The sequence below is a fragment of the Meriones unguiculatus genome, chromosome 3 (genome assembly GCF_030254825.1).
Source record: "Meriones unguiculatus strain TT.TT164.6M chromosome 3, Bangor_MerUng_6.1, whole genome shotgun sequence".
NCBI lineage: Eukaryota > Metazoa > Chordata > Mammalia > Rodentia > Muridae > Meriones > Meriones unguiculatus.
The window spans coordinates 70,460,839-70,605,017 of NC_083351.1; the positions used below are offsets into that span (position 1 = coordinate 70,460,839).

Genomic DNA, 144,179 nt, shown 5'->3' on the forward strand with positions numbered 1-144,179 from the left:
CTCAGGACCTCTGGAGGAACAGCCAGTGCTCTTAACCTCTGAGCCATCTCTCCGGCACCCCTACTGCCTTTTATTTTCTTCTTTTCCTTATCTCTCCCAGCACCTCCCCCCCCCAACATATACACACACATACCCTTTTTTCACTTTGTAGCAAAGGATGGCCTTGAAATCCTAATCTTCCTGTCTCTGCCTCCTAAGTGCTGGGAATCTATATGAGCCACCATAATCAGCCCCATTGCCTTTTTAAAAAAATATTAGTTTATTCATGTATTTTATGTATATGCACACCAGAAGAAGAAATCTGATCCCATTACAGATAGCTGAGATCCACCATGTGGTTGCTGGGAATTGAACTCAGCACCTCTGGAAGAACAATCAAGTGCTCTTAACCACTGAGCCATCTTTTCAGGCCATCCCAATGCCTTAAAAAAAAAAAGATTTATTTTTAATCACGCGTATGCCTTTGTGTCTACATTGGGTAGGTACACATGAGATTTGTTGCCAGAGAGTGTGTTGGGTCTTCTGGAGCTGAAATTCAGGCAGTGAAAGTGCCTGTGGTGGGTGCGGGGCCTGAACTTGGGTCCTCTACAAGCAGTGTGTGCTCTTCACTGCCCAGCCATTTTTAGAGCCACCATTGCCTTCTTGCTGTTCTCACTATTTTGTTTCTGCCAATGACATCAACCACTTGACTACGTTATGTGTACTTCTGTTGGGCTGACTTTCTTTTAGGCCCAGATTGCACATATCTTGGCATTTTTAAATTGTGACAAATGCAATACAAAAATTAGAAACTAGAACGCATGAGGTCAGATCTCATGAGGTCCTTGCTCTAGTAGTTATGTGTTCAGTTATTTTTTTGTTTTAATTTTGTTTCATTTTGTTTTTCCAGGCAGGGTTTCTCTGTGTAGTCTTGGCTTCCCTGGACCCCTTTGTCGCTGGCCTCAAGTTCATAGAGATTTGCCTGCCTCTGCCTCCTCAAGTACTGGGATTATACCACCACACCTGGCTCATATGTTCAGTTATTTAATCAGACAGTAGTTGAACACATGTTCTGTGTGAAGCAGTGTACAATGTCTGGCCATACAAGTTCAGAATAGACTGCAATAAGCAAAACACCAAACCCAGTGATTCAGTTAAGAATCACTGGGTTCACTGTGAAAAGGCTTCTCTGGCATTATCTCCTTTTTCGTAAGAAGTAACTCGTGCAGTCTAAACTCTAGACTAGGAAAGGGAGATGACAGTTTATCGAACACTGTACTTATGTGGAACAGCATCATGACGAGAACCAAATAAGAGGGTTAGGCGGATGGCTCAGTCAGCACAGTCTGCATGCAGAAGGACCTGAGTTCAGATCCTCAGCACCTATGTAAGAAGCCAATTACGGTGGCACGTACCTGTCATCACAGCACTCAGGGAGGCAGAGACAGGAGGATCCTAGAGCCATGCTGGCCAGCCAGTCTTGCCCAGTGAGCAAGTCCAGCTTCAGTGAGAGACCCAGTTTCAAAAAGCCCTCTACTGAGGGCTAGAATACGGCTCAGTAGTTAAGAGCAAATTCTCTCGCAGAAGACTATAGTTTAGTTCCCAGTACTCATGTCAGGCAGCTCACAACTGCTTGTAAGTTGAGCTCCAAGGGATTTTCTGACCTTCATGGGCACCTGCAATCATGTGCACATATCCAAATACAAACATACAGTGAAAAGTACATATAGTGAAAAATATTTTAAAAATATAAGGTGGAAAGAGATAAGACATTCAACCTGACCTCTGACCTCCCCATGTGTGAACACACCTGCGTAAACATGAACACACTTGGAAAGAACCAAAAAATAAAGTTTAATTTAGAAATAGTACAGTGCTATATAATTCTTTTGCAGTATAAAAATAATTGTAAAAGCTTTTTTTCCATTTGTAAGTATATACTACAGATTTTAAAAAGTACATTGATGCTCTAGATTGTACATATTACACATTCCACAGCCTGGGGCCTTCTTCTCCCTTGGGCTTATCTGTGAGAGAACACAAGAAGCCTGAAACCTTGCCAAGACAATCAGAAGCATTATACCTCCTAACAGAATTGCATGTGCTTCTCTTTAAGTAGCCTTCATGTTTCTGTCTCATTCTTGTAGATTAAAAACTTTTAACAAAGGAATCTAAAATTCTGTTGTTGGGGGAAGACATCCTTTCCTCAAGACAGGAAAATGTTATAGAGACCACTGAGTAGTCAACTCAAACCACCTCACTGGGAAGTACACCAGCGTAAATGAGTGTCTTTCAGGAATGAGGATCTGAATAGCAGTTCGCTAGAAGATGCCAACAGCTCCCAGGAGAGTACGTAAAACAGAGTAAGTTTCACAAGAATGAGGCCAGCCTGGTCTACAGAATGAGTTCCAAAACAGCCAGGAATGCACAGAGAAACCCTATCTTGAAAAAAATACTAAAACCAAAACAAATGTGCATATGTATCATGAAATCTTCCCAGCCCTGTGTTGAAAACTGATGCTTTCAGCAGATATATGAAGAAGCTTGTCCTGGCTTTGTTTCTTAAAATACAAGGGAGCAGCAACTCTGAGATTTGTACACCCTCAGAGATGCCAAGTTTTTTCTTTTACTTTTTAAAAACCTACAGTACTCAACCTGTCTCATTCTAACAAGTGCAATGAGCAGCAATTCACTTACTGAGTGATCCCATAAGCGTACTGTCTACTAATAACTGCAGTTTGGTAGAGGGTCTCATGGCCATCCTCAATCACACAGCTCGGAAGCCTCTCCCCAGGACTCAGAGCTGTATTCTTCACGGATGGGCTAATGTACAAGCTGACAGAAGACGATCAAATGATGCAATTCTTTAGTACATAGGTACTTGTCATTGCAGCTAGGAGAAAATGTCCTGAACTGCTAACAGAGAAAGAAAAACAAGACTATTACCTATTCTTAAAAGCCAGTAAATTATGAATATTTTGAGTGATTCTGGAAGGAAGGCACCAGGGAAGTTCAAAGTCCTTTCACCATAGATTACCAGGGAGGTCTGTGCCGCCGTTGGCTCAGTCCACACATACCAGCACTCTTCTTGACGCTCTAAGGGCAAGGAAGTAAATGTCAATCAAACAGGATCCTGGGTCACATACTCAAGTACGGAAAACAGTACCAACTTGATGTGAGAGAAAGCTGGTCCCTGGCCTGGGCTCGGCTGTTTAGATGGGCACTCTGTTCTCCTTGGCCCATTTCTTCATGATCCTGATGATATACTCCACTTGGGTGTTTCCTGTGCTTCTCAGTAAGTGCAGCACTTCTCGGAGGGTCTCTCTGAGGAAAGGTTAAAGAACAAACTGTCTCAAGTGAGAAGGAAAACTGTCAACCTCATGACATTGTAGTACATCCCAGTGAGGCATTTGTTTTAATGGATGCTCCACTGAGCATAAGATTACAAAACTGCTAGTTTTCTAAACCTTAGCAATGAGCGGTTTTAACAGATTTACTCAAAAGGGGTTCAAATATACTAATAAAATAGATGAGAATAGCAGTAAGGACTGAAATTTGGTGAATACCCAGCATTTACACTTTAACTAATTAAAACATGTTTTAACTTAACTCATTTCATGTATGCATGCGTGCGTCCCTTTCTGTGTGTCTGTAGGAGTAAGTTCCTACATGTACACAGGTGCCTGAGGAGGACAGAAGAGAACAGAACTCTGGCAACTGTGTGGGTATGTTCCTTGTAGTCTTGTTTTCTATTCCTTTTCACTCTGAGGAACTTCCTGCAGCTGACTAAGAGCTTTTAGTTAGGATTGTGAGTGGACACAAGGCAGGAAGTAAATTTTGATAATTTGCTTGCAAAGTTATATTTTCTGTCCATATGCATTAAGCAATAATATAGTGCATGGAGTTATTTTTAGAACACTGAATTAATGAATTAGTTTTAGCCCAGGTTGGCTTTGCTAGCTCACAATTCTGCTTCAAGATTCCAAGTGCTTGGAATTAATTTTTAAGCATTTTAGTTTTTATTAATATAGAACTACAAGTCTCTTAGTTTTATATAATCAAATACCTTAGCATTTCCTGGAACATAAGAAGGTAGAAGCAAAAAAAGAATTATCAACCATGTTTACTCCATTCCTATTTTCTTGAAGCCTAAATTAGAGAGAAGGAAAAGCCAGTAGGCAGAGAAGAGAGAGGAACTGGAATTGTGAATGGCATTTGTTTATGGAAATGACTGTTCACCTGGAGCCAGAGGTATACCATGCCCTGGGTTTGGAGACTCTAGTATATTTAGAGTCCCAGTATGTATGACTTAGGGCCATTTGACTCCATAAAATAAGACATTTCTGAAAGAAAATGATTATACAATGTTAACATCTCAATTTCTCTTTTTTAAAGATTTATTTATTTTATTATGTATATAATGTTCTGCCTGCATGTACCCCTCAACACCAGAAGAGGACACCAATTTTCATTATAGATGGTTGTGAGCCACCATGTGGTTTCTGGGAACTGAACTCAGGACCTCTGGAAGAGCAAACAGTGCTCTTAATCTCTGAGCCATCTCTCCAGCCCCCCATTTTCTCTATCTTTAAGATTTCACCAGAGTGCACAAACAGAGGTGACTCTGTCCACTTCTTTACTTACTTGGGCTCTCTCCCAGCTAAAATCATCTGGAAAATGCCCACACAGGCACCCCTTTTGCCTTCCCAGTACTCAGGGTTGGGGTCCAGCCTCTCTAGGACATCAAAAGCTTTGGCTGAATAGTAGAACTGGCCCATCTGCACAAAAGAAAGCATGGTGGTAATATTGACTTTAGTCAAGAGGTGGGACAGAATGAAACATAGGAAGTGCATAACAGAATGGGGATGAAGCAAATGCGCGCGCGCGCGCGCGCACACACACACACACACACACACACACACACACACACAGATTTTGAGGTAGCAACTTAGGTACTTTTCAATCCCTAGCTAAAGCAGGAGAACCAGAGGTTAGGCGCACAGGTTCATTGAAAGCCACATGTCCTTACTGTCAGTGATAGAACCTTTTGTCTACACACGGTTGAACATTGATGCTGCCTCCAAGACATTGTTTCTTCTATTTCCATTCCACTATTGTGGAAAACTGATGGCTGTCTTGATTAGGTATTTTTCTTTCTTTTTTTCTATCTACATGCAAATGTCTTTTTTTTCTTTTTTCTTCTTTTTTTTTTCCCTTCAGTTTTTCGAGATAGGGTTTCTCTGTATAGCCCTGGCTGACCATGGATGGATCCTAAGGCTCCAAACTGCTGGGTGCTCCTCTTCACCCTGCGGATTTCGTCACTCGGCCAGCCTACTTCTCAGCCACTGACAGCGTGCCTTCATGTTTACACTGCACTCTCAGCTTTACACTGCACAGGAAAATTGCAAACTTCCAGGCATGGTGGCACATACCTGTGATCCCAGCAATCAGAGATTCATAAGCAGGTGAATCTCTTTGTGTCTGAGGCCAGCCTGGTCTACAGTGCAAGACCTGGAGAGCCAAGGCTACACAGAGAAACACTGTCTCAAAAATCGCAAGAGTTCAGAAAGAACTAGAAAGAGTGAGCTTATAAGCCTCAGAGGCTGAAAACATTCTAGGCCTAGATTAGACTGCATGAAGAATAGAAGCTTCCAGGACTAGGCTGAGGTTAGTAGACAGAGGCAGTAAGTGTCCAAGATGACAAGCACTTCAGGCAAATAAAAAAGTTTCTTTTACAGTAGGGGTGTTTGCCATATGCATGTCTGTGGACACTGTGGATGTCTGGTGCCCGTGAATGCCAGAAGCATCAAATCCTGAGACTGACGTTACAGATGGCTGTGAACCACATATGGTTTCTGAAAAGCAGACCTGGGTCCCTGGAAGAGCAGCAAGTATGCCTCAGTGCAGAGCCACCTCTCCAGCCAACAGGACCTCCAGTTTTATTTTTAAATGATTACAGATCCATAGCACAATGTCACCTGTACCTGTCACAATCAATGGTTGCAGCTTCTATAACTATAGTAAAAAATACCAAAATCAGGACGTCTCTGTAGGCACTGCTGAGACGACAGTCCTGAGCAGAGTTCCAGTCCTCCCCTATCACCATCCGCAACTCCATCAGCAGAGGTCCCTTGTTCTCAACCGACAGCCCTAGCACCTGGAAGCCACTAATTGTTCTTGGTAATGTTGTCACTGATAATGTTGTAATTTCAAGACTTTTTTATGTTATAAAACACAAAACTGATTTTTTTTTTAAACTCAGCACAATGTTCTTGATATTCCTTATAAATTTGGAGGGATTCCCTCATCAAAATTTGATTTGGATGTTAAGACTGATGATGCTCCCCAAATAAGGAAAACGAAAATGTTTCCTATCTGTGTATTGAGATCACCAAATTTTAAATAATTAATTAAATTAATTAATTTTTTTCCCCTGAGACAGGATTTCTCTATGTAGAACTGTCTTGGAACTCACTGTGTAGACCAGGCTGGCTTCAAACTCACAAAGATTTGCCTCCCTCTGCCTCCCTGGTGCTGAGATTAAGGGTGTGCACCACCATCATCACCCAGCTCAATTATTGTTTTTGTTTTTCTTTTTTTCCTGAAACACGGTTTTTCTGTGTAGCCTTGGCTATCCTGGAACTAGTTCTATACCCCAGGCTGGCCGCAAACTCAGAGATCCACCTGCCTATGCCTCCTAAGTACCAAGTGGTAGTGTGTGCCACCACTGCCCAGCAAGTTTTAAATAATTTATTTATTTATGGTGACATTGAGCATGGTAGACAAACACTCTACCACTCACCCATAGTCCCAGCTTTACAACTAAGGGAGGGAGGGACAGACCGAGACTGAGAAAGCAGGAAGAGGTGTGCATGTGACTGCCCACATGCCACAGTGCCCATAGCAAGATCAGAGGACAACTGTCAGGAGATGGTTCTCTCCTTCAGACCTCACATCAGGTGTCTTGGTGGCAGGCTTGCCTTTACACGATAAGTCATCTTGCTAGCCCCTAACCTCACTGTTTTGAGCATTTCATTTTTCTTTTTCTTTGAAACAGGTTCTTGAAATTTGTATATAGCCCAGGCTGCCTCCACTTCCCAAGTGCTGAGACGAGAAGCATGTGCCACCAAGCCTAGCTAATCAGTAGGCTGATGGTGAGGCCTAACCTGTCTTCAGGTGACATGCTTCTCAAATTTCAGAACCAAATTTCTGTCCATCAGCTGAATGTTTCTATGCAAACAGTAGCTGAGACTTCATGGCCTTGGAAGTCTGAAGCTTTCTAAATCACTGTTTATATGCAGATGAGACTCTGAAATGTTAAACCATCCCTGAGTTCACATAATTCATAAAAGGATGACATTTCTGATGTCATGGTGCAATCTTACCAATAGCTAGTCAGTCTCTAGAATATTCAGCTTATGCCATGTGATGCTGATCCTCACTTTTCCCTTTCCTGCCACCCAAACTCACCTTGTAACAGTCATTGGCAATGAGCTGTAAGAGGCTGAAGGACTCGCTGGAGGTTTCCATCTTGAGATAAAGTTCCCAAGCTAGCCTTGGTTTCTTATTCATGATGTCTACAAAAAACAAAACAAACAAACAAAAGAACCCAATTGTGTTATAATTTACGACAGTGCCTGAAGATAATGCCTAAGCTGTTCTTCAACTCCAGCCTCCAGTCTCTCAAGTGATGGGAATACAGGACTACTCTACCATTCCTAGCTTAGGTATTTTTAAACTTAATTTATATTTATGTGTGTGGTCTTGGAGGCAAGAGGACACTGGAGCCTCTGCAGCCAGAGTAGCAGGAGGTCATGAGCTCGGGGGCTGAATTCTGCCCTCTGAAAGGTCAACAGGCTCTCTTACCACGGAGCTGGGAGCCGTCAGTCACCTCAGCTCCCAGGCTCAGGCTGCACACTTGCTGTTCTAGGGACCTGAATTTCTGCCCCTCAGATTCAAAAAGGGGCTGAAATACCGCGGAGAGCCTGCAATGCTGCCATCTAACTAGCTCCTTACCAGAATGAGACCAAACCTGAAATATTTAAAATTTCTATAATTATTTTTAGACTGAGTTGATTTCTCAAAGTTCCCACTTTGCTAAAGAACATGGCCATTACTCATTCAATCTTGCTCACAGTTTCACCTCACAGAATCTGTTAGCCAAGTGTCATGGTCCATGCTTGCAATTCCAGCTTTTGGGAGACAAATTAATGGGATCATGAGTTTAAGGCCAGCCTGGGATATAGAATGAGACTGCCTGAAAATACTACTAGCACCACCAAGAAGAAGAATAGGTAAAATGCTAAGTGCTAAATGCTAAAATGTTCTGTGACTATAAAAACATATTGAAAAGTTTTTAATTAAATTTTTATTTTTTATATTAATTACAGTTTATTCACTTTGTATCCCAGCTGTAGCCCTCTCCCGCATTCCCTCCCAATCCCACTCTCCCTCCCTCATCTCTTTCCTGCCTCTCTCCAAATACACTGATAGGGGAGGTCCTCCTCCCCTTCTATCTGACCCTAGCTTATCAGGTCTCATTAGGACTGGCTGCATTATCCTCCTTTGTGGCCTGGCAAGGCTGCTCCCCGTCAAAGAATAACTTTAAAAGGTTTGTGTATGTGTGTGTTGTGTGTTGGGAATGAGAAGCATGTGCCAGGGTGCATGTATGATGACCAGTTCTCTTCCACCTTTATGTGGTTTCCTTGAGACAAGTGATTGTCTACTGAGGCATCTCAGTGGCCCTGGTGCATATTTTAAATCTGACTGGATGGTAACAATGTCTATGCAAGGGATTATATAAACTCAGGTCTGACAGTTGTACTCGGATGAAGCACCATAAATAGATTCTGAATCCCCACCTTAGTTCTCTTTCCTTTACTTCTCTGCTTCCCCTATTTAAAATCTATTTTCAACTCAGTGGGCCACCTCTGCTGTACCCTGTTTTTATTATTTTGTTTGTTTGCTTATTTATTTTCTTTCTTTTTTTTTTTTTTTTTTTTGAGACAGGGTTTCTCTGTACTCTTGGCTGTCTTAGAACTTGCTCTTAGACCAGGCTGGCCTTGATCCACAGAGATCAGCCTGCCTCTGCCTTCCAAATGTTGGTATTAACAGTGTAGGCTAACATTGTTGGCTTATTTTTTATTATTTATAACCCACAGAATTAACTAACCTGGGCTCACAAAGGCTCACAGAGACTGAACCAAAAACCAGGGGCTTGCATGGGTCTGATTTAGTTGTCATAAGGCTGTTCCTGACTCTTTTGCCTGCTTTGGGGCTCTTCCTACTGGGTTGCCTCATCCAGACTTAATATGAGGGAAGGTGCCTAGTCTCATTGCAACTTTAATATGCCATGTTTGGTTGCTATCCCTGGGAGGCCTGCCCCTTTCTGAAGGGACATAGTGGAGTGGAATGAGGCGGGGTGGGGGAAGGGGATGGTGGAGAGGAGAACTTGTGGGGGGGGCTGGTTGGTTGGGATGTAATATAGAAGAGAAGAATACACTGAAAAGATTATTTTTTATTCCTGGAACTGGAGTTATAAGCCCGTGGGAACCACCTGACATGGATGCTGGGATCAATCTCATCCTCTGGAAGAGCAGTGAACACACCTGACTACCAAACCACCTCTCTAGTCCAGATTAGCTATTCAAACAAAAACTAAAACAACAAAAAACACAAAAAGATTTCACTCTGTAGCCCTGGATAGCCTAGAACTCAATATATAGATTAGAAGAGCTTTGAACTCACGATGACCTACCTTCTTCTGTCTCTCAACCAGCTTTCTTTCCTTCCTTCCTTTCTTTTTTCCTTCCTTCTTTCTTTTTCTTTCTTCCTCCTTCCCTCCCTCTGTTCCTTCCTTTTTCTTCCTTTCTTTTCCTTCTTTCTTTCTTTCTTTCTTTCTTTCTTTCTTTCTTTCTTTCTTTCTTTCTTTCTCTGCTGTATCTCAGACTGACCACAAACTTATCATGTAGTCAAAACTCACCATGGAGCCAAGCATGGCCTTGAACATCAGACTTTTTGATTTCCCTTTAAGTAATGCTGGGCTTTTGGTTTTATTTGTTTTCATATCTGTTTAATTTTTTAAAATTAGCATTCTCAAAGAACATAAGTGTAGCTATAATTATGGGTCTGACGGTCTCAGCTTTCTGAATGCTAGTATTGTTTTAGGTTATCCGACAGGATTCCATTCTCCCTTCAGCTGGAGATGCTTATCACCTCTCTTTGTTTTTATTGTCCACCCTTTGTATTTACTTTTTCCTCTTACATCTTTTTCTGTTGCTCAGACCAATTATTAGTCTTATGCAGTTTATTTCCCTACTGTCCCTACCATTAATAACTGGTATCTTGGCACACAATGTACTATTCTTGTTCATTTACTCCACTGAAACTATTGGAGTGGAAGAGGCAGTTGCTTTTAACACACTTGCTGTATTTTTGTGGCAGGCATATGCACAGGTTAGAGTTGTTTCTTCAGTTAATATTCGACTCTTAGCACAGAGCTAGATAATGGCCTAGTGCTCAGAGCATGTGGTCTGAGGGCTTAGTCACTGAGCTACACTCTAGGACCAGAAGAAAAGAAACAACATCTCAACTCCACAACAACCTACAACCTCTTGAACATGGAAAATACTTCCATGGAAACAATACAAGTAAATAAAAAACAAAATCCAACAGAAAACAAAATCCCAGGTGTGCAAATCCCAATGCAGAGCTGGGTACGGTGGTATATGCCTTTCATCCCAGCACTTGGGAGGTGGAGGCTTGTGGACTCTGTAAATTACAGGACAGAGTCTATCCTATAGTGACCACCTGGTCTATACAGTGAGTTCCAAGACAGCCAGAGCCACATAGTGAGACTGTGCCTCAAAAGAACAAAACAACAAAAATCAAAAGTCTCAATGCAGGAACATAAACACTCTGAAATACAACTACTCTAAAAATAATTTCACAGTAATGGAGTCCAGTGAGAGCGAAAGCAAATTAGGTGAGATCCTAGATAAAGAATTCAAAAGAATAAATATGAGAACATTTATTGAAATTAAAGAGGATATGAATAATCATCTGAGTGAAATCAAAGAAAACAAATAGCTGAATAAAGAAATCAGCTGTCTGTATTCCCAGTTCCAAGAGATCTAATGCCCTCTTCTGGCGTCTTCAGGCACTGCATTCACAGACTGTATACACAAATACACATAAAAAGAAAAAAGACTAAAAAAAAAAAAAAGACCTAAATTGTTGAAAAAAATTAAATGAATTTGAATATATAAAAAGGAATTCATAAGAATAAACATGGTGAAACAACTTAAAACTTTGTAAGTTAAAATTTCAGTAAGTTATACAAAAATTCAGTGGAAAGCCCAAGTCCTGATACTGTCTTTCATAGGACTCAGGGAGAAAGTAGATGAATGTAGCTAATCTTGGTTATCATCTTGACTGTATAGAATCAACTAAAACACAAGATTCTGAGCATGACTGTGAGGGGTTTTCTTAAATGGATTATTTGAAGCCAGAAGCCTCACATTAAATGTTGGCCACACCTTCAGGTAGCAACCTATATAAAAGCACTTGAAAAAGGAAGCTTTTGCTTTTTACCTGCTCGTCCTCCCTCTCACTGACAAGTTTATCTGTCCTACTGCTGATCCTTGCCTGTATTAGAACCAATGTATTTGGGATTCCAAAGATCAGCAGCTCCCTAGGAACCCTCTAGGCTTCCAGTGCCAGCTTGGGAGAATGCTGAGATATTCAGCTCAGGCATGGAGCCATTACCAGATTTCAGCTTTTCCACGATGAGAGGAATCACTGTTGGACTACATGGGCCTTAGCTTTTAAGGCAGTATAGCAAATCAGACATATGACATAGGTGTGTGTTCTATGTGTGTAAGTGTGCGTACATCCTCTCAGTTCTGTTCTGTTAAGAGAACCATGATTAATGCAGTGAACATTCATGTATCAATAAAAATAAAGTATTAATGGAAGATGAAAAAATGAGATATACGGGACATAATTAAAAGACTTAATACATCATTCATGGGCATAAAACAGAGAGACATTGAAGACAAAGAAAGAGACATATATTCAATATGATCACAGTAAGAAAGTGTGAAAAATCTAGGGAAAGAGATGTCCATCTAGGAAGCTTTTAAAAGAAGACAGGACCAGAAAAGAACCTCTAAGTCATAGTTAAAACACTAAACATAGCCCAAAGAAACACCAGAAGCTTCAAGGGAGAAGCATGAAGTCACATGTAAAGACAATTCCATCAAACAGGAGGAAATTCTGCAACAGAAATTCTAATAGTAAAAAAATTCATGGAATGACATATTTCAAAATATCAAAGGCAATAATTGCCAACCCAGAGTACTGTATTTAGCAAAGCTATGCTTATAACTGAAAAAAGAAAAATTTGCCATGATAAATACAAACTGAAGGAATTTATGTTCACTAAAGTAAAACTATAGAAGAAGGTGGAAGGCATCAAATATACTGAAAACAACAACAACAACAACAACAACAAAACAACAAAAAACATACATGCCCGCGAGGACATACGAAAGAACAAATCACAGTAGAATGGTATATAAGCAAACAGCAAACACTATGCTAAGAGCTGGAGAGATGGCTCAGAGGTTAAAAGTACTGCCTGTTCTTCCAAAAAGGTCCTGAGTTCAGTTCCCAGCAACCACATGGTAGTTCACAACCATCTGTAATGAGATATGCTCTCTTCTGGCCTGCAGGCATACATGCAGGCAGAGTACTGCATAAATAAGTAAATACATCTTAAAAAATTATGCCAAATGGGGAAAACTCAAAGACTTTCCATTAAAACCAGCAAGGTTATTAGATGTCCATTTTCTCCACTCTTTAAAACCTTTTAATTTATTAAAACTTTCTCCACTCTTATTTAATATAGTCCTTGAGGTCTTAGCTAGAGCAATAAAACAATAGAAACAAATAAGAGAATAGTAATAAGAAATGAGTAGTCACATTACCGCCACTTGCAGATGGTATGATCTTATATATCAGAAACCCTAAAAATTTTATCAGAAAACTTTTTAGGCTGATTAACACTTTCTACAAAGTATCACCATACAAAAATCAACTTGAAAACAAAAAACAGCAGCTTTTCTATATATCAATAACAAACTTTCCAAGAAATAAATCAGGGAAACAACCCCATTTATAATAGCTTTAAAGACAACACAACAACAATTGGGAATAAACCTAACCAAGAAACCTACAAGAGACCAATACAATGAAATTTTAAGCAGTAAAGAAAAAAAAAAAAACACTAGAAAAATCAAAGAGCCCCTATGGTCCTGAGTCAGCCAAACAAAAATAGCTTTATTACCAAAAACAATATATAGATTCAAGGCAATTGCCACAAAAATTCCAATGACAGTCCTCACAGAAACAGAAAAAAAATGCTAAAATTCACATGTAAATACAAAAGGGTACCTGCACAAAAGCACACATATAACTCAATGGAATAGAATAATGGACCCATAATTAAATCTGTATACTGTTATGGCCATTTGAGTTTGACAAAGGTGTCAAAATATAAAATTGGGGAAAATAGAGCCTTTTCAACAAATGATGCTGGCGGAAGTGGATATCCACATAAGGGAGAATGAAATTAGATCCCTATCTCTTACTCTACTTAAAAATATGGATCAAAGACCTTAACCTAAGACCTGAAACTCTAAAACTGTTAGAAGAAAACACAGGGAAAACACTCCAAGATGTAGGCATAGGCAAGGTCTTCTCAAAAGCACTCCAATAGCTTAGCAACTGAGGCCGAGGCCTAACAAATGGGATTTCATGAATTACAAGGTCTCTCTGCGGCCTAGGACACATCTGAGTCGAGAAAGCCTCCAGAAAGCCAAAAATAATAGCCACACCCTATGGAGGGCTAACGTCCGTAAGATGCCAAAAGCTCCAAAAATAGCTTAGCTACACCCTATGGAGGGCTAACGTCCGTAAGATGCCAAAAGCTCCAAAAATAGCTTAGCTACACCCTATGGAGGGCTAACGTCCGTAAGATGCAAAAGCTCCAAAAATAGCTTAGCCACACCCTATGGAGGGCTAACGTCCGTAAGATGCCAAAAGCTCCAAAAATAGCTTAGCTACACCCTATGGAGGGCTAACGTCCGTAAGATGCCAAAAGCTCCAAAAATAGCTTAGCTACACCCTATGGAGGGCTAACGTCCGTAAGATGCAAAAGCTCCAAAATAATAGCTTAGCTACACCCTATGGAGGGCTAACGTCCGTAAGATGCCAAAAGCTCCAAAAATAGCTTAGCCACACCCTATGGAGGGCTAACGTCCGTAAGATGCAAAAGCTCCAAAAATAGCTTAGCCACACCCTATGGAGGGCTAACGTCCGTAAGATGCAAAAGCTCCAAAAATAGCTTAGCCACACCCTATGGAGGGCTAACGTCCGTAAGATGCAAAAGCTCCAAAAATAGCTTAGCCACACCCTATGGAGGGCTAACGTCCGTAAGATGCAAAAGCTCCAAAAATAATAGCTTAGCTACACCCTATGGAGGGCTAACTGTCCGTAAGATGCAAAAAGCTCCAAAAATAATAGCTTAGCTACACCCTATGGAGGGCTAACGTCCGTAAGATGCAAAAAGCTCCAAAAATAGCTTAGCTACACCCTATGGAGGGCTAACGTCCGTAAGATGCAAAAAGCTCCAAAAATAATAGCTTAGCTACACCCTATGGAGGGCTAACGTCCGTAAGATGCCAAAAGCTCCAAAAATAGCTTAGCTACACCCTATGGAGGGCTAACGTCCGTAAGATGCAAAAAGCTCCAAAAATAATAGCTTAGCTACACCCTATGGAGGGCTAACGTCCGTAAGATGTAAAAAGCTCCAAAATAATAGCTTAGCTACACCTTATGGAGGGCTAACGTCTGTAAGATGTAAAAAGCTCCAAAAATAATAGCTTAGCTACACCCTATGGAGGGCTAACGTCTGTAAGATGCAAAAAGCTCCAAAAATAATAGCTTAGCTACACCCTATGGAGGGCTAACGTCTGTAAGATGTAAAAAGCTCCAAAAATAATAGCTTAGCTACACCCTATGGAGGGCTAACATCTGTAAGATGTAAAAAGCTCCAAAAATAATAGCTTAGCTACACCTTATGGAGGGTTAACGTCCGTAAGATGTAAAAAGCTCCAAAACCCCAAACACCAAAATCTAAATAGCGCAACCAATAAATGGGTAATAAAGTTAACAGACAGTTCTCAGAATATAAGGTATAATGACAAATAAGCATATGAAAAATATCCAGCATCCTTAGCTTTCAGGGAAATGGAAATCAAACCCACATATAAGTCCATCTCTTCCTGGTCAGAATGGCTATCAAACAAAATAAGTACTGGAGAGTGTAGAGAGAAGGGGGCCTTTACACACAGCTGACGGGGACATAAATTAGCCCATTAGATGCAGAAGTCAAGTATGAAGATTCCTCAAAATCTCTAAATAGCAGGGTATTGTTACAGTGGTCCAATACTCACCTGCCATGCACAAGGCTCCAGGTTTGAGCCCTAGCACCACAAAATAACAAAGCAAGACGATCTAGAATAGAACTATGCTATGATTTCAGGTCCTTACACCACAGACACTTGCACACCATGTTCATTTGGCATTATTCATAGTAACTATGACATGCGCACACACGTACACACATACACACACACAAAATATAAAGAACAATGTGTACAACTTAGAAAATGTACAACTTGAAAGCATTATATTAACATATGAAAACTTAGACCAATAAATGTCTTCTCTTATTTGTGGATCCTAGACTTTGTAAAGATTCACAAGAACATTTTTCCATGTGATAGGAAAGCAGAGGGCAGATGGAAATGGAGGAAACTATGGGAAAGCATGTGGAGTGGACATGTCAAAGAATATGATATACTTGAAGTTGTCTTGATGAAACCTGGCACTATGTACAATATAGGCAAAAATCTGGGAAAAGAGGAAGAGGACACGAGAGAGAGAGACTTATTACAGGTTATCAAAAATTACATTTTGGCATGTTGCTACTTTTCAGGCTTGAACAGGCAAAATCAGTGTGACAGCACCATCTCTACCGGATGCTTTAGTGACACTGGAAGAACCCGGAATCTGTTTGCAATAGCAGTGGAGTGTTAGTGTAGAACGGCAGAACTAATCCCGGGTGAAGTCACCCGTCACAGGCACATGGCAGCTCTTACCAGGAGCATAACAGCCCTTAATCTCAGTGTCTACTCATCCTACGGAACACAAACAACTGTAGAAAATGCTTAATGTGATTTCCAAACAGATTACACGATGGAGAAGAAAAAGAGGATTCTTGTAATGCTGCAAAAGAGAACTTACAGCAGCGAGCTAACCAACTGAGGTAAATGTAATCATTTTTCAACTTCTCACTTTGGATCAAGAGGAAAACCTATGAAAGAAAAGAAAGGGAATAAACATGAGGCTGGATATACAATGAAGATGGACATTATCAACTAGACCAGGCTGCTGATACTGTAGCCTTATATTTTAATAGTAAAACTGAAGAGTTAAAGGAAAACATTAATGATTATAAAATCTATATGTTTAATAACACTATATATTTTTTAAAAATCTGCTTTTTATTTATGGGCATGCATGTGAGCTTGGTTGAGTGTATGCACACCATGAACATGCAAAAGCCCACAGAGAACAGAAGAGGGTGTCAGAACCCTGCAATTCAGATTACAGGCAGTTATAAGCCACCACAAAGGTGCTGGGAACTCAACTCTAGTCTTCTGCAAGAGCAGTAAGTGCTCATAATGGCTGAGCCATCTCTCCAGGCTTATACTGTACTTTTTAACGTAAGCCGCAATGAAACAAATTAAAATGACTTATTTACTCTGAGCGTGTGTGCACGCACATGTGCGCAAGCATTGACACACGCGTGAGAGTACATGGTGCATGTGTAAGACGATGCACATTTGGAGACAGAAGACAACTTTCAGAAGCTGGCTCTTGCCTTCTCCCTTGCTGAAGCAGGCCTTTCATTTTGCTGCTGCAATGCTGCATAGCCCAGGCTAGCTGTCCTGCAAGCTTCCAGGGAGTCCTTGTGTTTCTGCCTCCCATGTGCAAGAGTTCTACCCCAGCCAGGTTTTCATGCTGGTTCTAGGGATGCACTTGGGTCAGCAGGCTTGTGTAGCTAGCTCCTGAACTCACTAAGCCACCGCTCTGGACTGCTTTGGTGTTTTGTTTTGAGGCTGACTGGTCTACTACTAAGCTCTCACTGGGTTTACAGGAATGGGGTACTAGTCCCTAGCTAAATCAGCCTTTAACAGTCCTTTACCCTTGCCCATTTTATTTTAGTGAGAAGAATCTAAGGAGGCTTTTAGATACAATCATTCAAATGCCTTTAGAAGCAGGCACCTTAATAAGAGTTATCACTCTAAAGAAATAAAAAAGCAGGTACTCACCTCTTCACCCTCACTGGTATTGCCTGTTGCAGCTTTGGCTTGGGCATAATTAAAGTTAAAGATGTCATCATTATAGAAGTAACTCTGAAAAATGTGTCAGAACAGCCACACTGAATTTTAATAATGTAAAATACAAAGATATCAGCTACACTAACTAAACAATCTTTTTAAAAGTGTATTATGGCTGAGTATGGTGCCACACACCTTTAATCCCAGCACTCAAGAGGCAGAGGCAGGCAGATTTCTGATTATGAGGCCAATCTGGTCTATATGGTGAAGTCCAGACAAGCCAGGATGACACAGTCACCTGTCTCTCAAACTAAACAAAAATATTAGTGTGTGTGTTCTTGTGTGTGCATGCATATGTGGGTGTGTGGTGGTAGTGGGGTAGTATGTAATGTATGTGCCATGGTACATGTGGAGGTCAAAGGCCAATTTTGTGGTTCAGCTCTAGCTCTTTCCTTCTACTACCTTTACTTGAGTTCTTGAATTCAAGTCTCAGGTCACCAGGCTTTTTTTTTTTTTTTTTTAATTCCTGCTCCCATAGAAATAATCTTAAGGAATTAAGCTAGATGTGATGGCACATGCCTTTAATTCCTGAAAGTGGGAGGCAGAGGCAGGTGGATCTCTGTGAGTTCAAGGCTAGCCTGGTATACAGAATGAGTTCCATGACAGCCAGAACAACACAGAAAAACCCTGTCTCAAAAAAAAAATGTAGATTAATTCTTTGATGCTATCAATACTACCAGAGAAAAGGGGCTATCTCTAAAATGATAACTTTTGAGAGGGATAAGTAACTGTGATTGGCCTTGAACTCCTTTCTTATTGTTGTTTTGAGACCAGGTCTTACTATGTAGCTCTGGCTGTCCTGGGACTCACTATGTAGAGGCTGGTTTTGAACTCATAGAGATCAGCTTGCCTCTGCCTACTGAGTGCTGGGATTAAAGGCATGTGCCACCTTGCCCAGTTTAGCTTCAAGCTCTTAGTTCTTCTGCCTAAACCATCATTTCCATCTAATACTGCACGTAGAATGTTGAACGTTTAAAGTATTGACAATTCATACTGACCTTGAAAGAGTTGAGGTAAATCAAGACATCATCAAATTGTTTAAGCAGGAAGAAACAGGAAGCCATGCACTGCCTCCCTGGTATTGTATCTAAAATGGAGTTGAAGAGAGGGAGAAGAAACATGGAAATTCATGAAACAGAAGTTGTCTTTAGTTAAAATTCAGTTACTGTAGGATTCAGAAACAAGAACACAGCTTGAAGTGCTTGTGCATGCCTTTAATCCCAGCACCAGGAGGCAGAGGCAGCCTAGTCTATATAGCCAGTTCTAGAATAGCCAGTGCTACACAGAAGCCCTGTCTAAAATAAAATAATGAATTTGGGATATCTTTCTTTTTTTTTTAAATATTTTTTAAATAATTTTATACATTCACTTGTATCCCAGCTGTAACACTCTCCCTCTTTCCCTCCCAATCCTCCCCTCCCTCCCTCATCTCCTCCCTGCCCCCTTCTGAGTCCACTGAGAGGGGTATCCTCCTTTCCTTCCATCTGGCCCTAGCTTATCAAATATCTTCAGGATGGTTGCAATGTCCTTATCTGTGGCCTAGCAAGGCTGCTCCTCCCTCAGGGGGGAGGGGAAGCTCATGAGTTCATGTCAGAAACAATTCCTGTCCCCCTTACTAGGGAACCCACTTGGATACTGAGGTACCATGGGGTATGTCTGAGCAGGGGTTGTAGGTTATATCCATGCATGATCCTTGGTTGGATAAACAGTCTCATAGAAGACCCCTGTGCTCAGATATATTTGGACCTTGTGGGGCTCCCTGTCCCCTCTAGGATATACTAATTCCTCCTTCCTTCATATGAGTCCATATGGTTATGGGTCTCAGCATCTGCTTTGATACACTACTAGGTAGAGTCTGTCAGTCGGGATATCTAAGTCCTGATTCTGAAACTGTAAAGTCTGCTGGCCCCAGATCCTAGAGCCACCTCTCAGGGTCCACAACAAACACACCCACTACAAGTACACTGGATTCCCTAGACTGCCATTATGAAGCTTTGCTTTATGCAGTTCCAATACCTCGACTCAGTCATTGTGGTCCAGTCTCCATATACCGTCCAACATAACCTAACACCTCCAAGCTCAAGCAGAAAAATACTATGCCATGGAGCTACCTGATTCTGATCAAGTGCAGCATTTCTCTCTGATCTTACACTTTATTTGAGATAGATGCTAGTGTGACACCCTGATCCAGTCCTATGGCACTCCAAAGAAGATGCCATGCTGTTCAATGTATCACAGTCTGACGTGCTCTATAATCCATTTCTGTATTAGGTTCACGATCTGTCTATCCCACTAGACTGTAAGCCCCACAAGGGCAGGGCTCTTGTTTTATTTGCTGCTACATTCCCAATGCTTTAGTAAGTTTTTGTTGTACAAATAAAAAAATGAAATAGGGAAAAGAAATACTATTCAATAAATAGTGTTGGTGAAACATTTATGAATCTCCAGGAGTGACTTTGTTTTTTTAAAGGTATCAATTCAGCAAGTGCTCATTTTTGCTATATACACCAGGCTGACCTGGAACTCATAGAGATCCACTTGCCTTTTCCTCCAGAGAGCTGGGACATATGCCACTATGCCCAGAAGATTTAATTTTTTTAATAGAAAGAAAAACTCAGTGTGGTGGCATATACCTGTAATTCCAGGACTTAAAACTTTGTCTGTTTGTTTATTCTTTCTCTCTCTCTCACTGTTGAAGTTTTTGAAACAGGGTTTCTCTTGGGACCTACTTTGTAGATCAGGCTGGCCTTGAACTTACAGATCTACCAGCCAAACCAAGCCTTCTTCATCTCTTTTTAAAGAGATTATTTTTATTTATGTGTATGTGTGTGTTTTCGGACATATGTGTGCAGATGGCCACGGAAGCGGAGGAGGTTATCAGACTCCCTAGCTACAGTTACAGAGCAGCCCAACATGAGCACGGGGAACCCAACTCCAGTCTTCTGCAAGAGTAATACATGCTCTTAACCACTGAGCCATCTCTCTCTCTCACTCTCTTTTTTAATGGACTCATCTTCTTTAGCAATATATATATTGCTAAATATGTATATATATATATATATATATACACACACACACACTTTTTTGTTTGTTTTTCAAGATAGGGTTTCTCTGCCTCTGTCCTGGACTCACTTTGTAGAGCAGGCTGGCCTTGAACTCCTCTGCCTCTTGATGCCTCCCAAGTACTAGTATTAAAAGCATGCACCACTGTGCCCAGTTTATTTATACATTTTGAATTGTGTGTATATGAGTGTGGCCATGAATCTGCCATGGTGTGCATGCAGAGGTCAGAGGACAAATTGTAGTTGTTTTTCTCCTTCTATTCTGTGGGTTTTGGCCAAAAACTCAGGTCATTAGGTTTGTTGGTGAATGTCTTTACCTACTGACTCAGCTCACTGGCCCTTATTTTTCTGTTTTAAATTTTGTTATTTATTTATTTATTTATTTATTTATTTATTTATTTATTTGAGACAGGGTTTCTCTGTGTAGCCTTGGTGGTTCTGGACTCACTCTGTAGACCAGGGTGGCCTCAAATTCACAGAGATTCTTCCCATCTCTGCCTTCCTGAGTGCTGGGATTACAGGTGTGTGTCACTGTTTGGGATTGTATATATAGCCAACAAAATATGCTCTGAATTTAGGCTTTGTTGGATATGGTGGTGCATGCTGGTAATCCCAGCACTTGGGAGGCAGAGGCAAGATGATCATAAATTCAAAGCCAACATGGTCTACATAGTGAGTTTCAGGCCAGCCATGATGTAGCCAGGCTATATAATAAGACCCTGCCTAAAAAAACAAAACAACAATAAAAAAGTGTGTGTGTGTGTGTGTGTGCGTACATGCACACAAGGGACTGTGGAAGGGGACCTGCAACATGTGAGAAGGTTAATACATATGGAGGTGCTGAAGTTTCTGTAAGAATGTTTCATATTGAAACTAATTTACATTTACAACTCTCAGGAACTAAGAAGCAAATTTATTCCTGTTTATTATTTATTCTCACATCACTCTTGTAAAAATTGTACTAATTTATATTTTAAGTCTATGAGTGTTTTGCCTAAACATATGTCTGTATGTCATATGTGTGCTTGGTCCCCATGGAGGTCAGAAGATGTCAGCTCCCTACAAGTGGAGTTACAAACAATTGTGAGCTGCCATGTGGGTATTGGGAATTGAATTTAGGTCCTCTGTAAGAGCAGATAATGCTCTTAATTGATGAGCCATTTCTCTAGCCCTCATATCCTTAAAAAAAAAAAAAAGACCAACAACATATTTCTAATTATGTGCACATGTGAGTGCAAGCGCCTATAGAGTCCAGAAGGGAATATTGGATTTCCTGGAGCTGGGATTGTAGGCGGTTGTGAACCACCACCTAATGTGGGTGCTGGGAATTGAACTTGAGTCCTCTGTAAGAGCAGCAAATATTCTTAAACACTGAGCCATCCCTCCAGCCCTCTCTTATTCCACTTTCACTGATATGTTCAAAAGGGATAATTCTAATATTTTTTCTTACGGTTGTGTTTATTTGTGCATATGTGGCATTACTGTAAAAGGGTATCCTGTATACCAGGTTGGTCTTTACTATGAGGCCAAGGATTCCTTGAACTTCTGATCGTCCTGCTTCTATCTCCCGAGGGCTAGAATTATAGGTACCAATTATCATGTCTGCTAAATGTGCTGCTAGAGCTCAAAGCCAAGGCTTCCTGAGTGCTAGTTAAGCATGCTACAAAGTGAGCTACATCCTCAGCCTTCCTCTCCAGTTTCTAGTCTCTTGCTTCATAATGAGAAGCATAACATCTATCCCTAGACAGCCAACTCTACTAGTCAATACCGTCTAACTCCAATTATGATTTGTGTTCAAAAGGACAGATCATAAACATACCACATTCACTAGCTGATCCTCCTACCAACTGGAAAAACTGCTGGGCAATTTTCATATGATCCCTCTGTAAAACAGAACAGAATTGGTAGAGAGGAAGCAGGCACAAAAGTTTTATTCATATTATACTTATAATACATTTTTCTGTATGTCATTTAACATATATCCTTGTTTTAAATATTCTCAAGATTGTGTTAGCAAAAGCACCTAGAAAATTATAACCTGAAATTGCATGAAAAGAGGTAGTCAATTAGAGAAAAAAAAACCTACCTCAAAATTCCACCCTAAAATCCATGCATTAAATAAATTAATTTACACATCAACAAATATGTAACTCTCTGTGTCCGCACTTTGTATCGGTGCTACAGACATAACAAGGATTATTTATGAGACTCATTTATCTATGTAGTAAATATTTGCAGCCTACATTGAGAGACCCAGAGGTGAACACCTTATTTATTGCATCCTTTGTTTCATAAAGAACTACTATGCTACACTGACATGGATAAGAGCCTTAGTCTATCTATCTGTCTGTCTATGTGCCTGTCTCTCTGTTAAGGAGAAAGGATTGCCCTATGTAATCTGGACTGTCCTTGAACTTGAGACCTTCTTCCCTTGGTCTCCCAAGTGCTGTAATTTTATGTGTGTGCCACCATGCCCAACAGCAGCCTAACTTTGGACTGCTTTCACAGTTATAAGAAGCTCTTTCCACCAAACACTGGGGAGACTGAGGCATGAAGATTGAAAATTGCTGTGAGTTCAAGGCCATCCTGGGGACATAGTACATGAGATCCTACCTCAAGAAACTAAAATTAAAAAACAAAACAAACAACAACAAAAACCACATCCTTTTTATTCTTTTTCACTTTAAAAATAAAAAAGATTTATTTATCTATTTTATGTGTATGAGTGCTCTGACTGCATTCCAGAAGAAAGCATCAGATCCCAGGATAGATGGTTGTGAGCCACCATGTGATTGCTGGGAATTGAGTTCACGGCCTCTGGAAGAGCAGAAAGTGCTCTTAACCACTGAACCATCTCCACAGCCCTGTGGTATACACCTTTGATCCAAGCATTTGGGAGGCAGAGGCAGGCAAATCTTCTAGGCCAGCCTGGTCTACAGAGTGAGTTCCTGGACAGCCAGGACTCATAAAAACCCTATCTCCAGGAAAAAAGAAAGAAAGAAAGAAAGAAAGAAAGAAAGAAAGAAAGAAAGAAAGAAAGAGAGAAAGAGAGAAAGAGAGAAAGAGAGAAAGAGAGAAAGAGAGAAAGAGAGAAAGGAGAGAAAGAGAGAAGAGAGAGAGAGAGAGAGAGAGAGAGAGAAAGAGAGAAAGAGAGAAAGAGAGAAAGAGAGAAAGAGAGAAAGAGAGAAAGAGAGAAAGAGAAAGAGAGAAAAGAGAGAAAGAGAGAAAGAGAGAAAGAAAGAAAGAAAGAAAGAAAGAAAGAAAAAGAAAGAAAAAAAGAGAGAAAGAAAGAAAGAGAGAAAGAAAGAAAGAGAGAAAGAGAGAGAAAGAGAGAAAGAAAGAGAGAGAAAGAGAGAAAAAGAAAGAAAGAAAGAAAGAAAGAAAGAAAGAAAGAAAAAGAAAACTACCTTTCTTAGACAAGATGGAAGTATATTCTCAGTACCTTAACAAAAGCTTTTTTTCTAGAGAAAGAATTTTCTCAATTTCTAGAAGCCAAACCCATTTTCTGTATTTGTCAATGAAGAGATGACCTTATTACATTAGGGCTCTTTTAAACAAAGTAGCAAGTTTTATGGTTAAAGCCCAAACAAAACAAAACAAAACAAATCCCCAAAACGCTACATAATAAAATTGTTTTTACAGAGATCCTGGATGGGAGGATTTAAAACTTAAAAGGACCTGAAGGATGGAGGATGTGACACAGTGCAAGCGTCTACCATGCAAAAAGTTTGATTCCTAGCACCCCACCCCCAACAACAGAGCAAAAGGACCTGCAGAAGAACCCAGTGATGGTAAGCGTGCTACTGCTTGCACATCAGTATCCATTCCAGTTTTTAAAAATTACTATTTTTTAAATATCTTATTTTTATTAATTACAGTTTATTCCCTTTGTATCTCACCTATAGCTCCCTCTTCCCCTTCCAATCCCACCCTCCTTCCCTTTTCTCCACCCATGCCCCTTCCCTAGTCCATTGATAGGGGAGGTCCTCCTCCCCTTCCACCTGATCCTAGTCTATCAGGTCTCATCAGGAGTGGCTGCATTGTCTCCCTCTGTGGCCTGGTAAGGCTGCACCCCCCCTGGCAGGGAGGTGATCAAAGAGAAGGCCAATCAGCTAATGTCAGAGACAGTCCCTGTTCCCATTACTAGGGAACTCACTTGGACTCTGAGCTGCCATGGGTTACATCTGTGCAGGGGTTCTAGTTTATATCCATAAATGGTCCATGGTTGAAGTATCAGTCTCCGATGCCCCTCAGTTGAGGAATGGATACAGAAACTGTGGTAAATTTACATAATGGAATACTACTCAGCAATGAAAAACAAGGAAATTATGAAATTTGCAGGCAAATGGTGGGACCTAGAAAAGATCATCCTGAGTGAGGTGTCCTAGAAGGAGAAAGACAGATGGTATATACTTACTTATAAGTGGATATTAGATATATAATATAGGATAAACATACTAAAATCTGTACACCTAAAGAAGCTAAGGAAGAAGGAGGACTCTGGGTAAGATGCTCAATCCTCATTCAGAAAGGCAAAGAGGATGGACATCATAATAGGAGGAAAACAGGGAACAGGAGAGGAGCTTACCAGAGGGCCTCTGAAAGGCTCTACCCTGCAGAGTATAAAAAGCAGATGCTGAGACTCATGGCCAAACTCTGGGCAGAGTACAGGGAATCTTATGAAAGAAGGGGGAGATAGAAAGACCTGGAGGGGACAGGAGCTCCACAAGGAGAGCAACAGAACCAAAAAAAATCAGATAACAAAGGGTGTTTGTTTTCTGGTACTCCATTGCAGTTTTAAATAACTATAACTTTGCAAAATATGGATTATCAATGATTTCATACTCACCGAACCCATTTCCTGGCCAAGGGCTGCATTGACAACTCCCTTGAGGATATACTCCTGGGAAAACACATTCAGACCAATCGCAGTTATGTGGGCTCTCTTGTTGGCCCCTTGCACCAACTCTACTTCATCTGTGGACCTGCTTTTCTCTGCTATATCCCTGGCTTATGAAAGGGTGAGGAGTCTGGTTTGATGTCTAGCAGGCAGTGTCCATACAGTAGGGTTTGTCATTGTAAAAGCTCATTCTTAAGCAGAAATAACTCAGTGGGAGACTGGAGAGATAGCTCAGTTGGCAAAGGGCTTGCCATGTAACATGAGGACCCAAGTTCAATTACTAGGACCCATGTAAAAAGCCACCTGAAATCCCAGTCTGGGAAGGTGGAAACAGGCAGATTTATGGAGACTGATAGCCAAGCCAGCCTAACACAATCAGTGAGCCACAGCCCAAGGAAAGACCCTGTCTCAAAGAACAGGGTAGACAGTGCTTGTGAAAAAATGAAAACACCATGGAAAAAAAAAAGGAAAGAAAAACAATGATCATTATGTATATATCATTTCCCCTTTCCAATGTCACAAGAACTACGCTTTGGTCCTTTTCATAAAGGAAAAAAAAAACATCTGATACCAACTTATAAGGTACTTTCTCTTCTATAGTCCTGTGGCCTCATCTGTATCCAATTTTTTAATTTCGGCTCAAAAATACTTAACAATACTTTACTCAGCAGTATCATTAGCTTTTATTAAGAGGGCTCATTCTAGCTAGGCAGTGGTGAAGCACTCCTTTAATCCCAGCACTCAGAAGGCCAAGGCAGTATATCTCTGAGTTTGAGGATAGCCTGATCTAGCCTGGTCCTATTCCAGGACAGCTAGGGCTGCAGAGAGAAACCCTGTCTAATGAGGTCTGGACGTATTTTTCATTCAGATGTCTCCTTTCTTTCTATTCTTAAAAAACAAAACAAAACAAAACAAAAAAAAACAACACTTTAGAGTGTGTGTGTGTGTGCGCTTGTAGAAGTGGGTGTGTGTACACACTAGAGCATGTGTGTGGAAGTCAGAACATAGAGTACAGTTGTGGGATTGTTTCTTTCCTTCTACCATGTGATGCCAGGGATTAAACTCAGGCCATCAGCTTGATGGCAGGAGCTTTTCCCAGTAAGTCATCTTGCCAGCTTCATTCAGTCTTTTATTCAATAAAGGGATGCTTTCTATGTACTTAGCATACACAGTGTTGGAGATACAACAAACACAGACTGTAAGAAGTTAACAATCTCCTGAAGGAAAAAAGACAATTTACAGACTCATACAGTAGTTATTAATTTCATTAGAACTATAGATTTAATTTTTAATATTTAAATTTAATATTTAATTTTTAATATTTTCAAGTTTAGCTCTTTTTTGTTTGTTTTTTCAAGACAGGGTTTCTTTGTGTAGCCTTGGCTGTCCTGGACTCGATTTGTAGGCCAGGCTGGCCTCGAACTCACAGAAATCCATCTACCTCTGCTTCCTGCATGCTGGGATCACAGACGTGTGTCACCATGGCCAGCTGGGCTTTTGTTGTTGTTGTTACACTAGTCTCTTAATAGTTATCTGATTCCCTAAAAGCTTGAGCAGAGGCAGGCAGATCTCTGTGAGTTCGAAGCCAGCCTGAGTTCCGGATAGGCAGGGCTACTCAGCAAAACCCTGTCTTAAAAAACAAAACAAAAAACCAAACAACCAAACAAAACAAAATCGCAAACATTGACTCTTACAAAACCATCAGTGCACACGGTCCTCTTGGAGCCTTCTCGAATCTGTCTTCAGCTGTGTCTACAGTGCTGCTCTCCACAGCACTGGCTTAACAGAAATGGAAAGCTCCAATTACCTGTGGCGTAGTAGGTTCCAGATCCTTGATTAAGTTATAAGCTTCCTGTACATCATCTGAAATGTAAGAAATCAGCAGTTAGATGAGCGTATGTTCCAGCAAAGCTCTCTAATGCCGTCACTAGAAAGCAGGGAGTGGCAGTATTTAAATATTCATACAAATGAGGCTGAGGGTAACAGACTGCTTTACAGCAGGCGCAAGATCACTCATATACACACACAGACACACACACAGACACACACACACACTGTTTTACTTGACCTCTAATTCTCCAAATTTAAGGCTATGTAGCTATCCTAAAGAAAACTATTATTTTTCTTTTCAAAAATGCATGTATGCATGTCATGTGTGCATGTATGTAAAGGCCAAAGGACAACCCCGGTTGTCATTCTCAAGCATATGATCCACCCCCTTTAAAACCAATTAGGCTAGACTCGATGACTGGAGAGACACAGGATCCTCCTGTCTCCACTTCTCCAGGGTGGTAATCACAAGTGCATGACAACACCTGGCACTTTCATAGGCATGTTGGAGCTGGAATCAGGACCTCCTTGGCCGGTCGTGGTGGCGCACACCTTTTATTTCCGCGCTCAGGAAGCAGATCTCTGTGAGTTCAATGCCAGCACTATCATAGAGACATCCTTTAGGCTCAGTGCTGTCAATAGATTTGTATTTAAATAAGAAAATGCCCCTCCTTTTGAACAAGAAATACACATTACATACACAAAAGTGAAATAACACTGTAAACAGGGTCACTGTGGCTGGAACTCTATGTAGAACAGTCTGGCTTCAAACTTAAGAGATCCACTTGCCTCTGCCTTCTGAGCGCAGAAAATAAAGGTGTGTGCCATCCACACCCAGCCTAAAAATTACTTATCTGGAGTCTTTAGTTTTTGTGTGTGTGTGTGTGTGTGTGTGTCATTCGTTCGTTCTTTCTTTCTTTCTCTTTCTTTCTTTTCTTTCTTTCTTTCTTTCTTTCTTTCCTTCCTTTCTTTTTCTCTTTCTTTCCTCCTTCCTTCCTTCCTTCCTTCCTTCCTTCCTTCCTTCCTTCCTTCCTTCCTTCCTTTTCTTTCTTTCTTTCTTTTACAGTTTTTCAAGACAGCATTTCTATGTGTAGCCTTGGCTGTCTCAGATGCACTTTCTAGACCAGGCTGACCTTACAGAGATCTGCCTGCCTCTGTCTCCCGAATACTGGGATTACAGGCATGTGCCACTGCACTTGGCTAATCTGGAGTCTTTGGAGGTTCTACTGTTTGCTTTTGTTTATACTAGAAATTTTTGATAAAATAATTTGAAAAATATATTCACTTTTTCATTAATTCATATCTAAAAACAAATTTCTTTTTGCTTATCTATCATATAGAGAAGACTATCTACAAGACGTGTTCTCACAAAATAAACACATTGTTCTCAGTGAGGAATAAGCTGCCTGGTTGGGCTCTGAAAAAGCCGCACTTCTAGGTTGAGATCCATAACCAAGTTTGCTAGACTGGTAAGTTCTGGAAAAAGCTGCTCCAAGAAAGTCTCTAACATGACAGCATTAGATATCACATTCTCTTTAAGTCAGAGCATTTCTCACAAATTAGCTGGACTACAAAGCCAGAGATGCACATATTTTGAGCAAGTACAAAAGTTGATAATTTAACAACAATAGGAAAATGTGAGTGTATATTGTTTTTTTCCTGTTTTTTTTTTCTTTCCTCCTCCTTCTCTTCCTCCTCCTCCTTCTTTTCTCAAGACAGGGTTTCTCTGTATAGTCATGGCTGTCCTGGACTCACTATGTAGACCAGAGTGGCTTCAAACTCACAGAGATCTTTAATCCCAGAATACTGGGATTAAAGGTGTACACCACCATTGCCTGCATAAATGTACATTTTCATAAAAGACAAACAGGAAAAAGAAAATAAGGGATAGAAAAAATTTGAAGACCCAAAAGGAAATTGACAGAGAGCAAAGACAGAACAGTAAGATTAAAGAAAGAAAGAAAGAAAGAAAGAAAGAAAGAAAGAAAAACAGAATGAGGGAGAAGAGGTATGTAGTAATGGGAGAAGAAAGAGAAGATAAGGAGAAAAAGGTAAAACCATTACGTGGTATTAAATTGTTTTTTTTTTTTTCATGAACTTGTTGCAAATATATCTTTGGAAGCATTATGCATTTAAAATGTATATACCTAACAGTCAGATTAACTATTCTAAAATTTAAAATATTCATCAGAAGTCAGAACATGACAAATCTCATTACCTTGACGAAGGTAGTAAATCACTAGGTTCAGCCTAGCTTCAGGAATGACATCAACTAGGGGAGGCAAAACCTGCAAAGCCCCTTCGCCTCCTCGGAAAACAACCTGCACAGAAAGAAAGAGTGTTCCTGTGACATCACATAAGCACATGTCACACTGGAAATGCTAAGCAGCCCGGGAGTAGTGGCACACCCTGGGGATCCCACCAGTCAGGAGGCAGGCATGAGGAGTGCAAGTGAGTGCAGGGCCACACTGAGCTTCACAGGGAAACTGTCACCTCAGCATCACAAAAATGAAAAGCCCATGATGGCATTTACATAAAACTTTCCAGAGCCTGTTTCCTCATTTCCTACATAATTATCTTTAATTAAACAAGTTAAAATGGGCTGTGTGGCATACAGTAGGTAATTAAATTTAATTCTACAAGTGTTCATTAGTACCTATATGCCTGCTACCATATTAAGCAGTGGAGTTACAGCAGCACCAAGTCACTCCCCTGCAACCACGTAAATTATTCAAGTATGGGGAGGCCTTCAGACAGCAAACAAGGGCAAACGAGGTGACTCAATAGGTAAGATGTTTGCCACCAGGCTGGCCAATTTGAGTTCAATCCCTGGACCCACGTGATAGGAGAGCTACTATAAGCTGTCCTCTGACTCCCACACGTATGCCGCGTATGCTTGCGCGTGCACATATGCACACATAATAAATTAGATAACAAATGTGATTAAATTTTTAAAAGAAAAGCAGACAAGTATTTTGTCAGATGGTAAGTGTTCTAAAGTTAAAAAGTTTAAAGTTTAAAGTGAAAGTTAACGAGAGCTGGCTCAGCAGGTGAAGGCCCTCGCTGGGAAGACAGGCAACCTGAGTTCAATCTCCAGGGCCCACATTCTTATCTCTAGCAAATTGTTCTCTGAGGCCACAAGTCCACACGTGCACCATGAAAATACATCTCCATACGTACACATAAAAATAACCATCATAAAAATTTAAAACCATATTCTCACACTATTCAATTCCTAGAGCCTACCAAGTGTTCAGAACACAGTAAACTGTCCACAGTTACACTGCAAAAAGGCATCAAGCATGAACTACATTATTTTTTCCCAACTCAGAATACTTATTTTGATAATTTTTTTTTCTGGTTCATCTTTTTAATGTCCCTTTCTTTAACAAGGGGACTTCTTCATCTGCTTCCTTGATCCTGTGACTTCTAACTCCATTAATCACTGTATCTTCAGTCTTCCCAAACTAGCAGCCCTACTTCTCAACTTGGAGCACACACAAAGGTTTCTGTTCTCCTGTAAAATCTCCTCTTGGTTCCTTTGTTCCCTCTGGAGAATGCCCTATTTTTCTTTCTTTCAATGCTAATTGCCAAAAGCTGCAGCTGACTGCTAATTTCCTCTTACCCAGTCACTCCTTAGCCTCCCCCAAATGTGTCTTTTGCTCTCAGCACCCTGGTCAACTTACTCTCAAACATCACAATTTCGCCCCTTTAACTAAATGCAAAGGACTATTCTGTGCTCTTGTCTCATGCTTATCTGCAGCTTGACACTGCAGGCTTTAACATGGCGGTAAAGATCACAACATTATTGGCAGAATTCCATCAGATGGAGACAACATTATTGGTAGAATTCCATCAGATGGAGGGTGTTACCAAGAAAAGTTAAAAAACAAAAAAACAAGATTGCTCAGCCAGCTAAGGGCTGGTTACTACAGGTTGAAAGGCCTGAAAATTTTTAAGTGCTGCCGCTGATGCCATGAGTACAAAATTCCACACATGACCTCAAAAAGTAGGCTCGGCTGGGTGTGGTGACATGTTAGTCTCAGCGCCGAAGACTGGAGGCTAAGACAGGTGGCTGAGTTCCAGGCCAGCCTGGTCTATATTTATACAGAGTTTCAGGCCAGCTAGGGCTATGTAATGAGATCTTGTCTCACCAAGAGAAGGAGGACGAAGAGGAGAAGGAGGAAGAGGAAACAAAAGCAGACCGAGAAGCTCTAGTTTCTGTTACTACTGTCTTCAGATGAGGAAGCTGAGAGCCACCATTGAAGACCATTTGCTCAGCGCTCCCAGTGCCTGGCTTGGAAGTACATGCTGTCTGCATCTTACTGTGCTGCATGATGAGAGAATACAACTGCAGCTGAGCTTAGAGTTCTCTGAGGCAGTGGTAGTCACAATCCAGCCCTGAACCATTACTCATCCAACATTGCTTTCCACCTTCTCCAGTGCAGACTTGAATTACAGGTATCCTCTGGCCATCTTACATGTGTCACACTTGTTCTAGAGTCACGCCCTAGATTAAAATAAACCTTCAAAAGCTCAGACAGTCTTCAAAGATGAGGCAATCGTCCCCACCTTTTCTAACCTTTGAGGATGGTTCCTTTGTGTGTGTGTGTGTTTTTTTTTTTTCCTGAGGACAAGAAATACTTGTCTCCATGCTTTGCTCTTTTTCCTAAATGCGAGCGACATAAATGTTGTAAGGAGCCAGTGGAGGTAGTGTACTCCTATAATCCCAGCACTCAGGGTGGCAGAGGTAGGGAGACTGCTATGAATTTGAGGCCAGCCTGGTCTACAAAGTGAGTCTAGGACAGCCAAGGCTACACAGAGAAACCCTGTCTCGAACAAACAAAAAATAAAACAAAAACCAAAGTAAAACAAAAGTGTCCTAAGGAGAGACTGGTATTTGGAATCCGTTTTATCATTTCCACAGTAAGGCAGAACTCCCTGGCGTAGCTCAGGATTTGTTGGGGCATCTCATTTCATCCATCTTTAATTGCTGTGATGTTCCAAAATAAAAAAAAAAGAAAGAATTAATTCACCAGATTGTGCCTGATAAGTTCCTTAGCAAATTCAAAGGGTGAAGAGGCGTTGTCCATCAAGCTTTTGAGCTCTGCCTAAAATATAAAAATGAAAGACTTATTAAAGTAATAAGCATATATTTCTTATTTTTTAAGATTTATTTTGCTGTTTCTTTATTTTGATTTTTTACATACATCTCTCTATGTAGCCCTGGCTAGCCTAGATCAGGCTGGACTTGAACTCACAGAGATATGTCTGCCTCTGCCTCCTGATGCTGGTATTAAAGGCATGCAATACCACACCCAACTTGTTATTTTCTTAAATTATATATATGTGTGTGTGTGTGTGTGTGTGTATTTCTGTGTGGATGTATGCACATGAGCATGGGTGCTTCCTAAGACCAGAGGCATCAGATACCTCTCAAGATGGAGTTATAGGTGGTTAACATCCAACATGGGTTCTGTGAACTAAAATCTCTAAAAAAAGTAATGAAATCAAGCTCAAACTGTGAGACATTAAAACAAAACACTAAATAATCAGTAAATAAAAATAATAAATAATTTACTGTATGGTAATATAAATTATTCTTTAAAAAACTGTATTTACTGGGCAGAGCAATGGTGGCTCACACCTTTAATCCTGGTATTCAGGAAGCAGACACAGGTGGATCTCTGTGAGTTTGAGGTTAGACTGGTCTACAAAGTGAGTTTTAGGATAGCCAAGACTACACAGAGAAACCTGTCTCAAAAAAAAAAAAAAATCAACCAACCAAACAAAACAAACATATTTACCAATACACACAAGATTAGCTCTGTTTTGCACTTTCCACAACTCTCTCTCTCTCTCTCAGTGCTGTTTATTAAAAAGTCAAGGAAACAGGATGGGAGTCTACTATAGAGGGTCCTCTGAAAGGATTCACCCAACAGGGGATCAAAGCAGATGCTGAGATTCAGAGCCAAACTTTGGGCAGAGCACAGGGAGTCTCATGGAGGAAGAAAGTGGTGGGAATAAAGGCATGGAGGGGACAGGAGCCACACAAGGAGGCCAACAAAACAAAAAGATCTGAGCCCAGGGGGTCCTGTTGAGACTGATGCACCAACAGAACACCATGCATGAAGAGGACATAGACCCCCTGCTCAGATGTGGCTGACTGGCAGCTCAGTTTCCATGTGTATCTCTGAGTGAGGGGAGCAGTAGCTGCCTCTATCATGAACTTGATTGCCTGCTCTTTGATCACTTGCCCCTGATGATGCAGCCTTGCCAGGCCATGAAGGAAGAGGATCCAAGCAGTCCTAATGAGACTTAATGAGCTATAGGCAGACGGCAATAGTGGAGAGCTCCCCCTTTCAGTGGACTAGGGGAAGGGGATGAGAGGAAGATGGAGGGAGGGTGGGACTGGGGGAATTCAGGGAGGGGGCTTCAATTGGGATATATAATACATTGTGAAGAAAAAAATAAAAATTTCATTTAAAAAAGTCACTGCAAACTTTGGAATGAAGAGAACTTGAGGAAATGATGACAACTGGAAGAACATTTCCGTTAGCATCTGTTATTCTTGTTTTCCAGAATAGGCATAATCAAGAAATGCCTTTACTGCTTTGCAGGACAAGTTAGTAGCAGAACCACTTCCATTATCTCATTCATGTTTATTTTACATATAGCCCTGAAAAAGTCACTGAACGCCACCAACATACAACGATGACATAGGATTATTTCTTTTTTCATGATTATTTTGAAATCATAAAAGACATTCTGTTCTCTAAAACTCTATATAATACTCTTAAGATGTTCTATCCCTGATCTTCTAACGCAGGGGAAATGCTTTCCTTCTCAGATTCCATTCCACAAGCTTCATTCACTTATATGATATGAACTGTCCATGCCTAATTCTAATTGTTCTTAGGATATTTGGCTGGGCTTGCTTGCCAACTTGCACCACCATCAGCAAGTGAGTTCTGTGGTTCTCACGCTGCAGCTGCCTGCACAAGCCTCTTAATGCCTGCCTTAATAGATGGCACCTTTCCCTTCCACCTTCCCGAGGGTGAGTGCTCTCTGTCACGAACAACTCCACATTTGGCTAAGGCTGAGGATCTGGCTTGCTTCCATGTATGTGGACCTATCTGCATTGCACACGTGGCACGCCTGGGTTGGCTACCCAGAGGCTATTTAAGCTGTGGGCTGGCTTTCCCCAGGGTCCGAGGATGGTTCAAGGTTCCTGAATAAACTGCATTGAAAAAAAAAAAATAGATGGCACCTTTCATGGCAGGGCCACCAGTGCTAAGGATGACAAGCGAGTTGCCTAGGGACAGCATCTGAGTGGATGCCTCTCACTTTGTGCACACGGTGAGAGTGCCAACACTGTGCCCAGGCAGCCTGCCTGCCTCATGCAAGCCCTGGCCTGTCTCATAGCCTCTGCAAAGTTGTTAGGAACCCAGAGACCTCAGATCACACTTTGTGTGTATGTGTGAGGGGGTGGTTTTCCAAGACAGGGTTTCTCTGTGTGTAGCCTTGACTGTCCTGGTCTGGCTCTGTAGAGTAGGCTGGCCTCAAACTCACAGCGATCCTACCTGAATGCTAGGATTAAAGGCATGCACCACCACACCCAGCTCAGATCACACTTTTAAATTATTAAAGATTATTTAGTTTAATGCTCTTACTGAAAACAACTTAAGAAAGTATAGAGGAATTATTATTTTAAAGCAAGCTGGATGGTGGTGGCATACACCTTTAATCCCAGCACTCGGGAGGCAGGTGGATCTCTCACTTTGAGGCCAGTCTTGTCTACAGAGTGAGTTTCATGACAGCGAAAGCTACACACAGAGAAACCCTGTTTGGGGGATAAAAAAAAAAAAGTAAAGAGTTATGTCAAAAGTGAAGGGGAAAACAGATCATAAAGGTAAAAAGTCACAGAGCCATTTTTGAACTGGAAGGAGCTATGAGTTCCTTAGAAGCAGAATTTTAATATATGTAATTTTTGTTATTTGAGAATTTCATACTTGCATAAATTCATATTGTATTTTGTACAATTAGAATTTTTCAGTCAGGCATGGTGCCTCCTGCCTGTCCAAGCTACACTTAGGAGACTGAAGTAGAAGGATCAGGACCGTGAGGCCAGCCAGATCTATACAGTAAGAGCTTATGAACTTAAACTGTTTGTCTCCAACACCAAAGAGTATAAATGCAAGGAACACAAGTCTAAGAAGGCCGTAATTCAAAGAGGTAGACAAGGCCTGACCTAAACAATATCCCAGGAGTTCCTAATTCCACCTGGATAGCAGCTGAACAGATTTGAACACATGGGAGCCCTAGATGCAATGGGCACTGAGAAAAGGTGAGGGAGAGAGGAAGAAAGAGAGGGGAAGAAAGATCTACCCAGAATTTATAACTAATAGGAAATGGGGGATGCTGACACGGAGATGAAGGAGAAGAAAGTGACAGGCACCCAGGTTTCTAATACGGTATGCTGGCCACATGATGGTGACACGCGACTACAGAGCTATGAACAGACTTTAGAGAAAGAAGCTGAAGCATTTGATTTTAAATGCTTGTATTAACATACATATGGAGGTAAAACTATATGAAATACACTAGAACAACATAGATAATCCAGAAGTGAAATTCCTTTTAGAATATCAGTTTTTTTAAAAAGTTCACATAGGGCAAGACATTTTATGGCATGCCTTTAACCCCAACACTTCAGAGGCAGACGCAGGCATATCTGTGTGAGGCCAAGGACAGCATGGTCTACACAGAGAGTTGGAGGCTAGCCAAAGTTGCATAGTGAGACCCTGTCTCAAAAAAAATGTTTATACAATTATTTGGCTATAAAATCACACTGGCAATAATCAAGGAGCATTAATACAGAGCTATAGATCCTAGGGTTTACAGAACGACTTGGGAACTGTTATAAAGTAACCCCCGTTAAAACTGAGCTAAGTATAAACATATCTGCATGCCTACCTCAGCTGCTTTGCCATTATAAAGGCGAAAGTGATTGCAGGCCTTAAGGTTGAGAGCAATGGTGCTATCAGGTATTTGCTGAAGGTAAACAGCCAGGACTTCTTGAGACACATCATAGTAATCCAATTTGTAGTAGCAGAGCGCCACATAAACGTTGAGTGCCAGATATTCCCTGTCAGCAGAAAGACACAGGCTGAAGTATATGTCACAGAAATGTCTAACTGCCATGCTCAAATGAACAGTAAGGCAAAGAGGATAAGATAAAAACCTGCCCTGGAAGGAAGAAAGCAAGACATACTTAGTACATTTTCTTTCTCTTTTTGAGTTGTAACATTTGAGTGTCTTTAAATCATCTTCCATATACTTCTCTTTTATAAATGTCTTTATTAGCATATTAGTTATACATAATTATTGGTTTGTTTACAACATTTTCACATACACATACAATGTATTTCGATGTATTCGGCCCTCATTATGCTCTCTTTTCCCCTTTCCATTCCCACTCATCCCCTTCCTCCTTTCTATTAGTCTCCCTTCTCATGTGTATTTTTGTGTATGTGTGTGAACTGGTGAGTTTAATTATGGTTACTTATAAAGACAAGGATGAGGGGTTATGCTTAGGAACAAGGGAAACTTTCCAGTGGATATATAAACACTGATGGAAATGTCTCTTTCTCTCCCCAGCAGCTATTAATTCCTTATGTACCCTCAGGCAAAGCCTCATAAGCCCCTCCTCAGCAACCAACTGTCTATAAGTCCTCAAGGAAGGGCAGGGTTTTGTGAGAATCCCCTCCTGCATATTGGAATGGTGAATGGTCCAATTTTGTACAGGGATCATAGATGCTAGGTATGCAAGAGTATATGCCAAAAGGCAGCATTCTTTAAAATATCACTCTTTCCTCTTACATTCTTTCTACTCTCTCTTCCTTAATGTTCCCTGAGCCCTCGAGGGAGTGATATAGATGTTTCACTTAGGGAACACCTCTTTCACCTGTTATGAGTATCCACTGTCAATGCCACCCATTGCAAAAAGTTTTTTCCAGCTAAAGTTTGCAGCAGTAGTAACCTATTAGTATAAGCATAAACATTTAAAAGGCACTTGGAGAAGTACATCATATCCCTGTAGAAAAACAAAAATAGCTTATCTCTTAGAGCCAATTACTTCTATAGTAATAGGCTTTTAACCAGCTTGACAGTACCAGAAATGAATTCCCCCTGAGGAAAGGGCTTCAAGTCCAATCAGAAGGCATTTGATTGCCCTTATAGCATTTACAGCATTATTGCACAAATGGGCAACCTTGCCTAGCACATTGTTAGTTTGGCACACAGGTTCACAGCTGAGTAAAAGTGTTGATGACAATTTTCTTCCAGCAGTTGGCTAAAGCTTTCCAGCATTGTAAATGCTAGGCAGGTATCATGGTTTGAATGAGAATGGGCCACATTTGCTCATATTTGAAATCTTGGTCCACAGTTGCTGGGACTGTTTGGGAAGGATTGGGAAGAATGGTCTTGTTAGAGGAGGTACGCCACTGGGAGAAAGCTGTGAGGTTTCAAGAAGCTCAAGCTCATTTCCAGTTGACTCTAGCTCTCTCTTTCTCTGGCCCATGGCTGTGGCCATGGTATGTAAGCTCTAGGCTACTTCCCCAGCACCATGCCTGCCTGCCACTATGCTCCCTACCATGGTGGTCACGGGATCACAGTCTGAAGCTGTAATTAAGCCTCAGATTAAATGCTTTCTTTTATAAGTTGCTTTGGTCATGGTGTCTCTTCATAGCAATAGAAGAGTAACTAAAACACCAGGAGAGGAAGCTTCCACCTCAGTTCCAGCTAGATTTCTCTGTATCTTGCAACAAAAGTATGTGGAGTCTTCAATATTAGGACATCAAGTTCTATGGTAACATCCAGTTCTGTTGAGTAATCAACAGCAAAGGCAACAGCCTGTCTTGTTCAGGAGCCTTCAGGGCCTTCCTGGTCAACAGTTCACAGGGATGCAGCCCATATTTGGAACTGGGATTTTCATTTAATAACATGTATGTGTCTACACCATGTCTGTGCCTGGTGTCCATGAAGGCCATAAGACGGTATCCTCTGCCTCCAAAGTGGTAGGACGATAGTAGTAAACTGCCATGTCCAGGATTAAATAATGCATTCTTTTGTTGTTATTTTATAAATTATTATTAATTTTTAATATACAAAGAAACTGACACTCTCATTATATTTTGTTCTAAGTTTTCCTCTTCCCCCAAGGCCATATATTTTCTTTTTCTTTTTTTATGTACATTGATGTTCTGCCTGCTTGTATAAATGTGTGGGGGTGTCAGATCTCCCGGAACTGGAGTGACAGACAGTTGTGAGCTGCCATGTGGGTGCTGGGAATTGAACCTAGGTCCTTTGGAAGAACTACTTCCAAAGCTTAACCACTGAGCAATCTCTCCAGCCACCATAAAATTTCAAAAAGGGTAATATCATCTCCAAAGGGTAAAAACTGATTCTTACAGGAAGGTGAAAATATATTCATTTTATATAAACACACACACACACTATCTATCTATCTATCTATCTATCTATCTATCTATCTATCTATCTATTCTAAAGAATATATATATATATATATATATATTTTAAAGAATATTTACATTCTAAGGAAGATGATGCCCTCTTTTGGCCTCCACAGCTACCAAACACACATTTGGTGCATAAACATGCAGGCAAAAACCCATACACATAAAATAATAAAACTAAAAACAGTAAAAGAGAAAGGGTAGAAGAAGTCTAATGTGAACAATATCCAGACTTTTTAACCTCACCAGATTATCTATGAAACAGACTTGAGTATGTGGTGGAACTAGGTCCAAAGCAGACTAAGTTCAAAGCCAAATTAGGAACAAAGAAAACTAATAACATGGCAGAGATTTTAAGTGGTCAGGAAAGAACACAGACCTGTTATCCAGCAGTATCCGTTTGTATATATCAATAGCTTCTTGGTAATGGGATCGCATGTAGTGGATTGAAGCCAAACTAAGCTGGTCCTCCTTGATATCCTGAAGATTCTGGTGAAAGTTCATCAATTTCTTCTCATCATTAAACTACAATTGTGAAAAAAGACATGCACAGATTCACATTCGTGTGAGAGAATCACAGGCGATGGAGGCCAACTCCCCTCTGCCACTGTATCACTGTTTTCTCCATCTCTTAGTTCCTTATCTCTTTGGTCCTGCTGTACAGAAAAGATGAGAATGCTCTCTGGAGACAGAGCCTTGGCAACAGGGAGGCCATAAGTTACAGCAATGATTTATTACTTGATATCTCCACCCTACTCATTTCTTCTCCTTACATTTTCTGACTTTCTTTCTCTCTCTCTTTCCTTATATTTCTTTGCCCTCACCCCTTAATAATTCTTTCCCATTTCTTTTGCTCTCATCCATAAACAATTCTTTCAAATTCTTTTGTATTTCTTTTTCTTCAGTGAATAGTATGTAATAAAAATGTATTTGTCATCATATAACTCCATGTATATAGGTGTTTTCCAGAATATATACATATGCATTCCATGCCCATGGAGGACAAAAGAGGGCATTGGGTTGTCTAAAACTATAGTTGCAGATTGTTGTGAGCTGCCATGTGCTGGGAACCAAACACAGGTCCTCTGTAGCAAGTGCTCTACCAGCTACGCCATCTTTCCAGCCCCCTTAAATTTTTATTTTAAAGACTGCGTTTCAAAATCCAGGGACTAAAGAACTGTCCTCACTGGCTGTTGTGGTTTGAATTGCAATGGCCCCTTGTTGAAGCAGGTGTGGCCTTGGAAGAGCCGTGTCATGGTTTCACAAGCCCAAAGCAGACCCAATCTTTCTCTGCCTGCTGCCGCTGATCAAGATGTATACTCTCAGCTACTGTTCAAGCACCCTGCCTGCCTGCTTTCTGCCATGACCCTGAAACTGTAAGCAAGCCCCCCAAAATGCTTTCTTTCTGCCTTCAGCAAGGTGGTGGTATAAACACCTTTAATCCCAGCACTCAGAAGGAAAAAGCAGGCGGATCCCTGAGTTTGAGGCCAGCCTGGTCTACAAAGTGAGTTCCAAGACAGCCAGGGACGATACAAATAAACCCAGGGTGGGGATGGGGGGGCATAACCAACAATTTTGGGGCTGGACAAATGGCTCAGAGGTTAAGAGCACTGGCTGCTCTTCCAAAGGTTCTGAGTTGAATTCCCAGCAACCAGATGGTGGCTCACAATCATCTGTAATGGGATATGGTGCCCTCTTCAGGCATGAAGGTACACATGAAAATAAAGCATTCATATACATAAATAAATAAATCTTAAAAAAAAAAAAAGGAGCTGCACTGGGCGAGCTCTATAATCCAAGCACTCAGGAAGGCAGAGGCAGGTGAATCTCTATGAGTTCAAAGCCAGCCTGATCTACAAAGCAAGTCCAGGACAGCTACAGAGAGAAACCCTGTCTCCAAAAACCAAAAAAAAAAAAAAAAAAAAAAAAAAGCATCATGGGGGCTGGAGGGATGGCTCAGAAGTTAAGAACACTGGCTGTTCTTTCAAAGGTCCTGAGTTCAATTCCCAGCAACCACATGGTAGCTCACAACCATCTATAGTGAGATCTGGTGTACAGGTAGAATGCTGTATAAATAATAAATAAATCTTTAAAAAAAAAGCATCACTTGAATCATTTCAGATAAGCATCCAGACACCTGGGTTAACTCTTATGAGGGCTTTGTTTTCAGCCTTAATCAATAATACAGATCCTCTTCCTAGACTAACATCCCAATGCTCAGGTACCCTTGCTTGGGTCACTAACTTTAGGATTGGGATAACAATTTGTTGCATAATGTACTGTCTATGTGGTGTGATGTCCCATTTAGTGATACCCCTGAGCCGCCCTAAATGATGATCCTCTAAACCCCTAGCTCCAGAGATCTTTCAATGTGTCCTAAGTCCAGACAAGTTGAGACTTTTGATCCCTGGAGAGGCAGGGCAATGCCCTCCATTCTGCTAAGAAGTTCTAGAAGATAGATACTCAGTCTTTTGCAGCCCTTAAGATTAAGGGCCTGGGGCCTGGAGAGGTGTCTCAGCACTACGAGTACTTGCTGCTCTGGAGGAGCTGGTTCAGGCCCCAGCACACACAGGGGAAGCTACAACCCTCTGTAACTCCAGTTCTAGTCCAGTTCTAGGGGATCTGACTCCCTCCTCTGGCCTGTGTGGGCACTGTACACATGGGGCACACACATAAATGCAGGCAAAATATCCATATACATTGAACTAAAAACTTTAAATTAAGGGATTGAAGTCTCAAACAGGGAATTTGAGGCAGGAAAGAAAGATAGAGAATTATGGTGAAATGGAAAGAAAAGGGTGAGAGAGAGAAGAATTTCCTCCAATCTGACCTGCTTTTAGTGCTGAGAAAGGCGGGAGACTTCAAACTTTACTGATGAGGCCTAGTGGTCAAAAAAGGCAATGTGTGTCTGCCAAAAGGTATCTGGAGTAGTGCTCACACGGGGAAGATGGTGCGTTCCCAGAGGCGCATCAGTCAAGAGTGCTCCAGTCCTGCAATTAGGCTGAGCTCCTGGAGCTACAGTGACGTAAGCCCTTCAGTTCCTAACACCTCTCCTGACACTGAAATGATGTCCTCTAGAAAACCTTGTATTTTTACTGAGAAAAACAAAACAAAACAAAACAAAAAAACCCTTCAACTTTTAACCTTTTAACAGTTATACTCTTTGGGCAATTTAAAAAGAACAGGAGGCTTCTTATCAAACTTTAGACATGAGCCACACTATAAAGACACCCTCTCTTCTCTGTCTCTCTCTTGTCCTATAGGATGTGGGTTTTATACTTGTGCACTCTCTCTTGCTCTTGCTCTCTCAATCTCTCTCTGCACCTTTGTTTCTGCAGTTAATAAATCCAATCCAATGTTGCCTCAAAAACAAAACAAAAAAGAAGAATGTTTCAAAAAAAAAATAATTCCTGAAGCTGACTTGCAGTTTGATCACTGATATGCTACAGATGTGTGTGTGAACACACGTGCTTATGTGACAAGGGAGAACAAAGTCTGGGCTTCAGCCATGCCAGGCAAATGCTGCATCACTGACTGTGTCATCATTTTTTTCCCTTGAGCCCAGTTGGCCTAGAATTCACTCTGTAGCACATACTGGCCTCAAGCTTGTGGCAATCCTCCTGCCTCTGCTTTCCAAGGAGTACAGACCTGTGCTGCCAATGCTGACTTACTTAAATCTGAATGTGAGAGGCAAACGATTGCAAGCACTAAATTCCAAAGTCTAGGCATCAAATCTTTTTATTGGTACTCACTTTTTTTTTTTATTCAGACTGCACTTTGTTTAATTCAGAATATACAGAAATAAAAGTTTCAAAAGTTTTCTTTGTTTTTTTGTTTTAGGTTTGGGAATTTTTTTTCTTTTGTTTTTGGTTGTTTTGTTTTGCTTTGTTTTGAGACAGGGTTTTTCTGTGTAGCCTTGGCTGTCTTGGAACTCACAGAGATACACTGCCTCTGCCTAAATAGCACTGAGATTAAAGGCATATGCTGCCACCACCCAGCAAGTTAATATTTCTTTAGGCCTGATAATTGGAAAATGTTCAAATAAACAACAAAGGGAAATGATTGGGTGAACTGTGGTAGTTTTGTCTTTTAGACGGAATAATGATGACAGTAACTAAAGGTCCAAATTAAAAATTTTCAGACCGTACCAGGCTAAAAAAACATTGAGAAGGCTATTTTAGGTTCAGTCAATGTTATATGAAGAAACATTCAGAATTTTCAAGAGAACCTGGAGATTAAAGTGTATATACAGCACACCCTATTTTTAAACTTAAAAGAGAGAGAGAGAGAGAGAGAGAATTGGGAAACTCATTTAGAAAGACTTCATAGCCCAAAAGTTACCATTTATCTCTTCTGTAGACTATTTTATGATATAAAAAGATGATATACTTTTGAATGGAAAATATGGAATTAAAACAGTACATATACATAATGTGATCCAAATTTTATTAATTTTTTTTCAAAAAGATATGGGGTTATATGCATGATGCCCTCAGTTTGATCCCCAGTACTAAAGAAAAGAGGATAAGAAAGGGTGGGAGAAGGTGGGAGGGGAAAGTGAAAAAGATAACATTTTAAGACTAGATGAAAAAAGTTAGAGAGGTGGTTTGCTGGTTAAGAGCACTGGCTGCTCTATCAGAGGACCTGGGTTCAATTCCCAGCCCCTACATGGTACATCACCACCTTTTGCAACTCCAATCCCAGGGAATTTAACACCCTCTTCTGGCCTACTTGGGTATGAATTCATACATGCAGGTAAAAACCCATACACACAGAATTAAATAGTAATAACAACAACAACAATAGAAAAAGTCTAGCACAGGAAATGTTGATTATTGTCTGTATGTGTATCTTAAAGAATATTTTTAAAAGACTATAATGAACATCTTATTTTTTTAATGATAAGAAAAAATAAAATATTTCTTGAAATCAAATTAAAGATTTCCATTTCTAATAACAGTGGACTTGCTGGGAGCATAGTCCTTTCACCAAGAACAACTAGAAGTTTGAAAGCTACCAGAAATCTATGTGGAGGCATCAAAGTTACAGATTTAATGAAGATCTGTGATGTCAAGATCTCAAAAGAGATGGGAAGGATGGGATGTAAAGTGTCTACCAAGATAAATCCAGCAACATTTGGTATTTTTAAAAGATTCATTTACTTATTTTTATGAGTGCTCTATTTACATGTACACCTGCAAGCCAGAAGAGGGCATGAGATCACATTATAGATGGTTATAAGCCACCATGTGGTTGCTGGGAATCAAACTCAGGACCTCTGGAAGAGCAGCCAGTGCTCTTAACCACTGAGCCATCTCTCTGGCCTATAACACTTATCTTTTATGGACTCTGGTTAGTTCTTAATTGGCCAGGGCCAGTCACCAAAAACTAAGTTGGAGTCATATGGGCTTGATGGATAGACATTAGAGGCGATCAGTGAGAAGTCCTGGAGGGACAACCTAGCAAGGAAGGCAAAGCGGAAATCCACCAGCTCTCAGAACAGCTGGGGACCAGCTTAACATGACTGACATCGTTAGCAGGAGCCAATCCATTTGCTTATGTCTCATGTGCCTGCCAAACAAAAATAAAACTTCTGTGGAAAATGACAAATGATCTAGAACCTCAAATTATCTTTATATTATTTTTATTCATAGTAGCCAGAATTCAATGTGATATGATCAAGCATATAAGAGAAAAGAGCATTAGACCAAAAATCAGCTGTCAGGAGAAAAACCTATGAGAATTCTTAGATCTAGGCTTTAAAATAACTGCTATTAATGTGCACTGAAATTGATAAATGTTAACCAAAAATTTAAAATGCTAAAATTAAAATACAAATTCTGGAAAAGAACACAACAACTGAAATTAAGAACTAAGTAGATGAATTTAGTAAATGATTAGATATGGCTGCAGAAAGATTAGTAAGAAATTTCCTCAAAAATATAGAAAATAGAACTGTTTACCTGTGATACAATGAAACTGTCTGCATAGATATATATTATTGAAGCCATACAAGGAATGAACAATAACAAAACAAAAAACGAAGAGCTGTGAGTAGTGATCCCAGCATTTGGGAAGGCAGAGGCAGGTGGATCTCTGTGAGTTTAAGGCCAGCCTGCTCTACAAAGGGAGTCCAGGACAGCCAAGGCTACTCAGAGAAACCCTGTCTCAAAAAAACCAAAAAGAAAAAAAGAAAACCCTCAACAACCAAAAGAACTTCAAATATAGATGACACAGGCCATATCATGACATCTAAAGTACTATTAAAAATATGCAAAGATGGAATTTCAAAAAATCAATGAAAAAAGAATACAAGAAAGGAAAGAAGATGGAATTCTGGTCATTTGAGACAAATGAAAAACAAGCAGTCAGGTGTTGGTCTGAATATGGTGGTGCATGCCTTTAACCCCAGCAGTTGGGTGGCTAAGGCAGGATACTTACGCATTTGAGGTCATCTTGGGCTATGCAGCAAGTTTGGGGCCAGCCTGTGCAACATAGCAAGAATACATCTCAAAAGCCAAGGGCTCTGGTTATAGCTCAGTGCAGAGCACTTGCCTAAAACGCACAAGGCTCTGGTTTAATTCTCCCTTTTTTTTTTTTTTGGGGGGGGGTGGATTTTGTTTATTTGTTTATTTGGTTTTGGTTTGTTTTTTTTGAGACAGGATTTCTGTGTGTAGCCTTGGCTGTTCTGGACTCACTCTGTAAACCAGGCTGTCCTTGAACTCACAGAGATACACCTGCCCCTGCCTCTATGAATGCTGGAATTACAGGTGTGTGCCACCGCACCTAGCTCCCTGGGTTTAATTCTTACTACTGTAAAATCATAATAACAATTATGTTGTGAAAAATTTAAATGCACCACTATATTTTTATATACTATTCGTGGTTTGATTAACTTTCTATAAAACAATTTAGCAACAACATTAACAGAAATTTCTAGTTAAGTATTTTCTACCACTGTTGGCAGGAGAAAGACAGAAAAATATTTTTAAAACAAGAAATGTGGAATGAGAACACGAATACCTTGTGAGCCAGATGGAACAGCAGGCGGTTTTGGAGCCGGCTTTTTGGAGCTGAAAAAAAATAAAAAGAACCATATTGCTTGATAAAGAATTCAATAGTTAGGCTGGAGAGGTGGCTCAGTGGTTAAGGGCACTTGCTGCTCCTGCAGAGGACCCAGGTTCAGCTCCAAGCCCTGACACACATAGAATAATATATGGGGAAAACTTCAATAGCTATGAAAGTTAGTTCTCAGCAGGATAAAATCAGACTCAGGTGGACTGCCTTACCTAACTGTATGTGTCTGAAGGTCCCCGCCTGCAGGAGCAGCGGGAGAGCCAGAGGAGAGCTCTTTTAAGGTCCTGCTCTCCACCCCCACTCCTACCTGATACCGCCATGGGGTCCCACACAGTGTTGCCTGCCTCTGTGCTGACCGCATACTGAACCAAACACTGCTAAAAGACAGTGTTTCACCTCAGAACACACATGGATCCACCCACATTTTGTCATTCACCTCAGTGGTCTTTCTCATTTGCTCCTGAAATCGCCTTTTCTAGAATTATACTCCCACATTTTCTGAGTTCCAGAACTCTACTGTCATGTTTTCTGCAATACTAATCCACTCTATTCCAGGGATCTTCTACCACAATGAAGTACCACCCTAAACAGGCATCCACGAAAAAGGCTAACATCTTTCAAGTTCCAGTTTTCTTTATAGTCTTATGGGTTCCATAGTAATGGGAACAGGGACTGCCTCTGACATGAACTGATTGGCCTGCTCTTTGATCACCTCCCCCTGAGGGGAGAGCAGCCCTACCAGGACACAGAAGACGACAATGCAGCCACTCTTGATGAGATCTGATTGACTAGGATCAGAAGGAAGGAGAGGAGGACCTCCCCTATCAGTGGACTTGGGGAGGGGCATTCGTGGAGGAGAGGGAGGGAAGGTGGGATTAGGAGGAGAGGAGGGAGGAGTTTATGGGGGGGGGATACAAAGTGAATAAAGTATAATTAATGAAAATTTTAAAAAAAGGAAAAAAAAAGGAAGTTTTAGTTAAGTTATGTAAGTATGTTTTTGTTGTCATTCCAAGTGTGAGATGAGGGAGCCAGCTGATAGCAGCCTCCTGAGAGGGCTTGTGCTCCTTGTCAGCTGAAAACTGCCTTGTGCCGGGGGTGTGGTTTTTGCCAGCTTAAAAAAAAACAAAACATCCTGATGCGGACTCTCAAAAGGTGTGAGACAGACAGAGAGAGACAGACAGACAGAGACAGAGAGACAGAGAGAGAGAGACACAGGGAGAACACTTTGCTTCAAGATTCTCCTAGAGAGAAGCGCATCGGAGAACATTCCAAGGAGGTTGCTGCTGCCCTGCTGCTGCTGGTCCTTGCTGCTTTTGCTACTGCTGTACTGCTGGATATCCTGAAAACACAGAGTTCAATTGTCCCAAGGAACTATGTCTAAAGAGGTCTATATACCCTGTCCCTACTAACCTTCTTTCTCTCCTAACTAGGATTGGGGGGTTGGAAGGGAGGTAGAAGCTTAAGGAACCCCAAATAAAGTAGGTTTAAAAAAAAATCAAAGCCTACAGTAGTCTTGTCAATTTTACAACTTTGAACAACCAATTCAACATCTCTTTTATAGAACAAATCATACTTCAATGCGTGAAAAATGAAAAATAAAGGATGTAAGTATGGAAATGTTGGCTACTGTGACCATCCTTTATGTGACTATCAGTCTTCTCAGTACAAACTCTTAGAAACATGAGACTGTTAGTATCTTAAAGGACCTGGTGATCACATTTGGAAAACTTACACTCACATATATGAAAAAGGGGGGGGGTACAAATTAAAGAGTGTTTTCAAGTTCCCCATTTAAAGTTTTATACATACAAGTATAAAATTTACCCCGAAAATAATTTTTCTTAACAATTTCTTTTGGTGGTGGTGGGAACAAGTTTTCTCTTGCAGCTCTGGCTATCCTGGCACTCGCTCTGTAGACCAGGCAGGCCTTGAACTCAGAGATCCACGTGGCTCTGCCTCCAGAGTACTGGGACTAAAGGTGTCCACCACCACACCCAGCTTCCTAACAATGTCTTAATCAAGATTCCCTTGCCCACTTTCTTTACATTTCCATAAGTTTCATTTGATTTGTATTCTAATTACCTTTCATCTTTTCTCCCATGTTTCTTTTTCCTCCCTCCCTTACAAGTTTGAAAACAACTCTTCTGTTGTGACTCTGCCAAGAAGGTCAAAGGGTAACCTGCTGGACTCTTCAGGTTGTGATCTTTAGGCTGGCTTCTCAGGCTTCTCACTGAGCAGTAAACCTCCCAGCAGAGTAGCTAGAGCAAAAGGCCACCTGCGGTGCCTTTTAAACACACCTTGCCCCATCTTCTTCCAGCAAGGGTCTACTTTCATACTACTGAGGTGTTTGAATAGCAAAGTTGCTTTTCAGCCCTCATGTCTATTGCTGGGGTTAAGGTTTAATTCTGTGGTACAGTACTTGTCCAGCAAGCATTGGGCCTTCGACTAAATCTCCAGCACCCAGAAAAAAACCACAGAGATTGTCAGACTGGATTTAAGAGTAAAAGAAAGCTTCAGCTGTAAGATGAATACCTATAAGTCACATACTTTAGAAGCAAAGATAAACATAAGTACAAAGCAAATATTAACAATAAGAAAGAGTAGGAGTTATAACAACGGACAGAGATATAAGCCAAAAATGATAGACAAAAAGCCCATTTTACCTTTAAACCCAGCAGCTTCTGCTTGTTTATACATCCCGAGAAAAAAGTAGGTGCAGGCCAAGTTTACCCACACTTCTGGATTGCAGTTTTCCTCCTTCGTTGCATTTTCATATTCCTGAAACAGACATTAAGTGACTGTCCCACTTGACAGTAAAGCAACTGCCCATTTTCTGGGATGGAAGAGGTCTCACTGGTAGAGCAGCTTATACTTTGGGATCCTACATCTCCTTATCTGCTCTCTACCAAAAGAGGTTAAGCTCATGTGTAAATCTACCTGGACAGGGCTCTTGAACATAGAATTTATACTTTGTTTCCTCTGATTTTTAATATGTCTTAGAAACCTTCAGAAATTAAAACAACTGAAATATATTTTACTAGTTGGCGGTAGTGGCACACACCTTCAATCCCAGCACTTGGGAGGCAGAGGCAGGCAGATTTCTGTGAGTTTGAGGCCAGCCTGGTCTACAAAGCGAGTCCAGGACAGCTAGGACTACACAGAGAAACCCTGTTTCAAAAAAACAAAAACAAAACAAACAAACAAAAAAAGAAATAGATTTTGCTTACTTAAAAAGACATACACTGGCTTTTCTTGTAGAGGACCCAGGTTCGATTCCCAGCACCCACATGATGGCTTATAATTATCTGTAACTCCAGTTCTAAAAATTCCCATGTCCTCTTGGTCTCTGCAGGTACCAGGCAAGCACCTGGTTCACATACACACATACACACTCATACCCCTAAAATAAATAACTCTAACAAACATTTTTAAATAAATAGGAAATGCAGAGGTATAGCTCAATGACAGAATATTCTCCTGGCATATACCAGACCCTGAGTCTGGGTGCAGTCTCATGCTAACAGTAATATGTTATAGATATCGTTGTATACGTGTAAAAGTAAAGAACAAGTAAGATACACATTCACATGCCACATCATAGACAGAGTCTTTATCCTTTTTATTTTATTTTTTTCTCCTTTTTATAAAGTTATTTTTTGGATTGTATTTAAAATCATTTTATAATACTAACTTCCATAAATATTATCAAGTGTGTTAAATACTCAGACATTACATTGGAGTGCTATACATGCTTATAGTTTTGTGGATTTTATACAAGTGTTTTAGTTTAAATATTATACAGCAAAGCGGGAAGTATTTGCCACTTATGTATGTATGTATTTATTGGGTTTTTTTTTTTTGTGTGTGTGTGTGTTTTGTTTGTTTTTTTTTTTTTTTTGGCAAGGTTTCTCTTTGTAGACCTGGCTGTCCTGGAACTCAGTGTGTGGATCAGGCTGGCTCTGAACTCAGAGATCTGCCTGCCTCTGCCTCCTTAGTGCTGAGATTAATACCACCACTGCCCAGCTATCTCATTTTTCTAAATTAGCTTACAAACTAGCAGGCTTCCCTAGGGTATTTTCATCATTTTAATTGACCCTCCCTCATCTCTCCCTCTAGCCTACCTTCTGACTCCCCACTGCATACCCCTCCAAACACTCCCACCCCACATCTATTTCCCCTTTCACTTTCATACGAAGCAGTATAATATAGAAAAACCAATTATTAGACACTGACATATTTACTACTTCAGTGATTTACAGAAAGTGCTGCTTACACTGACTATCTGCCAAACATGACTTCACCTGATCAGCTGAAACAATGGGCTGTTGCCCATAACAACCTGCTGCCTGCCACTGACTGCCATTGCAGCTTCTGCAAAATCTTGTTGGCTTGCCTGAACCACTTTATAATTTTAGAGTACAAAATGCGAATGCAAACTGGACCTGGGTTCAAAGCCTTTCAGGAGCTATCCCGGCTTCAGTCCACCATTGACAGCTCTTCTCTTCCACCCCCACTGGTGTCAGAGTGCTCATCTAAAAAAATTCCCACAACAGTATTACATGTATTCAGTTACAACCCCCACCCCTCTCTGAATCAGTACATTCAGGGTCCATGGATGCTTTTATTAAAAGACATAGGACTGGGGAAGGCAGATAGGACAATTTCTTTCTTTTTACTTTGCTTCCTCCTCCATTGTTTAGCTGTTACCATGAGTGTATACCATACAGTCATTTAAAATACCAGTTTGATTTTTTCCACTAACCTCCAAAGCTCTCTTGTAGTCACCCAGGTGAAAAGCACAGTATCCAATCCACAAGTTAGTATCATCTTCTTGCTCCCCAACATGGCGTTTGAACTTCATATTAAAATTTCATGAAAAAAATCATAAAAAGATTTTAATAATGCCTTGTCTTTTATTTGTAAAGCTATGCTGAGTTACTGTAAACAAGCAGGATGCGAAGCTTTAGAAGCTGCACAATATGCAGTCCATGTAAATCTGCACTGTCCAGGGTCAGCACGGCCACCTTCTAATTGTCACAGTAGTTCATTTTTTTTCAGACATTCTGCATATGTTTTTCTGCGTTTGCTAGCACCTTACTCCAGAAAGTGTATGAGTTATCTAATAATTCTGGAAGAAGTATAAAAATTATGTAAAACATTTAAAGCCAAATACCTGAAAGTCAGAGGCCAACCAATGATTCTAAGATTCCACAGCGAGTCCATGTGTTAACAGGAACTTAAACTCATGTCTGCCTCCAAAGCCCAGGTCCCACCACTGCTCTGCTGCACCCAGGCTCATACTTCCCTGTTAGCCTGTTAGCGTTCATGTCTGTTTATTAATAGTTCATAATCCTTCTCTGAAGATGAGCCATGAAAACATTCTATTACTCCAGTCGGGCTTACAGAGTAGAAGAGTTAAAGATGTACAGATTTGTGTACACAAGTTTAAGAAGTCCTCGGCTGAGCAAAATTCTGTTTTATTTCAGAGGAAAGGGCTGGGAAGAATTGTCAATTAGCGCGAGTCTGAGTTTCATTTCCAGCGCCGTGCAGCGCCGTGATAAAGACCCCGCCCCAAACAAGTCAGGCAGCTGGGCACAGTGCTAGATGCCTCGCGGGGTGAGGTGCTGCACATCCTTATTCCCAGCACTTGGGGGGCAGAGGCGGGTGGATCTCTTGAGTTTGAGGCCAGCCTGCTCTACAGAGTGAGTTATAAGACAGAGAAACCCTGTCTCTAAAAACAAACAACAACAGAAATAGACATGTGCGCATGTACATAGTATGGACAGCTTCACACTGTCTATATGCCTGTATATTCACTATACATACAGCACATATACATACATAAATGTCTACATGACTATAGATTCACATTAATGTGGCCAGTGGAAACACACTACAATAGATTGCAGCACAGTGCAATGAGACCATGCTGTCAGGACGCTTTATCCATTGGCACACACTGCCCTCTTCTCCACCATGTGCTTTTCACAGCAGTTTCTCAAACTTCAGTCTCCAGGGACAGTTTATGTCAGAAGGGCTTCTTGGACTTACCCAAAATGCAGCTTCCTGAGCACCACTGCTGACCTAGCGAATTCAAATTGGTAAAGCAGTAGCCTAGGAATATAAACATCTCAGGAACTATCCTTGGCACCCCCGATGCATTCCTAGGCTGGGGTGGAGGCTGGCACAGTGCTTACTTGAGGATCTGAGTTTGACCCCCCTCCATGGTTCCAAAAAGAGCTGACACTACCATGCAGGGTTGAAATGTTTTAAGGGTTTGTAACATTTTTAAAATAAACATGGTACAATCACTTAATTTTTTTTTTTTTTTTACCAAAATGCTGTAATAGAAAGAAGTTACAAATCACTCAGGAATTATGATAAACAATGTGCGAACTGACACCGTTTTACATGTAATGCTGTGTTTTTAGGTTAGATTCACCATCTGTGGGGCTAGAAGAAAATTTAATTTTACGTATATGAGTGTTTTGTCTTCATGTATGTCTATGTACCATACCTGCTGAAGGAGGCCAGAAGGCGGCCTTGGATTCCCTGACACTTGAGTTACTAATGGTTGTGGGCAGGCACGTGAATGCTCAGAATCAAGGTCCCCTGGAGGTGCAGCCAGTGCTCTTAACTGTCAAGCCATCTCTCAGGTCCAATTTTTTTAATATATTTTGTCAGGTTTATAGTTAATATGGACTCTGAAATATGTGTCTAGCTATATTTATTTGGAGTCCCTAGAATGTGCCCACCTGTACCAATAGCATAGTAACCAGCATTCACCCCACCATTCACCGGACAGTGAAGTAAACCTTCTTTGGACAGTACCTCCAATAGGGTAATGGCGCCAGTGAAATCTCTTTGAGAAAGTAGATCCTCTAGTTTTGGAATCTTCCTACCTTTCTTCTTTCTTTTGTCAGTATGAGGTGATTCCCCGCCTACAGCGGGTTTGGCCCTTGAGAGCATCTGTAAAACAAACACCAAAGATGGTTCAACTCCAAAGTCATTTTTAAATTTGTTATTTACAAGTCAAATCCTTACCAACGAACCCTAGGAAGTCTATCGAGATTCCTTTTTTAACAGGCATTTTACTAAAATGGCCAGCCATCACCTTCTACTGAAGGAGAACCAAACAGGTACTTCCAACAACTTTATCCACAAGAGATGAACATGCAGCTTCTGCCATCTCGGTCTTTCCTGGCCCCCCACCCCCACCCCCAAATCTACCAAGCAGATCTGGTGTCGGGAAGTGGAGAAACATCGAGGTATTTTTGTCTTTGCATCCCTCCCTATTCCCCGTGGAAACACTGGAGGGATAAAGGGATCGCTCTCTAGAGACACACCTAGATTCTATCCAATAGTGTATCCTGAGCTCTCAACCCGGTGCAAACCTATTCGAAGCCCCCAACCCCGCCCTTTTACTACTCAGAGCACTAACCATCTTGGCGTTGGTCCTGTGAGCCTCTGTCGCAGATAGTCTGCAAACGCTGTGCCTCGGCGAGTTGCCACATCTAAATAGCGAGCTCCGTCACCACGGCAACGCCGCCTGGAAGCTGGTCCTTTGAGAGAAGAGCTCGCCGGAGAACCAGTGCCCTCAGCTTCTTGGTTCCGTGGGTTTCCGCAGCTGAAAGAATAGATGCTTTCTCAAGAGAGCAGATCCATGTTGTTTGAGCTGAAGACGAAAATGTGGTTGTGTCTCTACTTAAGAATGTAGTTTAGGAAAAGGCGACTTAAAATTACTCTTACAAGTAGGAAGTATATTTCGAAAACAAGTTTCTTGGGAAGGTAATTTTCAAGGACCACTTCCGTTTTGTTTAGGTTGCGTTCCACAGCACTTCTGCTGTGTGGCACTCTGTCGGGTTTCCGCCGGTGTCTGCTGAAGGCAGAAGTGACACCAAAACATTTCCTAGATACACTGTTAATCCCAAAGATGGGAGCAGAAAGACCACCATCCCAAATAATCGTGACCAAATTGATTAAAGCAAGGTTTTTTATTCGTGTATGAGGGCTGCCTCCTAAGGCTAGGTTGGAGAGGTAAGCTTTGGATGTGAGGAACACAAGGTTTTTATAGAGCTCAGGGGTAGTGGCTTCCAAATGGGGGAAAATAAGATGGGTTATAGGAGCAGATCATAAACTTAACAAGTAGTAACAGGTATTTTTAAAAAATTAAAGAGAATTCACACCTGCTACTGTAAATCTGGCTAGAAACAGTCGAGACTGGAAAGAATCAACTACTATTATGTTGGTCCTCCTCCCAAGGTTCCAGCCTGAAGGTGAGGACAGGGCCTCCAAGCCCGGGGGTTGAGAAGTGCCCAGTTATCGGGTGATTGCAATCTGAGAGCAAGCAGATGCAGACTTAATTCCTGAAGAGAGAGCATGTTATTTAGCTTTCAGGTTCCTCAACACCATCTCCAAGCTGCCATTGGTTGTTGGTTTCCAGGCAGGCACCCCAACGTCAGGACAGAACATGAACTGTCTTCTAAATACTTCTCTTTAAACCCACAGACCAGCACACCTCTCAGTCTTCATTAGTGAAGCTCCTTATTGCAGCAGGTGGAGATCAATACAGTGACTCACAAGTCATCATAGTGTAGAGAATGAGTGACTGTGGAGTGCTCATTCCTTCGTGGACATCTGTATCACACACCCACTCCCCCCCCCCCACAGTTATGGGAATATCATGGAAGAGGTGGTAGAAAGTTTCAGAGCCAGATGTCAGAAAGGACTGCTGCTAATCAGTGTATTCCGGATACGACAGGCCCATTGTACTCATGGACTCACAGCACTGGCAGTTGCCTGCCCTTAGATCTAGACAAGATTAAGCCAGTGAACATTCCAGCATGGATAGGGGAGGGCCACACAAGGCCCCACCCATGTCTAAAAACTGCTGACAGTTGATGGGTGCTAGGGAACATGTGGCTCCCGCTAAGTAGCCCATGCTCCAATGGACGTTCCACACTCACGTGCATAGAGGAGCACTAATTAGATTCAGCAGGCTCAACAAATACAAACAGCTGGAAAGACATGTTCCAGGGGATTCCAGGAGAAATTGGAGAGAGGAAGGGGGAATATATGATCATAATCTATGGCAGTCTCAAAGAAAAAGTAAAACAACAAAAAGAAATATGAACATAAATAGTTGTATAACTGTAGATATATACATGCCATTTCCATTAAAAGAAACTAAGATGTTGGGAGGCTGGGGTGGGAGGATTTCTGTGAGACAAGCCTGGGCTCCACAGTGAGTTCTGGGCCAACTGGGTCTATACAGTGAGACCCTAAATCAAAAAAGAAGGAGGAGGAGAAGCAGGAGGAAGAGAGAGGAGGAGAAAAAACCATATAATTGCATGGAGAAAAAGCTGTTCTAGAGTTGAAGCAGGGAAAGATAACTGCTGGAGCCTACAGGAAAACCAAAGTTTTCCAAAACCAAAGCCTATAGTTCTTGAGTGGTGAGGACTGAAAGAAAATTAATAAACCAACACACTACACATGGAATCTGACCAAGAGGGCTTCCAGTAGAAAACTAGTCGCTCTGGTTTATTCCAATAATCTTTTTTCAAGTCAGAGCAAAAGCACCTCAGTACAATGAATGGATTCATGAAGAAGTCAAACTTGTTTACCTTGACCACCTGTCTGTGTGATCCTCACACAAACAAAAGGTGTGAACTTGACAAGACATCCCGCCTGCTGTCTCAAACAAAAGGAGATGGACTTGGCAAAACATCCTGCTTATCACTGACTCCAGGTGAAGGCCAGCATGAAAACATGTCTTTCTGTTGAGAGGTAAATAACAAAGCAGCCCGACAAACTAGCGACAAACCAGAGGCTCGCCACAGATAACCTTGAATAGCTTTCTTAGTTTTTTGTTTTTATTCTGTTTTGTTTGTTTTTGGTCTTCCTGCATTCTCAAACCTTTTGTTGTATTTGATTTGTTTTTGTTTTTATGGGGTTTCCCTAGCAGACCAAGCTGATCTCAAATTCTTGGTAGTATATGATCTCCCTGCTGCAGCCTCTGGAATGTTGGAACCAAAGTTATGCTCTGTTTTTAAGCTTTTGTTTAATTAAATTACTGTTGGACTGATTTTTTTTGTGTGCACTGTGTAAAGATTATCCTTGTATATTCAAATGCTGGTTTCTGTACCCAGAGAGTTGAGTACACGCTGGATTTTGGTATTGTAATTATTATGAAGCATCTCCTGCCTTAGTATTTTGTAAACACTGTTCTCCATCACCATCTGATTGGTCAAATAAAGAGCTGAATAGCCAATAGCTGGGCTGGAGAGTTAAGGTGGGACTTCTAGGTGCAGAGAGAGAAAGAGGGTCTCAGGTGGGGACCAGAGAGGAGAGCTGCCATCAGGACACAGATGAAGAAGCAGGTGCCAGGGCAAGACTAAGATGGCAGGTAACGGCCCACATGGAGGGGCATAGGCCACAATACTAATTGTGTGTTAGAATAGCTGAGTGTCTAAAGCTATAGTGCCTAAAGCTATTGCAAATAAATGTAAAGTTCTCCAAGTCATTATTCAGAGCAACTCCGGCCATAGAAAACCCTATGATTACAAATTTTCAAACTTTAGGCTCCCTTACAAATATTAATTACCTTACCAGACTAGATGCCCAGGGAATTGAACAGCTTATTAGCATTCTGCTGCCACCTAGTGGTCCTTAGCCAACTCACATATCCATTCATGGTATCTAGACCAGGCAGTAGTCACAGGGAATCAAGATAGGAAGATTTTGAACACCCAAAATGTCTGGAATTCACCATAAGAGAAAGGAAAAGTTATTAGGCACAAGAAATAAAAAATATTAAGATTTTACAGGCTAAAAGAAACTTAGAGTTAGAGCTCCCGACAACAGAGGAGTTTTATGTGGGATAATGTCAGAGTAACTATGATTGCACATAGATTAAAAAAAAAAAAGACAAAAGAAGGTCCTTAAAGGTGAAAGTAAACAAAGTTATGATGACCACTCACATTCCTCACTCAGATGTGTCTGCGTATGACCCAGGTTTCAGCACTATTGTTTAATGATGTTGTTTATAACTGTCCAGTGCATTGTCTATAAAATGTTGGTCAGGTTGACTTGAGTGTGTGAAATTGGTGGTGACTGTAAGGATGCACGCAGTCAACATGTCAACTTTAAACTGGGTGGTTTAACTTCTAAATGAGACAGTTTCAAATACTTGGCTTTCTCAGGCTAAGCAGCTATTTTCAAGCTTGCAAAGGGTGTCCATGTATCTCCACTAAGCAATTTCCTGCACCTGGTACTTCAGTGGCCTGTATATGCTTATATATACACTAGGATGCTGCGGTGTAATTGCACTTAAAATTGACACATTGAAACAATATCCTTCTCACCTTCCCAACTGTTTAGTCTCCCTGATCACTTTCTCCAAGCAAGATTTTCATTCAAGAATTCTGAATCTGCAGTTCAGGCACTTTAGACCAGAGGATCCCTGAAATCATACGGAGAAATTTGCTAAGTCTCTTTCACCTACTTTAAAAAGAAAATTCTTAAAGGGATTGTGTCTCATGAACATAGAGCTCTTGCAAGGGACTTCCTTTGACCCCAGGCCTGTGCCTTCCCGAGGCCTCCCTCTTTCTGATCTCCTAAGTTACTCTGAGCTGTTTATTCCCCAGACTTTTCTCAGGAAATTTAAAATTGATAAATATTTGCTTTCTGGCTACCTTGTTTTTGATGTCACAAGTCTTTGGTCAGTCTGGAAGAATCACACCTCCCTTACTCCCCAAATGCGAGATGAGACTTCTAGAGACTTCTTTCATTCCTAGGACGGTATTTCTGCCGGCCGTTGAGCGTGAGCGTGAGAGAGCGTGAGAAACACAGCGCCACAGTGTTCCTAGCAGCCCAAGGACTTGTCCAGAGACTTCTATTCAGACGAGGCTACAGAACTTTGAAGTCACCCCTTTGATACTATTCCCACTTAGTACTCCTCAAAAATTCTTTCAGATCCCCAAATTTGTATTTCTTGTACCCAACAGTCTTCCTCCTTTCCTGTTGACTTTGCTACAGAAAGGAATTTCAGGGTGAGTCATTGGGAAGCACAATTGGACTTTACTGAGAATTTGGGGCTGGGTATGTAGCTCAGTTGGTAGGTTGTTTGATTAGTGCCACGGCCTTGCATGGCTCCAGGCACAGACCTAACTGGAGGCAGTGAGGGGACGATGAAAGACAACACAGAAAAGCTGGGTTTCGGGTGGACTAGGCTCTCTGCTGGAGAAACAGCAGTGGCCCAGAAGCTCAGTGTGTGTGTATTATATACAGCTGAACGAGGAGGCAGCTGTTATCATGTTCGGATAAACAAGGAGGCAGGGTCAGGGTTACATCTGGATCAAGGAGACAGGTTTAGCTAATCTTGGTTGAGCAGTCTTTGTAGAGGAGCAGAATTCCGGCTATAAGTATCCTGGTGTGTGTGTGTGTAAAGCTGTGGTGGACATTTTCTGCACACGTGTCCATCCACACATAGACCAGAAAGGACAGCTGTCTCATTCCCTGTGAGCCTCCTATGGCTGTGCAGTGTCAACAGCACACATTCACTCTATGGCTGTCTCCACGTCAACAGCACACATTCACTCTGTGGCTGTCTCCACGTCAACAGCACACATTCACTCTGTGGCTGTCTCCACGTCAACAGCACACATTCACTCTGTGGCTGTCTCCACGTCAACAGCACACATTCACTCTGTGGCTGTCAACAGCACACATTCACTCTATGGCTGTCAACAGCACACATTCACTCTGTGGCTGTCTCCACGTCAACAGCACACATTCACTCCTGTAACTGTCTCCATGTCAACAGCACACATTCACTCTGTGGCTGTCAACAGCACACATTCACTCTGTGGCTGTCTCCACGTCAACAGCACACATTCACTCTGTGGCTGTCAACAGCACACATTCACTCTGTGGCTGTCGCCATGTCAACAGCACACATTCACTCTATGGCTGTCTCCATGTCAACAGCACACATTCACTCTGTGGCTGTCTCCACGTCAACAGCACACATTCACTCTGTGGCTGTCTCCACGTCAACAGCACACATTCACTCTGTGGCTGTCTCCACGTCAACAGCACACATTCACTCTGTGGCTGTCTCCACGTCAACAGCACACATTCACTCTGTGGCTGTCTCCACGTCAACAGCACACATTCACTCTGTGGCTGTCTCCACGTCAACAGCACACATTCACTCTGTGGCTGTCTCCACGTCAACAGCACACATTCACTCTGTGGCTGTCTCCACGTCAACAGCACACATTCACTCTCTGGCTGTCTCCATGTCAACAGCACACATTCACCCCTGTGGCTGTGCCCACGTCAGTGGCACACATTAGCAGGACTTCACTCACTCAGGGCTTCCTCCACTCCCAACAGCCCAGAAGCATTCAAGAAGTCTTGCGTGTGATCACCAGCACTGTGTGAACTGGGTAGGTGGTACCTGCCTGTAACCTCAGTGTTCAGGAAGTGGAGGTAGGGATATCAGAAGTTCAAGGTCATCTTTAGGTACACAGCCTGTGTGGCTTGTGCCAGCCTGGGATAAAAAACAAAAACAAAAACAAAAACAAAACAAAAACAAAAACAAAAAAAACAGAGCTTCAAAAGAAAAAAAAGTGAGTTTTAACAAAGATTTTGGTATAGGCCTTAATAAAGAGGTGCTTAGGGAAATATATATATGATTTTGTGACTTCTGAAGTTAAACTTCAAATGGTTGCCAAGAAGCTTTTTCTTGACTGTCTCTGACATGAACTCAATGACTGGCTTTTTGACCTCCCCCTCACCCCCAAGGCAGGAGCAGCCTTGCTAGGCCACAGAGGAGGGCAGTGCAGCCAGTCCTGATGAGACCTGATAAACTAGAGTCAGATGGAAGGGGAGGAGGACCTCCCCTATCAGTGTATTTGGAGAGGGGCAGGGAAGAGATGAGGGAGGGAGGGATGAGGGAGAGGGTTACAGCTGGGATACAAAGTAAATAAACTGTAATTAATATAAAAAAATAAAAATTAAAAAAGAAGCTTTTTCTTTTTCAGTAAGTGGGCTCATAGAGTGAATCTGTAGGCTACAAGGTCAAAGGAATCCTTACTATATTAAACCAAAAGGGAATTGCAACATATGATTTTTCTATTAACAAAGTATGTATCTTATTTGTGAGAGTCTCAGAAAAAGGCAGGTTTACAGCTGGGAAATCTGTAAGGCTTTATATATTCAGGCTTTAGGCATGGGTCACTGATATTTTGGCATTCTTATTGAAATGTTGCTACATAAAATAAATAGTGTCTTTATGCAGAGAACTTTCAGAACACACTTGAATTCTGGAGCCTGAACTACCAGCACGAGCCACCTCAGCTTTGTGTAGTCCTGGGGACTGAACCAGAGCCACATGCATCACTCTATAAACAAGCTACATGCCCTGACCTATACTTCTGCTTCTTCAGGCTAAATTTCTTTGGGGTTTTGTTTTGCTTTGTTCAGTCTGGTTTGGGTTAGCCTCCGCAACTTGCCATTGACTCATTTTTATCTTCAAGCCAAAGTAAATTCTGAGTGGGTTTGTTTTTCATGTGCTTTTTTTAGTAGACCAAGAATAAAGAACTTTTTATAGTCATTAAATTCCATTTTGTTAGATTCATTGTCTCCTTGATAGACTTCAGCACATTACTGCCCTTCCCATGATCATCTGTTTTTCAATTGTGGTCTTTATTGAATAAATTCCTAAACATTTAAATAGAACAGGCAGTAACAGAGCTCTAAGATTTGCCACAAGAAGATTGAAAGAAATTAATTTATCATTACTTTTTGGGTATGGTCATCTAACTGGTATGATATAATCTAGGGCTTATTATTAGATGGTTTTCATCATAAAAATGAAGGATCTTTCCAAATGCCTGTCCAAGTCCACATACTAAGTTTGTGCTACCTTTACTCCATCTTTCAGGCTAGAAACTGTATAAAAATGAAAGAAACTACTGTGGGATGGCTCACCTTTGTGAATAACATCTGAGATACAGGGCCCTCCACCCACAGCAGGAGAACAAAGATGTATCTTCTGAGGTGTTATAGACAACAGATTGTGACTGAGGAAGAAACAGAAGGAGATAACCATCCAAGATGGGGAAAGAGGAAAAGGTGGACAGTAATGACCAAAAAGCACTAAAGATTCCCTTGAGGTCAGTGGTTCTAAGTTCAAAGTGAAAGCAATCATCATGAGTGTTTCTTTCTCCAACTCTGTGAAGCTTCTTGGGTTCAGGCTTAGAATAAATATGAATTCAATTTCTCCTACATTGCATATAGTTTACTTAAATGCTCCCAACATGTAATTTTGCTCCAGAAAGACCCAAAGGAATTTGACAAGAAGTATTTTCCAAGGATCATAATCTCAAATTCCAAGTCTTAGCAACAGCTCTGAATGTAAACTTATTTGAGAATAAGGTTGTTACTGATTGACTAAGGTAAAAATTGGGAAATTTGATGTTCCTAGATTGAGGGTAGGTCTTAAACTCAAAGGCTGGGCTGCTTGTAAGGCCACTGGAAGGTGATGCAAGGAGAGAGACTAGAGTGCTGTAGCTGCAAGGGTGGAGTTTGCTAGTAACCTCCAGAAGCCAGGAGACAGGCACAGGGCAGCCCTCCACTCGCCAAAGAAGCAACCCTGCTGATGGCTTCATTTCAGGCTCTGTCTCATTCAACTGAGAATAACCTTTTATTGCTTGAGCCACTAGTTTGCGGGAATTTATTATAGTAGCCCCAGAAGCTGAGACAGGGAGGGAACTCAGACTTCAGAGTTGTTTAAAGAAAGTGGTTGGGGTACAAACAAGGAAGTTTTCTTGAGGCTGGGAAAGGAGACTGGCTCCATCTGAAGTTCCTGAAACCTATGACATTTCCTGTAGAGTTCTTCTAGAACACCATGACTCCTCCAGAAACCACACACAGAGGCAGCTTGGAAACCTGAAGGTTATTTTGAATCCATTGTCCTATTTCCATGAAAGTATTTGCAAATATTTTGTTCTCCAGGAAGTCTTATCCCCACGGCTTACTCATGAGGCCCGGCAGCCCTGAAGCCTAGCTTACAGTAAGTCTGCGCTAAGTCTGTCCTGGAGAAAGGCAACCTCCCGCACATCTGGATGTCTTCAGTTCTCATCCGAATGAGAAGAGTCAGCAACCAGCAGCACACTTTGATGCTCCTATTCACAGATGTCTTACTTGATTCTAGTTTCTGCCTCCCTCATCAGGGAGTCCCTGCTCCTTCAAGACTTGTCTCGAGAATTTCTGCTTTGTCCATGCAAACAAGGAATTAATTATGGTTTCTTTTGTTCTCACATAACTGGGAGTTTCTATTTAAAAACTAACTAAATTCTGTAGTGACTTACTGCTACCTGAAACACTGGAGGTGCCATCCTGACCTATGAATCACTAGCCCCTCGCCTAGAATCAACACTTTTCATGTAAGCCAAGGACAGTTATAGCAAGAACATGCAACAGCCACCTTTAAAGATTTTATAAAGCGTGCCACTGCAGTGACTGAATGTCTTCTATTTGAGATTTCAGGTTATTCAAATTTGACAAAGAAGCAGAGTTCAGCAGAGGAGTCTCAGGTATTTAATGTTTTGCCACCATGTTAAGAGGAGTTTCTTCCCTGCAGATGGAAATGGCAGTGTCATCCCCAGGATCACCAGTTCCTTGAGCACACGGTAGTTCTATTTGAAATCAGCTTCCCAGAAGCCATCACCAGAGAATCGCAAGGAACCATGGCCTCCCAGCTGTCAGTGCAGAAAGCTGAAACTTACACCACAGACAGTGTCCCACCTGATGCTATCCTTCTGCACCTTATCCACATGCCCCCTTTCATCGTGTTTCCCTTGAGGTTATATCAGGAATATTTAGAAATATTGAAAATGAATCCTTAGCTGTATTCAAACAAATTAGAATTCTGCTCCAAGCATCTAAGCTTCTATGTAAGTGTGTTCTGTGGGAGGTATAAAAGCATTCCAGTAAACAAGAGCTTTGAGCAAAAACATTAAAAGACATTTGGGGGAGGTAAGCAGTGTGCTCCCATGGGACTAAGACCGTGGGAAAGGGATACAGACTCCTTTTATGATTCAGGCTAAACTCGGATTTATAAGGGCAAGAAATACATGAGTCATCCCCTCACTCACCATTATCACTATCTCTAAATCAAACGCTGGCCAAGAATCACAGTAAAACCAGACCACTGTGCAGCTACAGTTTGCACTAAATACTCTTCCCAGCAAGGTGTTCCAACAGCTTCTCACAATATTCACATAACACCCATCACATCATATTTCTTAGCCTGTTAAGACTCTCATAATCTGATACAAGGATCTCTCTCACACCTGATTTCTGCATCTTCCCATTTTGATGAACTTGAGCCTCTGGCATGTCACACAGGCAGGGAGGTTGTCTATCTATAATCCTAGAATGGGCCCTTCCAGATGGCAAAGCCTAAAAGAAGAGCTGCATGTATGAGTAGTGAGCACTGTCACACTGAGGACTAACTGGGCCCACTGTTCTTACAGATACACACCATATCCAGAGATAGCCGGACCTCAGGCTGAAATAGCCACACATATTACATAAATTATATGTATATAGTATATGTATTTTCTTTTTGTTTAATTAGGCTTGTTGGGTTATAGGAGCCATCTTTGGACCCAATTTCTGTGGTATAACCTTTCCCCTTCCCTATACCCTCACAAGGGACATTAAAAGAGCATATTTTGTTCTCCCTGAAAAGGCTAAAATTTTTACCTTAGAACCTTACTCTGTTAACTTTAATAAACTTTTTGCCTGGAGGTGGATTTGAATCTGAACTTATCTCACAACTTGTTCCTCCCTGAAGCCTAACAAGACTTTCTAAGCCTTCATGACCAATTCCAAAGTCTTCTCATGTGATCTTATTACTTCCTAGTGCATTTTCCTTTCTCTTCCTCTATTTATGATGATTTGTCCTTAAATTCAAGGGCTCGTTTCATCTGATCTTTAGAGTTTGTCGCTGTTTCTCCTTTCCACCCCTACAAGGCAACTACCCATGTCAGATGAACACAATGAGGAGGAAAACAGTTATCAGAGCTTGGATAAGTAGAGTCAGAAGGGATACCCAGCAGTAGATAAGGTCATTGTCAGAATTACACTGAGACAGAGGAGGATGAAGTGAATACCCAGATCTCTCTGTTGTTGCACAAACTGGAGCACAGAGAAACTTAAGCAGCACATTTCACAGGGGTCAGGAGCCCAAGACAGGAGGCAGCAGAGAAGTGGAGAGGAATCTGGGTGGAATGACAATAGTGAATACACATTTATTAACTCTTGCTGAGAAAGCAGGATGGGGTAAGAAGAGTCAGGTTCACAATGAAATTGGCCACAGAGAAGTCATGCAATCTTTGAGTTGAGCATCTCTGAATGTGTATTTACAAAATCTGTGCTTCGAACAGCTTCTATCCATGTGAGGTACTTGGTTGGCTTCAAAACTCTCTCTGAAAAGATCTCGAAACAGCCCTGTGGCACTAGAAGGCACTGATAAAGTTAAAAGCACCTGGGGAATATTTATTGTGAAGGAGGCTGTGGAACTAAACTTCAACCTGAATCTCTGGATCTCGAATTGGGGCTGTTAGTGCTAGCAGACTCCAAGCCACATAACACTGACACCGTTTTGACTCTGTAATACTCTTCTTGACCTATACAAGTATTATGTGGGATGCTTAGCTGAGCTTACCAACTTAAGACTAGTTTATAAGCCCAAATTAATTCTTAATGTTTTGGGGTGGAAGGTAGGTGTGGACGATGGGGTGCTCTAAAAACTTACAGCTCATACCTGTACTCTGGCATCTGCCATTCCTCATCAGCAAAATTACTCCATTTTTCTAATCCAGAATGGGCAAAACCAAAATATCAATATATTAAGAATTTTTTTTAGCACACATATAAGTTAATACCGTAGGAAACAACAGTTTTCCTTGAGAAGTCAATTACTGACTACCCATCTCAATACAGTATATGAGCCACACTTCTTTAGACTGGTGAATATTTGTTAATACAGGTCTTTACCTGAGAAAAATGATCCACAAATACTCTCTCAGGAGCTGGAAATGGTGGCTCATGCCCTGTAATCTCAACACTCTGAAGGCTGGGGTAGGAAGGGTGTGTGCTAGAAGTCAGCCTGAGCCTCATAGTTTTAGGCGAGGCTGAGCTATATAGATAACATCATCATGTGAGACCCTGTCAACAAACAAAACGCCTCAAGAATGATGCCAAGTAAACTCAGTAAATTGTAAATCTTCAGAAATATTCAACGTCAAGTGGATCAGAACATCAGAATATTTCCTTATGTTAATACACATTACTTTAGTAGCGATTCTGTTTGATACTAAATTAGTCTTGATGTATTTCTTCAGAGCAGGCCCCAAGACTTTGAGAGCCAGTAGTTTGTTTAGACAGGTGAATCCAGAGTTTGGATGGGGCACAGTGAGTCTGACAAGAGCAGGAAGCCGGCAGAGAATGAAGAGATCACAGTAATGAAGAGATCACTGCTGTAGGGAGCCTATTCCTACTAGGCAACTTTGGGCCGTAAGAGGACAGCCTACCTCAGAGTTGTACTATCCAGAGGAGGAGAAAGCTAAAGGCCGTCATTAGCTGGATGGCCATTCCCAGTGAGTCTAATGTCTGGATACTTCCTGCCTGTCTGGTCCTCAGTAGCATCCTGTGGTTCAAGAAAGGACTGATTAATGTTAAAAGATATATACATTTAGTCTATGAGTTTGTAGAGGAGTGTCACAGTTGCCTTCAGAGTTGTGGCTGATTATAAGCCCACTAATTAACACTTTTCTTAACAGGAAAACCAAAGGTCCTAGATGTGGAAAGCATAAATTATATCCTTTCTTTCCATACAGAATTCTTGCTCCTCCTCAACTTCCAGGTACTAACTCAAAATTCCAGGCTGTTATGTGGACAGCCTGAGAACAAGCTTCTCTCAAAAGACAGTTGGGATTGGCCAGACACCCTCTACAGAGCACACTCAGCAAGAGAATGCAGCACTTTTCTCATCAGTGAGAACTTGGTGCCTATATCGCAAGGAATTGTTTCCTCATGCTGCAAATTTTAACTGTATTGCTTTACAGGTGGAGAGCCCCAAGAGTATCCTTTCAAAAGGAAATGCTGAAGCCAACATACTGTGCTTACAGCCCTTCAGGCACAAGGTCTACACCGTACTTCTCTTTAGATTCTATGGGTGCATCAACCTCCACTCAAATGCCAATCACTTTAAATTATAAAATGGTGTGTGTGTGTGTGTGTGTGTGTGTCTAGTGAGGTTACCACAATGCGTGTATGGATGTCAGAGGGCAATCTTCAGGAGTTGGTTCTCTTTTCATTGCTGGTTCCAGGAATGAAACTCAGGTCACCAGTCCTGTGCAGCAAATGCTTTTACCTATCTCTCCAGCTCTCAAATGCTACCCAAATGGCATTAAGACTTTGCTTCAGATAAAATATGTTTATGTATGGGGCTGGAGAGATGGCTCAGCAGTTAAGAGCACATGATACTCTTGCATAGAACCCAGGTTGGTTCCCCATGCCCATACTGAACAGCTCAAATTACTTGTAACTTCAGTTCCAGATTTGACACCCCTTCTAGTCTACAGGCACTCATGCATACAGGGTCTTACACACATAAATAAAAATAAACCTTAAAAATATCTTTATGTGGCTTCTTTGGTGATTATTCAATAAATGTAATTAGTTAATTAAATTATGTGTTATATATGTTTGACAGATTCTGTCAAAAGGAGTAATAGCTTGTATTGATTCCAGACTCATACTTTACAAGGCCTTTCATATACATCTTTCTTTTGAATCCTAAGTTTTATTGCATCATTTTGTGTACAGAAAAACCAAGTCTAACGGGAAGCTAAGCTGTATCTTAAAATGCCAATTTTTCTATTAGATATTACTCCATGTCCATTAGGACAGCTAAAATTGAAGTTATAATTTCAACTATTGGTAGCATGTGGAATAATTAGAGCTCAGTTATGTTGCTCAGAAATATAAAATGATATAACCATCTTGACGAGAGTGGCAGCTTGACAGTTAAATGTACACCTATCCTCAGACTGGCAAGTATTTATTCAAGATAACTTAAGTTTACAAATGGATTTATTCAAGAACATTCACCACAGCTTTATTCAAAAGGTTACAAAATAGAAAACCACCTAAGTGTCCATCAAAAAGAGAATGGGTAACCATGTTATGATACAGCATCACTCAGCAACACAAGGAATGAATTCCTCTACCAATACACAGAATAAAATGAATGAATGCTGAGAACAGAAGCCAGATACTAAAGAATATACACTTTAAATTACACTTATATTAAGTTATAGAATAGGTAATAAAAATAATATAAGGTAAAAGCAAATTACTGCTTGCCTTTGGGGGTTAGGAAATGGACCTCAAAGGAGTGAGTATTCTTTCTTATGAGACAGAAATGTGATACACAGGTAGGTGCACACTTATGTCAGTTGCCAAAATAAGATTTGCATATATTAATATATTTAAACTTTATCCTACAAGTTATAATGTTAATAACTGGAGCATTTGAGGACTAGGTGGCATAGATGAAACAAGAATGACAGTACATTGGTCATAAGTGAGGAGGAATGAAGAGCAAATGGGGTTCATTGTGTTTTTTATGTTTGAAATTTTCCACACACGCACACACATCAACAATGATCAAAAACTCTCAGAACTCTGAAAGCAGCTTCGCATGGCTGGAGCAGAGTCTCTGGCAGTCTTTGATCTCATAGGAATTTTCCAAGATCACAGTGAACTGAAAACATCAAATCTCTTAGTCACATCTCATTCTAGATCATGCATGGTTACAATGACTAACAGAAATGAATAATCGTGGTTTAAAAAACAGATTTTTCAATGTAAACATGAATCAAACATTATTCCTTGAGTTACCTGGCAGCCAGAAACACCATGTAGCTACAATGGAATATGGACGTGTCCAATGCTACAGGTTCAAACTAGTATAATCCCTCTTCTAAACTTGGTAAGGCTCTTGAAGTTTCAGTAACTAAACTGCACCACACCCAATCAACAATTAATGATAAAAATGCCTGATAGTTACATTTCTGGAAATTTGTAAGAAGCACAATCAACAAATCGCCATAGTCATCACTAATGTTAATACTGTAGATCATTAGATGATACTGTATTACATTTCCTTCATCTTAATGAACTATAGACAGACTGAGAGCAATTGAGACCGCTTGTAGACTTAAAATGAATTACAGATTTTTTTCTTTCAGAAAAGAATGTATAAATCTCTGTAGTTTTTCCAATGAGAGAACTGACTGCAAAAGAAATGATGTGTTTTCTTAAGGGTTAATTGTGGGTTAAACCAAAATTCAGTGGGTTTCCAGCGCAGTAGTAGAAATATTCTTTGGGCCCATAGGTCTTGCAGTTTTGGATCAGGATAACACTTTCAAAATATTAGAAAAAAAAAAGAAGAAACACAACACATACCATTTTCATACACACGATAGATTTTGAAGTTAAGTCTGGTTTTTCCTCTAGTTTCTCATTTTGCTTACTTTTCCATTTGTGTACTAACACATGCTTTACATTTTTGCTTTTCAAGCTGCCATGTATAATCTCCCAGTGAGCTATGATGTTAGTTTCATAACAGGTACAATAAACATATTAAAGTATGAAATTTTACATTAGAAAATAGCAGGGATCCTGAGAAAGGAATAAAGCTGAAAATAATGCAACACTTGGTTTGGTTTCAAGTTCCCCCCTTCCACTATATGGGTTCTTGGGATCAAGGTCAAAGAAAACAGTTCCAACACACTAACTACTTAAGGTTTTCAGAAAATGACAAGATTTAAGAATAAAGAATTTCATTTTGTGAGGTCCTACTTGTCAACTGTTAGCCATAATTCCTGGCAAATGTAATCTTATTCAGAAAGTCCTTTCCTACACCTGTATCTTGTAAGGTACTGCCTGTTTCCTTCTGGTGGGTTTAACATTTCAGGCATCAAATTGAGGTCTTTGGTCCACTTGCTGTTAATTTTTGTGCAGGATGACAAATATGGGTTTATTTCATTCTTCTTTCAGAATGTCCCAGCTTTCTAGTACCATTTGTAGAAGATGTTGTCTTTCCTTCAGTGCACATTTTTGACTTCTTTGTCAAATATCTAGAGGCTATACTCGCTGCCCAGGGTCTGCTTTTCCCCTTTGCGTACCCAGGAACTGTTGCACAGGGGGTTGGGCTGGAGGGAATGAAGCTTAGCAGAAACGGGTGTGGTAGGCATGAGTATGGGAGAAAGAGCTTTCTCCAAAGAGTTTTCAGTGAAAAAGCTCTCTTTATTGCATGTGTGTGTGTGTTTGCCGGGGGAGCACAAGGGCTCTATAAGCTTCCGGGAGTAGGTGGTGGTTTTCTGGTGAGTGTGCATTGTTGACCGGGGCTGAGGTACCGAGAATGCTTCATTTTCATGAAGAGGAATTCCAGGTGCTTGCTGGACTTGTCCTTATAAAAACAGTGGAAGTTTATCCTGAAACCTTGCCACCAGGCTAGGCGACCGACTCAAGGGTGGCAGAGGTGAGGGGTTGTAAGGCTTACTGAGCCAGAACAAGCAGGCCCAGAGCAGGGAAGAAGGGGTCCTACTCCTGCCAGTCTCAGGACGAGATTTTCGGGGGTGTGGCTGTTTCACTCTTGCTCTGGACTGGCGCCCCTGTTCCACAGCGTTCCTAGTCCCAAATACTTATGTCTTGTACTCACGTGTGGGTCTTCTATTTTGCTCCACTGGTCTACAAGTCTGTTGTTGCACCAATACTATACTGTTTTTTGTTACTATAGCTCTATAATAAATCTTGAATTCTGGAATGGAGATCTCCCCAGTATTGTTCTTTTTGCTCAGGATGCTTTGGCTACCCAGAGTTTTTCTGGTTCTGTGAGTTTGGGGATTTTTTTTTTTTCTTTCAGTTTTTGTGGTCTATTGTAGGTGTTTTGGTTAGGATTGCATTGTATTTGTAAACTTGCTTTTGGTAGGATGGTAATTTTCACAATATTAATTTTACTAATTCATGAACATGGGAGGCCTTTTCATTTTCTAATGTCTTTCTTGATATCTTTCTTCAGAGGTTTGAAGTCTTTATTGTAGAGGCCTTTCACCCCTTGCATAGGTTTACTCCAAGGTATTGTTGGATTGTTGGTAGGAATACAAACTGATGTAGCCACTCTGGAAGTCAGTATGGAGACTCCTAAAAGAGCTAAAACTAAATCTTCCATATGACCCAGCTGGTACTACTATCTGGTACTTGTTCAAAAATATTCGTTTCTGTTCTAGTCACAATAGCTGGAAAATGGAAACAACTTAAAGTCCTAAAACGGATGGATAATGAAAATATGGAACATATACATAGTGGGATACAGCAAAGAAAAGAAATTTGAAGGTAAATGGATGGATATTATATTGAGATAACCCAGATCCAGAAATACAAATGCATTTTCTCCCTCATGTGTGGTTTTACATCCAAATCTTCAGATGTGACTATTTATGTTGAAATACTCACAGAAATCAGGAAAAGATAAAGAGACTATGATGGAAGAGTGAGGCCAGAAAAGAAAATACCATGACACAGGTGAATGAAGGGGAAAATGGAGAGAAGCGCTTTAATTGGGATGGAGAAAGAGATCAACCCAGAAGTAAAAACAGAGGTAGTAGGGACAAGTAACAGTGAGGGTGTCTGAGAAAGCCTTAAGGAATTATATTTTATATTTGCCTAAAATATAAATATGTGTGTATACGTGTGTGTGTGTGTGTGTGTGTATGTGTAAAACAAAGTCATGCCATTTGGGCTGACAATGCTCCTGCAAGAGCCACAGACTATCTAACAAGACCCCCATCAGTGGGGATGAGAAAGCCATTGTTGCTGTTGGTCCGGGTAATCCAAGTATCTTCTAAAATAATAAGGTTATTGCTGTTGCCCTTGGCAGACTTTTGGAGGTTGAAGGCAGGTCCCTATTGCTGAAGACATTGCATATTTGGACATGGGGCTTAGAAGGGTAGAGCTGGAAACAACCTGAAAGCCCCTGGAGTCTAGCTTTCATAGCACCAGAAGGTGCTGCGCAAGATGCCTGTGAAGGAAAGTAATCGACAGTCCAGGGAAGCTGTGATGCCTATGTACCATAGCAATGACCATGGCAAGAACCTAAAGATGCAGGAATGGCACACATATCTGTGGTAACCAACAGTTGCCTACTTGGACTTAAGACACAAAACTCAACAGGAGAGAAATCATATCTAGTATTAGAAACATAGCATCTGGGGCTAGTGACATCACAATTCTTAGAGGAGAGCTTACCACTGCAAGTTTCCTAGAACAGAATAATTCCTAACCGCATTGTAAAACTTATCCTTATGCCCACAGTTAAGTGCAGCTCTCACCCTGCACCAAAGAAACTGTTGCAGCAAATTGACATCATTATAGAAAACCACAACTGATCAAATTTCAGAGATCACCTGATCATGGGGAACCCAGCCCCAACAGATACATCTATAGCAGAACTTCTGCACCAACCTTAAGGAAAGAGCGGACAGAGATTGTAAGAGCCAGGGAGCCAGGAAGTTTGCTGTGAGATTGTCTCCTAGAAATGACAGAGATGCTACAGTCATATCTCAACAATATGGCTGCCTGAACAAGACCAGAATAATGACAATACTAAAGACATGCTAACACGGAAGGGGGAGAACTACAGGTAACTAATAGCCTTCCAGGCGAGCCTCCTAATTGATGATCCAGTACAAAGCAGTCAACCTTGAAGGCAGACATGTATAAGGAACACCAAATAGACCTGGCAGGTTGTGTGTTTGTGTGTGTGTGTGTGTGTGAGAGAGAGAGAGAGACAGACAGACAGACAGACAGAAATACAGAGACAAAGAGAGACAGAGTGAGACAGAGACAGAGGAGAATTTAAAAACAGGCCATCAATTTGAGAGGAACTGGGATGATAGAAGAGGAGTTAAGGGAGATGATATAGGAAGGAAAAGGAAGGGCACAGATTTTAATTAAAATTAAAAATAATTATAAATTTAAACCAAACCAAACCAAAAGGAACAGGGTTTTTTTCCTATTCTTTTCCTTCCTTCCTTCCTTCCTTCCTTCCTTCCTTCCTTCCTTCCTTCCTTCCTTCCTTCCTTCCTTCTTTTCCCCCAATATTGGGTCTCATATAGCCTTGCCTAGACTGGAACTTGCTATGTAGACTAGGCTGGCCTTTAACTCACAGAGATCTGCTTGCCTTTGCCTCTTGAGAGCTGGGATTAAAGACAGGCACTAACATGCCCAGCAGGATTTATTTCCTTCACACTGACCTCATTAGTAGGCAAGCCTCTCATTATTTGAGTCATCTTAAATTGCAATGCCCAAAATATTGTTAAGGGTCATGAAATTTGAAAACTTTAGAAAAAATTAAAATGTACTTTCAAAACTTAGAACAGTTTTTAAGCTCACTATTTTTATGTCACATAGTCAGAATAATAGATTGTAGCATTCTTCCACAGTCTCCTGGCTCCAGATCACGCTGTGTATTACTCCATACAGACCACTGAATTAAGCCCATAAGAATTGTTTGCCTACATGACCCTGCATGCCAAAATAGAGGAAAATACTCTATGAATTTTTTCTTTTCCTTTCATAAAACTGTTTCTGTTCTACAGGAATAGAAACACATAATTATATATTGCTTGCCAAAGATAATTCACTTAATAAGGACACAATCATTTGTGTGTGTGTATTATAGCATAATTCCTAACCTCAGTTTCCAAGAACAGATATTGCCTAGAAGTAAACAAGAAACACAGTTTAAGTTTCAGGTCTAGAAAATCAGGGGGTTTAAAGCAGAGATCTAAGTATTAAGGGTGTGATAAAGGAGCACCAATCACGTATAAAGTAGATCACGTTGTTCTGAAAAGGGCCATAACTCTGTATTTACCCACCCGCTGTCAGGACAGGGTTCGGCAGGACTGGGTTTCTTTAAAGCTGTGTTTAGTTCCATTCGCCTCACGGTTGAGGGTTTGCTTGTAGCACCACGGGAGGACTTCTTCCTTGATCAGTGGCGTTGCAGCTATTTGCTGCCGTGTTGATCACTGAGGACAATCTACACAGGACATCTTCATTTCATCCCCCAACAATGGAAGCTGTGGCAGCAGGGTAGTGCGACAGTGCATACAGGATAGAGACAGCTAAGTGGGGTGGAATCAAGAGCAGAGAGGGCAGATGTACATGTTTATATAGGTGAGGGGCGCTAGAGAGGTGAGCGACATACTGACAACTCCAAATACCCGACATGGTCACAGACCTATGCCCCCAAATGAAACTGACCCCACCGACAAGGCCATTATGCATACTTTCCCCTATGACTACCAGAGAGCAGACCAACCTTGTCCTTCCAAAGCAAGGAAAGCCCTCAGGTTCTGCAACTTGAGACTTGAGAATGTCTTAGGTTAGTCAGTAGGAATGCACCTTCCTGAGAAGGCTTAACAGAGTACCTGCTTTCTGCTTTGCTTGTTCATTGAGGAAAAAATGAGCAGGATGTGAGCAAGAAGTTGTGAGCCGCCCAACATGGGTCCTGGGACCTGGACTCAGGTCCTCTAGAAGAGCAGCAAGCACTCTTAACTGGCAAGCCATCACACTAGCCAGACCCCACTATTGTTGAAGTTATAGTATATAGGTATAAATATTTCATGTCATTCTCCAGGTAGCAGTGTGGGTAGAGAGTACAGGGTACATCATTTCGATGTAGTTGTTGTGATGCCAAGGCTCTGAGGCATTCAGTGTCTCAGTGAGAACTACACAGGTGCTTATCTAAATCACCGCCCAGATCTTAAGACATCATGTACAGGAACGACCTTTTGTTCTGCGGCCCGTGTTCTTTCTTTCCCCTTAGCTTCTTCCCCCTTTTTATCTTATCCTTCTTAATTATGTAATATTTTACATATATTTTCAAATATATTTTCAAATAAAATGAACTGGCATTAACTCAGCATTCAGCTAAGATATACAAAAAGTCAACACCTCTGAAGCCCAGGGACTGCATTTTATCTCCAGCCTCTAACCCCTACCCTGGACTTTTTGGTCACTGTGCTCTTTCTTTCTTGTCACTTATACATCCTTAGAGACATATTGTGTTTTATTGCTGGACTTCATGTTAGTAGAACCGCTGTATTCTTTTTTATTAAAAATTATATATCTGATATTTATTCATGTTGATGTGCAGATATATAGTTCATTTGTTTTGACTGAGGTTAAAACATTCTATTTCAGGACTACGCCATGCTTTCTTTATGTTTTCTCATGGATGGGCATCTGCGTTGTTTTCAGTTTTGTAGTATTAAAGCTATATATGACTCCAATTGCACAAGAGAAAAAGTTCCTCCAAGACATTCATGTCATATGAGGTAAAATTACTAATTCATAGACTATATATAGCTACAATTTTACTAGCTAATGCAAATTCTTTGCCAGATCTTGTTTCACATCTTGGTTTCTAAGCACTGTTTTGTAATCAAAAGAACAAGCATCCCTTGAAGAAATATTTGATTACAGGGCTAGAACAAAGAATATACAAGAAACATGTTGTGATGCCAAAAAATAAGAAAACTATCCAAGAAGCAAAAACAAACAAAAACACAGGCCAACCTGAAGGAGTACCTAAGAAAAGGAAGCAGCAAATTAAAGCATTTGGTCATAAACCATAAAATACAATAAACATCCAAATCTAGAAGAACAAGCAACAAAATAAAATATTGAATTATAATTCATAAAACACAATCATTTTCCAGGAGTTATCTGATTAAAAATTAATAAAAAAAAAAGAAAGAAATGGGACTGGGGATACGTCAGTAAAGTGCTTGCTGGGTGGAAAAGCATGATGAGAAACAAAGTTGACAACATTTTAATATAATTGTGAATATGTTTATTAATTACAAAGAGAAAAACAATGCTTTTAAAGAAAAGAAACTTGGCAAAACCACAGTAAGTGGTGAGTACAGTTGAGTAAGATGACATCATTATTACAAACTTTCTATGATGTGGTGTGGACATAAGACCACTTCATAGTATTCTCAGCTAACATGCATAGCTTCAATGAGAAGAAAAGATCAAACTCAAGACTGAGAAATAGCTGACGAAATAATGTATACACTTCAAATGTATTGAGGTTGTGGGAAAAAAAATTAGAGGAACAAGTACAGACTGCAGGGGACCAAGGACAACTAACCAACTAAATGCCAATGAGATCCCGGATAAGATCATGGAACACAAAGTACCCTCAGTGGGAAGTCAGTGGTGAAACTTGAGTGAAGTTCTCAGTTAATGCTGTTTTCCTGGCTCTGACTACTGTGGCATGGTTCTGTAAGATGTTAATGTTAGGAGAAGCTAGGTACAGAATACAAGCAAGCTCTCTCATAGTCTTGTTATTTTTTGAGAGTATAAATTTAGTTCAAACCTCTTTTTTTTAAATTTACCATTCTGAAGCTCTATAACAATACCTAAATTGTGGTGGTGGTGGGGTCAGAACATCAGCTTTATTCCTGATAAGGCTGTTGGATTGCATAGCTCAGGGATGAGCACCAATAAGCTGCTCCTTCTTCTCTTTATGGGTTTTGGTTGTTGTTTTATTTTTGTTTTTGTAGACAGGGTTTCTCTGTGAAGCCATGGTTGTCCTGGAACTTATTCTGTAAACCAGACTGGCCTCAGTCTCACAGAGAGCTGCCTGCATCTGCCTCTCTGCCTCTGTCTCTGCCTCTGCTTCTTACTACCCTGAGCTTAGTGCACACAGCAGAGAAGATGCCCACCTGCCAAGGAGTACTACCCAAGGAGTACCACCACCCATGAACATTCAATTCCAAAGACGAGGCTGGACACACTTCAGATTTGCTCCTATCTCTCTCCTAAGCATAGAGAGACAGAAAGTGTCTAATTAAGTTACACTGATAGGCTTCTTTCTACATGAAAGAAAACAGCATCATTGGGAATAAGGTTCGCTTTGCCTCTCACCTATAAAATCACTTGGGCCAAAAAGTTTTCTTTGTTTGTATTATCATTTTTTTTATAGATAAACCTTGAAGACATTTATTGAAACCAGCTAGCTATAAAAAAGACAACTACCATTTGATTTCACCCACATGCCATGCTCAGGGAAAATTTTAGAGACAGGAGTTGGTGACACAGTGGTGTGGATAGCTGTCTTCTACATTTTCAGGGACAGAAAATTAAAGGGTGAGCAGGTAAAGAGGCAACTGTTGTTTATTCAGTATGAATTCAGGTTCTGGAGAGATTAAGGGCATTCATCACTTTTGCAGAGGACTGAGTTCGGTTCCCAGCACCCCTGTTGGGTGCCTCACATCTGCCTGTAACTCCAGGTCTGGGGAATCTGACACCTCTGGCCTCCTCCAGCACCTATACTCACATCCATATAGCTGCACACATATACATAGTTAAGTCTTCTTTGCTGGGTGGCGGTGGTGGCAGTGGCGCCTGCAGTAGCAGAGGAACACACTTTAATCCCTGCACACAGGGAGGCAGAGGTCTGCCTGGTCTACAAAGGGAGTCCAGGACAGCCAAGGTTACACAGAAAAACCCTGTCTCAAAAAAATCAAACCAAAAGAAACATTAAAAAAAAAAAAAAAAAAAAGAGTTCGAGGCCAGCTAGCCAGCAGTCAAGAGGCCGAGGCAGGTGGATCTCTGTGAATTTGAGTCCAGCCTGGTTTACAGCATGAGTTCTAGGCCAGCCAGAACCACACACAGAAACCCTGTCTCGAAAATCTAGGAGAGAGAAAAAAAAAAAAAAAGGAATTTGAGGCTAGTATGGTGTACTTAAGAGAATTTCAGAAAATCCAGGGCTATACAATGACACTTTGTCTCAAAACAAACAAACAAACAAAAAATTAGCTTAAACAGAACAGTATGTAATTGCAGTCAACAAGAGAAACACAGAAGTGGTGTTAATTTGTATTAAAAAAAAAAGCTGAGGATGGCAGTGGCTTTAGGGTCATTGTCTAATCTGGTTAATCAGCCCCACCCCATGCATAAAAGGTAAAAACAAGGGAAAAGAAAAGCAAGAAGACAGCAAGACTCTGAGGCCTGTGATGGTTTTCTGTACTGGGTAAACGTGACTGCTTGGCTTCTGCCGTCCGGCGACTACGGGATTCCCTCTGACGGATGCAGAACGAGGCATGGCTTTCAGTATTCTTTGCTGTCAATCGCTGGGACCAGGACAAGATCGTGAACTGGAAATCTTCCTCAGAGATGAGAGACAGGCCAGCCCGGGCGACAGTTCTAGAAACCAGGGTCGCAAACCCGAGATCCAGCTCCTCAGTGACCCAGACACAGGTCCCACGCCGACGCGGGAAAGGTTAGCTGGCAAGCGGCTATTCCGAGTCCTTATCCACACTAGGAAGATCCCGGACGCTCAAGCACCGTATTATCATTTTTTAAGGGAAGATTTTATACTATGGACCTCATCCCTTCATTGATTCTAGAACTATTTACATCTCCTTCTTGAGTCAGTTTTAATAAATCGGTGTCAATTCCTTTAACTTCCCCTTAAGAAGAGAAAAAAAATCAAAAGGAGGAAAGGATGAATAGCAGGGATTGGTGAAGAGTGTGAAGGTCCAAGAGAAAGGGCATGGAGGAAGATATCAAAAGCAAGCCTGGGCAACGGTGACTTTCAATTATAAAATAAGTGCTGGTGATAAGATACAAAGATTGAGCCAAAGAAAAGGAGAAGGGGGAACTGAAGACCAAGGAGTACAAGAAAAAGAAGGCTTACCAGGAAAGTGAACAGCCACTCATTCTAAAAGCTTTTAACCAGTCTCCGAAGGATCCCTGAAAGGCTCAATGAAGCCTGAGTCCCCTGAGATTTACCACAGTACAGCAGGCATGTCTGTTGTTTGATTAACATATGGCTGCCACTAAATAATACAATACTGGAAAACGTATCCTATAAGGAAGCATACAATGCATAAAGAAAGTGCATCATTTAAATACTCACATCATATAGTGAATGCTGTGGTTGAATAGAGAGTACATGACTCTGATGAGACAAGAATCATAGGGATGAAACAAAGAGAACCCCTACCTCCCAGTTGTTTAAACTGAAACCAGGAATGATGAGTCATAACTATAATCCCAGCACTTGGGAGTCTGAGGCAGGAAGAGTGCCAGACAGCCTGGCCTAGACTGAGACGTTGTCACCAAAAAGGAGAGGAAAAGCCAGACACACTAAAGAGAGAATAAAATGCTAAAGAGGATGATAACAGAGACTTCTGATTGTCCAGTACATATTTGTGTGTATGTGTGGGACATGTATGTGTTTGTTCATGTGTGAGCATGTGGATGGAGGTCAGAGATCTGGTGTTTCACTCGGTTGCTGTCTATCATATGATCATTATCACCATCATCATCATCATGACAAGGTTTCTCACCATACCTGGAATCACTGACTCACAAATTTGCCTAATTGAAAAGTTATGAAGCATAGCAGAATATTAGGATGTTAGGATAAATTTGAATTTTACATAATAGTCCCTAGTCTTAGAAAAAGTACATAACTTTAACCAAAATAATAAGGATTAGTTCAGTGAAGTAGGTTAAGAAACAAATTTCAGCCAGGTGGTGGTGGCACACACCTTTAATCCCTGCACCCAGGAGGCAGAGGCAGGTGGATCTCTGTGAGTTTGAGGTCAGCCTGGTCTACAAAGCAAGTTCTAGGGCAGCCATGTCTACACAAAGAAACCCTGTCTCGAAAAATAATAACAAAAAAAGAAAGAAAGAAAAAAAGGAAAGGAAAAAAAACCCACATTTCAGTGGTTGGGGAAATAGCCCAACCAGGTAAAGTGGTTGCTGCATGAGGACCTGAGCTCAGATTCCTAGCACCCACATGTGGGTGCAGTGGCACACATCTGTAACCCCAGTACTCAGGCATGGAAACAGGCGGAGTCTGGGAGCTTGTTGATTAACCAGTTTAGCAGAAATGGCGAGCTCCAAGTTCAGTGAGAGAATCTGTCTAAAACGATAAAAGTAAGATGGAGAAGCCATTGAGGAAGACATCCAGATGTCAAGCTCTGCCCTATGTACGCATGCCTGCACAAGGAACTACCACACACACACACACACACACACACACACACACAAGCCTAACAACCTTCCCAGTAGGAAAAAACCAATGTGTAAAAGTACGGAGAAATACTGTTGGATATATAAGCGAGAAGACTGGTTCTTGGCAGGGAAGGGAAAAGAAATGGGACAATAAGCTGTGGGGATAACAGAGTAGCATTCTAAAGCAAGGACACCAGAAAACGCTACCACTGCAGTTACTGCATTTTATGACACAGCAAATAGAAATCTCATTATCGATAAAGGGAATTAGCAAATATTAGACACCTGTTATGTAGCAAATTCCTTAAATTATCCTGTTTTAAGTTCCCAGCCAAAGCTAGATACTATTCCTGCTTCACGAAAGAATCCTGAAGATTAGTGAGGTTAACTAACTTATGCTCAACTAGGCGAAGGCAAGAATTTGTCTACATCTGCCTGTTTCTCCAAAGCAAATGGTCACAAGTTTTTGAAGATGTAAATTACCTATTTAAGCACACAAGTTACACAAATTACACAAGTGCACAAATTTGGACAAGTTTAACACAGCATGTAGCCATCATGACAATCCATCTTGGGAATACATTTTCATTACCTATAAAAATTCCTCAATTCCCTCTGTAACTTTGCTTTTTCTTAGTTTTACATAACTGGAATCATAAGATATATTGTCTCAAAGGTTTTTTTATGTCACATAAGTTTTTAAGAAATGCAAGCAGCAGTAAAAATTGTGTCCTATTTATTTTTTAAGAGTACTCAGAAACTCCATTTCTCATTTTATAAGCAACCAAAGGACTGATTCTCTCTTACTCATTTTCTGATATCTTCAATAGAGGAAAAAGTAGGGTTCTCAAGAATGCTACAAGTCTCTAGTCCTGTCAGCTCTATGAAACATTTAAAGACAGAAAGATGAAAGATAATAAGTTGAAGTAAGTATTTCCTTTCAGTTCACTGATAGTAAGTTACAAGGAAAACTGGCTAGAATGTGTGTGTGTGTGGGGGGGGGCACTTCTTTGACCATCAAGCCAGAGTGATCATTTATTCAGAGACTGAATTTATGCAGGGACTTAGTTCCCTTCAAAATTTAAGAGACATCCAGTGTAGATTATTGTTAATTTGCTGTGCTGACTGAAGTAGGGTCCTGCACAATTGTAAAGGAAAAAGCTGAATTTACAAAAGACATGGAAAGCATTTGCAGCAGTATTTTCTTAGGAAGGGCTACTCTTGTTTCGCTCAATACAATACTCTTGCTTTTGGAGTAGAAAGCACAGGTCCTTTCCTACGAGCCCTAAACAGATTTCACCACAGAGAAAAATCTCCAACATGACATAGATACACTGGCCTTAGTATGTTTGCTCAGCATTCAGTAGGCCTGGCATTGTGGCTACTTGCATCAGCTGTCACAGTCAACATGGATCCCAACAGCCTGAATTTTGGTACATCATCTTCCCTAGAGGCATCTGACTTTAAAGACCTTTCCTTTGTTCTCACTCCATAAGCAACACAGGTCTTTGAGTAGCTTTCTTCTTGATCTTCTATGCTGTGGTTGCTAACGTATTTATCTATCTTGTATCTGGCACCTCATAAATCAACCATGTGGGAGAATAGTCAGGGCACTCAGCCAGCATAGGGACCCCAAACCTCAGATGTCAGTTTTGAATGGACCTGAATGAACAAGCCTGGTGATGAATTGTGTACTTTTTCTTCCTTGGAAACTTACTAACAAATGAAACCAATCTACTTCCTAAATTTATTCTATAAAAATTGTGTGAGAATGTAATGGGAAACATAATGAGTTTTGTTTGCCTCATGTTGGAGTCATGGATATGTAGTTGAAACAGTTTCTCCTCAGAATACAGTACACCTGGAGATGGTAGGGTAGAAACAGCTCTCCAAGCCAGGAGAGAACAGTTACTTGCTACTTGGTACTGCAAGTAGCCTCCCCAAAGAAATTATAGTTTATGTTAAAAGAACTTATCTGAATTTTTAAATTTACATTTAAAAATTTATTTTATGTGTCTGAGTGTTTTGCCTACATGCATGCCTATGCCTGGTATCCACGGAGGTCAGAAGAGGGCATCAGATCCCTTGGAATTAGGATTATGGGAAGTTATGAGGCCCTATGTGGGTGCTGGGAATTGAACCCATGCCCTTTTTGAGAACATGTGCTCTTAAATGCTCAATCATCTCTCCAGCCCTTAGAAGAGCTTGTTTAAGCTTACAGTGGTTTCATCATAGGCTGACTTTTGTTTTCTGTTGTGATTTTTTTGGTATTCTAGATGTCTTTAAAATGTTTATCTCCTCATGAAATTTTCAAGACCCTAAGGCTTCATGTTTTCTTACCTGACTGATATCTATAGCCCAGCACTTGAGTCTGTAATCACATGCCTTTCTCTACTAGCATAGTGTCTGAAACCTTATCTGCTAGCACCAGCCATCTGCTGTCCTGGAAGGCCTCCAAGTGACACACTGCAATTATTTTTCTTAAAAGAAAGTAAGAGAACCAACCAAGTTGATTTGTCAATATATGCAAGAAATTATACTGGGTCATTTACATTGAAACACTTTTTAAAGAGATTTATTTCTATTTTATGTGTATGAGTGTTTGCCTGTATGTCTGTGTACTGTGTATGTAGCTGGTGCCTGCAGAGGCTAAGAAAATGTCAGGTCCCCTGGAAGTACAGATGATTGTGAGCTGCCACGTGGGCGCTGGGAACCCAATCAGTCTTCTGCAAGAGCAACAAATGCTCTTAGCCACCGAACCATCTCTCCAGTCCCTGTATTGAGACTTTTAAAAACTTATTTTATTTTTTGATTATTACAATTTATTCATTTTGTATCCCAGCTGTAGCTCCCTCCCTTGTCCCCTTCCAATCCCTCCCTCCCTCCTTTTCTCCTCCCATACCCTTCCCCTAGTCCACTGATAGGGAGGTCCCCTTCCATCTGACCCTAGCCTACCAGGTCTCATCAGGACTGGCTGCATTGTCTTTCTCTGTGGCCTGGTAGAGCTGCACTCCCTCAGGGGGAGATGATCAAAGAGCCAGCCACTGAGTTCATGTCAGCGACAACCCCTGTTCCTCTTACTTAGGGAAACCCACTTGGACACTGAGCTGCCATGGGTTACATCTGAGCAGGGGTTCTAGGTTATCTCCATGAATGGTCCTTGGTTGGAGTATCTGTTTTGAGACTTTTTAAAGCCAGGATTTATTGAGATCTTGCTATGCAAAGAATATACTCTTTAAATAACATAATTTTATGAGGTAATTACAATTATTATGCCCATTATATAACCAAATGAGAAAAAGAAGTTAAACAAGCTACCCCACATTACACAGTACAGAATGATAGTCCTTACTGGGTCCCAGGCAGTTCTACTGGAGTGCACACCAGGCAGAATAGACAGCCTACATGGCTGTACAGCTTTGAATCCTCCATTACTGTTGTTCTCTAGTGGATCATTATCAGTTCCCAGCAATACATCCATTTGCTATTCTTCCTGAGACATTTTTTTTTTGAGACAGACATTCTTACTCTAAGCTTTGCTTTCTTTTTTTTAATGCAAATAATTCTTTCACCCAGACTACCTTTTCCTCAGCTATAAACTGAGAGAGCTGAAGGGATGGAACTAGAGGATATTGTGGTTACAAAGAAAGCAACCAGGACCAGAGAGACAGACACAAGTTCTCATTCATACATGGAAGCTAAAGAAGTTGATGTCATAGAAATACAGAGTAAAATAGTGATTACTGAGGGCTTGCAGAAGGGGGAAGTATATGGGGGGGTTTGAGAAACAGCTACCAAAATAGGGTTAGTTCTAGTGTTCTACAGCATGGTAAGGTGATGATACAATTATTATACATTTTATAATGAACTTGACTGAAGGAGTCCAAAAGATCCCAGCACAAAGAAATGATGTTTAGAGGATAGAAATGTCAATTATCATTGTATCACGAGACACTGCATATATGTATCATATTATTACATTGTGCTCAATGTACAAATATAATTATGTAAACTGGAAAAGGTAAATGTTAAAGAAAAAAGGCTAGGAGTATTGTTTGCCAGTAATCACACCACTTTGGAGGCTAAACAGGAGGACTGAGAGTTCAAGGTCAACTTGGGTTATATAATAAATACTGACTCAAGAAGCCAAATTGAAACAAACAGAATTATATACATTTTCAGTTTTCTTTGGCGCTAACATCATGAGTATATACATAACATTTAGGGAGAAATACATGGGCACCGCTGATCCACAGGAGAAAGGAAGGTCGGCCTGAGGAACAAAGGGAAGTCACTGCATAATCACACAGGTTTCCTACGAGTACGGCCGGTTCCCTGAGAGAGTGAAGCCAGGTTCAGGGACACTTGCCAGGAGGCTGCTGAGAAACTGCAAGCACAATATGATGGCAGATTAGGGTATGGATTTGACAGTATATAGTACACACACAGGTCAGTGACAGAGGACAGATACGGGCCCATTGCACTAGATTAACAACTTTGAAAAGGAAAGAATTGGTGGGAGACTACCAGCAAGCAGCCAGTTCATGATGTGTCCTAATATTAAGACAGTCAGACAGTCCTGCACATGGGATATAAGACTAACTCTGTAATTTACTGGAGAAAGACAATGGTTTTGTCAAACTATATAAAGACAGAGCAGTCTAAGTCAGTGGTTAATGTTTTTATGCTTTATGACCAGCTTAGCCGTATTTGTAAAAGACCACAGCTTCTGTGTATGTACAATGCTGTGAAATTATTTTGACCAGCTAAGTACACTACCATAAAATAATACTTTATTCAGGTTATTAATGGAACAAGGGCTTATACTGACTTTTCAATATATGCAGGCAATAGAGACAAAGAGGCAATAATAGGGTTAAAATAATTTATTACTTTTTCATTTATTTGGAGGAAAAGTGGGACCACACCTAAAGCTGAAGTAATGAACCAAAAGACCTTTTTAAAAATACCTATACTGTATCAGAATGAAGTTCCTCATTTTAAATATTCTTGTTATTGCTCTTTTCCTTTTCTTATTCTTTATTACAATTTATTCACTTTGTATCCCAGCAGTAGCCCCCTGTCTTGTCCCCTACCAACCCCACCCTCTCTCCCTCTTCTCCTCTCATGCCCCTCCCTCAGTCCACTGATAGAGGAGGTCCTCCTTCCCTTCCATCTGACCCTACCTTATCAGGTCTCCTCAGGACTGGCTGTATTGTCTTCCTCTGTGACCTGGTAAGGCTGACCCCCACCCACTCAGGGGGGAGATGATTAAAGAGCCAGCCACTGAGTTCATGTCAGAGACAGTCCCTGTTTCCATGACTAGGGAACCCACTTGGACTCTGAGATGCCATGGGTTACATCTGTGCAGGGGTTCTGGATTATCTCCACGCATGGTCCTTGGCAGAAGTATCAGTCTCAGAAAAGACCCCTGGGCCCAGACTTTTTTGGTTCTGTTGATCTCCTTGTGGAGCTCCTGTACCCACCAGGTCTTTCTATCTCCCCCTTCTTTCATAAGATTCCCTGCACTCTACCCAAAGTTTGGCTATGAGTCTCAGCATATGTTTTGATATCCTACTGGGTAGAGTCTTTCAGAAGCCCTCTGTGGTAGGCTCCTGTCCTGTCCCCTGTTTTCTCCCTCTTCAGATGTCCATTCTGTTTGCCTTTCTGAATGAAGATTGAGCATGTTACCCAGGGTCCTCCTTGATTAGCTTCCTTAGGTGTATAAATTTTAGTTATGCTTATCCTATATTATATGTCTAATATCCACTTATAAGTGAGTATATACCATGTGTGTCTTTCTGCTTCTGAGATATCTCGCTCAGGATGATCTTTTCTGGTTCCCACCATTTGCTTGCAAATTTCATGATGTCCTTGTTTTTAATTGCTGAGTATACCATTGTATAAACGTACCATAATTTCTGTATCCATTCCTCAGTCGAGTTTCCTTTTCTTTTTAAGACAAGGTCTCACTATACAGTCCTGGTATTTCTGGAACTCCTTGTGTAAACCAGGCCAGGTCTGAATTCATAAGAAATCTCCCTGCCCCGGGCTCCCAAGTATTGGGATTAAAGGCATGGGTCACCTCATCTGGCTTTCTTATTTTTTTTAATGTGTGCAGATATGCACATTTAAGTGTAGCTTCTCATGGAGTCAGATCTCCTGGAGCTACAGCTTTAGAAGTTTTGAGACATCAAATATGGGTGCTGAATTCAGGTCTTCTGGAAGGGTAGTATAATATCTTAACTGCTGAGACATCTCTTCAGCCTCAGAATTAAATTCCTCACAACTGGAATGTATAGCTGTGGGAGGTGCAAGAAGAGAGAATTTTTCCAGAATCACAAATTAGCAGCCTTTGTTGTTTGTCTCAATCCCCTGTAAATACTTAGCTACTTCTGAGCAAATCACTTGAAGTTTAGGAACCAGGTTTCTTTCTAGGTCCTGTGAAGTAAGGCATTAGGCTAATATTTTTGAAGGTCATCTTTGCCTTAAATGGGTTTATGATAATCTTTGGGAGCACAGACTCACTTTTACAATGTTCCCAAGGAAGAAAGTTCATGGGCAGATCAGAACACGGGGTCCAGGATATGATGTTATCTAGACAACTATGAGAACAATCTTGCTAAGACAACAGTGACTCCTGACAATGTTAGCTTCTGTGAGTATGTCTCAAAGACCATGCTTGCTCCTAACATTTGTTTTTTAATTCCTACTTAAGACAATCACTGATAAGTTGTTTCTGTTTTATAAAAATACATAATGATCTTGGTGAATAATTCTAAAAGATGAGTATTGTTAAAGTTTTATATAACAAGCTAGCATAACTGGGTACTCATAACATCAAAATAAATGAAATGAGGAGGCATCATTAGGTTTAGAGTATCTCTAAACATGAAATGCTGTATGATTGTTTCTTATGATTGGTTTTGAATGGCTGCTGTTATCTTTGCGGAGGTGAAAGCTTTGATATTACAGGACAGTGGGAATGATTTCTCCTTCACCTGTCTTCATCTGCATGATGAGAACAGATTGGCAAGTAAGATTAGGAAGCTTCCTTCCCCAGCTTCCTCAGGTGGGGAACACCCACCTGAGCTCTACTTACAGCTATCATTAGAGATGGCCATCACCTGCTGGGAGCCGTCAGGCTTTGAATCTGCTCTTCCAGGGATGAAGGTCTGCTTTGAAAACCCAGGTGCAACTATCATGCGCTAAAAAGGACAAATGGGACATACAACTTGCTAAAAGTAGGTCTTAATGCCATCAGTTCATAATGCGTCACTGAAGTTTAATGTATGGCAAGTTTTCTTCCTAAATGCATGGATAGGTGATCTGAGAACCTGTTAGCTGGTCACAAACTTACTGGACTTGTTTATAGTATTAACTAGGAAGAATTCAGAAGACACTAGTAGGTAGAGCAGCTTTTAGAAATCAAGAAGGGGGACTTTTCCGTGCGGTCAGGCAAACAGCATTTATCTTTCTCATTCACCCCCAAATTCTGACACCCATGCTTCAAACCTTGCGTGGTAGTCAAGCCTGTTTACAAGCTTCCAGCTCTGGTGCCAGCTCCAGTGACAAGCTGGTATTTTCATTGGTTTCTCTTCAGAAACTTGGAAAGTTTACAATTCTCCCCAGTTCCGCCCCTTTCGCCAGGTCTCGTTCATTTAGAAACTTTTTGGGATATGCTATTATTCGTTTTTCTTTCTTCCAAAATGTTAGGAGAAAGTAAGAATGAGCTACCGTCTAGAAATAGGATACTTTAAAGGCCTCCGTTTTAATCTCTATTTACGACGCTTACTCCTGGCAAACGAGCTTCCGTGAGGACCTACTGGGTCCAGCCCAGGTAGAATCTGAAATTTTCCGCCGACAAAAAGAAATATCACCTGGTCTCCTCTACGGTCCCGCCGACCCGCTCTTCACAGCAGGCGTTTCTCCGAGACACAAGCCGCTCTCGAGAGCGTCAAGCAACAATTAACCCAGCGATGCTCAGGGTTTGGGGCTCTCTGGCCAAAGCCCGCCCACCTGTGCCTGAGCTATGATCTTATTGGTCTATCCGTGCGTCCGCCTCCTCATTAAACCAATCAGAACCTCCCTTCTTACCCGAGGACGATTGGGAAACCGGAAAGAACTCCAGCTGGTCGCATGGAAGGCGGGGCCGTGGATGAGTGACATCTCTGTCCTCCAATACACGGCGCCATTGGTTCTGCCCTGTTTCGCTTCGGGGCTAGAAAAGAGTCGTTGCCGGCGGCAGCAATGAATCCTCCGTGGTGTCCGCAACTCGGCGTCGCTGGGGAGCGGCGGCGGCTGCTGGTGGTTTCTTTGCAGGTGAGTGGTTTCGTTGTGGATTTGTTACGGTTGTGAGAGTTTCTTTTCTTGGGTAAGTGGCGTGGTGCTCAGCTTTAGCGGGAATGCGATGCCCGCTCCACCCCCTCAGGCGGCGACCCTCAGGAATCCCCCAGGTCTCAGCTGTAAGCCTGCTCAGAATGCACCTCTCGGAGACGGTGAGTTCTGTCAGCTGGAGGATGAGCCCGGCAGGGACGTGATGTGGCTTAGGAAGGCTGAACTCTAACTCAGTGTGTGGCAAATTGTCTTCGCTAGTAGAATCCCTGGAAGGAATCAGGGCTCTGCACGGTATGTAGGGCAAGGCAGACCTAATCCTAAAAGTGTAAATTGATAAGGGGGATGGGGAAAATACCGTGGAAGGCAAAGGGGTCTCATAAACGGCGATCAGGAGCCAAGTTACAGGTTCAGGGGAACACTGAAAACACCCCTCACCACCACCACAGCACCGTGTGCCTATCTTTTTTTTTTGGTTTTAAGGGATAGAAGTAAGCATTTCATTACAGTAAGTCAAAAGAAATGCAAAATTGTGATTAAGTTTACTATTAGACTTTTCAGGATGACTCCCTCCCTCTCTCCCTCCTAAATCACGAAGGACTTGTAGCTTGTGAATGGTCCAAGACTATTAGCTAACAATATCATCAGCAGGTGCTAAAGTTTATCTACTAAAAGCAGGAAGTCATGTCAGTTTGTCTGTCAAACTGTCTGCCCTGAGCAGAGACCAGGTTTTCCTCATAGCTGTTGCTATAGCACCATCATACACTGTAGTTACTCCCGGCAGAGAGCTGGAGTTTTAAAAAAGGTGTAATTCCAATAAATGGCATAGTGAGAGACCAGTGAACCAGAAGCGATGACACTGGCTCTAGGCCAGAACTTGTTGCTATTTGAGTAATCTTAAACAGGTTCTTTCAACGCTGACTCTTAATTTTCGCATCGTTTTTTATATTTCTTTTTCTGTGTATGAGTGTTTTGCCTGAATGTGTGTATGCAGTGCATGTGTGCCTGGTGTTTATGGAGACCAGAAGAGGGTGCTGGATCGCCTGGAACTGGAGCAGATGGCTATGAGCCACGATGTGGGTGTTGGGAAGGGAACCCAGGCCCTCTAGTGCTCCTAACTGCTGGACCATCTCTCCAGCCCAATTTTCACATCTTTTAAAACAGCAGAAGTTACATTTGCTGAGGCCATACCCTTATTAAAGCCTACTTAAAAATAAAGATGACTAGACAAGTTTCCACTACTAAGTCCACAAAGAAAATCTCACCGTATTGAATCCTGTATAGTCTGTAAAAATGCCCAGCCTCAAGGACGTGTCCTTTTGTGTCCATATTTAAACTGAGCCAAACCAAGCAGATCATTGTTAGAAAAAAAGAGTTTTTTAAAAAGGAGAGTATAGAAGAATACAAGAAAAAAAAGTCATTTTTAGTCTCATTACTCTGAGATAGCCACTATTAGTGTTTAGGTACTTTGTTTTTACTTTCTTTCTCTTTTGTGGTTTGTTGATTAATAGTACTGTGTTGCTTTAGGTAGTGATTGATATATCTAAATTCATCATCCGTGCACCCAACTCTGTGTATCTAGAGGACACACAATGCTTGCACTGGTGGCTTCTTGAACAGTCTTGGAATTGAAATCAAGTGTGAGGTGGTATATGGAGAAAGAGAAAAAAGTTATTACTATCTGGGCATGGTGCCATGCTCCTATAATCCCAGGATTTAGGAGTTTGAGGCAAGGGATTGCTGCAAAACCACGGCCAGCCTGGGCCACATAGTGAGACCCTGAATCAAGATACCAGTAACAACCCTTTCGTTAAAAAGGTGTGGTGATAAGAATACTTTATAGACAGGACAGGAGCCTACAACAGGGGGCCTCTGAAAGACTCTACCTAGCAGGGTATAAAAGCAGGTGCTGAGACTCATAACCAAACTTTGGGCAGAGTGCTGGGAATCTTACGAAAGAAGGGGGGGGAGATAGACCTGGAGAGGACAGTAGCTCCACAAGGAGAGCAATGGAACCAAAATATCTGGACCCAGGTTCTTTTCTGAGACTGATACTCTAACCAAGGACCATTCATGGATATAACCTAGAACCCCTGCTCAGATGTAGCCCATGGCAGGTCAGTATCCAAGTGGGTGCCTTAGTAAGGGGAACAGGGACTGTCTCTGACATGAACTCTGTGGCTGGCTCTTTGACCAACCCCCTTCCCCCCCAAGAGGGGAGCAGCCTTGTCAGGCCACAGAGGAGGACAATACAGCCAGTCCTGAGGAGACCTGATAAGGTAGGGTCAGATGGAAGGGGAGGAGGACCTCTTCTATCAGTGGACTTGGAGAGGGACATTGGAGGAAATGAGGGAGGGAGGGTGGGATTGGAAGGGAATGAGGGAAGGGGCTACAGCTGGGATACAAAGTGAATAAACTGTAATTAATATAAAAATAAAAATTTAATTAAAAATACTTTATAGGATATAAATTTAGCACTAACCTCTTTACATTTGGATTGAGGACTATAATAATATTTGTGTGCTTCTAGGACCCCACAATTCATACCACATTCCCTTTCACGCACATTTGATCGGGGTTTTCTTTCTTCTCTTTAAGCTTCTCTGTAAGCTTCTTTCCCTCATGTTACTTTGTTACTAGGTTTTATGTATATTCATACATCAACCCAGTAGAATCACTTTGATGGGTCTGCGGTCTATGCCAGATTTCATGAGTTAGATAGAGCCTAGTCCTTTCTCCCTCTCTGTTTGGTAGAGAACTTTATCATAACTCATTTAATATTCCCTAAGAGATGATGGTTTTGTTGTTGTTATGGGATTGGAACCTGGGATCCAAAGAATTTAATATATTCATGATCAAGCTGTCAGTAAGCTGCTAAGAGGACTTCTGCCCAGGTCTTTTTTGACTTTATACTTTTGAGATTTGATGGACACAGTTTGTAATGACAAATCTACCACCCTAGGGAAGTTGCCCAAGACTGAAAAGAATCTTGAGTGGGTGTTGCACACGCTGGTGATTCCGAACAGGCTGGAGCAAGTACTTTGCTCAGGCAAAGTCACTTGTCATTACTACACATGTGTATCTGTCATGTAAAGGGGACTCTACTTGCTGTAATTTGTTGCCTTTGGAATCCATTGTGTGTGTGAGTGTGTGTGTGTGTGTGTGTGTGTAGAGGGTGGGTTAGTAAATGTAATGTTGTAGGGTGAGAATGTCTGTGTCTGAGAGACACCTGTGAGTGGCAGCGTCCAATGCAGAGGTGTTCTTAGAACTGCACCTACGAATTTAAAAGTTACCATATCAACCTTTAGAAAAGTAATAGGCCATGGAATATGAAGTGCCGTTAGGACTCAGTTTGAATTTTTAATATTGAGCTTGAGTCTGGGGAAGGCATGTGTAGAGGAATTTTACTTCAGAACATGGCTGCTCTGGCAAGAGCTCAAATCCATAGACCTAGGTCTATGTGATCTGGCTGGAATACGGACACGCCTTCAATCCCAGCACTCAGGAGACAGACATGTGCGATCTCTGAGTTCTAGTCATGCTGTTCAGGAGTTCAGCTGGATCAGTGAGTTGAGAGGCAGTGCAGTAGAGCTGAGTTCATGGCAGTGCAGTTCATGGAACTCAGAGGCAGTTTTTACCAGAAGAGTTTTATAGAGAGAGGTTGAAGAAAGAACAAACTAGACACAGGTGACTACGGAATGAGCCAGAGAATGAGAAGGAGCTGGAAGATTAGAGCAGATTGCTAGAGTTAGGTTAAGGCCAAGCATTTGCAAAAAGTCAGAAACTGAGAGAAGCCATTTTGCATCAGTCAGCTTGGCGAGGGGTTTGAGCCAGAACAGCTGAGTTGAACCAGCCAGAGTTCAGAAAGAACTTGAACAGGTGACCTTATTCAGCAGTAAGTCCCAGAGGCTGAAAGCATTCTAGGCCTCGATTAGCTTGCTGGAGGCTAGAAACGTGCAGGACTACTACTCCTAGGTTCGCAGATGGAGGAAGTGAGCCTCCCAGACAATTAAACCAGGCGAACAAAAGTTTCTTTAACAGCTGTGTTTTGTTAAGATACTTGAAACTCTAAGGAATTAAATAATAGGTTTCATTTGCCTCAAGAGCACTACCTTTTTAATTGATTAGAGACATTGGTATTCTCTGTTTCCTCAAATATAGCCAGTTCATCTCCCATGAAGTGAGATCCCTCATGTAGTGGGATGTTAAGGTTGTTGAGAGCTTCTCAGTGAGGATCTAGACTAAGGCTTTGGTTTTTGGATATTTAATTCTTACGAGTAAGCTTTGGATTTAAATGGTTTCTGGCCCCATGTCCCTTATGAGATATTACGTAACATACTATTGCTATTTTGAAAATGGAAGAAAATAGAAGTTTTGCATCCTGTTTTACACTGTGATTTATCCATTTCTTAATGATACAAGAGTCTTAGGTGTGCATTACTTTTTAAACACTTGAGCGAAGAAGGAAGCAAAGTCCTACCAGTGTTAATTTATAAGCAGAATGGGGAAAGGATATGCAAAATTATGTGGCTTGATGATGGACAGAAACCAGTAGAAGGAAGGGCTTGCTGCAAAAGTTGAAAGTCCTTAGAGGTTCTGAAATTTAGATCTTACCTCTGTAAATTTTGTTTTGCATGCCCATCACTCACCTATCAGCTCTCTGTTTCTACCTTGTCAAATGAACCTAATTTTGAAACACAACTTTGTGGTGGACTTTATAAGAAAAAAAAAACCTTTGTTTTTATAACCTAGATGGATTATATGACACACATATATTATATATACATATATGTGTATAAAATTTCAGCGTACAATATAATTATAACTGATAAAAAGTGTCTTGAATCACCTGTTTTTTTTTCTGTGCTGCTAAGACAACTGAGTAGCTCCTGCTTCTGAACAAATATGCATCACTTTTAGTATAAAACACTACAACATGATTTACGAAGAGGGTAGAGCGTGTCAAATGAGAGAATATGTTTGTAGGAGGTTAACAGGTGAATCATTTTCCACAGTTCCTCCTTGAACCTGTCTCTAAATATTGAAATAAGCATAAACTGGGTACTTGACTGACTTTAGTGTGCTCAGTGTTTACATCTATGAGGAATAAATATAATTGTGAATGGGATTCCATTACCCAAGGTACTTTGCAGTTCAGGCCATTAATGCAAGCTGGTAATTTTGCTTGCATGTTTTGTTTTGTTTCTTCAAGACAGGGTCTTGCTATAAGCTGGCTATTTTATAACGTTAGGAGTGTCCTCTGTGACAGGGTACTTGGTTAAGGTCAGAAACACTGGTGCGAAGAGCACATCCAAGTATGGGGTTTATCTAGCTAGGCAGGGATTTGCATACCACAGCCTTCTGGCCCATTGTTTCTGTATAACCCACAAGATAGAAAAGGGTGGGGTCTTTTGCCTTTTAAATTGTTGAAATTAACCCATTAATAGTAATAATATATTCCATGAAAATTATATGAAATTCTAATTTTGATGCCACCATCATATTACATCACTTTTACTCACTTGTGCATTGCATATAGATACTTGCAGCCACAGACACGGAATTATACAATTGTACATAGTCATGACAGAGATCATTCAGTCTGAAAAGCCACAAAAGAATTAACTGCTTGTATTTTTACAAGGAATATTGCCAACATCTTAGCATCTTAGTTAAGCTATAGATTCTTTTTCACTTGTCTTTATTCCTTTTTAGCAGCCATCTTCCTGGCCAGGTTGTCATTACATGTTACTAGCATTACTGCAAAACCCCTCACAGTTAATATTTGTACTTCTCTGTGAGTGTAAATGCTGCTTGGTCCTCAAATGCATGCTATTAAACCTTTAATGATGTCTATATGTATAGAAGAGTCTGCATTTTTTGGCACAAGGTCCTCCTTGAGCCTCTATTCACGTTTATCTTTCTAGACTAGTCTCCGCCTACTTCCTGATTATGCCCTATACAGAGTGACCATATAATTTTCCAAATGGGACGCTTAGGTGTGAAAGGGGCCTTGGTAATAATTATGTTGGTGAAGGAAAAAAAGCATAAAGCAATACTGTTTTAGGCAAATCAGAATGAATAGTCGCCTACTGACAGCTGTAGCCATTTTGAATGGGCCTACTGTTCTCTCTCTGCACCTGTTCCTGATTGTTACCTTAGGCTAGAACACCATTCCTTTTTTATATCAACCTAAATTTAAATATCTTTCCAAATTTATCTTAAGTAATGCTATGTCTATGAAGGGAGAGGTCATTTCTCCTTTCCTAATTTTCGCTTTTATGAATGATGAGCTTCTCATGACGTTAATTTCTTTCACTTCTTAGTGATACCCAAACATGTATGCACAAGTCAGCTTTTCTCGCTGATATTTCGAAGGCCTATGTAGTCCATGCTGGAGCCTGTTTTCCTCATAGGCTCACCATTGTGCTGTGCCCAAGTAGTAGTTCTACACATTTGAAAAGTGAGTAAATTGACTGGGCTGGGAAGCTCAGGAGAATTGGGCTTTCAGTACATGAATCTTTCATTTTAATGTGTTGAAAATGAGTGAGAAGAAAATTGAGGTTTCAAGGTTTGAGGTCAGAGCCTTAGGTTCCAGTATGTCAGGGTAGCAAAATGGTTCGGGGCATGGTTGTATGCTTGGACCCAAACTGAGACTGAATTGTAGTTCTTCTGTTGACAACCAGTGTTACCTTAGGCAAGTTCTTCCTTTGGGTTCTGCATCTGTAAAATGGACACAATGGAAAAATACTCCATGAATAGTGGTTGAAGGTTTGAACATGAACTCTGAATTAACTGCTGTGGTTAAGACCACCATCACCACCATCATAACATAGGTGGGGTAGGATAAAATGAAGGTCCAACACCAGTAAGTAAAAGTAGAAGAACAGTAGGCAGTGCAGTATGGAAATGCTAGCAGATTTTTCCCTGAGGATGAAATTGGCTTCAGAGGGCTCTGGGCAGCAGGAGCTCTGAGCAGCACGGGCCCTAAGAGAAGATGGCCTCCATGTCGAAGTGACTAATAGTAGTCTTTTGAGAAATCATTTGAGTAAGGTAGAGAAGGCACACATTTGTAGTTAGAAGACTAAGAAAACAGTATGTAGGACTAGGGAGATGACACAGTCTTATGCAAGTATGAAAACCTGAGCTTGGATTTCCAGTAGCTAGATAAAAGTTGTGTAGGCTTTGTGGTGCATGCCGATAATCCTAGCACTGGGGAGACTGAGGCAGGAGAGTCTCTGAGGTGACCTAGTCAGCTAGTCTTGTTTAATCTGTAAGGCTCAGGTTTAACATGGAGTGACACCTCAAAATAATAAGAAGAAGAAACAATAATATGAAAAGAAATAGAGAAAAACACTTGACCAGCAACTTCTGGCCTGTATGTACACACATGTGCACACACATACACACATGTAAAGAACACACACATGCCATACACACAAGTAGCCATAAATCATAATAAAATGTCTATGAAGAAGGAAAAATAGCGGGGAGAAAGGGAAGGAAAAATGAGCTAGAGTCATATAACAGATATGTTGGTTTAGTAAACTTTTTCTTCAAGCAGACCATCCCTTAAAAGGAAGAAGCTGGAGCTGAAGAGATGGCTCAGCAGTTAGCAGCACTGCTGCTCTTCCAGGCCACCCAGGTTCAATTCCCACCACCCTCATGTCAGCTCCCAACTGTCTATAACTCCAGTCCGGGAGGACCTCCCTTGTCTGGCCTCTGTGGGCACCAGGTATACTGCTTGTGGTGCACAGACAGACATTCAGGCAAAACACCCCCACGCACTAAATAAACAACAAAGGGAAGAAACTCTAGGAAACAATAACCCAATAACCTATGCAGGCTTTTTTGATAGTAAACTAGTGACTGAAAATTAGTGCCTAACTTCGGTGTCAGCAACTCCTTGAGAGATAAAAAAGAATAGCCAAAGAACCAACTACACGATGGTCAGCTTTACCCAAAACAAAGCAAAAACGAAGCTTGAGATTTTAAGGATTTTAATAGGTATGAATTTGGGATGAGAGGAGTATATTCTTAGTTTCTTAGCCCAACTAAGACTGCACTCCACACGCACGCACGCACGCACGCAGGCACGCACACGCACACACCCTGTCCTGTGGTGAGGAAGAAAGAGTATGGGTTACAGAAGCTGCGTCTTAAGAGTCGCCTCCATTGTGCACATACAGTCCTCAGAACCCGTCTTTCTTCTGTAGTCCCGTGGTGCCGTCTTCACACGCTAGCCTTACTGCTAGAGATGTTTGAGTCTCAGCCCTACCTTGAACTTGTCAAGCTGACAAGTGTCGCATGTTTATTGCTAAGCGTTTGGTAGGCCAGCTTCAGCAGATGCTGAGAGATGTCTTAAAGGTTGTAAACTCAACAGTGCCTTTGCATAGGTTCACCAGCTGGTTAAATAGGGAATAAGTTGATAGTACCAAGTAAGAGAGTAGGAAGTTTAGTTTACCTGAGATAGATAAAAAAAGAAAATCAGAACTGTATTTGCTCAACTATGTTCATAGCAACTTTATTCCTAATAGCCAGAATCTGGAAACAACCTAAATGTCCCTCAGCGGAGTAATGAATGAAGAACTTGTGGTACATTTATGCAATGGAATACTACTCAGCTATTAAAAACAAGGAAATCATGAAATTTGCAGGCAAATTCTACTTCCATGCAGAACTAGAAAAGTTCATCCTGAGTAAGGTAACCCCGAGACAGAAGGACAGGTATAGTATACACTCACCTATAAGCAGATATTGGCCGTATAATATAGGGTAGCCATCTACAGACCGAAAGAAGCTAAACCCTGGGCGGGGGATGCTTAAATCTCTTAGAATGGCAAACTGGATAGACAACAGAAGCAGTGAAAGAGAACAGCATAGGAGCCTACTATAGAGGGTCCTCTGAAAGGATTCACCCAACAGGAAATCAAAGCAGATGCTGAGACTCACAGCCAAACTTTGGGCAGAGTGCAGGGAGTCTTATGAAAGAAGGGAGGGGAAATAAGAGGGGGGATAGAAGGACATGAAAGGGACAGGACTCCCACAAGGAGACCAACAAAGCTAAAAAATCTGAGCCCAGGGGTTCCTGCAGAGATGGATGCACCAACCCTGGACCATGCATGGAGAGATTCTAGTCTCCCTGCTCAGATGTGGCCAATTGGCAGTTCAGCCTTCATTTGGGTTCTTGAGTAAGGGGAGCAGGGGCTGCCTCTGTCATGAACTGGATTGCCTGCTCTCTGATCACTTGACCCTGATGATGTGGTCTTGGCAGGCCACAGAGGAAGAGGATCCAGGCAGTCCTGATAAGACTTGATAAGTTATGGGCATATGGCAGAGGAGGAGAATTCACCCTTTCAGTGGACTAGGGGAAGGGGATGGGGAGAAGAGGGAGAGAGAGAGGGGGCTTCAGTTGGGATATATAATGAATAAATTGTGAAAAAAAATTAAAATTAAAAAAAAATCACAGAAGTAGTTGTAGTAGATTAAGTTACTGGGAAGCTTGGTGGTAGGAATCTCAGTAATGGTAATGCTGTCACTACTTGTTTGGTTCACTTGATAGAATTTGTAATCCAGAACTATTGAGAAGCGCTTTTGCTTACAGAATCTGTCTACTGTGCCTGTTTTAGTTTCTTTCCCATTGCTGTAATAAAATACTTTGACAAGCAAATTAAAGGAGAAAGGGTTTATTTGGCTCACAATTCCAGGTTTCAAGAAATCAAAGCAGCAGAAATGTGAAGATAAGCACATTCCATCCACAGTCAAGAGCAGAGAGCAGGGAGTTAATGCATCCATTCTAGTGTTCTGCTCCCTTTCTCTATAGTCCTGGCTCTCAGTCAGGGAATGCCCCGCTCACAGTGAGTGAGTCTTCTTAATGTCAGTTATGCACAGTCAAGATCATCCCACAGTCATGCTCAGAAGCTCCTCTCCTAAGTGATTCTGGACTGTCAAGTTGTCAGATGATGCTGATCTTCATTTGAAGGGAAAATTCCTTCACTAACTGTTTAGCCTGGAGGCTTCTTTGCATGCCAAATTAAAGGTTGACGTAGAGGAACAGTTGATGGCGTGCTTCTCATTTCTTCCCACAAAACAAAACACATGATTTGCAAGATTAGATATGATTTTCAATAGTCTCAAAGCTTCTATTACTTGACTGGTAGAGGGTTTTGAAAGCAGAAATATAAAAATACCTTTCTTGGGCTGGAGAGATGGTTCAGCATTTAAGAGCACTGGCTGATCTAGAGGACCTGGTTTCACTTCTCAGCACCTACGTGGTGGCTAACAAACATCTGTAACTCTAGGGACCTGTCATTCTCTTCTGGCACAGACACACATGCTGGCAAAACATCCATACACACACATACACACAAATCTTTTTTTATACACAACTCTAACTCTGTGTACCACACCCATTGGCATGAATTAATTGCTTGGTTTTTTTCCCCCAGGTGAGGCTGGAGCTTCATCAATATGATTGTCCCTGGGCATAAGGAGTCACCAGGCAGAGCACTGCCCAGGCGACTTTCACCCTCTTCTCTCTTTTGCCACCTTGATGCCTCTCTGAGGCCGAGAGGATAGGTATTGTGCTATCTCCCCACAGGTTCTCAGCCTTGTGAGTAGTTCCATCCGAGCGTAGGTCCTTTCAGGCACTGGTGCATTCCTGTTCCATAGGCACCAAAAACCTCAAACCTGAAGCTCGGCAAGAAAGAGAATTAATTCCAATTCGTGTAGCCTTTCAGCAACTTACAAACCACCTCAGTCACCACCAGTAGCCCTTATTCTTGAAGCCCTACTTGATTGAAGCTTTTCCCTTTCAGAATCTCTAGGAATTACTAAAAAAAGAGTACAATCAAGATAGACTCCTCCAAACACTGTCACTGGCTCTTACGTAACTGGGTGAATCACAGCTTAAGCAGGACAGAAAATCTCCTATTACTGGTAGTTGCCAAGAATGGCAGAAGCCAGGCCCTGGTTGTCTTTCCTTTCCAGTGTGGAAAAAAACACTGGGATGGAGATGGAAAGTGCCAGCTGAGCAATGTGTGTCAGTAGTGACCCACTCTTCTCAAGGCAGACTGACACAGCTGGGTCTCCAGCTTCTCCAGGGGACAGAGTCGGCCCAGAGATCTCTGGGGCAATAGCAACATCATAAGGGAGTTTGGAATATCTTCAGGGTTGCTTGTTCACTTTCACTAGGTTTTCTCACAGAATCTCATGGCTGGTGTGGGTAGAAGTTCTGCAGGGTGGGGGAGGAGGAGGCAGAGCCTTCTTATCGGTATGTTTCCCTGCACTCCCACAGACCTGTTTCTGTTAATCTGTTCCTGCAGGTAGCATCCATTTCTCAGCTGCTTACACTTGATAACTTGTTTTGCATCCGGATTTATTCCTGCCAATGACAGGTGAAAAGTTACTTCAGTGAGGTGCTATGTTTGCTCTTGTTAAGGTCACTTTAGAGCATTTATAATTGTTTGAATGTTGAACTAAGGTGTCTCCCATACCCTAGAATTGTGAGCCTGTTGCATCGGAAAGCTGGTTGCCACCTTTCAGAGAGATGTGTGGCATAGATGTAGTGCTTCATTGAGTTAACATGTTTTATCACATGCATAATGAGGTAAAACTGGAAAAACACAGAAAACCCCAAGAGGCAAGGATGCTTTCAGTGTAGTCAGCTGCTAGAATCTGGGTGTTCCCAGCTACTAGTCATTCTTTTTGAAATCTATAACTCATTCTATTTTGTTCTCTTCTTAATAAGCATAAACTGCCTACTTGTTGGGTAGAAACACACCATTAGTATGAGTATTGTCATTTTATGTCATGTAATTAACACACTCTCTAGCCGTCAGAAAAGTTAAGTCAACAAGGTTGTCTGTCATTATCTGAGTGTTCCTGTACGTGGTGTTGAGTCTGAACACCAGCTGTTTGACGTCAAAACTGTTCAAAGGAATTTTATCTTAGAAACTGGCTATTGTATAATTGCTCTCCATTACTGAGTAGTCATTTGAATAAGGAGTATGGTTTGTATTTTTTTTTTTGTCTTTTCTTTCTAGATATACTGCTGTTCGTAAACATTGTCCCATTGAGAACACTAGGAAAGTTCAGCCACCAGCATGCCGAAGCACAAACTTATTATACTGAGACATGGAGAGGGTGAATGGAATAAGCAGAACCGATTTTGTAGCTGGGTGGACCAGAAACTTAACAGTGACGGATTAGCGGAAGCTCGGAACTGTGGGAAGCAACTCAAAGCACTGAACTTTGAATTTGATCTTGTCTTTACCTCCATTCTTAACCGGTCCATTCACACAGCCTGGCTGATCCTGGAAGAGCTGGGGCAGGAATGGGTTCCTGTAGAGAGCTCCTGGCGTCTGAATGAACGCCACTATGGAGCCCTGATTGGTCTCAACAGGGAGAAAATGGCTTTGAACCATGGCGAAGAGCAGGTGAGGCTCTGGAGGAGAAGCTACGACATCACCCCACCTCCTATTGAGGAGTCTCATCCCTACTTCCACGAGATCTACAGTGACCGCAGGTATAGAGTGTGCGATGTGCCGCTGGAGCAACTGCCACGGTCAGAAAGCTTGAAGGACGTCCTGGAAAGACTTCTTCCCTACTGGAAGGAAAGGATTGCTCCGGAAGTATTAAAGGGCAAAACCGTCCTGATATCTGCTCACGGGAATAGCAGCAGAGCCCTCCTGAAACATCTAGAAGGTACTGGCTTTCTGTCCTGCTTTGGAGCTTGCTAAGTGCAGTAGTCGGGTCTCACTCCAGATTGAGCCACACTGTGCTCTCCCACAGCACTCTTCCTCTTGACGTCCCTTGCCACTTACATTTAAAAAGCCATTGTTCTATAGACCAACTCGTATAGCTTTCGGTGTTCATTATGGCTGTGTCAGGGTACATCAGTCACTTGGGGAAGTTGAGTTGACAGAGTTGTGGGTTGCACCCTCGGAATTTCAGAATCAAGATGTATGGTTAAGGCCTTGCATTTCTTAGCAGTTACTGGTGATAGCAGCTGCCTTAGGGGCTCTGCGCTTTGAAGAGCTCTGATCTGAAGGGTCACATGGCTTCTGCTATAAAATGAAAAAAAAAAAAAAAAAAAGGCTAAGGAGGCAAACATGCTAGAGATTCTTAAATGTATGAACAGTGTGAAGCTATGGTCAGTCAAGAGGTCAGAGAAAGATGGAAAGCTTAGGCCAGTGGATACTGCTGACCCTGCTGCCCTCAGAGCAGAGGCTCTAAAAAAGAAGTTTGCTTATCAGTATCAACACAATAGCCACAGTGAAGTTGAAAGAGGAATTCCAAAGCCAGAGTCAGAGGCCACCTCAGAGCTGGCCCTGTTTGGCCCACATATACTGAAGCAATTGTACAATGAACAACAACAACAACAAACCCTACAGGAGCTGGTTCATAGAACAAACTGGTTTTTGGCTTTTCAAGACAGGGTTTTTTTTTTCTGTGTAGCTTTTGGCTGTCCTGGATTTGCTTTGTAGACAAGGCTGGCCTCAAACTCAGAGTTCCATATGCCTCTGCCACCCCAAGTGCTGGGGTTGCAGGCCAGAGAGGGCATCAGATCTCATTATAGTGAGCCACCATATGGTTGCTGGGAATCAAACCAGGACCTTTGGACGAACAGACAGTGCTCTTAACCTCTGAGGTATCTCCCCAGCCCTGGAATTCCTCTTTCAACTTCACCGTGGCTATTGTGTTGATACTGATAAGGAAACTTCTTTTTTAGAGCCTCTACTCTGAGGGCAGCAGGGTCAGCAGTTTCCAATGGCCTAAGCTTTCCATCATTCTCACTTGTCTTTGGAGGAGGCTTGCCCTTGAGAGAAGCTTGGGAAGGAAATATGCCTGCTTGGGGGCTTCTCAAAGCAAGAAAGGTCATTCTCAAGAGGAGGCGTGGGGCTGACCTCTGCCCTGAGTCCTGTTGAGCATTCTCCTTCTCTGGCTACCCACACAACATCAGCAAAAGATGTCACCACATCCTCTGCTGGCTGGGTGGGATTCTGTTCTGTTGCATGGCTGGTGAGCAGAAACTGAACTCTTGGACACTGAATCAGAGATGAGTTTTCCTTACAATACTTTGAGATGAACCACATGGTTTTCCAGACCAAGGTACTGTACATGCTGACCCCAGTCACTGGAACACCATCCTCATCAGGCACTTAATCCAGCCCAGCATGGAGATGGCCAAGTCTTCCCATCCCTGCAGTCAAGGACGCTAGGCATCCCAAGCATTGCATGGTCCATAGAGCACGCACTGCTGCACGGCAGCCCTCACCTTCCCCAGCCACTCAGACTCAGATCGGCTGTGCAGGGACCTTATATTGTAGCTGTTTTCAGACCTGGATTTTCTGAGGAGCTCGTTTGCTCCAGTTTTTCAGACTCTATGCTTAGTCATTGCTTATGAGAATGTTAGAGGGGAGGAAAATAAAACAATTGGCTTACGTACATATCTCTGCTAAATCTTGGAGAAGACCAGGAGACTAAATTTATTTCAGTCACTTGATGTTGTGTTGTAAGACAAGAACTGTTGAGGACTCTGAGTTCACCATTATGGGGTGCTCATGATTGAGGGTAACATTTCTCTCTCTTGCTGTTCCTTCTCTAATCCATGGCTATTCCTTTGACTGTTCTGTACCATGTCTTCCCTGCCTCGCCACTGGCCACAGCTTGCTGTTTTTGAATCCCTTGCTTCATCCTTCCTTCCAACTGCTTGTTCCCATAAGAAGCCACAAAATTGGAAAGATTGGTGTTCTGTGTGAGATAAGTGGAGGTAGATTGTTGACCTCAAAGTGACCGTTTTACCATATGATTATCTTCCCCTAATTTTTAATGACATTATCCATACCCAATGTATTACTTGCATACTTGACATCCACTAGTCATGCAAAGATCTCTAATCTACGAATTTTATTAGCTGTTCTAAATTTATTGACTAAACATAGTGCTTATCTTTTTGTTTATGTATATAATTTATTAAGGTATATAAAGACTTCTGTTTTATAAAAAAAGACTTCTGTTTTAATTGCTTAGAAAATAAAATTATATATAACTATATTATTAACAGACTATATTAATTTATTTGAAGAGTGGAGGGACCTATTGAAGCAACAAATTGAAATTTAAAATTCCAATATTTCTGACAGAATTTATATTCTGTGCAACCCTTTTTACAAAGAGGAAACTTAGATCGTATATGGCCAGGCTCCCTTCCCCAAAGAAAATACCACTGTCTCCTTCAGGGGTTCTTTTTCCATTAGCTAGGTGATTCCTTAAAAAAAAAAAAGTTTCCTGCTGTTTAGTACCATTTACTTCTCACCTGTCTACAAGGCTAGATATCTTTAAGATATTTCTGTAGCCTGAGATGCCATCACCACCGTCATCAGCATATTGATAATTTGCTGTTAATGATCTTTGTAAGGGTGCTAGGAAAGAGGTCTTACCATTGGTGCTGAAAGAGGCAATCAACATGGTAGAAATAAAGGGAAAATATCTATGGAAGGTGAGGTCAGACACTGACAAATTTGTCTACATGCTGGGTGGTGGTAGCACACGCCTTTAATCCTAGCACTTGGGAGGCAGAGGCAGGCCGATCTCTGAGCTCGAGGCCAGCCTGGTCTACAGAGCGACTTCCAGGACACCCAGTGCTACACAGAGAAACCTTGTCTCGAAAAAACAAACAAAAACAACCAAGAGAAATTCTTATGGTATTAATAATTTATTGAAAAAAATTACTAATTAAGTAGTGTACCTGCTGTGGAGGCGGGATTTGGTGCGCTCCACACAGGTTGCGGCGGCCTCACTCCCACACTCAGGCTTGTGTTTGTCCTAGGGTAGCTGTGAAGAATGTGCCCAGGGTAGGCTGCTTAAAACAACAGACATTCACTCTGAGTCTAGACGCGCCAAGTGTTAACACATAGGGGTTATCCTCTCTGCCCAGCTCTGCAACTCTAGGTGCTGGTGACTGCTGTCAATCTTCGATACTCCTTAGCTCTGTAGACCATCATTTCTGTCCTCTTGCCCTGTATTTTTGTGGGATTAGGGGTCCTTCTCCAAATTTCTTCATGCTGTAGAGACACCAATACTACTGCATTAGAGTCTGCCTCAGTGAACTCATTTTAACCTGATGATTTCTGTTAAAGACCTAATTTTCAAATAGGGCCATGTTCTGCGGTCCTAAAGCTTACCACCGTAGCTGAACGTAGGAAAATGTTTTCATTTTTTGGTACAGATTTAAGGCAGTGGAACTAGAATGAGAAGAAAAGACTTAGGTAGAAAGTATGCTAACATGGGAAAAGGCAGAGGGTTAGAAGATAGCTGCAGAGAAAGAGAAACCGTTGTAAAGGAGCTTGAGAATAGAAACGGTGGGTTCAGTACAAGGGAGAATGACAGATTTTCTGTTGGGGAAAAGGCACAAAAGCCAGAGGATGCCAGTAGACATCAGTCCATAATCCAACAAACAGCAGAGTGGATGTGTTGATTCAACTCTGACCACAGGAAAACATAAACAGAACTTTCGGCTTTGGCTCTTGCCTGTCTGTCCTTTGAGGACATTTCCCCCTCTTTGGCCTGGCTTAGCCCCTGTTGGAACCACTGTTTAGATTCATGGAATTCTCTGATGTGACCATGCCCCTGGTTGTGGGCTGCCAACCTAACATGGAAGAGGTTATTTCGTGTGCGTGAGATAGGCTGGGTTTAGGGTTATTTCATAAGGTAGTCATCCATTGTTTGGGAGTGATCAAAATGCTTGCTTGTTTTCTCCTATAACATATATTGAAGTTAAAATCCAAGTGTTTGCACAGCTTTTTAAATGTGGGTCAGAAACCCATAAGGAATTGAATCAAAACACGGGGCCCTGTAACAAAGTGAGGCTGTGGAAAGTCTGACAACACTACAAAGTTTCTGAGTGCACAATAGTAACAAGCTTAATTTTGATCTAAATACATAGTTAGTCTAGAGTGTCGCATTAGGTGACCTCACTGCAGCCTTGAATACACTGGGAGGAATGATGCATCAATATCTTCCCATGATCTGAAGTGGTATCTTGAAGAATAGTGTTTCTGCTATATCATCTGTTATTTGATTTCAGCATTTTAAAATTTCTTATGGACGTACTCACTCACCAACATAGGAGCAACAGCCTTACTCCTATTGTCTTATATGTCAGTGCCTCAAAGTTTATAGGGCTTCATGTGCTATTTGATAAATTGTTAACCTAAAATATTTCATTGGCTCTAGAAGCTAGCTTTTCCCCGAAAAGTTGAATGAATCTCCCCTAGTTTAGGGGGCCCCATCTCAACTCTTTCATAGGAATCAACACTTGAAGTATGTGTGTTTATTATGAAAATTTACTACATCGTCAGTTTACATTACTGTAGCTGTCTACTCCACAAAATCCATTTCTGATGTATAGTAATTATCTTGATGTAATACTATAACCTAACTTACAGAATTACACCAGCTCAGACACTTTATGGATGCTTTCTTTAGATTTAACAACTATCCTGAATTCATTAGAATTGATTGTCTTTAAAATGCATACTTCCTGTAAACACAAACATTGCCAAATTCTTACATTGATTTAAAAAAAAAAACAAACTAAAACTGCTTGTTGTAGGTGTATCTAATTTCAATTCATGCTTTCTATAGGTACAAATATTTATATGAAAAATTTCCCTATAAAATAGGGTCTTTGAAGGAAGTGGGAAAGTTTCTCCTGTGTTGTCATTAAACTGCTTGACAAACAGAAAGCATAAAACTACTTTCTTAATAGTTAAGAACTGACTCAGAGACGGGAGTAATGGTGACTCTAGTTAAATAAATAATTGTAGTATTGCTCTTCAGTTGGAAGCATGCTCACATCATTCACCCGCCCTTTGACCTACAGGGTTAGCATCTGTGTAGCGTAGCCACGAAGTGTGGATTCTTAGGATGCTACATTGCTTCTCATGCATTTGGTACTGTGTTACTGCAGTCAGAGCCTGACTTTGCTGAGAAGACAGGTCCCAGTGTGGTGGAAAACTCAGGAAGGCCTCAGATGACTTGGTCATGATGACCATAATCTTCAGTCAGAATTGTCAACTCTGCCCCAAATCTATTTCGCTCAGCTTCTAAACAGAATTGCAAACAGGATTTTTTTTTTCATTTAAATTTTTTTTTTCTGAAAAATAGTTCTTTCCCTTATTCTTTGTTTAGAACATTATAGTGTAAGCCACAGAGTCAAGAGCATCCCTAGCAGATAAACCGTTTTTTAAAAAGGTAATTTAATGCAGGGAAGTGAGTAATTATTATTGCCATTGTCATGCTGTGGTCTGTGAATGGCATTCCCTGGCACAGCTGTACAAAGAGGCCTTTTTGAAGCTCATGCATCCTGCCAAGCATAGTCCTGGACATTTTACATAGATATCTTGTTTCGTGTAGAGGCCTGAATGTGGCTTTGAGCTCCCTGGAATGTAGTAGCTCAATATTGGATTTTACTCTGTTGCTTGCTGTCTCCGTATTCTTTTATTTCATGGATCACTCACTGATCACTCACTGATCAGTAAATTGTTTCACTTTATGAATGTTCTAACTAAAACTAGCAAGCTTTTAAAACCCCAGTACCATGGATGAATCTGTTACATCATGCTAAATGAAAAAAATAAATTCCTGAGGAGGCTGTGTACTGCCTCACCCCATGCATGTGAGTGTGGAAAGAGACCAAGCTTTGAGGACCAAGCAGAGATGAGTGACAAAAGGCAGACTGCATGACTGCAAGGGAGCTTGGGGGCAGGGATGCCGGGCTCTTGGCTCTCATCGCTGCAGGGGTTTATATTTCTATATGAAAACCCTAACAGATCTGGATTGTAAAGGTTTTAGGGTTAACGTAGTGAAAATGGTGCCTCAGAAAAGGCCTGCTTCGTTGAGTGTGATCAGTCAGTGAAGTGCCCTTCATTGGGACTTTATCTTTTGTTCCACCAAGTGATCATCTGAGTAAGAGTGCCAGTAGGGTCGGATGAATGTTGCCTGACACACCTCCCTGTGCCTTTGAAAGCTCACCCAGGCTTTGAGAAGGCCTTTTCAGTCTTATAGAGCAGTGTGGCGCTGACTCTGTTCAGAGTCTAAGCCACGGGTACCCTTTATGGTCCTTCATGAGACATTACGCATAAGGTATGGGAAGAGTTTGTGTCATTTGTGTTTTCATGGTGCTGGGATTGACCCCAGGACCCCCAACCTGTCAGACAGATGCCCTGTCACTGAGCCCCGAGCCCAACCATATATTTTGTTAGTCTTCTGATGACACTTTATAGACTGTGAACCCTTCTAATAATGGCTTTCAATCCCAGACCTATGATTCCTTATTCGCCACCATATTCTATAGCCTCATGCTTTCACCTGCCTTCCTCACAAAAACACGCACACCCCACATCTGATATCATCTAAGATTTTATGTGTAAACAGTACAGTTGAAGACAACTGTTATTGGCTGAAAGTCAGCTAACATTCTTCCCTAAGGATTGCTGGTTTAGGAGCCTTGTGGCAACATCTGTGACAGGCTTCTTGACTGACAAGCCTGGCCTGGACCCTGCCAAGTGACTTATTTATATAGTATCTTATAGATTGTATGTAATCTTGAAATTGCTTTAGTTTTGATCTGAGAATGCTTAATAAATTCAGAAGACAAAACAAGACACAGGATGTTATATAATAAGAAAATTTCTCCCAGGACTACTTTACTGGTTTTTTGTTTGTTTGTTTGTTTGATTTTTGAAGCATAAGTAATTACCCACACCATTACCTACACTTTTGTAAGTTCAGGTTAAAGCAGATAGCACGCCTCACAGGCTCGGATATGCTTCTCACAAAGCTGCAAGAGAACTTCAATGCAGGCGGAGAGTTAAAGGCATCCTGTGCTCCACAGTTCCAGACAGGCGTGTGTTTCTTTTTCTTGTGGTTGGCATAGTCACTTCCTGTTTGTTTCCTGCTGGTCCACCCTGAAGGAAAAGCCAGTTAGCAAACTGACTGCTGGATGTGGTCTGCACCTTGCCAGATGAAGGACATTGTTTAGTCTGGGTTTAAGCACAGCATTAGGCAGTTGCAAGCCTGGGATAAGAAAGAGTGAGAGGCAAAAAATTTGTGTATGACTGGGGCTTTGTCCCTGGAGAACTGTGTGCCACTGCATACACAGCAGGACAACAACATGGTGACATGAGATGAGAGAAATGGGAGGAAAGGTCAGCTAGGGCTGGCTGCCAATGGTCATGGAGGTATTTGTTACCTTTGGCATTTAGTGTGATATTTTCAGTCATGAAGTTCAAACCTGCTTTCCTGGGAGACAAATAGTTGCTTAGGGGGAGAGTTGAGCTTTCTTTTATGGAAACTTTCAAAATCTATAGTTGCCCTTATTTTTAAGTATAAGATTTTAACTATAAATTTAAAGGTAAATATATTTCTCTCTTGCTTTTTTTTTTTTAAATCAGCAGCTGTTATTCTGCCATCAGTTACAGTATTTAATACCCCTCCCTTTTTTGGTTCCCCTAGTCTATTTTTGAGTTTTATGTATGTGAAAATAAAATTTTAAAGGCCTGAAATTAAATTTAGTTGTATAGTAATCTGTAAAGTACAAAGTCTCTTCTTTCAGTTCTCGCTGATAATAGATGAATACAAAGTTCTTATCCCACAAGTCCAGCAGGGGACAGGGAGGGACGGGAGTGGGTAGGGTCTCACAGTTGACTGTGAACTGGCTGACTGGAGCAGTTTTTTATTTGTTTATTGTTGTTTTTTTAATCCCTGATAATGTGGGCTTTCTTTTTGTCCTATAACAAACTTTTCTGTGTCCCCAGTGAATGCTTGCTTTTCTCCCATTTCCTGCTGTTAAAAGATTTGTAGGCATTTTAGAGAAAAGCCAAAGAACACATACAACACATTAAATTTGGGCTGTTTGCTTGACTAGCACTAGATTATAAACAGCATTCTGTTTCAGGCTAAGAACTATTTAAATGTGCCCCATTCCCTGTGCACCCTTTTTCTTGTTCAGTTCATAATGGGAACAGTCTTTAATCAGTAAGGTTTTCCAACAGTAAAGACTAGATTTAACTTGAAAGCCAAGAAAGTTAGAATTCATTCAATTCAACTGTATGGCCAGGGGACAGTGATTCAAGTCCTGCTCTTGGCCAAGGGCTAGACTACACGTGAATGATACACACATGGTCCTGTCTGTTGTGGATCCTATGTGTTCCTTCTAATCTTGCAGAAATTTCACCAAAAATGCACATCTGATAAGACCTTTGGGACTGCTCACATGCAAAAGCTTTATTCTGTGGAATCTTTAACCTTTATTCCACACAGCCTTCAATCTCATACAAAAAGTGCATTCTTGGTAAATCTAGTTGTGACGTACCTAATCTATCTGGTAGACCTTACGTACATCTCTGTATTTTCTGCCTCCTGGCAGGCAAATCCAAAAGCACTGCTCATGGACATTCCAACACTGGTTGTATTCTTACAGTGCTGGGCACTGCTTGAAGACTGGAGTCACAGGAGTGGGCAGAGAAGAGATCTCATTCTCAAAGAACTCCTAATCCTGCCCGAAGCCAGGACTCCTTTAAGCACTTCTCCCAGAAGGCAATGAGTGGGGTATTGCAGTCAAGGTATAGTGTGTGTCCATTACAGTGACTTAAGTAGAGGGATGCTTGGAGGTATAGATTGACTTTCTGAAGTTACTCCTGCATGTAGAAAATAAGTTGTTTAAATTTCCCATTCTTGGTATGGATTTACTCACTTGATTCTCTCCTAAACTTTAATTATTTTGTATTTGAAATGCTTCAGTCATTTCAACTAGTTGCAGTGAATTCCGAGAAGCTCCTGCATAGAGAATCAAAATTAAAAATGGTGTAAGTATTATGGTACTTGCCTGGCTGTAGTTCCAGTCCTACAGAGGCTGAGGTAAAAGATCTCAAGTTCAAGGCAAGCCTGTGGTACATAGTTAAATGCTGAAGACACCAAGTATAGAACATGAAGAGACAGCTTCAGAGGGACTGTGATAGGAAAAAAACTTGGTGCCATGGCCAATAAAACCTTCGTGGACTCCATTAAATGTGAACTAGAGATTGGGGTGTAGCTCAGTTGGAGTGGTGCTTAGCTAGAGTGCACAGCCCTGCCATTTGATCCCCAACACTGTATAAAGTGGGTGTGCTGGTGTAGGCTTGTCCTCGTAGCACTTGGGAGGTGGTGTGTCTCCACGTTTTAACTTCTATTTGATGTCCCAGTGAGCGAATTTCTAAGAGTATAATGCATAGTATTTTCTGTATTAGTGCAGTTTGCTTTCATGCATCGTAGCTGCGTTGACCTAACTTTAGGGGTTCTGCCTTCTTAGCTTTCTTGGGATGACAAATTTAGTTTATGCCAAATTTTGGTACCGAGTAATGGCTTCCCTGTGATTTTTCTTAATTTGCTATTTTAAAATGTCAGCTGATTGTTAACCAGTCTAAGTATTTTAAGTATTTGTAAGTAATTGGTTTACTATGCGAATAGCTTGAGGCATTATTAAAATAGAATGGTAACTTCTTTGGAAACATTTCACTTTTTAAAGCTCTCTTTGTTAGTGACGTGCTATAGTCTGGAGGCCTTTGTTCAGTGGACTCACATGAGAATGAGTCATTAATGAAACAGGCCTTGGACAAAGCCTTGGCCTGCTGGATCCAGCTGCCTCTTAGTCAAACCATTGAGTCCCATGTGGTATATGCTCCAGCTCCCTGCAGCAAACCTAGGACTTGTTTCTAAGCTCACACGGGTGACCTGTAACCCTGGCCCATCTGCTCTCTGTGCCTAGCTATTTTAAGCTCAGACCAACTTGCCCTTTCCCTTTTCCTGTGAGAACATTGGGACTGATACCTAGGCTTTCACCAGAGCTGAGCAAAAATAAAAACATCTTTTCACCTTCAGTATTATAAACAACAGTGAACTGACTATGAGAACAGTTCATTTTTATGGCTTTAATAACCTTGTGATTTGAACAGGTTGTGATTTGAACAACCTTTTTAGATCTGCTTAGTATATATTTTTTTAGTTCTTTTTTATTTTAAATTTTATTTTCACATTTTATTCATTATATATCCTGATTGAAGCCCCCTCCCTCAACTCTTGCCAGTTCCACCCTCCCTCTCTCTTCCTCCCTATCCCCTTCCCGTAGTCCACTGAAAGAGGGAGTACTCCACCATTGCCATCTGCCCATAGGTTGTCAAGTCTCATCAGGACTGCCTGGACTCTTCCTCCGTGGCCTGGCAAGGCCACATTACCAGTGGTGAGAGATCAGAGAGCAGTCAACTGAGTTCATAATAGAGGCAGCCCCTGCTCCCCTCACACAGAGAACCACATGGAGACTGAGCTGTCAATTGGCCACATCTGAGCAGAGGGTCTAGGTCCTCTCCTTGCTTGGTCCTCTGTTGGTGCATCAGTCTCTGCAGGGTTCCCTGGGCTCAGATACTTTAGCTTTGTGGGGCTCCTGTCCCCCCATGTCCCTCTATCCTTAACCACCCTTCTTCCATAAGACTCCCTGCGCTCTGCCCAGAGTTTGGCCATGAATCTCAGCATCTGGGCGCCGAGAGCACACTGTGTCTGATGAGCAGGACAGCAGTGACTGCACAGCGACCAACAGACCAAACTGTGGTCCCTGAAACACCAGCGATTTTGTTTCCCAGGTGAGAGGAAACCCCACGGTATGGGAAGCAATCAAGTCCAATCTCAGGTCACCCAGATAAACCCAGGAAGATTTCCCAGGTCCTGGCAGGCGCTTGGTTGCCAGCCCAGAGCCTGTGTGCACGCTGCTCACTGATCCAGACAGAACCATGGGCCCTAAACACACCAGAGACTGGGTTTCCCTGTTGGGAGAAAGACCCACAGTGAGGGAAACATCAGCTACAACCGCAAGTCACCCAGGTACACCCAATCCCTGGAAAAGGTCCCAGTTTGGCAGGTGCTCAGTCACCAGCGCGGAGCTGCTCACCTGTGCCTGTGTGCTCTACTCACCATCCCAGACTGATCTGTAGACCTCAAAACACCACAGACTGGGTCTCCCTGTCAGGAGAAAAACCCCAAGGTGAGGTCCCCGGAAAAGTTCCTGGATTTCCACAGACTCAGGGCTCTAACTTCCAGCCACATGCCTGTGTGCTGTGCTCACCTGCCACTGATGACCACTGGGAGCTCCACCTCAGACCTACAGAAGCCTGGGACCCACGGGAGCAGCCCCAGACACTGTTCCATAGCGCAGCCTGTCTCCCTAGCTAAACTGACCAAACCTCGGGGCAAACACAGTGCATGAGCAGCAGCAGGACTAAATTCAGAGCAAGAAACCCAGTAGCAGGGCAGCTTCTCCAGGACTTCTCCTGGTGAGGGGACTGCTTAGTGTTTTTAACAGCGTTCCTGAGCTATAATCCACATGCATCTGGCCCTTAGTGTGGTTTTTAGTGTAAAATTGTCCTCAAGTAACTATAGGCTGATGGTTCCAGACAAGCCTACGGTTACCAACAATCTGAAGATAGATGCTCAAGTCCCTTAAGTGAGATGACGTGATATTTGTATATCACTTACATACGTTCTCCCCTACTCCTCAAATTACTTGTAACACCTAAGACTGTGGATTGTTGCCAGACTCTAATGTTTAAGGAATGACAAGGGGAAAAGGTTTAGACTGGAACAGATGCATTTGTTTCCAAACATTTTCCACTGGTGACTGGTTGAGGCTGTGTGAAGGGCCAGTGGATGTGATTGGTGTCCACAGTCATTTGCACAATTAACCTTAGGAGGAAGGCGTGGATATAACACTGATCAAAGCATCCTGAACGACAGCTGTATCAGAGTAAGGAGTTCTGTTGCGGTGGTGCAGGGGAGGACAGCAGTAGCTACGCGCTCTTCAGGGTCCATTGTGCTTAGAACCATAGAAGAAAGGATTTTGAATGTTTTCATTGTAAGAAGTAATTCAAGGCAGGTGGTATGTTTAACTTGATTTAAACGTTGACTTTGTGTCATTGTGGACTTACCTGCTCTGAACATTTTCTGTCAGTGATTTGTACAATAAGTAGTCGTCTGTGACTGGTTTTAAAAAAAATGTGTACTTATTGTTGGAACTGAAGCCAAGGCCTTGTGAATTCTATGTAAGCACTACTAAAAGCTGTTTCCACCGCATAGCTGTTTGTTTGTTTTTTTACTTACTGTAGTATTTTCAAGGCTCATCCATATTGTAGCATATACTAGTACTTCAGTTCTGTTCAAAATAATACTCCATCACACTGTCTGATCACATTCATCTGTTCATTAGTTGATGGGCATTTGGGTTGCTTCTACATTTTGGCTATTAGCAGTGATGCTACTGTGGAGATTTATATACAACTTTTGGTGTGAACATATGTTATACACCTTTTTAGCCTTCTGACTTCTTGATTTTATGTTGTATTAAATTATAATTTCTCACATCCTTGATAATGCTTATTTATAATCTGGCTTTTTACTGTGGTCATCATATTGACACAAACTGGTATATCCTTGTGGCTTAGATTCACATCTGCAGAATGACCAAGAATGCTGACCATCTTCTCCAGTGCTTTTTTGGTGGTTTGTTTATCTTTGGAAAAATGTCTGCTCAGATCTTTTGCCTATTTCACTATGTCATTTGTCTTTTTATGTCTTGTTTTATCTTTTTAATGAAGATCTTATTTCTAAAAAAAAAATATTTTCTTGGCAGTGTTGAGGATCAAATCCTGGGTCTGTGCATCCTAGACAAGCACTGTCACTGGGCTCCAGTCCCTGCCTATACAAGTACAGGGACTGAGGGAAGCCAGAGGCGTTGCATCCCCTAGGGCTGGAGTTGTAGGTGGTTGTGAGCTGCCTAGTGAGTACTGGGAACTGAACTTGGAAGAGCAGTATGTGCTCCTAACCACTGGGCCAGCTCCCTAGCCACTGTCCTCATTTTGAGATGTAGTATATTTTTTATGTAGTCTAAATACAGGTCTCTTTGATTTTGTAAACAATAAAATTATTCTGCTCTCTGGGCTGTGTTTTCATCTTCTTGATGGCATCTTTGGAGCCCGACTCTTTTACACACAGATTTCATTTTTCTTCTCTTCTGTGCTGTTCTTTGATGTAGTCTAGGAAACCATTGATGGCCCTAATTCAAGGGGATTTTGCTCCTGACTGTGTTTACTTGCTGATTGTACTATAGTTTTATCCCCTCAACCAAGTCTTTGATCAAGTGTTAAGATCATTTCTGTGTGTGCATGTCCTGTTGAGAAGGTTATTCTTCTTATAGATAATTGCCTTAGTACACTTGTTGGAAATTAATTGATTAAAAATGTAAAGGCTAATTTTGGTCTCACATCTCTCCTTTAGATCTGTTGTTAGTCCTTGTCATGAGAGCCAAGTACCACCTGCAGGTGCTCCACTCTCTTGAACCCTATTAGCTTCATGGTAAGTTTTGAGAGCAGGAATTGTGAATTCCTACACTTTAGTATTTAATCTATTAAGAGTACTTTGGATTTCCCTGTGAGTTTTGAGGTCATATCCATTTCTATAAAAAGATGTTTTGCTAAGGATTGTATTGGGTCTATATAGTAACATAGGAAAGTGCGTGTGTGTGTGCGTGTGTGTGTGTGTGTGTGTGTGTGTAGAAGCCAGAAGTCAACTTCGGCTTCCTTTTTCACTGTCAGCTTTCTTTTTTACTGTGGTGTCTCTCACTGAGCTTGGAACTCGGCAGCCGTGTGGCCGGTCAGTTGAGGAGCAGCTTGTTGTCGTCCTCCCCTGTGTCTGGCTTGCAGACACATGCTGCCATCCCCCGCTGTTCCCTTGAGTGTTAGGGATTCAAACTCAGGTTGTCGTGCTTGTGTGGGAAGCACTTTATCAGCTGTATCACCATCTTAATATTAAACCTTCCAATCCGTAAACGTAGGATTTCCTTGAATAGAGACAATCTTTAATTCAAATTGTATGCTCTTGCATTGTCAGAGTTTCATTTTTTAATTTATTGGCTAAATGCATTCTGATGCTACTATGAATAGGACTGTTTGTGTAACTTCACTGTTGTGTTGGGTTTTTGTGTTGATGGTGGATCTTGAACTTCCCTAACTTGTGTACACAATTATCTGTCATTGTCCTTTGTGTTTGTCTCCCATCCAAGTACTAACCAGGCCCGACCCTGCTTAGCTTCCGAGATCAGACGAGATCGGGCGCGTTCAGGGTGGTATGGCCGTAGACAGTCCTTTGTGTTTGTATGTGGAGGGGTTGTAGTGGTTTTGTCATCTGCAAATAGATAGTTTCACTTTTTTTTTTTCTGATCTAGGTCACCGTTACTTCATTTTCTTATGACTGTCCTGGCTAAATGTTCCTATGCAAAGTTGGTGAGATGTGTGATGCTTAGTCCTTTGAAAGTAAGGTCCTGTTCTAGAACGTGAGTGAAGTCACCAGGTGCAGGCCTTGTGGTGCACGTGAGGTGCGAGTAGACATGTACACACAGTCCTGTCCCTCCTGACAGACTTTAGTCATGCACAAACATTTCTACTAGCTATCAACTAATAGATTGATTTATATAGAGGAAATACAGATTTGATAGATCTGTAAGTTTATCTTTTCAGTTCAGGGAGCAGTGTGCTTGCTGATTAGAAAATAAACATGGCCGTTGCCTGGAAGCAGTGCTCTCCATCCCCATGTCCCTCATGCCCCAAAGGCAGTGTGTCTCAACCTTCCTAAGGCTGTAACCCTTTAGTATAGTTCCTCATGTTGCGACCCTCAACTATAATGTTGTTTTCATTGCTACCTCAGAGCTGCAGCGATGCTACTGTTATGAATTGTAAATATCTGATTGAAGAATATCTGATCTGTGAAACCCCTCCCCTAAAGGAGTTGAGAGCCATTGGCTGAGAGCCACTGCTCTACGTCATCTTCGCTTTTCTTGTCCGCTAACAATAAAATAGAGGAAGTTTGGTGCTGAGAGAGACTGTCTTTCCTTTTATAATAAAGTAGTTCACTGTAGGTAAAAGCCTGCCAAGAGTACTGTTTGTATGGCAGGCCTTTGGTTACTGAGAGGGTTGGGTGAGTTGGGCTCCAGGGCCTCCAGAGCTTTCCCTGGACTTGGGAGTGAGAGGAAGTAGGTTCCAAACCCTCAGTGGTGCTCTGGCTCTGGCCCCATGCTGCTGAGCCTGCTGTCCTGGCCTCCTGCAGGGAGGCAGGGGCAGCTGCTGCAGAGCTCACTCACTGCCGACTTTCTCACTGATGGAGGAGGCAGAGAGCAGTCATCTCTCTGCTCAGCAGCTGTGTCTGCTCTTGCCATCTTCTGCTTATGGTGGTAATCTTGTGTAAAATTGCTCAGGGGCGCAGCAGGGCTCAGCAGTGGATTGGCTGCATTCTCTTTAAAATCTGTTTGTGAATGTATACTATACGGATCTTTCTGGGTTACCTCACTCAGGATGATCTCTTCCAGTTCCTTCCATTTGCCTGCAAATTTCATGATTTCCTTGTTTTCAATAGCTGAGTAGTATTCCACTGTATAGCTATACCACATTTCTGTATCCATTCCTCCATTGAGGGACATCTAGGTCATTTCCAGATTCTGGCTATTACAAATAAAGCTGCTATGAACATAGTTGAACAAATGTCTGTATTGAATGATGGGGCATATTAGCTACATAATATAGGATAGCCATCTACGGACCTAAAGAATCTAAACACTAAGGAGGACCCTAGGGAGGATGTTTAAATCTCATTCAAAATGGCAAACAGGATAGACACCAGAAGTGGTAGAAGAGAGCAAACAGGATGGGAGTCTACTATAGAGGGTCCTCTGAAAGGATTTACCCAACAGGGAATCAAAGCAGATGCTGAGACTCAAGGCCAAATTTTGGGCAGAGCGCAGGGAGTCTTACGGAGGAAGAGAGTGGTGGGATTAGAGGGATATGGAGGGGACAGGAGTCCCATAAGGAGACCAACAAAGCTAAAGGTTCTGAGCCCAGAGGGTCCTGCAGAGACTGATGTACCAGTGGAGCACCATGCAAGGAAAGGATGTAGACCCCCTGCTCAGATGTGGCCGATTGGCAGCTCAGTCTCCATGTGGCTCTCTGTGTGAGGTGATCAGGAGCTGCCTCTATCATGAACTCAGTTGACTGATCTCTGATCACTCACTCCTGATGATGCAGCCTTGCCAGGCCACAGAGGAAGAGGGTCCAGGCAGTCCTGATGAGACTTAGCAAACTATGGGCAGATGGCAATAGCGGAGAACTCCCCTTTTCAGTGGACTAGGAGAAGGGGATGAGGGGAAGAGGGAGGGAGTGTGGGACTGGGGAAGTTGAGGGAGGGGAAGTTCAATCAGGATATATAATGAATAAATTGTGAAGAAAAAAAATAAAAAAATTTTAAAAGTCTGTCTAGAATTCATAGAAGGGAAAGGGCAAACACTGCTCTCTTCTTTCCTGTATTATGCTCCTTTAAGCCATGTCTTCTATCCTACAACCCTTTCATAATACAAAGAGAGAAAATATGAATGAATGAATGTGAGTACCTGATAGTGAGCGTGGAACTTGTGGTACGGGAATGTTGGAGGCCCAGGAAGGCCTCTTCCCTACATCCATTGCGCGCTCTGTTGACGCTCTGAGGTAGTGTTCTTGGAAGAAACATGGCTTTCTAAAGTTAGGAGTCTTCCCACTGTCCTGTTGCTGTTCAGATGTGAGTAGTTGGTGCATGGCAGTCATTAGATAGCTCTTCTGGGCCTAGACATGAAATTAGAATAAAGAGCTACTCCACCAGTAAGGACCCAGCGCAGTGATTCCATGATTCTCTGTCGGTGCAAAGCTTCGACTATTGACTAATTAGAGTAACAAGGCACATTTATAACTAACCGGTAATAATTTATTCTGCCACTGCCAAGTGAAGACAGACCCTTGCCCTCTGCTCAGAATTGCTGCAGCTTGATCCTTTCCATTAGTGCAGAAGAGAGACTTATGGCTAGAGTTCTCAAGTGTACACAGCATGGCTTTTCTTCTTAAAAACGGGCTTTTAAAGTATATAATTTGAATGCTTTCACTTGCCTTTTAATTTGTTAATCTCTATCTCTGTTTTTACTTTCTCTGCACATTTTGAACTCAGATTTTGGTAGATACAGGTAACTGGGTTTAAATTATCTTGCTTTGTTCACTTAAATTCTTTGTGCCACGCCTCCTTGCTTGGAGAAAATGATAGCATATCTCCTCATAGGTGGCAGTGATGAATACATGAGCTATTTATACATAACATATACAGTGCTTAGAAAAGTACTGTCCTGTAATATGTTGCCAGGATTTTAGATGTTTAAGTTAAAAGTAGTTGTAATAATAAAAATTTTACAACCACAGCCACTGCTGCCATTCCTACTCCCATCGTCAAAGGTGGATTATCTATAATTTTCATATATTAAAATACTAATTGTGTCTTGCCCAACACACATACCTTCCTCCTTTAGCGGCTAGGATGTTAAGGGCAGTAAGAGAAAAAGGCCTTGTTTCCTGGCTTCCTGTACAGTCCTGTTCTGATTCCCCTAGGCTGTGTTTCCTGGCTCTCTGGAGAGAAGTCCTGCTTCACTCGGTTTAGCCCAGACCCTTTAAGTGTTGGAAAACGACTACATTTTTAAATCAGTTGAATTAGATTTGGTGCTTAATGAGAAGCCCTCATTTTAAGACTAATATTCAGAAGACTTTTTTTTTTTTTCCAGTTTTAGATAGGAAACAGCCAGGAACAAGTTGCCCCAGAAGGAACACAGAGTTCTGGGACTTAGCCCCGTGTCTTAGCTTTCTTTTCTGTTAAGTTTCTTGGTGTTCTGGAACTACAAGTGGGACCCCTCATGGGTTTGGGCCTGGTTTGGGGCTCATAGTTCAGTGTGCAGTCCATCAGTTCAGTGGAGCTTCCTGCCCAGTTTGTCTATGTATCACCCTGTTCTTTTCTCCTGCCCAACAGGTATCTCAGATGAAGATATTATCAACATCACTCTTCCCACCGGAGTTCCGATTCTGCTGGAGTTGGATGAGAACCTGTGTGCTGTTGGGCCTCACCAGTTCCTGGGTGACCAGGAGGCCATCCGGGCAGCCATTAAGAAAGTGGACGATCAAGGAAAAGTGAAACAAAGCAAACAGTAAAGCCCTTCCCCAGCTTGGCCAGGAAGCAGCACAGGGGTGGTGTGCAGTGTGTGACGGGGCAGGTTTCTCCTCCCCCCATTGTCCCTTCTTTCTCCAAGGCTAGGCTGTGAGGTAGAGTTTGTGTAGATAGCTAGGTAATTTATTTAGGTCAGATGTAAGCTGAGGATGCTGAAGAATTTTGTCTTAAGCCTAAATTAACTTTTCTTCTACTCTTCTTTGAATTTAGTTTGCCAAGTAGTGGCTAGTGAGGTTTGATCAAGATTGTTCTATGAGTTTTGGAGACAGAATAACAAATGGAGATGAAAGTGTTCATCACTTAACAAGTCGTCATTGAGTTGCCACTGACAGGCACTATTCCAGTGAGCAGCTCACCTTTTTACTAAGTTAATACTTTCTGAGCTGAATGAAGACTCCTAGGTAGCATATGAGCCATTTAGACCAGAGGCCCATCGAATGGGAGGTCACAGATGGGTCCTAGGGAAGGCAACCAACCGCCGTGATGACTCAAGGCCCTTTATTCCCCCCCAGCCCAGCACTGTCCTATTTGCCATTAGTAGAAATTACCTGTGGCCATTAGAACAACCAGGATATGCACAGCTGTCACCGTTTATATTCTTCTTCTGTTTCAGTTGTAGTTTTTGGACTTTAATCTTTGGGTACTTAACAGTTAGCTTAAAATAAAGTTTTATGACTGCAAACAACACATGCAAAGTGTCTCAGGTGTGTGATAAATTTTTGGCCAGCTTCTGACCCTGTCCTTGACGCCATCTCCTGCAACACTCCAAGGCTTCTGCTGAGTTGGACACAGGCTGCTCCTGAATTGAAGGCGGGGTCGGAGGGAAGGAAATCCTGGTGCATGTGATTTTATTCACCTGAGCAGGGTGACAGGCATATGGGAGCTTCTCACCTACATTTGCTGTTCCTCGGCTAAGTACAAAAGATTATGGCATGTGTCCTGGTTCAGGTGGGCTGTGAAGAGAAGCTATGTGTGTGTTTAGGTGCTGTGAGTCAGTCATCTTTAGGCTGTTGCCTCACTGGAAGCAAGTCATGGATATTTCCATGATGAACGATCATGTACACATTTTGCAGTCACAGTTAACATACATTTTATCATTTTTCGTGCTTTCCCAGGGAAAGAGTAGTTTACTTGTATCCATTTTATAGTAGAATTGGCCTTTGACACAATCAATTCTAAATCATTGCTGCCATTGCTACTGCCTTGCTTTTGGATTTTGATTCAGTATTTTTACGGATTGACAGCAAAGATGGCTGAAGTAATGAATAAAGCATTTGGAATCTTAGGGACTTCAATAGGTGATTTTTGCCAGTACTTTCTGATATCTACTGTTTTTGAGATTGGACTGAAATATATGTGAGCAGATGGGCTGTTTATGGGGGAACTCACATAAAATTACTGTTAACTGTAGTGCCTCAGCCTCACAATCAGCTGGTGAAGCTATTCTCTGTCTTTATAACATGGACCTGTAATTTCTGGAGGTGGGCCTAACCTGCATCATATTCTTGGCTTCTTTCTGAAACCGGGACAAACATGAGCAGTTTTTCTTCTAAAGCAAAGGAAGACAGCCCCTCTATAAATGTGGTCTCTGGAGAGGTCATTGTGGATTCCCTGGGGGCCATCTTGAGAGGTCTCCTCTGCTGTGTCAGTGTGGTAAGATGAAGCAAGAGCCAGAGCAGTGTGGGGAAAGAGTTAAGCACCCCATGGCACTGTGGACCCATCTCTTTAAAGCAGTTCTGTTCCAGAAAATGAGTGGTTTTGCACTGAGTCCTGCTGCCCCTGAAATAACAACACACCCTCGGAAAGGATGCTTTCTAATGTGTTTGCCTCATCACAGAAATCAACGTGATCTATTTCCAAGTTGATTCTGCCTCTAGTCAGCAAGTTGTTTTTCATGCTAGACTTTGCCCACTGTTACTTCCTTTTGGTTGCACTGCGTATTCTGGGAGAGGTGTTAGATCAAGTATCCTCCTTCCCCACAGACACATTTCCTCTGCAGTTGTAGTTTATTTTTACAGTGCAATTGTAGTTGATTTCAGGGTTGATCACTTGGTATTGTATAATCAGTTCTGCCTTTCTCAGCAGTCATTAGTTGCCTGGAGTCCTTGGTCTAGGCTGTCCCCTAGAAAAGCATTATAAGATGAAGACTCCTCATCCATGGTGTCAGCTTTAGTCATTTTTTATTCTATAGCGACACGTAAGAATCTTCATTAAAGTTCAGCTCCTCATATGAAAAAGACTTCCCTTCTCTTAGAATCACCCTACCATTTCTTCAACAGGGCAGATCCTGTTCATATTTTCTGTTTTTATCTTTTGTATGATTGGCTTGTTACAAATTTGGAGCTCACTTATTTAATGCATTTGTTGTATTAAACTGTCTCACAGGAGATCTACGTGTAGCAGATGCTAGTTCAGGGTTTTAACATTAAGCTATGAAAGACATTTAAACCACTGAATCCAAGGCAAATATGGAGAAAAAACATAAGTTTAATCATCCAATCTCTTAATGGCAAATTATTTGACAGAATTAAAGGCTGAACTGAAATGATTCTATAACTGATAGTTACATTTATTCGAGAGTGCTGTGGTTGAATGAAATGTAATCCTCAAATTCCTGTGTTGATGGTTTTTGGAGTTGGGGAAGTTAAGTAATTAGGATTAAATGAAGTCTTGAGAGTGACCTGATGGTGGCCTTAGTGGCTTTATCTCAGAAGAGAGACCTGAGCTGTTGTCCTTGCTCTAGCTCTCTGAGTGGTACACTCGGCTGTCTTAAGATAGGCTCCCAATAGTTCCTAGCACCATGCTTTTGGTTCCGCTAGGCTCCAGAGCTAAATTAGCCTCTCTTTACGGGTAGTAAAGTGTGTGCGTGTTCGTCTGCCTGTCTGTGTCTGTCTTGTCTGTCTTAAGACAGGATCACTCACTGGTCTGGAGCTCAAGAAGCAGGCTAGGTTGGCTGGCCATTTTTTAGCTCCCCAGAACTGGGATTTCAAATATGTACCGCCATGCCGGGCTTTTCTCTGCTTTTGTTTTTTAAACATGGGTTCTGTGGCTCAAACTCATCACTTGAGTGTATCTCCCCAGTTACTGCTTTGACAAAGTTTTAAAAGCAAGCTAGAGAGCTGTACCACTTACCGCGTATACCTCATACAACTGCAACTTAATCTCTGTTTGAGTCGGGGCTCACCACTTATTATAAATTGTCAATACACTGAAAATCTTTTCATAACAAATTTGATATCGTTCAGTAGAGAGCACTCATGTGGTGGTCACATAGCTTACTGTGTCAACTTACAACACTACAATGTGTCTTCTTTCTTTCCTCTATTTCCCACTGACTGGGTTGAAACAAAACCAACAGCAAGGGTGATACATTTGAAACAGACAGCTTAAATAGTCTTCTCAGGTAAAATGGAAGTCACCAGCGCTTGTTACTTCCTGGTGCTCTACAGAACCAAAAAGCAGTGCTGGCAAAGTACTGCAACTCAAGTTTTGACCCGTATATGGTCTGTGTATTTCTGGTTGCTGTCGAGAGGCCTTTGTGGGTACCTCCAGCATGAAATGTGTTTAGAGATAATGTTGCAGAGACTCTTCTCGGCTTGCTGTGTGTGATCTGTGGAAAACTGTGATTATCTCCAGATGACATTATAGAGACAAATGTATCCCTGCAATGACTTTATAGTAAAGTAAATTTGCCAGTGTTGCAACTCTGGCATCATGATGGGAGAAGGCAGACACAGATAGAGGAAGGCAAAGATGGCCCCTTTGCTACTGTTTTGAACTGGTAGCATTTGCATGAACATGCATGTCTAGTTTCATGTGTACGTCTCCACTGTTGCCTCCAGCCCTGCCAACCTGCACCCTCTGAAGGGGACTAGCAGCCGTCACCCACTAACCCTTAGCATGCCTTCTTCCCTTTGATCTTAGTTCCTAAGTACTTTTACACACAACTGGGGATGTTTAAGGAAATGGTTCCAGATCTGAAACAGATGAAGCACAGCGTAAGCCTGAAGCGTCTCCACCAGGCCACAAAGAGCGACATGCTTCCTGATGGCACAGAAAGGCTGGCTTGAAGGACAGTTTAAGAAAGTTAATTTTAAAACAATGATGGTTATAGGACATTGAATCTTAAAAATAGCCAATAAAACCCTACTTTTTAAAGAGAGGAACTAAGTACTAAAATTTTCTCAAATGCGGAACTAATTGACAGGAGAAAACATGTGGTACAGACCGCGTTGTGATGCGGCCAGCCCTTAGATTGCTTTATTGTATGAAGCGGCCAGTTAAAGGCAGCTGGTTTCCGTCTCTTTCGTTGTGAACTCTCAATAGATAAGGGAACTAGGAAAGTTCTTAACATGTATTATGTAGAGTACAAACTGTATACCCAGGCAGGTGGGGTGGCTCTGAAGATACTTCCTTGCCAAGCCTGAGAACAGGATGGGCAGAGAGAACCAGCTCCCCAAAGTTACCTTCCGACTCCCGCATCCATGTTGTGGTACTCACTGCACACACACTAAAGAAATGTAATAATAGTTACATAGTCTTTCGCTTTCTTTTCCTTTCAAACTGCAGCTTTGCAGGAGACCAAATTAACTTATCTGCTGATGTAAACCTCAGATACGCGATTATGCTTGACATCACCTTCATCTGGATAATAATGGAGTCTCTCTCCTGATGCAAACATTTCTATTTTTTTTTTCTCCTCAGTATTTTAGACTGACATGACTTTTTGATGCTACCCTGTGGCACCTAAGTTCTACTTAGTTACTGGGCCTCCATTTCCTGGAATTTGAGCTTCCTGCTGCATGCACCTCTCAGAGGCCCCTTGTATCACTCAGCTCAGTGTCATAATCATTTTGAGTTTAAGTGCCTAGGAAACAGCCTTTCCTCCTGTTCCTCTGTGTATCCTGATGCTGAAACTTCTGAGGCTCAGTGGCCTGAAATGGACGCACCTTGCTGCTGACAACAGAAGCCAAATGCATTCTCTTAGCATTAAAGGTTTTCCTTTTATTTACAGTGCAGCTGGGCATTTAAATCTGCGTTTTCAGCTTTTTGTCACTGACAAACAACCCGAGCAACTTTAGATTTCTTTGGCTCAGAAGTTTCAGTCTGTGTCCACTTGTCCCTGTTGTCCGTAGCTGTGGTAGGCAGAACATCATGGCAAGAAGCATGTGGAAAAGCAGAGGTAGCTAGGAAGGAGGAGGGAGAGAGACAGAGGAGAGAGGTCGGAGATAATATATTCAAAGACATGCCACCAGGGACCAGGCTCAAAACAGGCTCACCCCCCCCACACACAAGGTCCATGCAGTTATATCCCTGTCAATGTATTTTTTTGTTGCGTCAGAACTATTCAGTTTTTAAGTTTATGCTACAAAAAGTGAAATATCAACTTCATCCCACCGTCTGCTCCTTTCCTCCAGTTTCCTGTTTGCCCCCTGCTGTTCCCCTCCAACACTGTGTCCACCTCGTGCGTGGGTGTGGGGTCACCCACTGGAGCGGAGCGTGGGTAACCTCTCAGGAACTGCCTCTGAAGAAAACAGACTCTTCCTCCCCCGAAAGGATTTCATGACTCCCCACCCACGCATGCTCAGACTTCTGCCTTGGCAGTGTGCTCACTGTCCCAGCTGCCGTGTGCTCGTGTGGGCAGCGGTCTTCTTGTGTCCAGAAAACACCCCTTGTTTTGTAGTTAATAACCGCCTCTGCTCTTGCAATCTTTCCATCTTCGCTTTTGTGATGATTTCGAAGCCTTGAGCGGAAAGGAAAGCACCATATGCCTAGTTCTGTATTACGTGGAGGAATCAAGTTGGTAGAGACCTAGAAGTTTCATCCCTGCCGGCTACCTTTCATGTTGCTGGAAGGTGCTGTGCTCACAGGGGGGATAGGGGGGGACCACAGTTTTACTCAGCCGCAAAGCCTGCAAGCTCCAGTAACATTTGGCAAGACATGCCCGCTGCACTAACGGTACAAATGTTACAAAATAACCAACCACCTTCTGATTCGAGTTAAGGCCGGCTCCAGAAGATGTAAACTATGGCTGGGTAGACAGAGGCTCTGGGGAGAACATGCTAACAAATAGTATATAGATAGAGTGTTAACCTACCCCCACTTTTAGTACCTATCTTTATACCCACAGATTGATGCATCAATCCTCATCAAATAAGCCCCTTTTTTGCAATAGATAGCTATTAATACAGAACCCACAGTTAGTCAATGTGCAGAATAAGAGACTAAGAAGTACTCAACATTTTTATTACATTTATTATAGGTACATGCATGCAACAGTGTAGCTTTGGGGACTGGGTTCTCTCCTTTACCATGTGAGTCCCTGGGATTGAAGTGGGGTTATTAGACTTCAAACAGGTCAACAGGCTTAGTACAAATGCCTTCACGTGCTGAGATATCTTGCAGGCAGGCCCTCAATGCATTCATCTATTTAGATCAGAATTGTCACAATCCAATTACTTCCCCCAAGGCCCCATCTTTAAAAAAACAACAACAAAAAAGTGATTTCCTTTTTATTTTTTCTTATCTTTTAATTAAAATATAATTATATAATTTACATCTCCCCTTTCCTCCTTCCGACCCCTTCCATGTCCTTTCTCTCCAACGCCTCCCATGTGCACTGCCTTTACTCCCTCTCAAAATTAAATTCATGTAACATTTATATAAATACAGCCAGTTGAGTTTGTTTGCTGTTGCCCGTGTGAACATGATTTCAGGGCCGAGCACTTGGTGTTGTATAGTCAATTCTCCCTTTCTCAGCAGTCATTAGTTGCCCGGAGTCCCATCTTGTTAGTGTGTTTATTGGTGTTGTCATTGCCCACCAAAGCCCTGTGTCAACACAGGTGGGGCTTGGGGAGAGGGGACACTCATATCCAAAGTGTAGCATTTAAGTCTTTTCACTTTGAAAAATGCAGTTTAAAATGAAAACAAATCAATTTTCTTGAAGGGATGAGTAAGGGATGCATGTAACCTATTTCACAGTGATAAGTCTATGGCAGCTGAGATGCAGCCCTGGCAAATGTAAGTACCACACCAGACGCTAAAAGCTAGCACAGAGCTCTGTATCTACAACTGAGGCCATTGATCTACTCTGACAATCTATGAACACCCAGAGTCCCCCAAGCAGCCTCTAGCTGAAGGTTCACTACTCGGTGTCTGAAGTGTGCTGGCTCCTGACTCCGCTAGTGAGGTGTACCTGCAGCCAGAGGATGACTTGATGAGTTTTATTTCTGCACGCAGACACTGGGGGTCAGTGTTTATTCACAAATGCTTCTGTATTTGGCTCCGAGCCTCCCTCTGGCAATCTACAACTAACTGTATAGGAAGGCCTGGAATTCTTCTGTGGGTTTTTTTGTTTGTTGTTTTTGGGTTTTTTGTTTTTGTTTTTTGTCATCATGTAACTAGAGAGCTCTACCTATATAACAATAAACATAAATAGAAACACTGGATCCTCACGAAATTTTAGCCTGGGAAAGAGACAGTTTTGAATATAAAGTGATACCGCGTCCTTCTTGGTTTCTAGGGACTTGTCTGACAACATTGGCCATACCAGGATGTTCAACCAGCATCCTGGCCACCACCCCTGACTCTTACCTCGATTAATTGTGGTGTTGTCTCCAAGTACAGTTTTTGTTTCTTTTCCACACCAATTGCTGCTGCTTAAATAAAGCCCTCACCTCCCTGGAGTATTTCAGCAGCTTTCATGTCAGCTCCCTTGCCTCAGCTTTCCTCCTCCTCTCTGTCAGTGTGAGAGTGACACTTTCCAAGTCTTGCCCTGCAGAGCCTCATGCTAGTATCCTTCTAGGCTCTTCCTTCTATCACTCCTGTCTCTACCCGGCTCATTTGCTGCCTCATGTCTGCTCACCCCTCAGGACTGATGGGGCAAAAGTTCAAACCCATTTCCCATTTGTAAAGTGATAAACACAGAATGAAATGTGTGTGAAAACTTTCATAAATGCAAAATATTGATACATACTGATTAAGATTTGCTAGAAATTTTGCATTATACATAAATGTATTTTTACCTTAAAACTCTAAAAAAATATGTGTATGAAACAGTTCGCTTTACTACACCTTGGCACCAATAAAAAATGGGTTTATAGTTTAGAAAGAAAAGAAAGAAAGAAAGAAAGAAAGAAAGAAAGAAAGAAAGAAAAAAGAAAGGAAGGAAGGAAGGAAGAAAGGAAAGAAAGAAAAAGAAAGAAAGAAAGAAAGAAAGAAAGAAAGAAAGAAAGAAAGGAAAGGAAAGAGAAAGGAAGGAAGGAAGGAAGAAAGGAAAGAAAGAAAGAAAGAAAGAAAGAAAGAAAGAAAGAAGGAAAGAAAGAAAGAAAGGAAAGGAAAGAGAAAGAAAGAAAGGAAGGAAGAAAGAAAGGAAAGAAAGAAAGAAGGAAGGAAAGAAAGAAAGAAAGAAAGAAAGAAAGAAAGAAAGAAAGAAAGAAAGAAAGTGGGTTAGGCAGCCCCTACCATTCGTTCTCACAGAAGCTTATTGTTCACTTGGCTCTTTGGCTGGCTAGCCAAAGTCACACACACTTGCCCTCTGGAATTCCCCAGGTTTATTCTCCTTCAGTGTCAGTTTGGTTGTTGAGGTTTTTGTTATAACCAGCCCTTGATCGTTAACCTGTCTAGACTCTAGTTGGCTCCCCTCTATGCAGAGATGATCCCCTTGCTGCTGGTGCACAGGAGAGCGAAGGAGGCCTAATATATAATCAGCTCAGAGGATTTCCCCTCAGGCAGCTGCATAATGCCACAGAGACAGGTTATTTACAGAGACCTGCCATGTCATTCAGATTACAGAGTATGCATAACAATACAAAAATTTATAAGTGAAAGATATTCTCTAGTTTTGTTGATTTCTATGTGCATGCTTCACATGGATACATTCTTAATTCACATTCCGTATTGCATTCTTTTATTTATCATAAACATTTCTCCATATTTCAGGGCTCTGTCCAAGCGAACTCTACATCTGAATGCTATTTGGTTGTTTGGATAGAACTTAAAATATTCGAGACAGTACTTGCGATTTTTCTATAATAAGTAATAACATTTAAGAATATCAATTAATTTTCTGAGATTAATACTCCAACCAAGGACTATTCATGGAGATAACCTAGAACCCCTGCACATATGTAGCCCATGGCAGCTCAGTCTCCAAGTGGGTACCCTAATAAGGGGAACAGGGACTGTCTCTGATGTGAACTCAGTGGCTGGCTTTTTGATCACCTCCCCATGAGGGAGGAGCAGCCTTACCAGGCCACAGAGGAAGACAATGCAGCCAGTCCTGATGAGACCTGATAGACTAGGATCAGATGGAAGGGGAGGAGGACCTCCCTTATCAGTGGACTGCGGGAGGGACATGGATGGAGAAGAGGGAGGGAGGGTAGGATTAGGAGGAGATGAGGGAGGGGGCTACAGTTGAGATACAAAGTGAATAAACTGTAATAACGAAAATAAATACATTTTTAAAAAAAGAAAATCAATTAAGAGCCAAGTATGGTGGCACATGCCTGTAATCCCAGTACTGGGGAGGCTGAGACAGGTGGATCTCTGTGAATTTGAGGCCAGTCTGGTCTAGAAAGCAGGTCTAGGACAGCCAAGGCTACACAGAGAAACCCTGAGTCAAGAATATCAATTAAGCTAACATACTGTTAACTAGCTATATGCCTTAAAAGATAAAACTTCACAATAAGATTATAAAATATGTAAGCCAGGTGTAATGGTGCACACCTTTAATCCCAGCATTCAGGAACCAGAGGCAGGTGTATCTCTGAGTTCAAGGCCAGTTTGGTCTACAGAGCAAGTTCCAGGACAGCCAAAGCTATACAGAGAAAACATGTCTTGAAAAATAAAACAAAAAGCTACGCAAAGCCATTTTATATGGCTGTAAATTACAACATCAACAAGGGTGGTTATGGTATTCTCTAAAAGAGGGATCATACATACTAAGCCTTATATGATCTGTATGTGTGTTTGTGCAACACTTGGCTGAAGAAATAACATAGACAGTAACTCCGAGGCAAAAAGAGTATTTAAGAACAAAATAACTCTGGGCATTGGATCCCTAACATTATAAAAGCAAAACAAACAAACAAAAACAGATAATAGAATCCAGAGAGATGGCTTCTGGAGTAAAAGTCCTTGCCTTGCAAACCTGATGACCTGAAGTCAGTGCCTGGAATCTACACAGGAAGGAAGGAGGAAAATCTGCTCAACAAAGGTGTTCTCTGATTTCGGCAGCATGTGCCTGGCACATGCACTCATAGTTCACGCATACATAATCATGCACATACATACACTCATACAATATTAAGGTTTTTAAAAAAATTTTTTTAAGTAGATAATTGTTAAGATCAGGGTAGCTTGGCTCCATGCGGTACTGCATATAGCACTCAGTAGAGGCAGAGGCAGGTGGATAGCTGTGAACTCAAGGCAGCCTGATCTACATGGTGAGTTCCAGGATAGCCAGGGGTATGTATTTTGAGACCCTGCCTCAAAAAAAGGTTTGGACACAGTAATGGGTCTGACTGGCATGGAATGGGACACTTGGAGAGATCCAAAGCCTACTGAGCATGGTTATTTGCATGGAAGACAAGCCAGGCTTTCCCAGTGGAGAAGCCCAGTAGCCCAAACGCTTTTTGCCAATAAAGAGGGTCATCATTTAAGAATACAGAACCCACCTCTGGGTAATACATCCCTCTATTATGAGATACAGTTTCTCTCTATAGTTTGAGAATTGGAAGTCCTACCATATTTAAAAGGAGTTTAAGAGGGAAGCTTTGACTCCTCACTGCCTCTAGCTATGCCACTTCTAAATAGCATCCCAGTGAGAGGAAAATGGCATAATTATTTGCATGACTGTTAAAGTCAGATAAAAGTACCATACTTAAGATCTTGATTTTAGGGGCTAGCTGAGAATACTTAGCATTTCTTTCCAGTGAGTGTGTGTGTGGGTGGTGTCTGTGTGTCTGTGCGCAGCACCTCACCACACCACATGTTTGGAGGTCAGAAGACAACTTGAGATAGTGCTCTCCTTTCACCATGTGAGCCTTGGGGATCCTCAGAATTTTAGGCTTGCCTACACCTTTACTGCCTAAACCATCTCACCAGCCTCTTTTTACTGTTTTCAGTGGAGAGAGAAATCCACCCAAAATTGCAGAAAGAACAAGGTGAAGCTACAGTGAGCATGCTTCCTTTTCTTTTTTTTATTTTAACTTTTATTAATTACACTTTATTCACTTTGTATCCCCCATAAACCCCTCCCTTCTCCCCTCCCAATCCCACCTTTCTTCTCCCTTCTCCATGCATGTCCCTCCCCAAGTCCACTGATAGGGGAGGTCTTCTTCTCCTTCCTTCTGATCTTAGTCTATCAGATCTCATCAGGAGTGGTTGCATTGTCATCCTCTGTGGCCTGGTAAGGCTGCTCCCCCCCCCCTCAGGAGGAGGTGATCAAAGAGCAGGCCAATCAGTTCGTGTCAGGGGCAGTCCCTGTTACCATATCTATGGAACACACTTGGATTCCTTTTCAGTCACTTGCAAATTAGCACACAGGACGCTGTGTGGAGCCAGAGAGCTGAGATTTTCTCCTACATGAAATTTAAGTTGATGCTTCCCTAAGTGGCTGACTGAGTTTGCTTTCATTCTTTTCTCAAATTATCTGTCTTGATATTTGGAGAATCCAGAGCATGTGTGTGAAAGTCTGACTGAAATGCTGAAGTGGGTAGATGTACAGAATGTTTGATATTCTGAAAGGGAAACAAAAACAGTAAAACCGAGCCTTCTTCAGCTTATCGAGGACCAGAGGCATTAAGCTCCTGTCTCAGTGTTGGACCCTGAGAAATGCTAACATTTCTGGCTGGTCTAGACTGACAAGGGTGTTAGGTAGCTCACAGATTCTTAGGGATGGCCAGAGAGCGAAGTCTGGAAGGACACAGAGCTGACAGTAAGACTTGGATCATACCATGGATTGCTCTAGCAAGGACTCAGTGCCCTAGATGCCAGGCACAAACCCTGCCCTCCTGCTGGCCATGCTGGGCACTGGGTGCCAGGCACAGACACTGCCCTCCTGCTGGCTGTGCTGGGCACTGGGTGCCAGGCACAGACACTGCCTTCCTGTTGGCCATGCTAGAAATTTCCTGCTGCTATCCACTTAGCAATGATTACAACAATGATCACACAGTCCTTCTTCCATGCCCATCCATTCTCCCTTCTCACGGAACTTTGTCCTCTCAGGTGACTGGGAGCTCAGCCACAGAGCCACCTTCTTTCTCTTCACCTGCATGTTAGTTCAAGGCCAATACCAGTTGTTAAAAGGATTGTGTTAATGCCACTAGCTGCGCGGTGAGGGCCACATACTGGCCAACAGCTGCTGCACACGCAGGCCCTTGCACAGAGTCTGACTGCTGGGCTCCCAGTTGCCATTCGCTTTTTCCAGCCACTTGTTGGTTTGTTTGTTTGTTCCTGGAAAGTTGGAAGGTAAATTCCATAGCAAAAGAGAGATTGAGAATATAGGTGCTGGCTTCCAAATGGATGAAATGAATTTGCTCATGGGCAGGCTTAGCCCTCAGAGGCAATGCTGTGGTGGCAAAAAAAAAAAAAAAAAAAAAAAAAAAAAAAAAGCTGGCTCTGTTCACTTCCTTCTTTTTATTCCGATTTGGACTTAAATGCCTGCCTTGCCCAAGGCTCATGCTGAGACCTGGACCTCAGGAACTCCAAAATACACACCCTTTTCAGAAATCTGTAATTTCATCATTTTTTGACCAAATGAATCTAGCCACAGAGAGACACAAATTTTCCACTGGGATTTATTTTTCTGCTCTCTTTTGGCGAGTATGATATTTTTTCCTCCTTCTCTTGCTTTTGAAACCCTATTCATTACAAGAAATAATAGGTTTTCCCAAAACTTATTTTTAAGGTAAACTTATTATTAAACACATACATCTTGCCTTTCTAATTCTGGTTTATAGGTTTGAAGACTGAGATTCGGAACAGTCTATATCTTAGAAAGTGAAATTTAGGTAGTATTTGGCTGGGGAACCCTAATCTGGGCTCTGGAGTCTTTCCTGCTCCATAAAGCCAGCAGCCTCAGCGTTCAAGCACAGGCAATTCAAGGTTTCCTGTTTGTGGTTGCAACTGAACACTAGTAAATTTAGGAAGCAGGGTGGAATTGCTTCATGTGCAGATGAATAATTTATAACAATTAAGTATGAAAAGCCATTATCCCAGAAACAAGTTTTGTCACAAATCTTTGTCCCAAAGTAACTAGTCTATTTAAAGAAAAAGAACAGAATGGGGAGCTATTATTAAATATGGAATCAGCCAATACGTGCACATGCGCATGTATGAGCACACAGAAGATGGAAGGAATGCAGGAGCCCGGGGGCAGAAGGACAGCAAGCTAAAGAGGGTAGACTGTAGGGGGAACAGGAGGAGGGGGGAGAGGAGAGATGCTGAGATTCTCTGACGAGTTGAGGCAGGCTCCTGGCTGAGGGGGAGGGAGAGAATGAGAACTACAGACTCTAGTTAAACGCACATGCACGTACACACACACACACACACACACACACACACACACACACACACCAGTGTTCTGACCTTACCTCTTACCCTGCCCAGGGAGGAATCTCATGCTATTCTCCTTATGAAGCAAGAAATGAAGACGGAGCTGACTCTTCCTACTTGAGACCACAATGGACTTGGCAGAGAGTGGGGACAGTTAAGATTCAGTCAAGTGGGAAGAGGGTGGGGTGGGAGGTGGCCCCACCACCACTTGCATGTCCCCTTTGACCAAGCAGAATTCTGGTAAAACACACGGAGGGAATTTTGAGAGCTGGGCATAGTGACTCAGTCTTCTAGTTCCAGCACCACTGAGGCTGAGGAAGAAGGATCATAGCAACAGCCTGGGATGAACAGTAGACCTTCAAGCTCAACACCCCTGCCCCCACCAAAACAACCAACCAAGCATGCCTCAGTTATACTCTCAGGTCCATAGTAAGAGGAAGGGATTTCTGCCTTTAAAAAATTGAAACAGGCTTCAGTCCTAGAACTACCTAAGGATACCTCAGTTTAATATCTGATATCTCGACATCTTCTCTAACCTTAGGAAAAGCATTTTCCATTTCCATATGGCAGACACCTGAAATTCTTTTAATGAGGTGCAAAAATCTTTCTGAAATAATTAGAGATAAAATTTTGTAATGATCTATCTATCTATCTATCTATCTATCTATCTATCATGTGTGTGTGTGTGTACTAGCATGTATGTATATGCACAAATGCATGTGGTACCTGCAGAGGCCAAAGAAGTTGTACCACCTGGAACTGAAATTACAGGTTGTTATGAAATTACAGGCTGTTGGTCACATGGGTGCTGGGAACTGAACCATGGTCCTCTATAAAGGCAGCAAGTGCTTTCTGCCATGGAACCATCTCTCCAACCCCAAGAGACAAAACTTCAACAGCAAATGTGAAGGAACAAAGCATGGTGGACACAGTGAATGGGCGATCAGCTGCAGCATAGGAAGAATCACTAGTGACAGATTTCTCCTTGTGACAAAGAGAAGGATGCTGAAGAAGAGCAACTGCTGCTGAAGAAAGACCTGGAAAGTTGTTGGCTAGTGGCCTACACAAGGGTTTGGCCTTGTTTATATTCACGTGGGATGGACAGGACAGAACAAGATATTACCAAGCTTGGTGTGGTGACACCTTTGTTTCCTAGACTGTTGGAGACAGATAATCATGTGTTTGCTCTTGCTCACCAGGCCCCAGTATGTTCCATAGTGTCATTAGTCAAGGGATATGTGTTTCTGAGGCAATTTACAGCACAACAAAATGAGGTGAAATCTGCCTGGACACAGAGCCAGGATGGGGCTCTATCTGGGTGCTGCCACTGAGGACTCTTGGCAGAGTCGTTTCATCTCTGAGGCTTAATGACTCAAAAATGGTGGCCCAGGGCACACGTCTGTGATTCCAGATTTTTAGGAGACTGAGCCAGGAGGGTCACCAGCTCAAGGCATGCCCAGGCTCCAGAATGAGTTCAAGGCTAGCCTAAGCAACTTCATGAAACCCTGTCTCAAGATTAAAAAAAAAAATAGTAAAAAGGAAACAAGATGGTAGCTCAGTGGTAGAAAGCTTGGCTAGCGTATCTAGACCCTCCATTCAGTCTCCAGAACTATTACATGCACACACACACACACACACACACACACACACACATACACATGCACACGCACACACACCCTCTGCCTCCTCCAGCACTAGCATCATAGGCATCTTCCTTCACAGGTGTCAGAGGCTACCCAAGTCCCATGCATAGGAGCTGGGGCATGCTGATGCCAGCGGGCCTGGGGCTCATCAACAATAGAGAATTTCTCTCATGGCTGCATAAGCTTCCAGGGGCCACGGGACCCAGGCATCCTCATTAAGAGCTTTCTGACTTGGAATAGCTCTGATTCGTTACAACCACACAATTTTCTGACTTTTTAATTGGACCTTCTTTGCTGCCCAAGGTTACCGCAGGTCCTTTCTCTCTCTACCATCTCATGGGACTTAGACAATAAATACAGGCTCTGGTATTTCTACTGTGTGTCACAGTTGGCTCAAGAATCACAGTAATGCCACCTCCTCAATCACTTGGGTAGAGGTGGTCCCTTTAGAGACTTCTCCTGCCATTCAGGGAATGGAGACAGGAATGTCTTTCAACCCTGAGGCTACTTGCTGCCTCCTCTTAACATACAATTTTGGAGCTATTTTGTATGTGTCAATCAACCTTGCTGTGTTCCTGCCCTCTCTGTTGGTGATAAGCATTTATTGAGAACCTACCCTATGGGAGTAAGTGACATAATACGGAGAGCTAACAAAACTGGTTTTCTTTTTATTATTGCCTTGTGAAAATCAATCATGCAAAGCCACATCACACACAAGAGAGAAGCCCGCAGGCTTTCAGATGCCAGGGTGGGTAAGACAAAGTCGGTTGTGAGCAAAAGGATTTCTGCAAAGAGGGAGAAAGGAGGAGAAAGCCCCTAAACTCCCTGTGTGTTATTACCCCAAAACACAAGTCATGAAGCATACCAGGTCCAGACATTGCAGCCTTTCCTAGGAGAGAGCTGTGGGGGTGGGGAGGAGTGGGCCTGAGGACTGGGGCCGGGAGACCCAGAGCCAGTCTACTCTCAACTTGTCAGCAAGTTCTAGATGGGTAGAAAGCCTTATGGTCTGAATGTGCTTACCCAAACAATCCCTTCTCTCCTTCAGCCTTTTGTGTATGTGTACATATATGAATATAGGTCTATGTGTATATATTTGTATATATACATACATAAATACAAACAAGGAGAGGGGTGGTGTGGTGTTAGGGTGCTTATAATGTATGCATGTATATATGTATGTATGTATGTATTTGTGAGACGGTCTCTTTACATAGTTCTGGCTGTCCTGGAATTCACTGTGTAGCCCAGGCTGGCCTCAGAGAGATCTGCCTGTCCTTGCCTCCCAATTGCTGACACTAAAGATGTATTCACCATACCTGCCTTAATAATGGTATTTTATGATAAGCTGCAACACAAGTCTTAAGAGAAAGAGGTGTTCATGAGAAGAGCATGGGTGTGGGCTTCTGAGAAAAGAGCACGATGGTAAGACACGCCGAAGCATCAGTACAGGCCACAAGAGGGACAGCCATGTCCATCAGCTTTTCCAGGGATCTAAACTAAAAGCAGGAGGGTCATAACACCGTTAAACTGATCTTCCTTCATTCTCTGCACACTCGTTAGTCTGTCCACAGGTCATTATGGAATCTTCTGGCTGAAAATCATGGGTGACTCTCAATTCCACAAGCACATATATGTGTATAGAACTTGTTCTGTGCAAGCTCTGCTTGAGCACACACACAGGTAAATATTTTAGTGTGCAAAGTATGTACTATTGTCAGTGTTACTTTATAAATGGGGAAACTAAGGCACAAAGCAGCCACACAAGTGGTACAGCTCAGCATCAAATGTGGGTGGTGTGGCTCTGGGTCCTTTCACTGTGCTTCACCAATTCTGTGTTAGAGCAACAATAATAGCAGAGACTCAGTAACACACATCAGGATTTCTCAGACATTCTGAATGAGGAGCCTGGAGCTCTCAGGAGACAGCCCACAAACAAGGAGATGGGTGGTGTGATGTTAGGGTACCTAGAATGTGCTCAGAGGCTCTGAGCAGGGCATAGCTACTGTTTATATGAAATGTGTCTATTTGTCACAAAATTAACAGCCACAAAGAAACATGAACATTTGCAACTCAAGTAAGGACAAGGGAGGGAGGGAGGGAGAGAGAGAGTGTGTGTATGTGTGTGTGGGGGGGTAACAGCCATAGGAATCTGGAAATAATATCCCCTAACTCAGGGGACTAATGGCATTGGTTTAAAAGGGACTGACTTTAAGCTGGTATGTGAATTTACTGGGGCCATTGGCAGGGATGCTAACAATTTATGGAATGCATTTTTGGGAAGGATTAGGGGGAAAACATGTTGTGTCTTACAAACCCAGAGTTAAGAATACAGCTCTAAGGGGTGAACATTAAATCTCATGCGTGCATATTTTTTTTAAGGGAAATGGTTTGCCTCCCTTTCTTTCTTTCTTTCTTTCTTTCTTTCTTTCTTTCTTTCTTTCTTTCTTTCTTTCTTCTTTTTTTTTAGATCTTACCCTAAGGATCAAATTCAGGCCATACCAGATGTGCCCAAATCATTTCCATCTGCTGCCTAGGACGACCCAGGAGGCCTGGCCTTGAGGAGCAGCTCCAGTGAGAGCTGTTCATGAAGGGACCACATTAGAATCACGTCATTCTTTTCTATTCAGCCTGGTCCCAGGACCCCACCAGTCCTGGCTGGCTTCTGCCAGTTGAGTTTTAAAAATGAACTGCTTTTCATTTTAGCCACAGATTAAAATAAGGAAAAAGAAGCCTTTAATTGCTATCTTGCTTCCTTTCCGCCTCCCCACCCCCCCAGTACAGAAAATGTCCTCCCCACAGAGTAGAGCTTATAGCAGATGGGTAAACTGAGTTACAGAGGTCGACTGATGTGCTCTGGATTGGCCATAGAGCTCTCTGTCCACAGCAAAAGCCACAGGAGTGTTAAACCAAAAGACTCCCAGACCGTGTAACAGCAGCATCAACAATCATTTTGAAGAACTCCCTTTGTGGCTATTTCTAGAAAAGCTGCTGGACTCTCCTGCCCAGATCCGGCCCATGCCCTAACACAGAAGCTTCCCCAGCAATCTGCTCACTTTCACATTGATCAGACATGACCAGACAGCACACGCCTGGCAGAGAAGGGTTCTCGGCTGCTCCTGATGATGCAGCAGTTATTATTTCTGGGTTGCAAATCACACATTAGAGCATGCTCAGCCTTTCATACTTCAGGATCCGAAGCCGCTGATCCAGCCAACCTCAGAGTGAAGATATGTGCAAGGAAAGTGTGTTTGAGGTGAACCCATGTAGACTCTTCACACCCTTGTCCCCTAAACACAGAACTCAGCACCTGTTCACACAGCGCTTCCATTGTATTAGGTGATACGAATACCTTAATACTTACAGGGTTCAAGTTGTGCAGGAAGAGGTGTGAAGATTAGAGGTAAACATTACCCTTTCAGATATGGGATTTAAGCATCCCTTGATTTTGGTATGTGCACAGAGTCTTAGAACCAATTTCCCAAGGTGTGTGTTTAGGAAGATGGCAGTGTCTAAACTGAGAGGAACCTGGAAATATCACCAGTGGCCCAAGGCTCTGAACAGCACCCAGCCTCTGTGGAGCAGGGGCTCAAGGAACTACTTTTTCTGCATCCCATAATGGTCCTGAGCCAGACCTCTACATACAACCTGCATTTTTTTCTTTTAATATAAAATTTCAATACATGAAGATTTTATTTTCTCTTTGAGGCAGGGTGTTGCAACATACCCCAGGCTACCCCACTATTCTTCTGTCCTTGTGCTATATTTATTTATTCATTTAAGAGACACCAAAGTATTCCAGGCTGGCCTTGAACTCACTATGTAGCTGAGGTGACCTCAGACTTCTAACCTTACTGCCTCCAAGTGCTGTGATTAAAAGTGTTCGGCACCACAGTTTATGTGGTACTGGGAATGAAAATCAGGGATTTGTGCAGCCTAAGCAAGCACTCCATCCCTACTACCTTTGTGTTGTTTTTAAGAGAAAAATGTTGCCATAATTGTCAATTATTTGGTTTTGATCCTGAAATTGAAAGACTGTAGTGACACTCAAGTTTTCCACGTCCCGTAAAACAATCTTCTCATTGCTGTTTCAGTTGCCTCAAAACCAAACCACTTCAGGAAGTATTTATCCGACAGATGGCTTAGCAGGTAGGAGCACTTGCTGCCCTTGCTGAGGGCCAGTTTCACTTACCAGTGCCCATATGGCAGCTCACAGCCATCTGTGGTTCCACCTCTAGGGACCCAGTAACCTTCTTCTGACCTCTGTAGTCACCAGGCTCACAGGGCACATATGTACATGCAGGCAAAGCATTCATACAAAAAGAAAATTTTAAAGAATTTATCAAGCACCAATTATATGTCTTATGCCAGGGAAATTGCCAAGTAACAGATCTCCATGGTGGTTTTGTAGACTTTCTACCTTTTTTTTTTTTAATTCGAGATCACTAAAATTCATGCAGAGGGCTGCTTCTCATGAGGGCCTTGCAGAGCCATAGTATAAACTTTAAATTTACTCTAGATTTATGGATACAAAAACTAGCGAGAAAGGCTGAAAACTTGCCCAATGGCCCACGCATGAGTGAGAGCATTCACAGCCGCCAAGGGCACAGCCGCCAAGGGCACGCTGCCACCCCACTGGGGCAGCTGAGATGTGACTGCTAAGGCTTTGTTTGAGCTTAGCTCCTGTCGTTGGTGACCTGAATGATGCAGCCAAGTTCCTTAAACTGTCACCTGAACAACAGAACTACAGACAGTGACTACCTTGAGGGATGTTCTGTGGACAGCAAGAAGGTGTGTATAAACTGTATGGCACAATCCCTGGCATGGATCAGGGGCCCATGTGTGCTGGCTCCTTCCTCTGATCCTGTCACGGTTCTAGGTGGCTTTTATGTCAGGTTTACCTTGATAGCAAGCCTCATGACACGGTTTTTATTTTCATCACGAGGAACCTGAGCCCAAGGATGTCAGAAGCCTCATAAGAGTCAGGCTGGGACTCAAAGCTAGACCGTCTGGGCTGGAACAGGGTCCTAGCCTCCAGGTCAAGTGTATGAGTGGAACCGCTGCAGCGGCTGTCCCAGCAGGCCCTCTCCTATGTGCCCTGGCTCCCTGGAGCAGCCTCCCTGAAGCTCCCCCTGTGGACCGTGGGTCATGTGTGTGAGCTGAAGTCCGGACACAGAAGTAGTTTCAGGCTGTTATCACCTGTCAACCTCTAGTCCTGCAAGGAAACTATTGTATTGATCCTACCAAGCTCATTGACCTAGATGAGGCTCAGCAATCAGTGTGGGGAGACCCACTTTCCCGTCTCCAGAGACTTTTCATTGCCTCACCCCTTATTTTGAGCCCTCCTTGCTTCAGAAGAATCTCCCATCGAACAATTTGCTAATCAGCTGATCCATGTTTCCATATCTTAAAACAACTGTTCAAAGACCTTTGCTCATCTTACCAGTTAGAGAACCTGAGCATCAGGGTGCGCCAGCACTATCACCCAGCTAACAGAATGCCAGCTCAAAGCAAACTGCAGTAGGCATTTTCATGAGCCTGTGCAGGCTTAGCAGGCAGAGCTGGGGCCTCTGTGTGCCTTTCAGAAACTCCTGAAAAGAGCTTGAAGACTCCTAAGGGTTTAGAAATCCCAGGGCTTAATCCAATCCCTAAAGACCTGAAGATTTCAGAAAATCCCTCTTGAAATAGAAATGTTCTTTATTATATGCGCTTTATGTCACACTAAGTCCCCTCTTCAGTATTTTAATCCTATTACCTTAAAGTCTGATATTTACACGGGAGTCTCTGAAATTTAAGGCAGCCCCACTGCACCAACATATCTTCATGCACATGTGGCGGCCCGGTGCACAGAAAGTGCAGAGACTATGACTTTGAAAACAGTGGGGTGGAGGCTGGAGAGATGGCTCATTGGTTGAGAGCACTGGCTACTCTTCTAGAGGACCTGGGTTCAGTTCCCAGCACCCACATGGCAGCTCACAACTGTCTGCAACTCCAGTTCCAGGGGATCTGACAACCTCATACCTATACACATAAAAAATAACAGTTAAAAAAATAGTGGCATGTAGGCCAGCCGGGCTCAGGCACTGCTCTTTCGGCACGGTACGCTTTATTAAATTGTATTCTTTAGCAATGCCGTATGTGTATCATGGGTCCACACATACCCCGCCATCTCTCCCGGAGCTCCCTGCACCACCCCCTCTCTCACCACCTACCATCCACACCCACTCATACCCGCTGCCTTCACATTTTCTCTTTTGTTTTTAAATAACTCACTGAGTTCAGTTGGCACTGCCTGCATGCATGTGTGGCCATCCACTGAAGTGTGGGGCAGGAAGAAAATCAGCTTTCCCTCCCCAGCCATCATCAACTTCCGATAGTGCCTCAGGTAGAAGTGAACCTTTTCCTTCTCCTTTCCTTACTCCCTCCTCCCTCCCTCCTTCTCTCACTCCTCTCTCTCTCCCTCCCTCCCTTTCCCTTCTTTACTTCTGTCCTTTTCCCTCCTATTTCTCTTCCTTCCTTCATTTCCCTTCCCTTTTCCTCCATTCTTTTCTTTCTTTCTCCCCCAGCCCCTTCTCCAGGATCTGTCACTGGCCTAGAACTCACCAAGTAGATTAAATTGGCTGGCCAGTACTCTGGATTTATGAGCTTACCTCACCACATCTAGTCCATAGAGGGATCTAACTTAGGGCCTCTGAAACGTTTTCCTGATTGAGCCATCTTCCTAGCCTTAATAAATTCTTAATAAATACTTATGGCCTCAGCCACATGTAGCAGCTTAGGCTGTTTCTTCACGCTGTTGTCATGGGTTCTCTTTCTGGAGTCCACTCTATAGCTTTCTGAGACCAGAGTTGACCCCTCTTGATGTAAATATGGCCCCATGGAAGACATGGGACAGACTGATAGTTACAAAGTCCTGTTACACACGTAGGTACTTAGGGTATTTTAAGACTGGACACTCTGTTTTATCAAGAAAATTCAGAGGGGGCTCCAGACAACCCCAGCGACAAACACAATGACTGATAGTTTGTCTCCAGTCAGGTATCTGTAAGGGTCAGGGGAAGCAGCCTCCAAGGGTCGAAGAAAGAGACTGTCTTCTGGCCTACCCACAACCTGACTCTGCCTGTTGAATTCTGAGCGGCTTCTTGCAGAGAAGAGGAAAATGCCTGGAAGGATGTCTTATCAATACTCTGGTATTGATAATACTCCAGGTCTCAGGCCACAGCAGGTCTGGTTTCCTTTTGCTGGTTGTTATTGCTGGTGGCTTTGGCCCCCCAGGCAGCCAGCTGACAATATGAAAGGCTAACAAGGGCAGCACAGTGCTGGGATTGCTTAGAGGAGTGACAAGAACCATGAAGGTCCTCCAGTTCAGAGAGTGGACACATGCATCAATCCAAGACTGGCCGATGTTGGCAGAGTAACCACGCCATTCCTCATCACCCTCTGGGATATAAAGAGCCACATAAATGCTCTACTCCCCACGCACATGCTGTCAATCACCCTTAGCAATCACACTGAAAAATCTTCTCCCCAGCTGACAAAGCACCAACACCCAGAGAGGTGAAGTGATGTGTCCTGCCCAGCTAGGAGGCAGCAGAGCTGACCGCAGGGCCCCAGGCTGCCCAGTTGAAGGGGAGCTGCTGTCCTGCCTTCGCTGCCTGCCTCTGCTTCTGAGTTATAGAACCCAAGATTCAAGAGGAGCATAACGTGTGCTTTGATCCCCAACTGCACATGCGTCTTCCTGACATGGTTCTACAGTCCACCCTCCGCGTTCCATACCTGGCTTTCCCATTCAATCGATAACTGTAGGGCATTCTCGTTACAGGTATGAGAGCTGGGCCCAGAACAGTAGCTCCCAGCCCTACCACAGCTCCTGTTTGTCGGCTGTGTGACTTTTGACAAGTTTCTTTACCTCTCTTACGGTCTTCTCTATAAATATTAAGAAAATCGAACCAGATCTCCATAAGTGGACAGTGGTGGGAAAAGATATCAAAAATGTGTTTTCTCTCAACTACAAACCAGATCCTCTCATTTCTCTTGGCCTTACTTTGGGGTGCTGGACCACAGAGCAAGAGGAACACAGGAGCTACTATTAAGGAAGACAGAGTGGATGAGAATTTGGCCACAGCTCAGGTCTCATCAAATATCAATAGAGCAGTGACTGGCTATGGATTTGATAAAAAAGACCCATTATCAGGTATTTATCCCCAAACCAGGACTAGTGAAATCTACAGGGTCTGAAAGCTCAGGCTGCATCATTTGAGGTGGCCCCAGTGATCATCAAGGTCACTTCAATACTAGACTGGAAGCCATTTGAAGTTAAGAACTCAAGTCACCGGGGAAGGACTAGGGGTGAGGTCTTAATCAACACTTGAGAAGAGACTTAGAACCTGGAGTTTTGGTAACCTACTGTTTACAGTAAGGACTAGTTTGCTTTTTTTACTTCTTTCCAGACTAGATCTGTTCAGTATAGAGAAGAGACTGAGCCCAGCATGCACTCCCTCTGGTAATGTACCATCTCAGGGAGACAGGAAGTCAGAAGAGAACAGAATATGGAGAAATGGCTCGGAATGTGTTCCAGGTCTCAGGCCACAGCAGGTCTGGTTTCCTTTTGCTGGTTGTGTTATTGCTTGTGTGAACAGAGACCCAGTGTTAGTAAAAGAAAAAGAAAGAGTGCAGAGGTCAGCCGCCCCAGGCCTCACAGGTCCTGTGCTGTAGATCAGAAGCTGCCTTCGTACTTTGTGTCTCTCTCTGTCTCTGCTCCTCTCTGTCTTTGTCTCTCTGTCTGTCTCTTTCTTTGCATTTCCTTTCTCTGCTTTCCTCCTCTGAAAGCTTCTGGTGCTGTCCCCCAATCCCCACCCCAGAGCTGCGCACAGTAAACCTGTATTTATAATCTCCATTTTAGCTTGAATTGACTCATCCATTCAAGGGAAGAATGCTTAACAGCTATGAGGGCTTCACTAGACTTGCATGTAAGCAAGCTGCCTCATCCGACTCTGCCCAGCCGAGGCCCAGACTCTCTGGAAGTAGTTGGCCAGCTTGATTTGGGGCATGCATAAATTAGGAAATGTGTAGCACCAGACAGCAAAGTATAATTTGAATTATTTGCAGAGTGGGTAGACAAATTTGGCATCCTGTGTGCTCAGATCTTTAAATATTTCCGTCTAAGAACCTTCAGGAGTAACTTTTCTCTAAAGACTTTTCTTTCTGACATGAACTCAATGGTGGGCTCTTTGACCTCCCCACCCCCCAAGGGAGGAACAGCCCTGTTAGGCCACAGAGGAGGACTTGGCAGCCAGTCAGAAGATACCTGATAAAACAGGGTCAGATGAAAGGGGATGAGGTCCTCCCCTATCAGTGGATTTGGAAAGGGGCAGGGAGGAGATGAGGGAGGGAGGGTGGGATTGGGAGGGAATGAGGGAGTGGGATACAGCTGGGATACAGAGTTAATAAAATGTAACTAATAAAAATAAATAAATAAATAAATAAATAATATGAAAAAAATACTTTTCTGCAGCATGGACTTCAGGGATCCCTTTGTCAAGCCTTTCTGTGATGCCATTTCACACCGTGTCTGTAAGTATTGGTCACTTAGTAAAAACACTATATGGTAACACTTTGAATGCTCCCAGTTGCCCAGGCTTCACCCATAACCCAGTGGTAACTACCCAGTAAAGAGGTTCCCTTTGCTTGGCAAAGCAGGTAGAAGGGCTTACCCTGTTGCAATGTACCATTCTCCAAAGTACTTTGAGATCGTTGCTGGATTGCCCTTCTAGAAGGTGGTTCAGAAATGTGGAATTATTTTGGGAACTATAAAATATCCATGCACTTTTAGAAAAGTTCAAGATACCCCAGCTCCCAGTAAGAACTTTTTTTTAGTCAGTATGTTGGCTGTGTCCAAGAGGGCTATGTGTCAAATGCTTTGTCTCCAGGACAATGCTGCCAGGGAGGCAATAGAACCTTTGAGAAATGGGGTGCAGTGGGAGTGTCTCAGGTTACTCAGGAATGTCCCTAGAAGGACTGTGGGAGTCTGCTCTCTTCTTCTTCCTCTCTTTTGGGTCCTGGCTGTCAGCTTAGCAGTTTTTCTCCTCCATGTTACCTCCAAGATGTGTTGATCTTACCACAGGCCCAACACGCAGGCCAACAGGTCACGGACTGAAAACTTCAAAACTGTGAGCCAAAATCAACCTTTCCCTGCCACAAATAGATGGGCTGCCTTTGGGCTGGAGGGATGGACAGTAGGTAAAGCACTTGCTGAGCAAATATGGCATCCTGATTTGGGATTCCCAGATAAAAAGCTGGGAAGTTGCATGTCTGTGTGCTTATAATTTCAGTGCCTGGGAGATGCAGATGGGAGGGGCCCATGGGCTTTCTTACTAGTCAGTCTCCCTAAATCGGTGAGCAGC

The 144,179-nt window shown here is 42.0% G+C and overlaps 2 protein-coding genes across 3 annotated transcripts; one reads left to right on the forward strand and one right to left on the reverse strand.

Annotated features, from left to right (window-relative positions):
• Nucleotides 1-1,814: 1,814 nt before the first annotated feature.
• Nucleotides 1,815-87,098, reverse strand: Ift56 (intraflagellar transport 56). Its single transcript, XM_060380164.1, has 19 exons — nt 86,986-87,098; nt 53,358-53,543; nt 52,748-52,885; nt 50,679-50,771; nt 48,580-48,694; nt 45,863-45,912; nt 39,219-39,364; nt 36,279-36,450; nt 32,339-32,413; nt 29,521-29,623; nt 27,280-27,335; nt 25,422-25,475; nt 22,392-22,455; nt 18,509-18,597; nt 17,442-17,525; nt 16,351-16,420; nt 7,450-7,556; nt 4,624-4,757; nt 1,815-3,303 (listed from the first exon to the last, which is right to left on the reverse strand). Exons 2-19 carry the CDS (start codon nt 53,358-53,360, stop codon nt 3,192-3,194), a joined length of 1,665 nt encoding a protein of 554 aa, XP_060236147.1. The 5' UTR covers nt 53,361-53,543; nt 86,986-87,098; the 3' UTR covers nt 1,815-3,191.
• Nucleotides 87,099-87,270: 172 nt separating this feature from the next.
• Nucleotides 87,271-119,266, forward strand: Bpgm (bisphosphoglycerate mutase). 2 transcript variants are annotated; one of them, XM_060380165.1, is made up of 4 exons: nt 87,271-87,427; nt 99,484-100,144; nt 113,801-113,878; nt 118,385-118,522. In XM_060380165.1, exons 2-3 carry the CDS (start codon nt 99,544-99,546, stop codon nt 113,869-113,871), a joined length of 672 nt encoding a protein of 223 aa, XP_060236148.1. In that variant the 5' UTR covers nt 87,271-87,427; nt 99,484-99,543; the 3' UTR covers nt 113,872-113,878; nt 118,385-118,522. The 2 variants fall into 2 exon arrangements, with proteins under 2 accessions (XP_060236148.1, XP_021513848.1); XM_021658173.2 differs by lacking the exon at nt 113,801-113,878 and having other exon boundaries at nt 118,385-119,266.
• Nucleotides 119,267-144,179: the final 24,913 nt, after the last annotated feature.

Coding starts and splice junctions, on each gene's coding strand:
- Ift56 (XM_060380164.1), bottom strand. Junction 45,913..48,579: donor AGAAGCTGCTGGGTTTAAAG/GTAAAATGGGCT, acceptor ATTTTTTTTCAG/CTCCAAAAAGCCGGCTCCAA. Junction 32,414..36,278: donor ATAATGGCAAAGCAGCTGAG/GTAGGCATGCAG, acceptor TTTATATTTTAG/GCAGAGCTCAAAAGCTTGAT.
- Bpgm (XM_021658173.2), top strand. CDS start 99,544: ATGCCGAAGCACAAACTTATTATACTGAGACATGGAGAGGGTGAATGG. Junction 100,145..118,384: donor CCTCCTGAAACATCTAGAAG/GTACTGGCTTTC, acceptor CCTGCCCAACAG/GTATCTCAGATGAAGATATT.